The sequence below is a fragment of the Salmo salar genome, chromosome ssa14 (genome assembly GCF_905237065.1).
Source record: "Salmo salar chromosome ssa14, Ssal_v3.1, whole genome shotgun sequence".
NCBI lineage: Eukaryota > Metazoa > Chordata > Actinopteri > Salmoniformes > Salmonidae > Salmo > Salmo salar.
The window spans coordinates 555,130-699,308 of NC_059455.1; the positions used below are offsets into that span (position 1 = coordinate 555,130).

General features: G+C 41.2%; 1 protein-coding gene across 1 annotated transcript; it reads right to left on the reverse strand.

Annotated features, from left to right (window-relative positions):
• Positions 1–4,803: 4,803 nt before the first annotated feature.
• puf60a (poly-U binding splicing factor a) lies at positions 4,804–120,685 on the reverse strand. The gene is made up of 11 exons (XM_045693787.1): positions 120,553–120,685; positions 104,427–104,522; positions 96,554–96,643; positions 51,111–51,161; positions 50,624–50,785; positions 44,659–44,751; positions 44,355–44,568; positions 31,090–31,280; positions 29,734–29,848; positions 21,115–21,368; positions 4,804–5,526 (listed from the first exon to the last, which is right to left on the reverse strand). Exons 1-11 carry the CDS (start codon positions 120,571–120,573, stop codon positions 5,227–5,229), a joined length of 1,587 nt encoding a protein of 528 aa, XP_045549743.1. The 5' UTR covers positions 120,574–120,685; the 3' UTR covers positions 4,804–5,226.
• Between the last annotated feature and the right edge of the window lie 23,494 nt (positions 120,686–144,179).

A 144,179-nucleotide genomic window follows, 5' to 3' on the forward strand; every position in this document is an offset into this window, starting at 1 on the left:
CTTGCAGCATGCCTAAGGCACGTTCACGCAGATGAGCAGGGACCCTGGGCATCTTTCTTTTGGTGTTTCTCAGAGTCAGAAAAAGGCCTCTTTAGTGTCCTAAGTTTTCATAAATGTAACCTTAATTGCCTACCATCTGTAAGCTGTTAGTGTCTTAACGACCATTCCACAGGTGCATGTTCATTAATTGTTTGTTTCTTTGAACAAGCGTGGGAAACAGTGTTTAACCTCTTATGAACGCCTCGCCAATACCCAATGGTAGCGCCTGGCGCGAAATACGAAAAACCTTAAAAATGCTATAATTTCAATTTCTCAAACATATGACTATTTTACACCATTTGAAAGATAAGACTCTCCTTTATCTAACCACATTATCCGATTTCAAAAAGGCTTTACAGCGAAAGCAAAACATTAGATTATGTCAGGAGAGTGCCCAGCCAGAAATAATCACACACCCATTTTTCAAGCTAGCATATATGTCACAAAAACCAAAACCACAGCTAAATGCAGCACTAACCTTTGATGATCTTCATCAGATGACACTCCTAGGACATTATGTTATACAATACATGCATGTTTTGTTCAATCAAGCTTTTTACATTAGCATGTTTTGTTCAGAACTAGCATACCCACCGAAAACTTCCGGTGAATTTAGTAAATTACTCACGATAAACGTTGACAAAAAACATAACAATTATTTTAAGAATTATAGATACAGAACTCCTTTATGCAATCGCGGTGTCCGATTTTAAAATAGCTTTTCGGTGAAAGCACATTTTGCAATATTCTGAGTAGATAGCCCGGCCATCACGGCTCGCTAATTTGACACCCACCAAGTTTGGCCCTCACCAAACTCAGATTTACTATAAGAAAAATTGGATTACCTTTGCTGTTCTTCGTCAGAATGCACTCCCAGGACTTCTACTTCAACAACAAATGTTGTTTTGGTTCGAAATAATCCATAGTTTAATCCAAATAGCTCCGTTTTGTTCGTGCGTTCAGGTAACTATCCGAAGGGTGAAGCGCCGGCGCGTTTCGTGACAAATTTCAAAATATTCCATTACCGAACTTCGAACATGTCAAACGCTGTTTAAAATCAATTTGTATGCGATTTTTCTCGTAAAATTGCGATAATATTCCAACCGGGCGACGACGTATTCGTTCAAAGAGAGAAAGAAAAACATGGAGTCGTCACATGCACGCGCGCACCAGTGTCATTGTTCTCAGAAGGACCACTCTCCAAAACCCCTGCTGTTTTTCGCCCAGAGACTGCAGAGCTATCATTCCACGTTCTGGCGCCTTCCTAGAGCCAATGGAAGCCTTAGAAAATGTCACGTTACAGCAGAGATCCTGTATTTTCGATAGAGAGGCTAAAGAAGGACAAGAAATGGTCAGACAGGGCACTTCCCGAATAGAATCTTCTCAGGTTTTGGCCTGCCATATGAGTTCTGTTATACTCACAGACACCATTCAAACATTTTTAGAAACTTTAGAATGTTTTCGATCCAAATCTACTAATTATATGCATATTCTAGTTACTGGGCAGGAGTAGTATCCAGATTAAATCGGGTACGTTTTTTATCCGGCCGTGAAAATACTGCCCCCTATCCCAAACAGGTTAAACCCTTTACAATGAAGATCTGTGAAGTTATTTGTATTTTTACTAATTATCTTTGAAAGACAGGGTCCTGAAAAAGGGACGTTTCTTTTTTTGCTGAGTTTACATACATACAAAATTGTCCTGAAGTTTAGCATCTGCTTCATCTGACCACTTTTTGATAGACCGAGTCACTGGTGCTTCCTGCTTTAATTTGTGCTTGTAAGCAGGAATTAGGAGGATAGAATTATTGTCAGATTTGCCAAATGGAGGGCGAGGGAAACCTTTGTACGCGTCTCTGTGTGTTGAGTAAAGGTGGGCTTGATTTTTTCCCCCCCTCTGGTTGCACATTTAACATGCTGGTAGAAATGTGGTAAAATGGATTTAAGTTTCCCTGCATTAAAGCCCCCGGCCACTAGGAGCGCCGCCTCTGGATGAGCGTTTTCCTGTTTGCTTATGGCGGTATACAGCTCATTGAGTGCGGTTTTATTGCCAGCATCGGTCTGTGGTGGTATGTAGACAGCGATGTAAAAATACAGCCTATTGGATAATGGCACAATCATTTGGGCTTTTTTGGGCTCATAAAATGTTTAATGTATGGCTCATCAGGTTCAGGTAGCATCAGGGTTGAATTTTCAATCAAAACTAACCAAATTCAGACATAGGCTTTTGAATGACACTTCCAGTTTTGGCGGGACATACCGGGTTACCCAGGAGAAAATAGATTTATTCTTGGGATGGAACATTGGTAAAATACCGGGAAAATATTCAACCCAGTACCACCTCAAGGCTTATTATAAAATCAGGTGACAGCGCGCCTTAATTGGCAATGGTCTTGGTAAGTGGAGTGTGCCAATATATTTTGCATAATGCTTTCTTGACTAGACTACTGACGTTACACAAAATTCAAAAGGCATTAAGGCACATTTCCTCATAATACCAAATTCAAGGTTTTGCTTACCGTTTCAAACAAATCTATGTGCTTTTACAAAGAAAAAAAAGCAAGTAGGCTATGAGGATAAGTTTATATTCGTAGCTGCATCCAATGTAACAAGGCTGTGGATTCTAATCCCACATGGGGTGTATATATTTTTTCTTCAAATGCTTTATTTACAATATTCATCCCGTGCCCACACCCAATTCTGAAAAGTGAAAGCATACCTGTGAGAGCGGTCGCCCTGGTAGTAGATGTAGGTTTTCATACAGTACCCAAGACCTACCGATTGGCTCATTCTAACCCCCCCCACCTGTAACTATTCACCAGGTCGTTGTTGTAAATGAGAATGTGTTCTCAGTCAATTTACCTGATTAAAAAAGGGTTAAATAAAAATACAAATAAAATACCAATCTTGTGAGTTAATTTGACCATTGGAAAAAGAGCTACTGCGTAAATACTGCAATGTGGGCAGGATGCACAAATTAGAGGATCCTGTTGGGCTGTATCACCGCTTGGTATGGCAACTGCACCGCCCTCAACCACAAGGCTCTCCAGAGGGTAGTGCGGTCTGCACAACGCATCACCGGGGGCAAACTACCTGCCCTTCAGGACACCTACAGCACCCGATGTCACAGGAAGGCCAAAAAGATCATCAAGGGCAACAACCACCCGAGCCACTGCCTGTTCACCCCACTACCATCCAGAAGGCGAGGTCAGTACAGGTGCATCAAAGCTGGGACCGAGAGGTTGAAAAACAGCTTCTATCTCAAGGCCATCAGACTGCTAAACAGCAATCACTAACTCAGAGGCTGCTGCCTACATTAAGAACGAATCACTGGCCACTTTAATAAATGGATCACTAGGCACTTTATACAATGCACTCTACATATCTTACATTACTCATATCACATGTATATACTGTATTTTATACCATCTATTGCACCTTGCCTATGTCGCTCAGCCATCGCTCATCCATATACTTACATGTACATATTCTCCTTCACCCATTTAGATGTCTGTATTAGGTAAAAAAAAAAAAAACATACGCTTACAAGGAACCAAATGTTCTAGCTGGGCTTGGTGTGTTCTGCTGGTGTTACTGTAGAATGAAACACAGCAACCCCTGGGCATTTTGGTTTATTTGTCCTTTCTGCTTCACTAGCAAAAAGGCTCTGTGTTCTGGCAGTGATAACGTTAGCTAGATCTATCTATCTATGTGTCTGTCTATGTGTCTGTCTATATCGATCGATCTCTCTCTCGATCTATATATCTATCTATTAATTTGCAATTTTGCAGTGCTGAAATTATTATCTAGTTGACCACACACGGCTATTGCTTTAGCTACATTTATTATAAGGAATGGATTACTGTACGTTTCAGTAAGCAACCATTTGATACATGCCTTCAATTGCATTAGCCTATTAATTTAATATTTTTTTCTCATTCAGTGATATTTATTCTCACAGTAATTCTTTAGGATCCATCAAATGTTCGTTAAGAAAACATGCATGCATAGTGGTGGGCGTTGTGAAGAGATGTGCAAAGTGACATCAAAGTTTAGAACTGCCACAAGGATGGCGACAGCTGCCTAGCAACCATCATTACATTTACATTACATTTAAGTCATTTAGCAGACGCTCTTATCCAGAGCGACTTACAAAATGGTGCATTCACCTTATGATATCCAGTGGAACAACCACTTTACAATAGTGCATCTAAATCTTTTAAGGGGGGGTTAGAAGGATTACTTTATCCTATCCTAGGTATTCCTTAAAGAGGTGGGGTTTCAGGTGTCTCCGGAAGGTGGTGATTGACTCCGCTGTCCTGGCGTCGTGAGGGAGCTTGTTCCACCATTGGGGTGCCAGAGCAGCGAACAGTTTTGACTGGGCTGAGCGGGAACTGTGCTTCCTCAGAGGTAGGGGGGCCAGCAGGCCAGTGGTGGATGAACGCAGTGCCCTTGTTTGGGTGTAGGGCCTGATCAGAGCCTGAAGGTATGGAGGTGCCGTTCCCTTCACAGCTCCGTAGGCACATTACGAAGCATCAAATCTCATGAACGCGAATTGCTTACGCCGGACTTAGCTACGAGTAGTCTTATTTTGTATGGTGCAACAGGTGTACATTTTGATCACAAAGTCGGACGTAACTATGTCTGACCTCGCATTTAAAACCAACTTTTTTTTCTTTTTTTTTGATCAAACTAGACTAAATCGGCCCCTGCTCCCTGTAGTTTCTTTCTGGATTAATATCAATAATCAAAATATCAAACCACTTTATTCATGAGGAATTTATTGTTTTGGGCAATTAATACCAAGAGCTATATAACAAGAGGACCTTTGTAGAATTGACTGAATCAAAAAAGGTGTAACCGAAATAAAACTAAAATCAGGGAAATGAAACTGAAAACAATACAAAAACAAATATCCAGCCCTTCACAGTAGGCCACAATAATAATTAAAAAAAATCCATGAGCGTCTCCTTGCTTTGTCGGTGTCCCCAAACAGGAGCATTAATAATATTAATATCAACACTGATAAAAAAAAAAAAAAGAAATGGTTAAAAAGAGGCCAGCATCACCTACAGTGGTGCGTGGCAGCCTTGTCTGTGTAAGTGTGTGTGTATGTGTGTGAGGGAGAGAGAAACACCAGAGGTTGTGGTCGTAGTAGTAGAGATCTTTCAGAAAGGTCAGAATGTCTTATGCAGATAAGTCGCTGTTGTCAAAGCGCTCCTGGTCGTACACCTCGGCAATGACCTTGCGACCTCCAAACCAGCGATTATTGAGTGCCTGGATGGCCTTGTTCATCTCTGCCGCCATGGAGAACTCCACAAAGATCTTGACAATTACCTCCGCATCATCCTCCTCGCCCTGCTTTTCCTGGTAGATGATGACACGGTTGACCGCGCCAAACTTGCCGCACTCCTCAGTCACCTCACCCTCCAGGTCATCGTCGATGTCTTCTGGTCCTACCATGTTCCGCAGCACCATCACCGTCGACTGGGCACAGTGGAAGAAAAGCATTATTATTGTACAATGTATTATTAAACACAAATATGTGTGCTACCAGTTACTTTCTTAATCAGAGAAAACACTGACGGTACAGTTAGTTACCCACACGTTGCGACTATTAATGTTGTGGAAACTTTTCAGAGAATGCAACTGTAGCCCTTGTGGCTCAACAACCCCAACCAGAGCTCCAGACTGTGACCACTTAGTAACATTTTGCAACCCTTTTACTTGGCTGTGCAAGTTTTAATTGGAAGCATCGGCTGCACATTTTACTTGATCACCTCAGTCAAAACTTTGGGAGGCTAAAACCATGATTTGGTGAAATAGTAAAGTGCATTATCCTCATGTACGTCTGACCCCATTTAGTAGACTGGTCAATTATTTTGCCGATAGGCTTTTGGTCGACCAAGATTGTTTTTGGATGAGCAGTTGCAAATATATACAGTACCAGTCAAAATTTGGACGCGCCTACTCATTCCAGAGTTTTCTAAATGTTTTACTATTTTCTACATTGTAGAATAATAGTGAAGACATCAACACTATGAAATAACACATATGGAATCATGTAATAAACAAAAATATATAAAATATATTTCAGATTCTTTAAAGTAGCCACCCTTTGCCCGGATGACAGCTTCGCACACTCTTGGCAACCAGCCAAGGTAGTCACCTGGAATACATTTCAATGAACAGGTGTGCCTTGTTAAAAGTTCATTTGTCGAATCTCTTTCCTTCTTAATGCATTTGAGCCAATCAGTTGTGTTGTGACAAGGTAGGGGTGGTATACAGAAGATAACCCTACTTAGTAAAAGACCAAATCCAAATTATGGCAAGAGCAGCTCAAATCAGCAAAGAGAAACGACAGTCCATCATTACTTTAAGACATGAAGGTCAGTCAATGCGGAAAATTTCAAGAACTTTGAAAGTTTCTTCAAGTGCAGTCGCAAAACCCATCAAGCGCTATGATGAAACTGGCTCTCATGAGAACCGCCACAGGAAAGGAAGACCCAGAGTTACCTTTGCTGCAGAGGATAAGTTCATTAGGGTTAACTGCACCTCAGATTGCAGCCCAAATAAATGCTTCACAGAGTTCAAGTAACAGACACATCTCAACATCAACTATTCAGAGGAGACTGCGTGAATCAGGCCTTCATGGTTGATTGCTGCAAAGAAACCACTACTAAAGGACACCAATAAGAAGAAGAGACTTGCTTGGGCCAAGAAACACAAGCAATGGACATTAGACCGGTGGAAATCTGTCCTTTGGTCTGGAGACGAAATTTGAGATTTTTGGTTCCAACTGCTGTGTCTTTGTGAGACGCAGAGTAGGTGAACGGATGATCTCCGCATGTGTGGTTCCCACTGTGAAGCATGGAGCATGGCTACCACAGAATTCTGCAGCGATACGCCATCCCATCTGGTTTTCTCTTAGTGGGACTATAATTTATTTTTCAACAGGACAATGAACCAACACACCTCCAGGCTGTGTAAGGGCTATTTGACCAAAGAAGGAGAGTGATGGAGTGCTGCATCAGATGACCTGGCCTCCACAATCACCCAACCTCAACCCAATTGAGATGGTTTGGGATGAGTTGGACTGCAGAGTGAAGGAAAAGCAGACAACAAGTGCTCAGCAAATGTGGGAACTCCTTCAAGACCATTGGAAAAGCATTCCAGATTAAGCTGGCTGAGAGAATGCCAAGAGTGTGCAAAGCTGTCATCAAGGCAAACGGTGGCAACTTTGAAGAACCTAAAATATATTTTGATTTGTTTTACACTTTTTGGGTTACATATGTGTTATTTCATAGCGTTGATGTCTTCACTATTATTCGACAATGTAGAAAATAGTAAAAATAAGTGTGTCCAAACTTTTGACTGGTACTGTATATTTTTCATGGCACACAAGACACCTGTCTAAATCATGTCTGTCTCAGTGGACTAATCCATTGTGCAGGCCGCCGGGATGGCACACCAGTATCACCAGTAGTACATTTGCCTTTAATTCCGATAATGTCTAATCTACAATGTTCGTTTGGTTACGGTAATTTCTGTTAATGCATTCAATATATTATTATTATTATTATTATTACAGTCTTTTACCGTTCTCATTGTCGGAGCGGACACGTTGTTTGCGGACCGCACAACCTAGACTACACTTGCGAGGAACAAGTTTTGTCAATTTATTCTGTCTTTTGTTTGTAGCTCTCCTGTCAATGTTGAGTTAGGATGCGCATCTGACCATGCATAGAAGTAGGCCTAGGCTACCTGGCCTGCTCGCAAATGTAGGCCTATAAATGTGCCCATTTGGAGATCTGATAGTATTTCTGAACTCACCACCACTGTGGAGTTTCAGTCTTAGCTCACCACCACTGTGGAGCTTCTCAAAGTCATTTTTTCTTCACCTCAAACAAAGTCTGTTTTAACGTCCATTGAGAATGACAATAGTTCCTTAACGTAGCTATTTAAAAAATATTTCCAGCTCTCTTTCGATAACCACTCGGCGTGAAAGGAGAAAAAAATGTAATGCTCTGATCCAGTGGAAACGTCATAAAATAGGCCTACTTCTTATCCCTTTGTGCAAATAGCCTACAGCTGTGTGTCTGTCCGGAGCTCACTGGCAGAGGAAACTGAGGGCCCAGAATATTTTAGAAAATGTTGCAAGTTTGATAGTGCTAGCTTCAGGCTGGACCCAAGTTAACAGTTGATATGTTTCATGTTCCTTGCAGACAGGCCATACGTAGCCAATGTGAATTATAGGATATTTATTTTTAACAGGATATTTTCTACCTGCAGGCTGCAATGTTTTTATTTATTGGCTTTATGTAGGTTATTTTTACATTTTACATTCGGAAAGTATTCAGAACTTTACTTTTTCCATATTTTGTTACGTTACAGCCTTATTCTAAAATGGATTAAATAAATGTTTTTCATCAATCTACACACAATACCCCATAATGACAGAGATGTTCGATCGGGTTAAAGTGCGGGCTCTGGCTGGACCACTCAAGGACATTCAGAGACTTGTCCCGAAGCCACTCCTGCGTTGTGTTGGCTGTGTGCTTAGGGTAGTTGTCCTGTTGGAAGGTGAAACTTTCCCCCAGTCTGAGGTCCTGAGCGCTCTGGAGCATGTTTTCATCAAGGATCTCTCAGTACTTTGCTCCATCAATCTTTCCCTCAATCCTGACTAGTCTCCCAGTACCTGCCTCTGAAAATCATACCCAGAGCATGATGCTGCCACCATGCTTCACCGTAGGGATTGTGCCAGGTTTCCTCCAGTCGTGACGCTGGGCTTTCAGGCCAAAGAGTTCAATCTTGGTTTCATCAGGCCAGAGAATCTTGTTTCTCATGGTCTGCGAGTCTTTAGGTGCCTTTTGGCAAACTCCAAGCGGGCTGTCATGTGAGATGTTTGTCCTTCTGGAAGGTTTTCCCATCTCCACAGAGGAACTCTGGGAGGCTCTGTCAGTGTGACCATCGCGTTCTTGGTCACATCCCTGACCAATGCCCTTCTCCCCGGATTGCTGAGTTTGGCCGGACGGCCAGCTCTAGGAATCGTCTTGGTGGTTCGAAACTTCTTCCATTTAAGAATGATGGAGGCCACTGTATTTTCGGGGACCTTCAATTGTGCATTTCTTGGTACCCTTCCCCAGAGCTGTGCCTCGACACAATTCTTCTCTGAGCTCTACGGACAATTCCTTCACACTCATGGGTTTGTTTTTGCTCTGACACACACTGTCAACTGTGGGACCTTATATAGAGGCATGACTCTCCTGGGGGAGGATCCAAGGCTCAATGTTAAGAATGGTCAGTGGGGATCTAAAGAACAATCATGTCACATTATTTTGTGATGTCATTAGAATGGCATCAAGAAAATACTGTAACTTGGAAAGTGTACACATTCTGTCAAGGTTACATCCAAATGATGTCTAAAATATATGATTAAGGATGAGAGTATTTCTGTTAACTTCATTAGGGTAGGGGGCACTATTTTCACCTCCAGATGAAAAGCGTGCCCAAAGTAAACTGCCTGCTACTCAGGCCCAGAAGCTAGGATATGCATATAATTGGTAGATTTGGATAGAAAACACTCTAAAGTTTCCAAAAATGTTAAAATAATGTCTGTGAGTATAACACAACTGATGTGGCAGGCGAAGACGAACGAGGTCAGTGGCAGTAATGCACCTAATTTATGAAAGTTGCCAATCGCAATATAAAGTCAAGAGAAGAAAAGGCCTGGAAGGAAGAGAGATGACTAGAAATGATTCGGTTGACCGTTTTATGTGTGGATTAATTGTCGGAGTAGAGGACCTTGGGCATTTCAGGTAAAATAATACTCAATGTTTATATCCCATGACAAATTAGCAAGCAACAGCAACCTAGCTAAATAGGACAAATTAGCTAGCAAGTGCAAGCTAGCTAGCTAAATTGGCATAAATGTTTAACCTGTTATGGCTAGGGGGCAGTATTTTCACGGCCGGATAAAAAACGTACCCGATTTAATTACTCCTGCCCAGAAACTAGAATATGCATATAATTATTAGCTTTGGATAGAAAACACTCCAAAGTTTCTAAAACTGTTTGAATGGTGTCTGTGAGTATAACATAACTCATTTGGCAGGCCAAAACCTGAGAAGATTCCATGCAGGAAGTGGCCTGTCTGACAATTTCTTGCCCTTCTTGATTATCTCTATCCATTACAGGGGATCTCTGCTGTTACGTGACACTTCCTACGGCTCCCATGGGCTCTCAGAAGGCGGCAAAAAGCTGAATCGTGGCTTTGCAGGCTCTGGCTGAAAAAAAGTAGCGCGTTTGGGTAGTGGCTGGTCACAGTACTGTGAGACTCAGGCTCGTGCCCGAGTCGACCCCATGCTTTGTTTTCTTTCGTCTGTTTACCTAAACGCAGATTCCCGGTCGGAATATTATCGCTTTTTTACGAGAAAAATGGCATAAAAATTTATTTTAAACAGCGGTTGACATGCTTCGAAGGACAGTAATGGAATATTTAGAAATCTTTTGTCACAAAATGCGCCATGCTCGTGACCCTTATTTACACTTCGGATAGTGTACGCACGAACAAAACGCCGCTGTTTGGATATAACAATGGATTATTTTGAACCAAACCAACATTTGTTATTGAAGTAGCAGTCCTGGGAGTGCATTCTGACGAAGAACACCAAAGGTAATCAAACTTTTGTAATAGTAAATCGGAGTTTGGTCAGGGCTAAACTTGGTGGGTGTCTAAATAGCTAGCCGTGATGGCTGGGCTATCTACTCAGAATATTGCAAAATGTGCTTTCACCGAAAAGCTATTTTAAAATCGGACACCTCGATTGCACAAAGGAGTTCTGTATCTATAATTCTGAAAATAATTGTATGTTTTTTGTGAACGTTTATCGTGAGTAATTTAATAAATTCACCGGAGGTTTGCGGGGGGTATGCTAGTTCTGAACGTCACATGCTAATGTAAAAAGCTGGTTTTTGATATAAATATGAACTTGATTGAACAAAACATGCATGTATTGTATAACATAATGTCCTAGGTGTGTCATCTGATGAAGATCATCAAAGGTTAGTGCTGCATTTAGCTGTGGTTTTGTTTTTTGTGACATGCTAGCTTGAAAAATGGGTGTCTGATTATTTCTGGCTGGGTACTCTGCTGACATAATCTAATGTTTTGCTTTCGCTGTAAAGCCTTTTTGAAATCGGACAGTGTGGTTAGATAAAGGAGAGTCTTGTCTTTAAAATGCTGTGAAATAGTCATATGTTTGAAAAATGGACGTTTTTGTATTTTTGAGGAATTTGTAATTCGCGCCACGCCTATCATTGGATATTGGAGCAGGTGTTCCGCTAGCAGAAGAGGTTAATGCTTTCGACCTGTCCCCAAATTAATGTAATTGGTTCAGAGTTTGTTTTGATATTTTAACCTGCGTGTCGTGATCGCATTTGGTGTGGGGGGACAAAATAAATAAACGCACGATGGCGCACGGGCACAGCCAGTTTGGGTTCCGTGAAAGGCCAAAAATAGGCCATAGCGGCGAAGTAATTACAATTTAGCAATTAACACTGGAGTGATAGATGTGCAGAATAGGATGTGCAAGTAGAAATACCGGTGTGCAAAAGAATCACCCGCAGCAAGAGCGGTATCATTGATATATACAGAGAAGAGTGTCGTCCTGAGAATTGAACCCTGTGGCACCCCCATAGAGACTGCCAGAGGTCCGGACAACAGGCCCTCCGATTTGACACACTGAACTCTATCTGAGAAGTAGTTAGTGAACCAGGCGAGGCAGTCATTAGAGAAACCAAGGCTGTTGAGTCTGCCGATAAGAGTACGGTGATTGACAAAGTCGAAAGCCTTGGCCAGGCCAATGAAGACGGCTGCACAGTACTGTCTTTTTTCGATGGCGGTTATGATATCGTTTATGACATTGAGCGTGGTGAGGTGCACCCGTGACTAGCTCGGAAACCGGATTGAATAGCGGAGAAGGTACGGTGGGATTCGAAATGGTCGGTAATTTGTTTGTTAACTTGGCTTTCGAAGACTTTAGAAAGGCAGGGCAGGATGGATATATGTCTGTAACAGTTTGGGTCTTGAGTGTCTTTTGAAGAGGGGGATGACCGCGGCCGCTTTCCAATCTTTAGGAATCTCAGGTGATACGAAAGAGAGGTTCAACAGACTAGTAATAGGGGTGGCAACAATGGCGGCGGCTCATTTTAGGAAGAGAGGGTCCAGATTGTCTAGCCCAGGGATCCAGATTTTGCAGCTCTTTCAGAACATCAGCTGTCTGGATTTGGGTTAAGGAGAAGCACGGGGGGGAGATAGATGACGAATAAAGACATCCACATGTAAATACACTAATTACTACTTATTCCAAAACGGGCAGTGGTTTGAGTGCAAGGTACAGTGGTTCCTCCTTTAAAAGTTGTGAGCTTACGCCACAGGACTTAGAGGTAATTTGTGGTTTAGTACGGTACCCTGCGTCACCACTTCATTGCTCCAGAACAGCGCAAGGGGGAGTTAGAGCACTGATTATGCTTTTGGGTCCTACTGTGTCTCTAATTGACAATGAATGGGCAACATAAACTTAAGTAGAAACTGATAATTGTGCATAACTTCAGTATTACTTACTAAAACTGTTGTTACACTAAGATTTTTATTATTTTATTTTGTTAGGATTATTTTGCTATTACTGTAGAACAGTAGGCCCCTCCCGACCGGTAACGTTGTACAGCGCCCGAGTGGCGCAACGCTCTATGACACTGCTACAGATGCATAGCAGATTAAGCTGTGTTGCTGCAGATGCTGGTTCAATACCTGTGCCGGCCTTGACTGGGAGACCCATGAGATGACTGTAGGTTTTAGTTTTTCCCCTCTAAAAACAGAAATAAATAATTCTAAATAACAAACTGGCTTTATTTAGAAATTAGTAACAATGTATCACTCCATGTTCAAGAATGGCCTTTTTGTTGCTCATTCTACGTTATTTGAAAAACAAAATCTCAAATATTTAAGGGGCATTGCACTAATAATGGTGCTGACTAGGAAAACGTTCCCTCTGTTCTTAGTGCCAGTCCGCACGTTCAAACTAAAACAATGTAACTAATAATGGCATCTTTATGCTTTCGTTAATAAAATAATGATAAAAATAATCTTTCAAAATGCCGATGTTTATTTAGTTATGGATCCATAACAAATTACTATGGGAATAAATATCACTGAATTACAGAAATAATGGATCAAAGTTGTCTAATGAAGGCAAACAAATTGTTGCTTACTGGATAATACTCTTTCAAATACTCTTTCAAACACACGGTCACGTTGTACAGTGTCATTATGGCTATTAGCAGGGCTATATTTTGGCCTTTATTCAGATTACAATTGCTTACTGTCGTTTTTTTATAATGAAATAATCTCCAAAATATCGTTATATATAGCCTTCCCACTTCGCGCATCTTCATTTATATTCCATGATATTCTTAAGATATGTGTTGACTGAATATAAGCAAGTGATGTCTGCTAAATAATGTAGTTAGACTTATTTATTTCTGGAGAAACCTAAAGAACAAACTGGCTTTATTTACAGATTAGTGAGAATGTCTCACCCCTTGTTCAAGAAATTCCTTTGTCCTCGCTCACTCTAGGTTAAATGAAATCTCCAAAATATCGTTACTTTTTATAACAAAGTGATTATTATTATTAATTAATTTAGAATTTTATAAAATCACCTTAGATATTCTCTTTGATCCTAGTGGAAAATGCCCCTTAGATATTCATTTAGAATCCTCCAATCATTGAAAGAAATATTTTTAGATATAATGTAGGCCTACCGTAGGCGAAATGAGTATTGGTTACACTACATTTAGGGTGTGGAAATGTTATGCCCCTTAGATATTAATTTAGAATCCTCCAATCCTCTTATGCTGTAGCCTACTCCCGACTGTCACGTTGTACAGCTCAATATTTTCCATTCCATCCATTCCAGAAAACCTGAGGGTTTCGTTTTTTGTTTTTCTAAGAATAGAACCACCATAATATTAATCAAATTAATTAAGCCAAATATCTTAAAATCAATCCCACGTACTATGTTATTACAAAATAATATTTAAATTCTCTAGTAAAGCCAATACGGGAGACTATCAAATGCTTCTCAAAGATGCCCTCAGGTGGTCAAACTAGCACTAACAATTAAATAACGTAACATAGAATGCTGCAGCAGCCCGCAAGGTGTGCTGCAGTATGACGAAACTTTTAAAGGAGCAACCAATGTATATGATTAATGTGAGAACAATCCTAGAATGTGTCCACGATAAGTGTCCTTTTTCTCTCTCTCTTTCCCCCTCTCCATCTAGCGTTATGTTGCATCAAGCCGTCATATCTTGTCAGTCCACTAGGGACTTTTGTCTCATGTAAGTGTGTATATGTATTCTGTGTTATTATTTAGTTAGTAAATAAATAATTAAATCAATTTGTGTAGTACTGAATAATGAGCAAAGGTTGGGGTTTTTGCAGATCTAAGAGGGTTACGACTGATCAGAATGTGACTGATATGAGGTAATGATTAATAAGTGACTGTTATCGATAGATAACATATATAAACATATATAATCTTCTAGAGTTTAATTCGGGAGATGGTAACTCTAAACTACTTCTTCCGTGGTGCCCCAAATTCCTAATGAGTTAATTGTTACATGATTAAATAAATAACAGTCATCACATTAATGCAAGTAATGTCACGACAATAGACAGCTGTGTGCCTTTCCAAATAATCTCCAATCAATTGAATTTACGACAGGTGGACTCCAATCAAGTTGTAGAAACATCTCAAGGATGATCAATGGAAACAGGATGCATCTGAGCTGCATTTCGAGTCTCATAGCAAAGTGTCTGAATACTTATGTAAACAAGTTATTTCTGTTTTAATTTTTTTAAATAAATTTGCTAAAATGTCTAAAAAACGGTTTTTGCTGTGTCATTATGGGGTATTGTGTGTAGATTGATGAGGATTTGTATGTATTTAATCCATTGTGGAATAAGGTTGTAACGTAACAAAACGTGGAAAAAGTCAAGGGGTCTGAATACTTTCCGAATGCACTGTAGCTGTGCAGCAACGCTCCCCATCCATCCTGACAGATCTTGAGAAGATCTGCAGAGAAGAATGGGAGAAACTCCCCAAATACAGGTGTGCCAAGCATGTAGCGTCATACCCAAGAAGACTCAAGGCTGTAATTGATGCCAAAGGTGCTTCAACAAAGTACTGAGTAAAGGGTCTGAATACTTATGTAACTGTGTTATCTTTTATTTATTTGCAAATATTTCCCCAAAAATGTTTTCACTTTGTCATTATGGGGTATTGTGCGTAGATTGATGACGAAAAAAAAGTTAATACATTTTTGAATAAGGCTGGATCCTAACAAAATGTGGAAAAGTCAAGGGGATTGAATACTTTCCAAAGACACTGTAGATTTAACGGTCTAGCTAATGTGTTTTGAGTTCCTCAGCTGGTGAATTAGCCTTAAAGCTGCAATATGTAACTTTGTGGGCAAAGAAACCAAATTCACATAGAAATGTGAGTTATAGATATGTCATTCTCATTGAAATCAAGTCTTAAGAAGCGGTAGATCTGTTCTATGTGCGGTAATTCTATGCTTCCTGTTCTTACGTTTTGTTTTTGCGTCTTTTATTTTAGATTTTGTACACCAGCTTCAAACAGCTGAAAATACAATATTTTGGGTTATTGAAAATATATTTCACAGCGGTTTAGATGGTACAATGATTCTCTACCCTTGTTTTGTCACAAACGGAAATTAGGAAAACTACTAGAATTTTAGCAATCAGGAAATGGAGCCATTTCTGCATATTGCAACTTTAAATTATACTGAACCAAAAATATAAACGCAACATGTAAAGTGTTGATCCCAAAATGTTCCATATGCATAAAAAGCTTATTTCTCAAAGAAATGTTGCACAAATTTGTTTTCACCCCTATTAGTGAGCATTTCTCCTCTGCAAAGATAATCCATCCACCTGACAGGTGTGGCATATTAAGAAAATGATTAAACAGCATGACCATTACACAGGTGCACCTTGTGCTGGGGACAACAAAAGGCCACTCGAAAATGCACAACGCAACGCTACAGATGTCTCAAGTTGAGGGAGCGTGCATTTGGCCTGTTGACTGCAGGAATGTTTATCAGAGCTGTTGCGAGAATTAAATGTTCATTTCTCTACCAATGTCGTTTTAGAGAATTTGGTAGTACGTCCAACCGGCCTCACAACAGCACATCACGTGTATGGCATCTTGTGGGAGAGCGGTTTGCTGATGTCAACGTTGTGAACAAAGTGACCCATGGTGACGGTGGGGTTATGGTATGGGCAGGCATACGGTACGAACAACGAACACAACTGCATTTTATCGATGCCATTTCATTTCAATTAACTGATTTCCTCAAATGCACTGTAACTTAGTAAAATCAATGACATTGTTGCATGTTGTGTTTATATTTTTGGTCAATATAATTATCCTATGTGATGTTGGCGCACATAAAGATGTAAGCAACTCCATCTCTATTGAAAAAAATAAATACCATAACATTCAGGAGCCTTATTTTGACATTAAATATAACAATACCCCAAATTCATGACAATCACTGGATTAGGTTGCACATTAAAATATCTTGAATCATGCATTCCTGCTTGGACATGTTAGATGAAACAACTTATTTACTGAATACTAGAGGTCGACCGATTAGAGGCATGGCCGATTAATTAGGAACGATTTCAAGTTTTCATAACAATCGGTAATCGGCATTTTTGGATGCCGATTATGGCCGATTACATTGCACTCCATGATGAGACTGCATGGCAGTCTGACCACCTATTACGCGAGTGCAGCAAAGACCCAAGGTAAGTTGCTAGCTAGCATTAAACTTATCTTAAAAAAAACAATTAATCTTAACATAATCACTAGTTAACTACACATGGTTGACGATATTACCAGTTTAACTAGCTTGACCTGAGTTGCAAATAATCAATGCGATAATCAATGTTAATTTATCATCGAATCACAGCCTACTTTAACAAGCGCATTTGCGAAAAAAGCACTGTCGTTGCACCAACGTACAGTGATGGAAAAAAGTATTTGATCCCCTGCTGATGTTGTACGTTTGTCCACTGACAAAGAAATGATCAGTCTATAATTTTAATGGTAGGTTTATTTGAACAGTGAGAGACAGAATAACAACCAAAAACTCCAGAAAAACGCATGTCAAAAATGTTATAAATTGATTTGCATTTTAATGAGGGAAATAAGTATTTGACCCCCTCTCACTCAGAAAGATTTCTGGCTCCCAGGTGTCTTTTATACAGGTAACGAGCTGAGATTAGGAGCACACTCTTAAAGGGAGTGCTCCTAATCGCAGCTTGTTACCTGTATAAAAGACACCTGTCCACAGAAGCAATCAATCAGATTCCAAACTCTCCACCATGGCCAAAACCAAAGAGCTCTCCAAGGATGTCAGGGACAAGATTGTAGACCTACACAAGGCTGGAATGGGCTACAAGACCATCGCCAAGCAGCTTGGTGAGAAGGTGACAACAGTTGGTGCAATTATTCATAAATGGAAGAAACACAAAACTGTCAATCTCCCTCGGCCTGGGGCTCCATGCAAGATCTCACCTGGTCCCCCTGCTCAAGAAAGCACATATACATGCCCGTCTGAAGTTTTCCAATGACCATCTGAATGATTCAGAGGACAACTGGGTGAAAGTGTTGTGGTCAGATGAGACCAAAATGGGGCTCTATGGCATCAACTCAACTCGCCATGTTTGGAGGAGGAATGCTGCCTATGACCCCAACATTATGCTTTGGGAGTGTTTTTCTGCTAAGGGAACAGGACAACTTCACCGCATCAAAGGGACGATGGACGGAGCCATGTACCGTCAAATCTTGGGTGAGAATCTCCTTCCCTCAGCCAGGGCATTGAAAATGGATCGTGGATGGGTATTCCAGCATGACAATGACCCAAAACACACGGCCAAGGCAACAAAGGAGTGGCTCAAGAAGAAGCACCTTAAGGTCCTGGAGTGGCCTAGCCAGTCTCCAGACCTTAATCCCATAGAAAATCTGTGGAGGGAGCTGAAGGTTCGAGTTGCCAAAACGTCAGCCTCGAAACCTTAATGATTTGGAGAAGATCTGCAAAGAGGAGTGGGACAAAATCCCTCCTGAGATGTGTGCAAACCTGGTGGCCAACTACAAGAAACGTCTGACCTCTGTGATTGCCAACAAGGGTTTTGCCACCAAGTACTAAGTAATGTTTTGCAGAGGGGTCAAATACTTATTTCCCTCATTAAAATGCAAATCAATTTATAACATTTTTGACATGCGTTTTTCTGGATTTTTTTGTTGATAAAATACGGAACGGTTCCGTATTTCACTGAAAGAATAAACGTTTTGTTTTTGAAATTATAGTTTCCGGATTTGACCACATTAATAACCTAAGGCTCGTATTTCTGTGTGTTTATTATACTATAATTAAGTCTATGATTTTATATTTGATAGAGCAGTCTGAGCGGTGGTAGGCAGCAGCAGGCTCGTAAGCATGCATTCAAACTGCAATTTCCTGCATTTGCCAGCATCTATTCGCAATGCTTGAAGCACAGCTCTGTTTATGACTTCAAGCCTATCAACTCCCGAGATTAGGCTGGCAATACTACAGTGCCTATAAGAACATCCAATAGTCTAATGTATGAGAAATACAAATGGTATAGAGAGAAATATACAATAATTCCTATAATAACTACAAGCTAAAACTTCGTAACTGGTAATATTGAAGACTCATGTTAAAACGAACCACCAGCTTTCATATGCTCTCATGTTCTGAGCAAGGAACTTAAACGTTAGCTTTTTTACATGGCACATATTGCACTTTTACTTTCTTCTCCAACACTCTGTTTTTACATTATTTAAACCAAATTGAACATGTTTCATTATTTGAGACTAAATAGATTTTTTTGTATTGTATTAAGTTAAAATAAAAGTGTTCATTCAGTATTGTTGTAATTGTCATTATTACAAATATATATAAAAACCGTCCGATTAATCGGTATCGGCTTTTTCTGGTCCTCCAATAATCGGCATCGGCGTTGAAAAATCATAATCGGTCGGCCTTTACTGAATACCATCTCAGTAGTCTATTTACACTTCTTAATAAATGAATAAATGAACGTGAATGACTTTATAATATCTTCATAAGATGATTTACAGAAATCTAATGCAAAAAAAAACATTGTGACCAAATGTGACTCGTTTCAGGAAACTCGGCATATGTCGAGCGTCACTACATCACAGGAGAGCCATTTAAACCTTTTTTTTTTTTTATCAAAATGCATTTTTTGGCAGCAATGCCTTCTGGAACATTGTGAACATTCATGTGACTTGATAACAAACGTGTACGGCATCTGTAAATACAAATAAAATTGTTATTACGAGCGTAGTTGGTTTAGCCACAGAAAAGGCCAGGAACCTTCCCTCTAGCTATGATTGGCTGAGATAATGGCTGGGCTGGACATGCTGAGATATGAATTCGGATTGGTCTGCCATGTAGCATGCTTCTGTCTATAACATGAGCTGCTCAGTATGTGTAGGTAATCCTTTCTCATGTGGATTTTTTGAAAGATATCCCCGCAGTAGAACTGCCTAAAGTGTTGATCTCCACTTTCTAGAGGACCACGTTTTGAAATCAGTGCCTTGTGGAATTAGAGTATGATAGCTAAGGAGATGCTGGCGTTGGATTGCAAATATGCAGAGGGAGTTGAAAAGAGAACACACAGAAGGCTGTTGTATAAAACACCTGACTCCGGATTACATCTTCAAACTAAGGGCAACCATGACATTCGTGACAGTGGGAGAAGCGTCCATCCATGTATATGGGTAAGAGAGTCTAGCTAGCTACATTTTCAGATATTACACGTTTCTAATTTTGTCAGAATGTCATTTGCATTTCAAGTTAAAGCGTAGTGTTAGCTGACTGCTAGCTAACGTTATGTGTACCATCTGTGTAGAAATATTATTCGTATCTCAGAGCCATTTGCATTGCTAGTTACAGCCTAATGTTAGCTAGTTAGCTAACGGTGAACCTAGCTGGTTAGCTACCTGCAGATTCATGCAGGGTAGTAACATGAGTTGGGATTATGGTTCATTGTTTAGTTAGCTGTACATTACATGTCTAAACAAAAGACTCCACTATGCAAGTAACTATTTCAATACAATGTTTATGATGTCACTGCGACAACTGTCGATAGACGTAGCTAGTAAATTCGCTCTTGCTTTCTACTCCTATTTCAGAGCACTCTCATCTGTGCCAAAGCGCAGAATAAACAACGAATTTACAAACGCTCAACACCCGTTGAATATGGCCGGTGTCAGTAAACGTTGGAAAAAAGCACAATTAAATTGTTGCCAGCAGCACAGTTACAGTCACCAACGCTCTAGGCGGCAGGCAGCCTAGTGGTTAAAGCGTTGGGCCAGTAACCAAAAGGTTGCTGGATCGAATCCCCGAGCTGACAAGGTAAAAATATGTCCTTCTGCCCCTGAGCAAGGCAGTTAACCCACTGTTACCCGGGAGCCGAAGATGTGTATGTCGATTAAGGCACCTCTCTGATTCAGGGGGGTTGGTTTAAATGCGGAAGAGACATTTCAGTTGTACAACTGACTAGGTATCCCCCTTTCCCTCTCAATTCAATTCAAGGGCTTTATTGGGTGTAGACAAAGATTAGCTCTCCAGTTGGTACCAAAACACGCAAGGGCCATTTTCACTAAAGTGAGGTTACAAGTTAATCAACTTTAAAAGCAGAATTACTTTCCCATTGTTCTTCAACTATGATATACCATTTTCTAGCTCTGAGTCTCTACTTTTATCCAAAATAAAAAAAACACAATTTCAAATTTTGCTACATAAAATCGAATTGAGCCAGTCGGTCACAAATATGGGCTAGTGTCACAAGGGGAAAAGGTTAGACTGGAGCACTGCTAACTCATCCACTGCGTTCAAGAAGAAAAAAACTGCAAAGTTTCAACACACCTCTTGTTTGCGGAGCAACTTCTGCATGACCATATGTCTGGCACTGCTCCCGGAGATGCTCATGTGCTCCTGCTCACTCAGCGGCTCCTGGCCCGTCCCGTCCTGCAAGGCCTCCTCCTCCTCCTCCACTTCCTTCTTCTTGGCCTCCTGGGCCGCCACCAGAGAGGTGACCAGCACCGGTGGTAAGGCCAGCACTGGGTTGACCAGGCCCACCTGAGGTAGCACAGGCAAAGCGGGCCGCACTGGGGTTACCCCTGTAAAAGAGAACGGAAGGAGGCAGCACAAGAAGGTCAAACCCCCCCAAGGTTGGACAGCCAACAGAGGAGCCTCCCCAAGCCCTAAGCCAGTGGCAATGGTGGGAAAATCCCCTCAGGGGCTTTTCCCAAGATAACTGGCTGGGTTGGCTCCTGTCTAGCAATGTTTAATTGTGACACGACAGCTCCCTGTCAAGTAAAAGGGTGCTATCGAACTGGAGCTAGCAATCATGGTGTTGGAATGTTGTGTCCACTAGCAGGCTGTGACTGGACTGACAACATTTGTTCTGTTGCATAAGGAACATTTCCACGTGATGTTTGGGGTTGGCAAAAGTTAGATGGCAAAGAATCTCTATAGCAAAGCCTTCCAACCCCCTTCTAAAGCTCTACCATCTATTCCAGGTAAATATGGATCTCCTAGTCCATTAATCTTTGTCAAGTAAGTGTTAAAGTGGCAATCAGCAGTTGAATCAATAAACAAGCGTCCTCCTCTCCCTGATTCGGTAAAATGCTGGGGGAGGGGGCTGGAGAAATATAACCACTCTCAGATGAATAGACAGAGCTATGGATGCAAAGACTGACCATCCATGATATTAAAAGTATCGTTTTAACCATAGTGTTTGTTTACATTTACTTTGATTACAAACATTGGAGTAAAACAAGCTTATATATTTTGGGTTCTGATGGAGTACATCAGTTGAACTAAGCTCAGGAGGCATTTATAAGTTACAGTGCCTTCAGAAAGTATTCATACCCCTCGACTTAGTCCACATTTTGTTGTGTTACAACCTGAATTCAAACTGGATTAAATATATATTTTTTAAATTTCACCCATCTACAAACACCCCATAATGACAAAGTTCAAATGTTTTTAGAATTTATTGAAAATGAAATACATACATTTCTAATTTCCATAAGTATTCACAGCCCTGAGTCAATAGTTTGTAGAAGCACCTTTGGCAGTGATTACAGCTGTGAGTCTTTCTGGGTAAGTTTCTAAGAGCTTTGCACACATAGATTGTGTAGCATTTGCCCATTACTATTTTCAAAACCTTCAATCAAATTGGTTGTTGATCATTGCTAGACAACCATTTTCAGGTCTTGCCACTGATTTTTTCATATAGATTTAAGTCAAAACTGTAACTCGGCCAATAAGGAACATTCACTGTCTTCTTGGTTAGGTTATTTTCATGCTGAAAGGTGAATTCATATCTTGGTGTCTGGTGGAAAGCAGACAACCAGGTATTCCTCTAGGATTTTGCCTGTGCTTAGCTCCATTCTGTATCTTTTTTATTCTGAAAGACTCCCCAGTCCTTAACGATTACAAGCATACCCATAACATGATGCAGCCACCACTATGCTTGAAAATATGGAGAGAGGTACTCAGCAATGTGTTGATCGGATTTGCCCCAAACATAACACTTTGTACTCAGGAAAAAACATGAATTGCTTTACCACATTTCGTTGCAGTATTATTTTAGTGCCTTGTTGCAAACAGAATGCATTTTTAAAAATATTTTTATATTCTGTAAAGGCTTCTTTCTTTTCCCCTCTGTCAATTAGGTTAGTATTGTGGAGTAACTACAATGTTGATCCATCCTCAGTTTTCTCCTATCACAGCCATTAAACTCGAAGTGTCAACCTTGGCCACATGGTGAAATCCCTGAGTGATTTCCTTCCATTCCAGCAACTGAGTTAGAAAGGACACCTGTATCTTTGTAGTGACTGGTTGTATTGACACACTATGTGTGGGGTACAGACATGAGGTAGTCATTCAAAAATCATGTTAATCCATGCAACTTATGTGACTTAAGCAAATGTTTACTCCTGAACTTATTTAGGCTTGCCATAGCAAAGGGGTTGAATACTTATTGACTCTTGACATTTCAACTTTTCCTTTTTAATCATTTGTAAAAAAATAAAAAAAAATAACATAATTCCACTTTGACATTATGGGGTATTGTGTGTGTAGGGCAGTGACCAAAAAACCCCCTCAATTTAATCAATTTTAAATTCAGTCTGTAACACAGCAAAATCTGGCAAAAGTCAAGGGGTTTGAATACTTTCTTGATGCAATGTATATTCTTCAAGAATCAATGGGTACATCATTAATTCACAATCCAAAAATGGATGTAGCAACTGCAGACTGCCCCTTTAAGGGGAAAGGGAGGAGGGGCATGGGATGCAAACTAAACACTCCTTACAATAGAAAAATGAATGTATTCAAATGAATCCCCCCACCCTCTAACCACCCTGGTTGTAGCTTCTTAATGGTCATGTTGATGCATACCAAAAGTAAACTCCACAAAACACACAGGATCTGAGACTCACTGGCCAATAGGAATGAGGGGCTATGTTTATGAGGGGAGGGGCTAGAAACAGTCCTCTTCACACTTGGTTGGTCAGTGTGCAGCAAAGGGGAGGGATTAAGTGGCCACTGTCGGTGCGATTGTGGAGTCAAGAGAGGGAGGGGAAGAAAGGAGAGAGAAAAAAGAGAGAGACAAGGAGAGAAGAGACAATAAAAGAGAATCTATTAGTGGAGTGGTCCTCCGACAGGCTATGTACAACTAACACACTGTAGGAGACAACAGCAGCCTGAAAAAAGTACAGAGGCAATTCCACTTCAGACAAAAAAATATCTATATGCACCGGTTTAATTCCTCTTCTCATTTTGGTTCCACCATATAACATTATAGGGTGTTAACAGATGGCATCACTAAGTGTTATTTTCAGGACTCCCTGTAACGCTACACCAGCGGCGTCGAACTCATTTTGCCCGGGGGGCCGCATTCGTTCTTCAACGAGGTCCGGAGGGCTGCACTGAAAATTGGTTATACTTCCTTGCCAACAAAGTTAACAAGAAATTGTCCTCTATCCATCATCTTTTACATTTTTCTCCCTGACACTTCTAGCGAGCTGGACAGTCAAGAAACTGTATGAATATGGGTCCACTATTTCTACACAGTTTTGATTTGGTTTTAGTCATTTTAAAGTATATTGAGTTCGTTTCCCCCCCTTAAAATCTATTTTTTTTCTATCATTTTTTACTCAAACCACCCGCGGGCTGGATTGGACCCCCTCGCTGGGCAGATCTGGCATGAGGGCCATATGCTCCATACAGAACTGTCTCTCTCTTCTTACTGAACTCAAAACAAAGTGAAAGGCATTGAGATGCCAATTGATAGTCATTTTGGGAGAATGTATTTATTAGGGTTTTAACCAATCTTTAATAAGAGTTTGTCAACAACCTGTAGTTGTTAATATAGGCAAAACACATTACTGCATGTTACTTCTCATTGTAATTTGGTCCCAAATATGTAAACTGAGCAGCCCCTCTATTTGACTTAAAAAGACTGCTACAAAATTGTGCGTTTACTGCGTTGTTTTGGGAAATGGCCGCTAAATGACCACATAACACAGCTAACACAAATCTTATAATATATGTTGCATCAGCTTGTCTGTTGCTAGTACTTGCATTTATCCAATTCATTCCCAATGACCCTACAACTGTCCAATTCTGCACTTACCTGGGCATCTGGCCTCTTTCCATACACACCAACTCACTCTGGATAGCCCATGCAGTGAAAGGCATGCTAATAAATGCACACAGTTCCCTCGCCAGCCAATGAGAGGCACATTATGCACCACCATTGAACAGAGGTTGTTTAAAAGTAACACTTATTTTCTTTCTGATTCAAGGCCAAACAAAAGGCTGAGTGTGAAAGCTGCTATGACCAGCACCTGCTCCTCAACTCAATTTCTTACAGTCCAATCTTCCATCTTCCCATTTCCACAAAAGCTAGCCTGGTGGAACAAGCCTGATCGCTGCGTTCATCATTCTATTTCACTTCACATATCAGCCTGGCATTCGTCCGCATTGAAACTGTTTGAGCCTATGTCTGTTATGAGGGAATTATACATAACTAAATTGGCAGCGATTGAATCACCTTTAACCAATCAGAGGACAGACGGGCTTATTCAAAGCACTATATTTGGCCACAGGGTTTTTGACCTAAAACCAGCCACTGTTTCTATTTGGAGCAGCCATTTTCTGGCATATTCCAAACACACATCTGTTGAAGAAAGGCCAGAGTGATAACAGCAGTAAAACAGAATCAGGCTGTTTACAGCAGCGATCAGATTCCTCTACCACCCCCCATGATGTCCTTTCAAATCGGTGAGGTTACCAGGAAGTCAGAGTTCCTCTTTCTACGTCCCCTTAATATTTTGCTAAATCCCAAATGAACCCCCACAGAACTTCTTCATGGCCAGTAAAATGATTATCTACACAATGACTGCTTGTTTTGCCACAAACTGACATGAGGAAAACTATTTCAATTTTGCAAACAGGAAAAGGTGGAGCTATTTCTGCATATTGCACCTTTCATGTGGCTCTATACTCCAGCATTTTGGATTTGAGATCAAATGTATCATATGAAACGACAGTACAGAATGTCAACTTTTATTTGAGGTTATTTTCAGACATACATTACCATTTAGAAATTAATGCACTTAATTTATCTGTAGCCGGGTGTACAAATTTTCATTTGTGTATTAAAGTAGTCAAAAGTTTAAAATGTGGTCTCATATTCGTAGCACGTGACTCTACAAACTTCTTGGATGCATTTGCAGTTCGTTTTGGTTGTGTTTTGGGAAATTCTTTGCCCATTAGGAACTGAATGGTGAATGGAGCAATTTTCTTTCTAAGTGAGATGTTTCTGAACACTTCGAAATGAATCCTGATGATGCCATGATTAACAAGAATCATGAATAAATCATTATTAATCACCAATACCCAGAGGGGCATCTAACTCTCTCACTCATTATCCATAATCTTGGTAGCATCTGCAGCACTTTGTAGAAGTGTTCAGAAACATACATTTTTACTTTCAATAAAAGTGACGGCAAAATGACAATACATTATTCACCATTCAGTTCCTACTGTGTAAACTATAATCCGAAACATGAACAAAAACAAACTGCAAATACATCCAACAAATTTGTAGAGTCACATGCTTGATGTAGTCATTGGGTGCAAGGAAAATGGGACCAAATACATTTTTGACTACTTTAATACACTATAAAACTATATGAATTTGTCAAAATAATTAAGACTTTTTCAAATGGCGACACTAGATAGTCCTGAGCAATTACTGTTTTTTAAGGTCGGTTCGGTTTTGATATTAAACAAATAAAAAATGCATTATGTGGGTTGAATGCTACAACACAGAATAAAACAATTGATGGTATGACTGTCCATTACTATCACTTATTAGGCTCTAACCTTCATTTATTCACATTATTTAAATAACATATTTTGGTGTTGTATATTTGTTTTTGGTACGATGACTATTATTTAATTAATAAAACCCTTATGATGGTAGAGACTGCCTATTACTGCTCATCACTTAATAATAAACTATCCTTTAGTCAAATTACTTTAACCCCTTATATCTCAATATCTACTAAGCTAACATATGCAATTGTTTTAAGATGGTCATAAAATTGATCATTTACCCACTTGATTTTGAATGAGGCATACAGTACCGGTCAAAAGTTTTAGAACACCTACTCATTCAAGGGTTTTTCTTTATTTTTAATATTTTCTACATTGTAGAATAATAGTGAAGACATCAAAACTATGAAAAAACACATATGCAATCATAGAAAGAAGAAACCAAAAAAGTGTTAAACAAATGAAAATATATTTTATATGTGACTCTCTTCAAATAGCCACCCTTTGGCTTGTAGACAGCTTTGCACACTCTTGGCATTCTCTCAACCAGCTTCATAAAGTTGTCACTTGGAACACATTTCAGTTAACAGGTGTGACTTCTTAAAAGTTAAATTTGTGGAATTTCTTTCCTTCCTTCCATATTATGGCAAGAACAGCTCAAATAAGCAAAGACAAACGACAGTCCATCATCACTTTAAGACATGAATGCCAGTCAATCTGGAAAATATCAAGAACTTTTAATATTTCTTCAAGCGCAGTCGCAAAAACCATCAAGCGCTATGATGAAACTGGCTCTCATGAGGACCGCCACAGGAATGGAAGACCCAGAGTTACCTCTGCTGCAGAGGATAAGTTCATTAGAGTTACCAGCCTCAGAAATTGCAGCCCAAATAAATGCTTCAGAGTTCAAGTAACAGACATCTCAACATCAACTGTTCAGAGGAGACTGCGTGAATCAGGCCTTCGTGGTTGAATTGCTGCAAAGAAACCACTGCTAAAGGACACCAATAAGAAGAAGAGACATGCTTGGGCCAAGAAACACAAGTAATGGACATCATACCGGTGGAAATCTGTCCTTTGGTCTGATGAGACCAAATTTGAGATTTTTGGTTCCAACCGCCATGTCTTTGTGAGACGTGGTGTGGGTGAATGGATGATCTCCGCATGCGTGTTTCCCACCGTAAAGCATGGAGGGGGAGGTGTAATGGTGTGGGGGTACTTTGCTGATGATTTTTTTTTATTCAAGGGATGAGTCGGACCGCAGAGTGAAGGAAAAGCAGCCAACAAGAGTTCAGTATATGTGGGAACTCCTTCAAGACTGTTGGGAAAGCATTCCAGGTGAAGCTGGTTGAGAGAATACCAAGAGTGTGCAAAGCTGTCATCAAGCCAAAGGGTGGCTATTTTAAGAATATAAAATATATTTTGATTTGTTTAACACTAAATGATTTTATTTCTTAGTTTTCTATTTCTTAGTTTTGACGTCTTCACTATTGTTCTACAATGTAGAAAATAGTTAAAAATAAAGAAAAACCCTTGAATGAGTAGGGTGTTCTAAAACCTTTGACCAGTAGTGTATATACATTTACATTTTAGTCATTTAGCAGACGCTCTTATCCAGAGTGACTTACAGTAGTGAATGCATACATTTAATTTCATGCATTTTTTTTTTTTGTACTGGCCCCCGTGGGAATCGCACCCACAACCCTGGCGTTGCACACACCATGCTGGCGTTGCAAACACCATGCTCTACCAACTGAGCCACAGGGAAGACTATATCAAAATAAAATAAAAAAAATGTGAGCAAACATTGAATTTGGCCGTTACCGCTATAGCCCATAGAAACGCATTGAATAACACATTTGTACATGGCAAAACAGACAACTATCAATCGATCAGATGTATTTCGGTTAGAGATACCTAAGCAACTGCTCTCTATCGCTCTTCCTCTCCATGTCTGTCTGCTGGCCCCCCAAGCAAGCCCGGGCAAGAACAGGCAGCTGTAGGTGCAATGGATTCTGGTCATTGTAGTCAATTACCACATTTTCCGCACTTAACTATGATGAATATTGATTAGCCTGTTGAAAACGACATCTTTCTACAACCTACCACAGTTCATGCTTGATTAAATCGAAGATGCCTAGAAACTGCTTCTCCAATAGAAATCCCCGATAACGCTTGTAGGGGATGTCATGGCACCGTTGGCTAGCTAAGCTCATGCACAGAAACACACGCTCATGTGCAGTCATTGGGTTTAATGGTCATCTCCCGCAGAACTGCGCATGCGCAGGCTGTCAAATCAAAGGCACTCCTTCGATATAAACTTGTTCTTGATGAAAATTAAAACGTGTCAGTTTGTCACTTTCACGAGGTTGGCATAATAACATGTTCAGTTACTTAAGACATTGGCTCGAATCAAGGTTGTGCGTTTAAATTGAGAAAATTAACAACAAAGAGTTTCTTTTCTCCCATTGACTTCCCAAACCCCTGTCTGGTCTGTCAAGTCTGCTTCGCGAAGCATTCCCAGAAGTATCGTGATGTTGGGTCTCTGGGTTTAGAAACTCTGTGATTAGATTTCTCTCTGGAGTAACGGTGTGTTGAGCTCACAGAAAAAAACGAACAAAATGGAATTCAATTAAGTTAATAAGTTATTTCAAATAAACCGAAATTCCGGGCTAATCACGCAGCACTAGTAGATACATAAAGTGCTTTCATTTCTAAATGGTAAAACAGATACAGTATGGAAATACCCTCAAATAAATAATACATTCTGTACTGTTGTCTCAAACATTTTCTCAAATCCAAAATGCTCTAGACAAATATTTTCTTTTGCATTACTGTCCAAATACATGGCGTTGACTGTATATACTTTACTAACGACTCTACTCCAAACCCTTCCCAACTGCACAGGCATGGCCAAGGGCCTTAGTAGTAGAAACATTGCCATTAAACTTTTAGGAGCTTTTAAACAGTATACTTTTTTCCCAATTGGAATTGTTGGCAGCCTGCAGCCATGGAGGCTTGTTGGATGTGCATACACTTTTCTTTAAACAAACGGTGTGTGTGTGTGTGTGTGTGTGTGTGTGTGTGTGTGTGTGTGTGTGGGAGGGGGGTTTGAGGTGCTTGGCTTACCTGTGATGACCCCCGGGGCCTGGGCTGCCATGACAGCTTGGGGCAGGCCACCCAACTGTTGAGAGAGGAGGGCGGGCCCAGCCAGCGCTCCCAGCACCGATGACCCAACCGTCTCCTGGAAGAACAAAGCCAGACATGAGGGTACACCACCTGGATTGTGCCAGTGACTACAAAAACAGAAAATGACAAATGCTAAAAAAATTGAGTTGGGATAGTCTGTCCTGAAGACCAAGGTGTGCATTGTTTTGTTTTCTCCTCCAGCACAATAGTGCATTTTATATGGAGCACGTCAGTCATGCGCGCATTCACGTGCGTACTTGCATTTTAAATATAATATATTGAAGTGGATGAGAGTGACACATGTAAAAAAGTGAGGTGTCGGGATCTGGGGCTCACTGGGGACACCCTCTCCCAAAGGAAGGGGGTAATGCAGTGACCTTAAAGTATCTGTCCAGTGTTCCAGATTTCAATGAAATATGACCTAAAATGTATTACAATATGAAATAAATAGATGTCCTTTCCAATTTTGTTTTTAAATTAAGGATGTTAAAAAGCCGTTTTTCTCTGTGCCCTGGTTTGGGTGTATAACAGAAAGAAAAAAAGAAAAGAAAAACTGCTGATTTGCCTGCTCAGCCAATAAGATGAACATACATATTCAAATGAGCTCCAACGTGGGGCCAGAGTCACTGCCGAACTACCCGGCAGGCTTGCCCTTTGCTCATGCTGCAGCAAACCAAGTCAAATAGTATGGATGGATTCAGCATTTGGAAACGTATGATGGCATTACTAGGGCACATTACTACAGCAATAAACACAGACTGTGTCATTTCTGTCCATTGCTTTGTCACTATTCCGTTAGAGATGATCAGCTTGAGCAAAGTGAGGTGCAGAGTCACTGAACTACAAACAGTATTCCTGCCAAATAACAGGATTTGTGCAATTCATAGAGCTACGACTCCCCTGATTTATGCAATTCCCCCCTCTGAACACACACATGCACAACCAGACATTGACTGATTGGAGACTGCTTGTGTCAATTAAAGACAATTTCCTAGGATTTTCTACCTGTAGCAACAAGTTGATAACGCTGGATATACCAGTAAAATCAAAGTGCCTCAAAAAGTACCTAAAATGCATGGCACTAGTTATGCTTTGCCTGTGTTTGTTTCCAAAAAGGTAAAACTGTCACCCTGTCAGTTTAATATTTAATATAAACAAATGACATAGATAATATTAATTGGGACTTACTGAGCCTGGCTTTAAGAAACAATACATCATTCAAAGAATATATCACAGAGCAACTGACACCAAGTGGAAAATAGTGTCTATTAAAATGAGGGCACAGACAGTACTGACCTGGGCAGTGATTTTGGCTGTGGCAGCTGCAGCCGCCACAGCTGCAGCAGGGGGGAGTCCGCCAGGTGTGGTTGGAGTGAGCAGGGGCATGGGGGGGGTGACCGCTTTGCCCACACGCAGGTATTGACCCCCTAGGTCAAAGAGATTCATGGAGGAAACTGCATCCTGGGAGGACTGAGCCTTGTCGTACTCTAACGGGTGGCAGATGGGAAACAAAGAGATTCGATTAGGGCTGGAACAATTACCATATAACTGTGTAACCGACAGTTATGGATGAATACCGGCATGAAAATAAAATAACCGTCATAACTGTAAAAAAAAAAAATAATGTAATGGCTGAAGACGGGACGGTTGGGAATTTGTGCGTTTGAGTCCGTTTCTGCTGTAACATGGACTCTACAAGGTGATGAAACTTTGTTGCTCCTTGCTAAATCAAGAAAGGTGTTGTAGCAAACAAGTCTTGCCGAGGCAACGCCCCCCCCCCCTTTACTGCAGCAGCAGCACATGCAGTCAGGAGTGGAAAAGAGGAGAAAATGTGCGGCAAATTCCATGACTGTCACAGCCCTAGATTCAATACCTGATTGTCTTATTTGGGAGGCATGTTTAACAGATGCATAATATCGTACTGGCATAAACATTATTATAGCATAATTGCTATTACCTGATTATCACCCAAAGTCATGATACCTGCACCATTAAGGGGTTCGTTAAAGAACAAACCCCAATGTGGTAATGCATACGAGTGCCGTAGCCTACTCTGCAAAATGCACAACACATTGTATTACTGTTGGTCACACCATAGCCATCCCATCCCAAGCAGAACATTAACTAAACTCAGCAAAAAAAGAAACGTCCTCTCACTGTCAACTGCAATTATTTTCAGAAAACTTAACATGTGTAAATATTTGTATGAACATAAGATTCAACAGAGACAAACTGAACAAGTTCCACAGACATGTGACTAACAGAAATGGAATAATGTGTCCCTGAACAAAGGGGGGGGGGGTGAAAATCAAAAGTAAGTCAGTATCTGGTGTGGCCACCAGCTGCATTAAGGACTGCAGTGCATCTCCTCCTCATGGATTGCACCAGATTTGCCAGTTCTTGCTGTGAGATGTTACTCCACTCTTCCACCAAGACACCTGCAAGTTCCCTGACATTTTCTGGGGGGCCCTAGCCCTCACCCTCCGATCCAACAGGTCCCCAGACGTGTTCAACGGCCATGGCAGAACACTGACATTCCTGTCTTGCAGAAAATCACGCACAGAACGAGTATTATGGCTGGTGGCATTGTCATGCTGGAGGGTCATGTCAGGATGAGCCTGCAGAAAGGGTACCACATGAGGGAGGAGGATGCCTTCCCTGTAACGCACAGCATTGAGATTGCCTGCAATAACAACAAGCTCAGTCCGATGATGCTGTGACAACACCCCAGACCTCCACCTCCAAATCGATCCCGCTCCAGAGTTCAGGCTTCGGTGTAACAGTCATTCCTTCGACGATAAACGCAAATCCGACCATCACCCCTGGTGAGACAAAACCGCGACTCGTCAGTGAAGAGCACTTTTTGCCAGTCCTGTCCAGCGACGGTGGGTTTGTGCCCATAGGTGACGTTTTTGCCGGTGATGCCCTCAGTCCAGCCTCTCTCAGCAAATTGCGGACAGTCTGAGCACTGATGGAGGGATTGTGCATTCCCTGGTGTAACTCGGGCAGTTGTTGTTGCCATCCTGTACCTGTCCCGCAGGTGTGATGTTCGGATGCACCGATCCTGTGCAGGTGTTGTTACATGTGGTCTGCCACTGCGAGGACGATCAGCTGTCCGTCCTGTCTCCCTGTAGCGCTGTCTTAGGCGTCTCACAGTACGGACATTGCAATTTATTTCCCTGGCCACATCTGCAGTCTTCATGCCTCCTTGCAGCATGCCTAAAGCACGTTCACGCAGATGAGCAGGGACCCTGGGCATCTTTCTTTTGGTATTTTTCAGAGTCAGTAGAAATGCCTCTATAGTGTCCTAAGTTTTCATAACTGTGACCCTAATTGCCTACCATCTGTAAGCTGTTAGTGTCTTAACGACTGTTCCACAGGTGCATATTCATTATTTGTTTATGGTTCATTGAACAAGCATGGGAAACAGTGTTTAAACCCTTTACAATGAAGATCTGTGAAGTTATTTGGATTTTTATGAATTATCTTTGAAAAACAGGGTCCTGAAAAAGGGACGTTTCTTTTTTTGCTGAGTTTATGTAAATTAATCCACTATTGTAAGTCTTGCACCTGTTAAAAGTTAAAATACTTCCAGAACCCACATTTTACCACTTCACACTACCACATCTATTAATATTGTGAAGAATACAGAGCTAATGATAACTGTAGACAGTTGGTTAAGCTTAGCTAGCTAGTTGAATGGAACTGTTTTGATTTGAATACCACAACACCGGAGAAGCCTGAAGTGAGAGGACTGGCCAAATGGAAATTACTTGAAATAGTTTAGATTTTCTACTCTGGGTCTACGCAAATATTAGTGGAAGAGTAGCTAGCTATCTACAAAGCCCAATGCACGGAGAAGCTGAGAATGTTGGTGACAGCTATGTGTACTGCTGACCTACCCGTCTCTGACCAGCTATTCCCCTTGGCTGTGATCGAGATGCTCCCTCCTCCAGACCATCGATACATCCTCCACTAAAACCATCCAAAATACTTCAACAACTGCCTGATGACTATTGATTTATATTGGTTTTCTAGAATTTTCTGTTGTATACACAACTCAACTTTTAGCTGCCATGTACAGTGCATTCGGAAAGTATTCAGACAGTGACTTTGCCCACATTTTGTTACATTACAGACTTATTCTAATATGGATTAAATTGTATGTTTTCCCTTATCAATCTATGCACACTACCCCATAATGACAAAGTGAAAACAAGTATTTAGAAAGTCTTGCAAATGTATTACATATAAAAAACAGAAATACAGTAACAGTCAAAAGTTTGGACACCTACACATTCAAGGGTATTTCTTTATTTTTACTGACGTCTACATTGTAGATTCATCAAAGTAGCCACCCTTTGCCTTGATGACAGCTTTGCACACTCTTGGCATTCTCTCAACCAGCTTCACCTGGAATGCTTTTCAACAGTATTGAAGGAGTTCCCACATATGCTGAGCACTTGTTGGCTGCTTTTCTTTCACTCTGTGGTCCAACTCATCCCAAACCATCTCAATTAGATTGAGGTCGGGTGATTGTGGAGGCCAGGTCATCTGATGCAGCACTCCATCACTCTCCTTCTTGGTCAAATAGCCTTTACACAGCCTAGATATGTGTTTTGAGTCATTGTCCTGTTGAAAAGCAAATGATAGCCCCACTAAGCGCAAACCAGATGGGATGGCGTATCGCTGCAGAATGCTGTGGTAGCCATGTTGGTTAAGAGTCCTTGAATTCTAAATAAATCACAGAATGTCACCAGCAAAGCACCCCCACACCATCACACCTCTTCCACCATGCTTCACGGTGGGAACCACACATGCGGCGATCATCATTCACCTACTCCGCTTCTCACAAAGACACGGCGGTTGGAACCAAAAATCTCAAATTTGGACTCACCAGACCAAAGGACAGATTTCCACCGGTCTAATGTCCATTGCTCATGTTTCTTGGCCCAAGCAAGTCTCTTCTTCTTATTGGTGTCCTTTAGTAGTGGTTTCTTTGCAGAAATTCAACCATGAAGGCCTTATTCATACGGTCTCCTCTGAACAGTTGATGTTGAAATGTGTCTGTTACTTGAACTCTGTGAAGTAATTTCTGAGGTGAACTTATCCTCTGCAGTTGAGGTAACTCTGGGTCTTCCTTTCCAGTGGCAGTCCTCATGAGAGCCAGTTTCATCATAGCGCTTGATGGTTTTTGCGACTGCGCTTGAAGAAATATTAAAAGTTCTTGATATTTTCCGGATTGACTGGCATTCATGTCTTAAAGTGATGATGGACTGTCGTTTGTCTTTGCTTATTTTGAGCTGTTCTTGCCATAATATGGACTTGGTCTTTTACCAAATAGGACTATCTTCTGTATACCACCCTACCTTGTCACAACACAACTGATTGGCTCAAACGCATTAAGGAAATCAATTCCACAGATTGACTTTTAACAAGGCACACCTGTTAATTGAAATGGATTCCAGGTGACTACCCCACGAAGCTGGTTGAAAGAATGCCAAGCGTGTGCAAAGCTGTCATGAAGGCAAAGGGTGGCTACTTTGAAGAATCTAAAATATATTTTGATTTGTTTAACACTTTGTTGGTGACTACATGAATCCATATGTGTTAATTCATAGTTTTGATGTCTTCACTATTATTCTACAATATGGACAATAGTAAGAATAAAGAAAAACCCTTGAATGAGTAGGTGTGTCCAAACTTTTGACTGATACTGTAAGTATTCAGACCCTTTGCTATGAGACTCAAAATTGAGCTCAGGTGCATTCTGTTTCCATTAATCATTGTTGAGATGTTTCTACAACTTGATTGGAGTCCACCTGTGGTAAATTCAATTGATTGGACATGATTTGGAAAGGCACACACCTGCCTATATAAGGTCCCACAGTTGACAGTGCATGTCAAAGCAAAAACCAACCCATAAAGTCGAAGGAATTGTCCGTAGAGCTCCGAGACAGAATTGTGTTGAGGCACAGATCTGGGGAAGGGTACCAAAAAATGTATGCAGTTCCCCAAGAACACAGTAGCCTCCATCCTTAAATGGAAGAAGTGTGGAACCACCAAGACTTTTCCTAGAGCTGGCCGCCCGGCCAAACTGAGCAAATGGGGGAGAAGGGCCTTGGACAGGGAGGTAACCAAGAACCCGATGGTCGCTCTGACAGAGCTCCAGAGAGCCACTCCTCAGTAAAGGCACATGACAGCCCGCTTGGACTTTGCCAGATTCTCTGATCTGATTAAACAAGATTGAACTCTTTGCCCTGAATGCCAAGAGTCACTTCTCTGAGGGAACCTGGCACTATGGCGAAGCATGGTGGTGGCAGCATCATGCTGTGGGGATGTTTTTCAGCAGCAGAGACTGGGAGACTAGTCGGGATCAAAGGAAAGATTAACGGAGCAAAGTACAGAGAGATCGGCATGACGCAAGATGGCGCCGACAGAGTGTCCTTTGGAAACTATGCAGTATTTAGTTTTTTTATGTATTACTTCTTACATTGTTTTAAGTGTTATTACATACAGACGGAAAGAAATATTGGATATAAGAGCAACGTCAACTTATCAACTTTACGACCAGGAACACGACTTTTCCGAAGCGGACCCTTTGTTCGGGTCACCACCCAGGACATTGGTTCTAATCCCAGAGGCCGACCCAAAACAACGTCGCCGCAGGAGAGGTAAATGGAGCGGCCTCCTGGTCAGACTTCGAAGGCGTTCACACCACCCACCGCTTCCGAACATATTACTTGCCAATGTCTAGTCTCTAGACAACAAGGTGGATGAAATTAGGGCAAGGGTTGCCTTCCAGAGAGACAGAGATTGTAACATTCTCTGTTTCATGGAAACATGGCTCTCTCGTGATATGTTGTAGGAGTCAGTATAGCCACCCGGGTTTCTTCATGCGTAGCGCCGACAGAAACAAACATCTCTCTGGTAAGAAGAAGGGGGGGTGTATGCTTCATGATTAACGACGCATGGTGTAATCATAACATACAGGAACTCAAGTCCTTTTGTTCACCTGACCAAGAATTCCTTAAAATCAAATGCCGACCACATTATCTCCCAAGAGAATTCTCTTTGATTATAGTCACAGCTGTGTATATCCCCCCCAGCAGATACCTCGACGGCCCTCAAGGAACTTCACTGGACTCTATGCAAACTGGAAACCATATATCCTGAGGCTGCATTTATTGTAGCTGGGGATTTTAACAATGCTAATTTGAAAACAAGGCTACCTAAATTCTACCAGCACATTGACTATAGCACATTGACTGTAGCACCGCAGGCAATACACTGGAAAACTGCTACTCTAACTTCCGCGATACATACAAGGCCCTCCCCCGGCAAATCCGACCACGACTCCATCTTGCTCCTACCGTCCTACAGGCAGAAGCTCAAACAGGATGTACCTGTGACTAGAACCATTCAACGCTGGTCTGACCAATTGGAATCCACTCTTCAAGATTGTTTCGATCACGCGGACTGGGAAATGTTCTGGGAAGCCTCAGAGAATAACATTGATTTTTACGCTGACTCGGTGAGTGAGTTTATAAGGAAGTGCATTGGAGATGTTGTACCCACTGTGACTACTAAAACCTACACTAACCAGACACCGTGGATAGATGGCGGTATTCGCGCAAAACTGAAAGTGCGAACCACCGCATTCAACCATGGAAAGATGTCGGGGAATATGGCCAAATATAAACAGTGTACAGTGGTTTCCTCCTTTAAAAGTTGTGTCGTACTGCGGCACACCTTGCGTGCTGCCGCAGCATTCTGTGGCAGGTCATTTAATTCTCAGCCATTTTTTCTGTTAATGCAAGTTATTGCTAGTTTGACCACCAGAGGGCATCTTTGAGAAGCATTTGATAGTATTCCGTATTGGCATTACAATAAAATTTAAAACCTTTTTTGTAATAACATAGTTATGGGATTGATTTTAAGAAATGTGGCTTAATTAATTTGATTAATATTATGGTGTTTATATTCATACAAAAATACAAAAAATAAACCCTATGGCGCTGTACAACGTGATGGTCGGGAGTAGGCTACAGGATTGGAGGATTCTAAATTGTTTGTCTTCATTAAACAACTTTGTTCCAATATTTCTGTAAATCAGTGATATTTATTCCCATAGTATGTTATGGATCCATAACTAAATCAACATCTGCATTTTGAAAGAGTATTTTTTATCATTATTTTATTATATAAAAATCCTGTAATGAGTAAGTGTGTCCAAACTTTTGACTGGTACTTGCTGGAACGGAAAATGACAGTCAGCAGTATACGAGGAAGGAGTAGGCTGTCCTTGTAAATTAGAATTTGTTCTTAACTGATTTGCCTAGTTAAATAAAGGTTACACTAAGAGCATAACATTTCTGCACCCTAATTTTCAAATTTTTGTCTAACCAATACTCAAATGGAGATTAAGTGAAAATAGAAATCTCATTGATTTATCAAGACCAGTCCCCATGCTTGCCTCAGAGCAGCATGAAACGGTGCTAAAATAGTTGTTGGCTTTTGCTTCTAACTTTTATATGCTCTTTAAATAAATAAGACCTACACCATTTTTACTCAACATTAGTGAGACTCATTTCACCTATGGTAGGCCTACAGTATTTCGAAAAATATTTTTTTCAATAATGTGACTCTCCACCAATAATGACATTTAGAGGATTGGAGGACTCTAAATATCTAAGGAGCATTTTCCGCTAGGATCTGTGAGAATATCTAAGGGGCTTTTATATAATTCTAAATTAATTAATAATAATCGCTTTATTTAAAAAGTAATAATATTTTGGAGATTGTTTTCATTTAACCTAGAGTGAGCGAGAAAAAGGCTATTCTTGCACATGGTGTGAGACATTCACTAATTTGTAAATAAAGAAATCTATTTAAAATGATTTATTTCTGGAGAAACCTAACTTGATTATTTAGCAGACATCACTTGCTTATATTCAGTCAACACATATCTTAAGAATATCATGGAATATTTGAACATTTTCGTTTCTCTATGCTTGTCTCAGAGCAGCGCGAAACGGTGCTGCAATAGACGGCCACAGCTGGAAGGCTATGCATTCTGTGGCCACTCTCTTTGGTTACACATCCTTCTAATAGCAGAACAGCATAACGGTCCGGGCGGCCCATGCTGTGCCTGGTGAGCAGTTGGTCTAGTTCTGTTGTCAGAAGAGGAATGGAAATGTCAGGGTGAACCGAAAACCTGACGATCCCGCCACGTATGTTGACTCTACCTGTCGGAGGTGGAGTTCCAGAGCTCACAGGTGTGCCTGGCATGGATTGTGACTCCATCTCGTTCCTCGCCCTTTTCAACACGTGAGTGAGTCAATGACTATTCAAGCCATTGACTCACTGATGAATGAAGATGATGAGCGATCGGCAAAGGTAATCTGCGGGCATTACGGCTCGGTAAGAAATGTTATATATATATATATATATTTTTTTTTTTAATCTCAGAACATTAACCATGTGTGTTCGCTTGTTTTGTACTGTTCTGTAGTTTCGACCCATTGATTCGTCTGACAAACAAACAACTTTACGTCCTGCAGACCCAGGCATGGATCAAAGCTGGCGAGACATTCAATAACGTCATCTTCACAGACGAATCAACCGTGGCCCTTGGAGCAATTTGCTCAAAATTGCTACAGAAAAAAAGGAAGATCAAGAAGATTAACGAAAGCATAAAGATGTTGATGAAGAAATGCTGTTTTGAGTTAGAAATGTAACACTTTAGAGTACTTAAGCATCGAATACATTGCAAGTTCAGGGATTTTCACAACAGTAGCCGGGCTATAAAAAGTCTATTGTCCTGCTAATAGGAAACATTTGCATGATGGGCTACATTCTTTATTGTAACCACAATGTCACACATCATTTGTATCTACCTTTTCAATTACTTTTAGAGTTTGGGAAATACAAATGTGCGCTTTTTTTTTTTAGTTATATTGTTTTAGTTAGAACGTGCCAACTTTTTTTCTTTAAATTATTGTTTTATGTAGGACGGTACATTTGACCAGTTGCAATTGTAAGTAGGCCTAATAAAAAAAATCCTACTTCTATTAGGCTGTTAAGCCTCATAACTGGCTGAGGTAGGCTAAGTTATTTTATATAGGTCTAGGGTCTGAAGAAATAGACTCCAATTAAGCCCTCTTGTTGTTTGTGAAGTCAAATTCAAAAAGGCACACACACGTCTGAGCTATATTTTTTGCAGGTGCATGGCAACAGCCGATAAGATGAGGAAAAAGAGGAAGGAACCCGCACACTGCTCTTGATAGTATCACTGATCTTTAATAAGCTTTACGTATCGGCCTCACGGCTTTCGTCAGTGCTTTTGTGAGATTTTTTTATTAGCACCCTTATGTAGACCTAGCCACACCCACATCCGTTCCACGCATCGAAAGGGGTTGGAGGCAAAGAAAAAACAAATAAGTGCTACCAAATATAACAATATGCATTTCATAAATATTCAAATAAAGTGTGTACATAAAACGTATTAAACACGTCTGTAAAACCACAATGAGGACATCGACCTACCAAGCAAGTTTTCATATAAATCATTGGGTACAGTGTAAGAAAAACATGTAATCTGAAATAAGGGCATAATTCATGTTCAAATTTACAACATAACATACATAGGCATTCATCATTAAGACCTTTAGGAAATAATGTCTGGAGGGTGAAAATACAAAAGCCCTCTTTTACACAGAGTATTATTTATATCACCTCCCCTGTCTGATATCTTAACTTTATGCCAAAAAAATCTAAAAAGGTAGAAATGTCACGTTTTAGGTCATTAAAATATACTGCGACTGGATAATCCCTGTCGTTTCTCCTAATTTAACTTATGTTCACTAATTCTCTGTTTGAGAGAACGAGAGGTTTTACCTACATAGCACAGCCCACATGGACATTTAATAATGATGGTAACATGGGTGGTGGAGCACGTAATAATGTCATTTATTTGGAACCGTTTTCCTGCATGTGGGTGGCAGAAATATTCACACTTCATCATATTGTTGCACTGTGAGCAACCTCTGCATTTATAGCTACCACTTGGAAGAGGGCGTAAAAGAGCCTGGCTGATTTTCATTTGTGGCTGGCAGTTGGCATGAACCAATTTATCGTGTAAATTATGACATCTCCTACATACAATAAGTGGTGGATTTTTTTTATTCAGCAGGCAAAGCTGGGTCCGATGATAAAACATGCCAGTGTTTCTTGACTGCATCTCCGACTTTTCGCGAGTTCAAAGTATATGTAGTTGTGAACATTACAGAGTGTTCTTTAGCTTTAGCGGGTGGTTTTTGTAGCAGTTCATCTCGTGTTTTCCCCAATGCCAAATTAAGAGCTTCATCCACACATTGTGGAGAATAGCCTCTTCTTAGAAACCTATTGCGCATCTCCGCTGCTTTTTCTAGATAGTCCTGAAAATGATTTGTTGCAAGTTGAGGGGTTCACACCTAGCTCAGCTATTAGACAATTCTTTAGTAAAGGTTGAATAGTCTATTGTTCAGCTAATAGCCCATCCTAGAAACGTTGTTAGCAGAATTCACAGCCTTGTGAAAAACTAATAATAGTACTTTTCCCCTTTCCACATGTTAAAGATTCCAATTGATAGTGTTTTTAGCCACAATCGGCCCCAACACCAATTATTACATTTGGACACAGTCGATAGCGTGCGGGACTTCGGGCTAGAATGTTGAGGGTTCGAAACCTGCTCCCTGCTTGTTTCATTACATTATTATGCCGATCTCAGAGAAAATAGCCTGGATTGTTACTCCCATCTCATTCCTCGCCCTCTTCCACATGTCATTCAGCACGCTTGTGGGCGTGCTGGCAGGATGTACTGTTTTTTATTCTGTATATATGAATTACAAATCAGTCTTTACTTAAATAGTTACAATGTGTAATCATTGATGTCCCAGGAACAGGAGTGGAAACACTGTTGAAGTGTATAATGAATGAGTTTGATACACCTGGTATTGGATATGGCTGAAAAAAAACTTGCTAAATAGCGATTTTCGTAATTTAACTTTATGACAAATAAATATGCACAATCGATTGTCTCTATACTAACTAACATATTCCTCTCAAATGTACATTTTTTGCTTGACTCATTATGACGTTATAATTACTTACATTTGCTTCCACCTTAATGTTCTGTCAGCCATCTTCGCTGAAGAAAGTCACCAGGGACGGGTGGCTCGTGTCATATTCGTCATTGGAACCACTCGATATGATTGGCCATTTAAAAACCTTGGGACCCAAATGCATAATGAGTGCTCTAACTCCCCCTTGTGGTGGTCTGGAGCAATGAAGCAGTGACACTGGGTACCTCTAAGTCCCGCGGTGTAAGATTGCAATTTTTAAAAGGAGGAACCACTGTAGTTATTCCCTCCGCAAGGCAATCAAACAAGTGAAATGCCTGTATAGGGACAAAGTAGAGTCGCAATTCAACGGCTCAGACACGAGACGTATGTGGCAGGGTCTACAGGCAATTACAGACTACAAAAAGAAAACCAGCCAAGTCACGTACACCAACATCTTGCTTCCAGACAAACTAAACACCTTCTTTGCCCACTATCAGGACAATACAGTGCCACAGACGTGGCCCGCTACCAAGGACTGCGGGCCCCCCCTCTCCTTCTCCGTGGCCGACGTGAATAAGACATTTTAAACGCGTTCACCCTCGCAAGGCTGCTGGCCCAGACAGTCCTCAGAGCATAAGCAGACCAGCTGGCTGGTGTGTTTACGGACATATTTAATCGCTCCCTATCCCAGTCTGCTGTACCCACATGCTTCAAGATGGCCACCATTGTTCCTATACCAAAGAAGGCAAAGATAACTGAACTAAATGACTATCGCCCCGTAGAACTCACTTCTGTCATCATGAAGTGCTTTGAGAGACCAGTCAAGGATCATATCACCTGGGGCCCTACAAGGGTGTGTGCTCAGCCTCCTCCTGTACTCTCTGTTCACCCATGACTGCGTGGCCATGCATGCCTCCAACTCAATCATCAAGTTTGCAGACGACACAACAGTAGTGGGCTTGATTACCAACAACGATGAGACAGGGAGGAGGTGAAGGCCCTCGGAATGTGGTGTCAGGAAAACAAACTCTCACTCAACGTCAACAAAACAAAGGAGATGATCGTGGACTTCAGGAAACAGCAAAGGTAGCACCCCCCTATCCACATTGACGGGACAGTAGTGGAGAAGGTGGAAAGTTTCAAGTTCCTCGGTGTACACATCACAGACAAACTGAAATGGTCCACCCACACAGACAGCGTGGTGAAGTATGCGCAACAGCGCCTCTTCAACCTCAGGAGGCTGAAGAAATTTGGCTTGTCACCTAAAACAATCAAACTTTTACAGACGCATCCTGACGGGCTCAATCACCGCCTGGTACGTCAACTGCACCGCCCATCAACCGCAAAACTCTCCAGAGGGTGGTGCGGTCTGTACAACGCATCACCGGGTCAAACTACCTGCCCTCCAGGACACCTACAGCACCCGATGTCACAGGAAGGCCAAAAACATCATCACGGACAACAACCACCCGAGCCACTGCATGTTCGCCCAACTACCATACAGAACGCGAGGTACAGGTGTATCAAAGCTGGGACCGAGAGACTGAAAAACAGCTTCTATCTCAAGGCCATCAGACTGTTAAACAGCCATCACTAACATAGAGAGGCTGCTGCCAACAGACTCAAATCACTAGCCACTTTAATAAATGGATCACTAGTCACTTTAAATAATGCCACTTTAATAATGTCTACATATCTTACATTATTCATCTCATATCTATATACTGTACTCTATACCATCTACTGCATCTTGCCTATGCCGCTCGGCCATCGCTCATCCATATATTTTTATGTCCATATTCTTATTCCATCCCTTTACATTTGTGGGTATAATGTAGTTGTTGTGGAATTGTTCGATTACTTGTAAGATATTATTGCACTGTCGGAACTAGAAGCACAAGCATTTCACTATTAACATCTGGACTTGAATCCGATCGAACATCTCTGCAGACCTGAAAATAGCTGTGCAGCAATGCTCCCCATCCAACCTGACAGAACTTGAGAGGATCTGCAGAGAAGAATTGGAGAAACTCCCCAAATACAGGTGCCAAGCTTGTAGCGTCATACCCAAAGAAGACTTGAGGCTGTAATCGCTGCCACTGGTGCCTCAACAAAGTACTGAGTCAAGGGTCTGAATACTTATGTAAATGTTTTATCCCCAAAAATGTTTTAATACATTTACAAAAATGTTCTAAAAACCTGTTTTTGCTTTGACATTATGGGGAATTGTGTGTAGATTGATGAGGGGAAAAAACTAATTAATCCACTTCAAAATAAGGCTGTAACGTAACAAAATGTGAAAAAGGTCAGGGGGTCTGAATACTTTCCAAACACACTGAAATAATACTAAATCAAAAAAAGATATATCTTAATTGATTTAACTGCATTATTTTATTTGTTTCAAGGGGGTTAGTTTGCAACCAATTTAAAGTCGCAGTCTGAAGAAGTTTTCCTCACCAATAAAGCCGTAGCTCTTGTGTTTCCCCGTGGTGGGGTCTCTCGCTAGAGTGCATGACTTGATCCGGCCGAACGCCTCAAACACACTCTTGATGTCCTCGTCCGAGAGGTCGGGGTGCACAGATGCCACGTAGATTCGGTTGAAGGCGCGCGCCTCTTCTGCCAGCTGGTCAATGATCGGCTGGGCCTGTCCGATGTTGCTCGGTCGTCCCACCTTAAAGTGTGATTTGTGTTAAAATAGTGTAGTCATGGCATTGAGCAAAAAAATCAAGTTACCCTTCGAAAAATTGACAGCAGAGCTCACCTTAATGTTTCTCCCTCCCAGCATAACAGAGTTCATCTGCTCAAGGGATAGCTGGGCTGCCTCAGGCACCTCATACTCCACAAACGCAAAACCCTGAGGGACAGGGGAACAACAAAAATGTCAGGCTTCAACCTGAAGCAGGGAGACGGGTCTTTGCAAAGGTGATTTACCTGCTTGGGAAACAATGGCTATACGCTCTGAAGAAACTTCAGCTAGGACTAAAATTAAAATACATTTGTTAGGGTTTATTTATTTTAAGATGGTATGGTACCTGCAACTACCATCAATACTCATGGTTAATAACTTATTCCTAATTACTAGAGATTGCTTACAATTATATTGCAGGGCAGGATATTTGCAAAAATATTGATGACTATAACACACTGCACCAACAACTTAAAGGGCAATTCCACCGCTTTTCAACATAATTGTCATTATCTCCAGCACAATACCAGTGTCAACATACACCGAGTGTACAAAACATTATGAGCACCTGTTATTGAGAGAATGATCAGATGAAAGCTATGATGTCACTATGCTTATTGATCAGTGTAGATGAAGGGGAGGAGACAGGTTAAAGAAGGATTTTTAAGCCTTGATGCTTGGACTGTGTATGTGTGACATTCAGAGGGTGAATGGGCAAGACAAAAGATTTAAGTGCCTTTGAACGGCATATGGTAGTAGGTGCCAGCCGCACCAGTTTGTGTGTCAAGAACTGCAACGCTGCTGGGTTTTTCAAGCTCAACAGTTCCCTGTGTGTATCAGGAATCGTCCACCACTCAAAGGACATCCAGACAACTTGACACAACTGTGGGAAGCATCGGCATCAACGTGGGCCAGCATCCCTGTGGAGTCCATACCCCGACGAATTGAGGCTCTGCTGAGGACAAAAGGGTATGCAACTCAATATTAGGAAGGTGTTCCTAATGTTTTGTGCACTCAGTGTATGTGAAGACAGCGCATTTCAAGTTTTGTCTAACAAATTTCTAAAGTTAAAAGGTTCTACCCAATGACATCATCAAAAGTTAAACCATTTTAAAAACATTGATTTTCAAACACTATGAGATTCGCAGTGATGTGGGGAGCAAGAAAATATCCTCCCTCAAGGGTTTCCGTTAGACGGTAAGTTCAGATAAAAAAAATAAAAAGCCAATAAATATAAATTTGCAAACCACCAATACTTGACACCCATCGTCATAACACATTACGACACGGTAATAACCATGTCATAAAATGTGATAACAGCTGACAACTTGTCATAACACTATCATGATATATTTAGACCTGTTGTGACATATATTGCATTATTTTATGGCTGTTATGACACCTAAATAAGTGTCAAAACCCACCACACAAGGCAAAACATTACATTACACCATAGCCTACATGTCAACTGTATGTTTTAGTTATATAATTATTCTTTAAATTGACCATATTAAATTATAGTTGTAATTGCACACACATGGATGTCAGACATGCACCTACCCCAACGCTCTGTTTCTGATGACTGGGATGAATGTAGGAGCAGATTTCAGGAGCAGGACGAGACACCCTCTTTTTGACTGATATAAGGGCATGTACATGATGATTATGATGGTCCTAATGCTTTTTGATACTGTCATAAAGTGTATTTTCTTAGTCCAAGTAAAGTGACACAGTATAGTCATAATGCGTCTTAGTCCAAGTGACACAGAATGGTCATAATGCTTGATGACAGTGTCATAAAATGTTTTTTCTACATGTTATTTAAAATATGAAGGAAAAAAAAATAAAGAATATATTTATGAGAAACTTTCAAACAAAAGTCCCTACTTCTTGGTAGGGAAAAAACTAATTTGAATAAATGTTTATTTTGAAACTCTTATGTAGGTGTCATAACCAGCCATAAAATAACGCAATATATATCACAACAGGTGTAAATATATGGGTCGTGACAGTGTTATGGCAATGTCAGGTTATGACAAGTTATGTCAACTTATGACCGTGTCATAGCATGTTATGTCACGGTGTCAGGTAAAGTGTTACCCAAAATAATGCTTTTTATTCACTGATGGAAATACCAGTCGATGTGCTCCAACTTCAAAGGCAAATATACTTCATAGGCTAATAAACCCCCAAGCTGCTTGGAAATTAGTGTGGTGTGTGTGTGTTTTTCACGCAAGAGACGCAAGGTCCTCACATAAGGGACTTCGGCTACAGTAAGTGACTCAAAATCGGCGAAGATTGTGTTCATTATCCTTGTTTCCAGTGTGCCTGCCGAGAGGTGATTCTTTCTCCAAAACAGTAAATATGGCCAGAAGATCACATCCTTCTTGAGGACAAAGTAACGAGGCTGATGTGCATCAAGCTGCTCCAAGGAGTTCAACAGTTTTGACTTCCCAACAACAGCGGCTCACTTTGAGCAGGCCAAGGTTGGCCACAAACGCAAGTAAATTAGAGGCAAATTATTCTGTTGGTCAGGCCCGGTCCTAGCAGTTCTGCTGCTACCCTAGGCAAGATCAACATATGCATCATGTAGAGTATAAAGATTTGGAATGGACTGATAGACTAGAGTAATGATGTGTATCATGAGCAATTGGTGCATATCAGTTGAGGTTATTCAGTAGCACTTGGTCACGAAACATTGTTACCAGCTATTCACATTGGAGAGTTACAATGTTGTCATCACTAGTCAGCCAACTACCTATAGTAGGAAACAGTTGTATCAATAAGCCACGTATATCACACGACTCGAGTCACGTGACACGAGTCTAACCCTCACCCTAACCCCACGATAGTTCAAATTAAAATAAACATTTACAACATTTACAGCCTAATTTCTATTCTGTTAAGATGAACTGTGATGTCACAGAGAATATATTTTTTTAGGACCTTATCTTTTTAATCACTGATTAATCACAGCGCTGTTTTCACATAAATAGACTCTAGTTTGGTGCTGAAAATGATGAATATGAGGTTGAAAAGTGGTGGAATTGCCCATTAATATGGGCAAATTAGAGCCCAACCAATATATGGATATTGGCCTGTTACCTATATATCAGCTGATAATATCAGTGAACATTCACTCCCTTATTCTACTGTATTTTCTACTCTGAGCTTCTGTTGAATCAGTTTTACAACCAAACAAAAAAACGGACATATTCATGTGTAGTTGTAGCATGAGGTGTAGATCTGTGGTTATGCATCATGTAAAAAATAGACTGTCGTTTAGTAATTTTAAAGAATATAGATAGCTATACTCTTGTACTTCCAATACAAAGAGTTTTCATGAAGCACTTGCTGTTCTGCCACAAGTGTCATCAGCTGCTGCTGCTCTTGCATTCAACCCAACATTACAAAGTAGCGATTGGCTACACTGCTCAGTCTGATCCAACGTTACGAGCTAATTTCTGAAAACAATTCCTTTTTGGTAGCCTGGTCCTCCTGGCTTCAGAGTCTGGGAGGCCGTTTTGATGCTGTCAGTAGTCGGCACGATGAGTCGATAATGAAGTGATTTTACTGGTTAGTTCTCCTCTGTCTTTTTCTCAAAAACCCACATGTAGGGCCCTATTAAATCCGCCATGCGGAGAACGCGGACAGAATCACGGTCCAGATGTTAAAATGGAATTAAACAATATTTATAAAATGTGTTGACGTTAGTAGAAGATCAATAAATTGTATTCAACTTAGTCGAAAAAGTATTGATTTGCATGATTTTCTCACAAGACATGAACAAAAATGTATCAAGGATTAGCATTTCCTACAATGTTCTGAAGAAGCAATGGCATGTTAATTCCCCTGTCTGTGTAGTGCTCACTTCTGTCTCTCACTTTGTGTAGCCAGTTAGCGATGCTAATGACAAACGTCTTGTGGTTAGAGAAGAAGGCCTTCAACAAAACCTTCTGAATTAAATGTTAACTGCAAAGTAGGCCTACCGGGCAGAATCATATCATGATTATTTGTATCAATCGGGTGGGCATTTGTTTTGCAAACTATGCCATCACATGTGCAGTACAGAAACATCGTTAGCCAAACATTCCTCTTGCTAAATGAACAATTAAAGGGGAATTACATTTTTTTTGTGTGTGTGTGTGATTTATGCATTGTTATGGACTCATCCAGTTGTAATTTTGAGTCACAAAATAAAAAAGATGTAAGAAATCCCAAACCAGGAAAACTAAAACCGGGAAAACCGAATTTGGGAAAACACAAAGATTTTATAGGGCCCTACACATGCACAGTCACACACAGCCCCCAAACGGCAACCCCTTCAATTACAACGATTGGATTTTGTAATCAAAACAGTGAGAGGTCTCAACCCCCCAATAAATGCATGCACTTTTTGAGAGTGGAATATGGATTAATAAGGAAAGGGTGTCCAGACCATCGGGGCACAGCTCCTCTCGCTGTGTCACGTGGTCTGTGCGTCAGCCAGGCTACCGGTTTGGTGCAGCAGTCTACAAATACAGTGCAGTGAAAAAGTATTTGCCCCTTTCTTGATTTTCTCTATTTTTGATACTGAATGTTATCAGATACTCAACCAAAATCTAATATTAGATAAAGGGAACCTGAGTTACAAATATATATATTTTTAAAGTATACTAATTTGATTTATTTAATTAACAAAGTTATGCAACACCCAATTCCCCTGTGTGAAAAAGTTATTGCCCCCTTACACTCAATAATTGGTGGTGCCACCTTTAGCTGCAATGACTACAACCTCAGACAGATGGCCTGACATTCTCATGTAGAATTCTCTGATAAAGAGAATTCATGGTTCCTTCTATTAAGGCAAGGTCCTGAGGCAGCAAAGCATCACACTACCACCACCATGCTTGACAGTTGGTAGGAGGTTCTTAATGTGGAATGTAGCGTTTGGTTTTCACAAGACATAATGGGAGCCATCTAACAAAAGTCTACATGAAAACGGATAAAGCAACAAATTTGAAGTTTTGGAATGGCCTAGTCAAAGTCCAGACCTAATCCCAATTGAGATGCTGTGGCAGGACTTGAAATGAGCAGTTCATGCTTGAAAACACACAAATGTCGCTGAGTTAAAGCAGTTCTGCAAGGATGAGTGGGCCAAAATTCCTCCACAGATGCATGACAGACTGATATAAACAACTACATGAAGCGTTTGGTTGGAGTCATTGCAGCTAAAGATGGCACAACCAGTTATTAAGTGTAATGGGGGCAATTACTTTTTCCACACAGGGGCATTGGGTGTTGCATACCTTTGTTTATGAAATAAATTAAATAGGTATGTAATTGTGTAATTTGTTCGCTCAGGTTCCCTTTAATATTACGTTTTGGTTGAAGATCTTATAACATTCAGTAAAAACAATATGCAAAAGTAGAGAAAATTAGAAGGTGGGCAAATAGTTTTTCATAGCACTCTACATCAGCAAGCTGCAAAAGTAGCATTTCATTTCAACAGGTTTAAACATTTAGAGACAAGCTTGCTTACCTAGTATTTCAGCAAGCTAGCTACCAACAAGTTCAATCAGCTGATCAAGTCAGTGGCGAACGATATGCTTTCAGATCATTTTTGCAGGAGGAAGCCCCTCTTTGAATACATTTTCACAATTGCACATTTTTTAATCACTGTCAAAATGTCTGTATAATAATTAAGCTAATTCTGCCTGTGTCAGAGATTCATGCGAGAGCTCAGTAATTCCAGAAATTAGGAACTATGTTTTCATTTTCTGTGGCGGATGCTTAAAATATAAAATGTTTTATTCCACGACCTACAAGACAGGTCGGTTGAGGGACGAGCGTTGCACAGGAGTGGCGCCACCTGACGGAAGACAATGATATTGGTCGGGCTATAGTTTAAATTATACACAAATGCAATAATAATAAATATCCTTACAACATTGTGGGTAGATACAAAGAACATACAGTAAAGGAATCACTCATTCAACAGCTGAGTTCAGCTGAGGAAAACAAGTCTGGGATGTTCTAATGTTCAGTTGTGAAATCTCACCTTGTGTTTCATTGTAACAGAGTCCCAGGACATGTCGATGCTCTTGATGGGGCCGAACGGGGCAAAGGCCTGCCGGACCGTGTCCTCTCCCAGCTCGTAGTAAATGGAGCCCACGTACACTCGGCACATGATGGCTAATGCTCGCTGTCTCTGAGCCGCTACCTAAAATAGGAGGAAACTGTGCTTGAACATAGCACTGACTTGCTGTTCCACTGTATATTACAAACACAAACACTGACCAAAGACACACTAGAAATGGAGATCGGTGGAATTGCTTCCTTCAGTTATTGACATTCCATTGCATGGATTCCACTCCATTGATTGTGTAATTGAATAAAAACAAATAAAAAAATACAGAGAAAATCATGCAAAGATTCTCTATCTTGACACTATTTTGACACTTGACACTTGTTTAACAACAAGACATACATGTTATGATAGAAAATAGCATGGGGTTTTTAACAAAATAAATGATATAACAGCTTACCGATTGTAAAGGTGAGAGGGGATCTCCAAAGCCCATTGTCAGCGATGCCATCTAAGAGAAAAAGTATACATTTAACTCAGAAAAGAGGCTTTGCTGCTTAGGACAAAGGCCCATCAATCAAAAAGTATTCTAAAAAGCAGCATTGAAAGTAATTGAGTCATGTTTTATACTATACCGAACAAAAATAAACGCAACATGTGAAGTGTTGGTCCCATGTTTCATGAGCTGAAATAAAATATCCCAGAAAAGATCAAAATGCACAAAAAGCTCATTTCAAAATATTTAAAAAATGGCACAAATTTGTTTACATTTCTCCTTTGCCAAGATAATCCATCCACCTGACAGCTGTGGCATATCAATAAGGTGATTAAATAGCATGATCATTACACAGGAAAACCTTGTGGTGGGGACAATAAAAGGCCACCCTAAAATGTGCAGTTTTGTCACACAACACAATGCCACAGATATCTCAGGTTTTGAGGGTGCGTGCAATTGGCATGCTGACTACAGGAATGTCCACCAGAGCTGTTGTCAGATAATTTTATTTTAACTTCTCTTGCTCCCCAGTGGGTGGGCATCACTACTCATTTCAGGAAACTAGGTGTATGTCGCACGTCACTACTTCACAGGAGCAGCCATCGAATGTAAACATTTATTTCTTATCAAAATGTGTTTTTGGCAGAAATTCCTTCTGGAACATGGTGAACTTTCATATACCTTAATAAAGTTGTATTCCCATCCATATATATGAATACAATTCTTAAATTATTAGCCTAGTTGGCTTAGCCACAGAATAAGACACGAACCTTCCCACTAGACATGATTGGCTGAGATAACATGCCGGGAGATGAGTTTGGATTGGTCTGCCATGTAGCATGTTTCTGTCTATAATGTGAGCTGTTCAGTACGTGTTGATAGTCCTTTCTACCGTGACTTTTTGAAAGATATAATGTTAGCCATCGATAACTACAAAAGTTTTGCTACTTTTCTCAACAACATTGATGCCCTGAATTTAGCAGCCGCTATCGACAAATCAGTTGGAAAAGTGATGTGCTACTCTCTGCACACGCCACGGTCAGTGTGAACCAGAGAGAATTCCTTGACACAACGCTGGCCAAACAAGATGTAGCTACAAACAAAACAGAGTTAAATAGTTCCAGTCTGCTGTGAAGTGTTAGTCCATGTATACGGGTAAGAGTCTAGCTATCTTTTCAAATATACGTTTCTAAATTAGTCAGAAAGACGTTATTATTGCAAGTTAAAGTGTACTGTTAGTGAGCTAGCAAACGTTACCTTGCTGGCTTGCTAGCTAACGTTACGTGTATGATCTATGTAGTAATATTATTTCAATCAGAAATCCATTTAAAAGTAAATAACAGTAGAGAGGCTAAATATACAGGGGGAACCGGTACAGACAAAGTGCATGGCCACAGATTAGTGGAGGTAATTGAGGCAATAAGTACATGTAGGTAGAGTTAAAGTGACTATGCATAGATAATAAACAGAGTAGCAGCAGCATAAGAGCAGGGGGAGGGGGGGAGACAAGGCAAATTGTCTGGGTAGCCATTTGATTAGCTGTTAACAGCTTCTATCCCCGAGCAATAACTCGTTAAGAAGCCTTTTGGACCTAGACTTGGCAGTCCGGTAGCGCTTGCCATGCGGTAGCAGAGAGAACAGTTTATTTCTAGGGTGACTGCAGTCTAACAATTTTTAGGGCCTTCCTCTGACACCGCCTGGTATAGAGGTCCTGGATGGTAGGAAGCTTGGCCCTAGTGATGTACTTGGCTGTAAGCACTACCCTCTGTAGTGCCTTGCGGTTAGAGGCCGAGCAGTTCTCATCCCAGGCAGTGATGCAACCAGTCAGGATGCTCTCTATGGTGTAGCTGTAGAACTTTTTGAGGATCTCAGGACCAATGCCAAATCTTTTCAGTCTCCTGAGAGGGAATATGCTTTGTCGTGCCCTCTTCACGAGTGTCTTGGTGTGTTTGGACCATGATAGTTTGTTGGTGATGTGGACACCAAGAAACTTGAAGCTCTCAACCTGCTCCACTACAGCCCCGTCGATGAGAATGGGGGCATGCTCGGTCCTCCTTTTCCTGTAGTCCACAATAATCTCCTTTGTCTTGATCATGTTGAGGGAGAGGTTGTTATCCTGGCACCACATGGCCAGGTCTCTGACCTCCTCCCTATAGGCTGTCTCATTGTTGTCGGTGATCAGGCCTACCACTGTTGTGTCGTCGGCAAACGTGATGATGGTGTTGGAGTCATGCCACCTGGCCATGCAGTCATGAGTGAACAGGGAGTACAGGAGGGGACTGAGCATTGTCATGTCTTGGGGCACCATTAACTTGAAGACATGTTTATCAAATAACTCCCTATAATTATTATTACGCGATTAAACTGATTCATCGTTTAACTGTAATTAACTAGGAGATCGGGGCAGCAAGGAAAATATTCAGATTACAAAGTTATAATTTTCCTAATATAACTTTCCTATATTATAACATTATATATTATATTATATTATAGTATAGGCCGATTATCTTCTGGCTTAACCTGTTAGGGCTAGGGGGCAGCATTTGCACGTCTGGATAAAAAAATGTACCCGATTTAATCTGGTTACTAATCCTACCCAGTAACTAGAATATGCATATACTTATTATATATGGATAGAAAACACCTAAAGTTTCTAAAACTGTTTGAATGGTGTCTGTGAGTATAACAGAACTCATTTGGCAGGCAAAACCCTGAGACATTTTCTGACAGGAAGTGGATACCTGATGTGTTGTATTGACTTTAAACCTATCCCATTGAAAAACACAGGGGCTGAGGAATATTTTGGCACTTCCTATTGCTTCCACTAGATGACACCAGCCTTTACAAAGTGTTTTGAGTCTTCTGGAGGGAGATCTGACCGAACAAGAGCCATGGAACGATGATGTCCCATTAGACACCTGGCGCGCGAGTTCATGTTGGGTACCCTCGTTCCAATACGTTATAAAAGAGTATGCATTCGTCCACCTTGAATATTATTCATGTTCTGGTTAAAAAAGGCCCTAATGATTTATGCTATACAACGTTTGACATGTTTGAACGAACGTAAATATATTTTTTCCCCTCGTTCATGACGAGAAGTCCGGCTGGCTTAGATCATGTGCTAACAAGACGGAGATTTTTGGACATAAATGATGAGCTTTTTTGAACAAAACTACATTCGTTATGGACCTGTGATACCTGGAAGTGACATCTGATGAAGAGAATCAAAGGTAATGGATTATTTACATAGTATTATCGATTTTAGATCTCCCCAACATGACGTCTAGTCTGTATCGCAACGCGTATTTTTCTGGGCGCAGTGCTCAGATTATTGCAAAGTGTGATTTCCCAGTAAGGTTATTTTTAAATCTGGCAAGTTGATTGCGTTCAAGAGATGTAAATCTATAATTCTTTAAATGACAATATAATATTTTACCAATGTTTTCTCATTTTAATTATTTAATTTGTGACGCTGACTTGACTGCCGGTTATTGGAGGGAAACGATTTCCTCAACATCAATGCCATAGTAAAACGCTGTTTTTGGATATAAATATGAACTTGATATAACTAAAAATGCATGCATTGTCTAACATAATGTCCTAGGAGTGTCATCTGATGGAGATTGTAAAAGGTTAGTGCATCATTTTAGCTGGTTTTATGGTTTTGGTGACCCTGTCTTTGACTTGACAAAACATTACACACAACTCTTGTAAATGTACTGTCCTAACATACTCTAAATTTATGCTTTCGCCGTAAAACCTTTTTGAAATCGTAAAACGTGGTTAGATTAAGGAGATGTTTATCTTTCAAAGGGTGTAAAATAGTTGTATGTTTGAAAAATTTGAATTTTGACATTTATTTGGATTCAAATTTGCCGCTCTTGAAATGCACCTGCTGTTGATGGAGTGCACCACGGGTGGCACGCTAGCGTCCCACCTAGCCCATAGAGGTTAAATGGTGTATTTTACCTCGCATCCAGTCTCATTCCAAACGCCGTAACTAGTTGTATCTGCACGAACCCAGCCTTTACTAAGAGTCATCCATACATCAATTGTCTTAAAATCATTTATTTACGAAACTAAGTAATTCACAGAAAGCATACAAACAGTTGGTCATCGTTACAAAGCATTGGTGGAGTAATGTGCCCTAGTGGGCTAAACAGGCATGGCGGCCTGTTAAACAAACAAGGGGGGTGGGGGCAGCGGAGAAGACACTACAGAGTTGATACATATTAACAATTGATATGCTAATCCTTTGCACATGAACGCTCACTCATTCGGGAACAACTGCAATCAATATATATTTACGCTCAGTGTGTCGTCGGGATCCTTGTTGGAGAGTTTTTGTCCTGTTGGAGAGTTTTTGTCCGCGTTCTCTCTCTCGCTCGGTTAGAATGGATCTTTCAAAGCGACATTCATTAATGTCGTTATAGAATGGATGTTTCGTCGGTCTTCGCGTTCAATGATATTAATTAATAGTCTGCAGCTAGAAATTATATCAAAGACTTGTTATTATTCTGTCGGTATCGATAGTCCAAAAGTTTAACCACGTGGTATGGTTAAAGTTAAGTAGAGGGATGCAGGGTCAAACCTATTGGCCAACTCGTAATGAAGTGGAGGCCTGGTCTGAAGAAAGTAACCCTGGGTGGGGGTTTTATTCGGAATGACAGAAAAACCTTAGTATGGTAATATAGCAATATTGTTTCTAATGAGCCTCACAGAATTGTACCAAGCAGACCAGTTCGTAGCTGGATTCTTCACTGATCTTTTATACCTTCTCCAGAACATAAATGTCATTCGGTTCCCCAATTCTGTGAGTTGGAATAATTTCCTTTGTCTCTCTATGAAACCCCTCTCTGTCTCAACTGGGCCATGCGGCAGGACATTCTCCTTTAGAATTTTACGACCGCCTTCACAGGGCCTGGGTAGGGAGAGGTAGGTAGGGGGGTGGTGCAAGGGGGAGGGGGTCAACTGTGCTCCCTGTTCCCAGAGCGAGGGCAACGTCATGACAGCATGCATCCCTGAGGGGCCCCCGTGTTGAGGATCAGCATGGTGGATGTGTTGTTCCCTACCGTTACCAGGTGTTTAGTCCCAGGGTCCTTAGCTTAGTGAGGAGCTTTGAGGGCACTATGGTGTTGAACACTGAGCTGTAGTCAATGAATAGCATTCTCACATAGGTGTTCCTTTTGTCCAGGTGAGAAAAGGCATTTCTGGGATATGGGTGTTGATGTGAGCCATGACCAGAATTTCATGGCTACAGACGTGAGTGCTATGGGTCAGTAGTTATTTAGGCAGGTTACATTAGTGTTCTTAGGCACAGGGACTATGATGTCTGATTGAAACATGTTGATATTACCGCTCAGTCAGGGACAGGTTGAAAATGTCAGTGAAAACAGTTGTCATTTGGTCAGCGCATGCTCGGAGTACACGTCCTGGTGGCACTTCGGCCTTTTGAATGTAACCTGTTTAAAGGTCTTACTCATATCGGCTGAGGAAAGCGTGATCACGCAGTTGTCCGGAACAGCTGATACTCTCATGCATGTTTCAGTGTTACTGACATCCGACGAGCGTCGGAGCCGGTGTAGTACAATTCAATCTTAGTCCTGTATTGACGCTTTGCCTGTTTGATGGTTCGTCGGAGGGCATAGCGGGATTTCTTTTAAGCATCTGGGTTAGAGTCCCGCTCCTTGAAAGCGGCAGCTCTACCCTTTAGCTCAGTTCAGATGTTGCCTGTAATCAATGGCTTCTGGTTGGGGTATGTACATACAGTCACTGTGGGGACGACGTCATCGATGCACTTATAGATGAAGACAGCGACTGAGGGGGTATACTCCTCAATGCCATCGGATGAATCCCGGAACATATTCCAGTCTGTGCTAGCAAAACAGTCCTGTAGCTTAGCATTTGCGTCATCTGACCACTTATTTATTGACCGAGTCACTGGTGCTTCCCGCTTTAGTTTTTGCTTGTAAGCTGGAATCAGGAGGATAGAATTATGGAGGGTGAGGGAGAGCTTTGTACGTGTCTCTGTGTGTAAAGTAAAGTTGGTCTAGAGTTTTTTTCCCCCCTCTGGTTGTACATTTAACATGCTGGTAGAAATGTGGTAAAATGGATTTAAGTTTCCCTGCATAAACCTCTTACATCTAGATGTTCCGCTAGCGGAACGCCTCGCCAATATCCAATGATAGGCGTGGCGCGAATTACAAACTCCTCAAAAATCCCCAAACTTTCATTTTTCAAACATATGACTATTTTACACCATTTTAAAGACAAGACTCTCCTTTATCTAACCACACTGTCCGATTTCAAAAAGGCTTTACAGCGAAAGCAAAACATTAGATTATGTCAGGAGAGTACCCAGCCAGAAATAATCACACACCCATTTTTCAAGCTAGCATATAATGTCACAAAAACCAAAACCACAGCTAAATGCAGCACTAACCTTTGATGATCTTCATTAGATGACACTCCTAGGACATTATGTTATACAATGAATTGAACAAAACATGTATGTATTGTATAACATAATGTCCTAGAATTGTCATCTGATGAAGATCATCAAAGGTTAGTGCTGCATTTAGCTGTGGTTTGGGTTTATGTGACATTTTATGCTAGCTTGAAAAATGGGTGTCTGATTATTTCTGGCTGGGTACTCTGCTGACATAATCTAATGTTTTGCTTTCGTTGTAAAGCCTTTTTGAAATCGGACAGTGTGGTTAGATTAACGAGAGTCTTGTCTTTAAAATGGTGTAAAATAGTAATATGTTTGAGAAATTGAAGTAATAGCATTTCTAAGGTATTTGAATATCGCGCCATGGGATTACACTGGCTGTTGCGTAGGTGGGACGATTTCGTCCCACATACCCTAGAAAGGTTAAGCAGACCGTGTTTGTCTATTTGTCTTACCGTGGACTGATCAAGGTTTTTAGAGATACTTTTGTAACCTTTTCCAGCTTTACGCAAGTAAACAATTCTTCATCTTAGGTCTTCTGAGAAGCTAGGATATGCATATTATTAGTAGATTTGGATAGAAAACACTGAAGTTTCTAAAACCGTTTGAATGGTGTCTGTGAGTATAACAGAACTCATATGGAAAGCAAAAATCTGAGAGAAATCCTACCAGGAAGTGGAAATCTGGATGCATGGGCTCTCTTCAAGTCGTTTCCTATTGAATAAACAGTGACGTAGTAATAATTGTGCACTTCCTACGGCTTCCACTAGATGTCGACAGTCTTTACAAAGTTGTTTGAAGCTTCTACGATGAACAGAGCCCGAATGACAAGGAGGGGAAGTTGTTGAGGCAGGGGGTGACATCACTTCTTGGGGCGCATTCACGAGGGTGGATCCTCCCGTTCCAAAACCTTTTTCATGACACAGGAACCGTCCAGTTGAAATATTATTGAATCTTCACGTTCTGAAGGCCCTAAAGATCGATGTTTTACAACGTTTGACATGTTTGAATGAACGTAAATACAACTTTTTTTTACTTTTCGTCGCGACATCATCCGCGCACTTTCTACACTTGGAGTAGCTTACTGGACGCACGAACAACAAGGAGTTATTTGGACATAAATTATGGACTTTATCGAACAAAACAACATTTGTTGTGAACCTGGGATTCCTGGAAGTGCCTTCTGATGAAGATGATCAAAGATAAGGGAATTTTTCTAATGCAATGTTGGATTTTAGATGACTCCAAGATGGTGGCTATCTGTATAGCCTAGTGCCTTTCTGAGCTCAGTACTCAGATTATTGCAAAGAGTGCTTGCCTCGTGAAGCTTTTTTGAAATCTTTCATAGCGTTTGCATAAAGGAGATCTTCATCTATAATTCTTTGAATGACAGTTTAATTTTGTATCAATGTTTATGACAAGTATTTTTGTAAATTGTGGTGCTGATTCCCTGCAGTATTTGAGGGAAAATATTTTCTGAACGTCACGCGCCGTTGTAAAATGCTGTTTTTATATATAAATATGAACTTTATCGAACAAAAAAATGCATGTATTGTGTAACATGATGTCCTAGGAGTGTCATCTGATGAAGATCGTCAAAGGTTAGTGCTGCATTTAGCTGTGTTTTGGGTATTTGTGATGCATGCTTGTTGCTTTGAAAATGGCTGTGATTATTTTTGGCAGGGTACTCTCCTAACATAATCTAATGCTTTGCTTTCGCTGTAAAGCCTTTTTGAAATCGGACAACGTGGTTCGATTCAGGAAAAGTGTATCTATAAAACGGTGTAAAATAGTCATATGTTTGAGAAATTGAAGTTATAGCATTTATGAGGCATTTGTATTTCGCGCGACGCAATTCCACTGGCTGTTGACTAGGTGGGACGTTTGCCCAGGGAGGTTAAAAGGCGTCTATTTTGCTATCCAATGATTGTACGTTGGCTAATAGGACTGATGGTAGAGGCAGATTACCCACTCACCGTTGGGTGCTTACTAGGCACCCAGACCTACGTCCCCGATATCGCCGTCTCTTTCTCATGCGAATCACAGGGATGAGGGCCTTGTCGGGTGTCTGAAGTAAATCCTTTGCGTCCAACTCATTAAAGAAAAAAGCTTCTACCAGTTTGTGGTGAGTAATCGCTGTCCTGATATCTAGAAGCTCTTTTCGGTCATAAGAGACAGTGGCAGAAACATTATGTACAAAATAAGTTACAAATAACCCAAAACAACACACAACAGCACAATTGGTTAGGAGACCGTAAAACGGCAGCTATCACCTCCGCCATTATTAGTATCCTTAAAGAGATGGGTGGGGCTAAGGCTTTAGAGGCCGTGAAGTGTGCTGAATGGGTTTAGACAAAGCAGAGCTCTCCAGTTGGTGTACCAATACATTCAAGGGCCATTTTCTCAAAAGTGGGGCTAGAAGTTTATGTACTTTCCCATTGTACCTCAACTGCATATACCATTTTCTAGCTCTGAGTCAATACTTTTATCCAATGTAAAAAAAACTATTTCAAATTTTGCTACATAAGACCAAATCGAGGCGGTCGGTCACATATGCCCTCCAAAGCGCTCCCCTGCCCAGTCATGTGAAATCCATAGATTAGGGCCTAATTCATTTCAATTGACGGATTTTCTGATATGAACTGTAACTCAGTAAAATCGTTGAAATTGTTGCGTTTATATTTTGGATAAAACCTACTAATAAACTCCTCACATTTCCTACTCTACACAATCTTCTCGATAAGGAAGGAATGTTGGGAAGTCGGGGGTTTCAAATATTATCCCAATGTATGAGTACAGCGTTTGTTCTATTCACAATAAATCATTTTTAAATAATCTATATTTTCAAAAGCATTTGCATCTCATCTTGTGTTCATTTTCACAACCTCCGTGGATTTTGGAGTTGCCTATGTGCAAGTCAAGAACAAAATAATACAATACTTAGGCCTTGGGCACTCAAGTACTACTTGAGAAGGTCCGGTCACACAAATTTCCTGGGTAGCAAAGGTCTGGGTGGATAAAGAAATGTATCTGTGTATTAACCCTTGTGTGGTGTCCATGTTTTTGTAATTCACCCAATGTTCGCAGGTCTGATGTACCCACAACATTATTGGGTTTTTAAAAACACAGCCATAACAATTTACGTAAAAATACGTAATACTTAGATGTTGACTTATATCAATTACAAGCAATATAGACAGCATACATGGTTAATATTTCCCATTTACCTCTGCCATATCACATTTATCAATAAAAGCGCTATTTGTTTAAAAAAAAAAAAAAAACGTGATTTTTGTTTACAAAAATAAATCATGGAATAAATCATGTTTATCTTGGACATGATGATCTGGTTGCTGACGGGCTGGTCCTGGGGCTGGCTGATGTTCAATCTCATCCTCTTCTTCCAACTCACTGTCAGACCTCAAATTGACAGAGACATGATCCTCATATTAGGAAAATTCTTCATCTTCCAAAGTGGAAGGTCCTCTATCCACACAATCTCTGCCATCTGAGCAGAGATTATTTTTGCCATACGGATTGATTGTGGTAAGGAGCCACACATGCAAAGCTATTTATTTGATGTGCCCCTTCCCCAATTTGCACCTGGCTGGGGTAAAGTGTGGGAAAATTCAGAATTTTTTACAATGTATCGAAATAACATTGTGCAGGTTCCGTAACACATTGTGTAGTTTCACACACTACAAAGGGTAAAGAGTGCGAGAAAAGTGGGAGACAGGCAGGGAGATGGACAGACAGGTTCTTGGTGCTATGTTGAGACAGCAGGCCCATGGAAGAGGAAAACAGAGTGAAGGCATACACCAAACCTTCTTGTTTAATTAGTACTTTTTTTTTGTTTACACACACACACACACACACACACACACACACACACACACACACACACACACACACACACACACACACACACACACACACACACACACACACACACACACACACACACACACACACACACTAGCCGAGTCCAGTGAACCCTTACACCACTTGTGTAATATAAATGTGTAGGGGGGGTGCAGTGTGCACTCAATGAAAATGTGTTATTTTACATGTTCTTCACAGAAAATGAGCCAAGGCCAATGAGTCTCAGGTTGAAAAAATAATTAATTGCATCACTTATTTTAATAAACATTGAAAATGGGTCCACAGACCTGAACACCACAAGGGTTAAAGCCCCCATGCAGTCTTTGTAATTGTATTTTTTTTAAATCATCACTGTATGTATAATAAATCACTGTGTGCTTATTTAATGAAAATAACCCCCTCCCCCCCCAAAATATATGATTTATTTCCCTGAACCACCATCTTACCCAGATGAACAGTCATTGGTCTATTATAAATCAGATCATATTGTGACATGATGTTCGCAAAAAGGTCCATCCTACCTGAAGATGCAGAAATTCCAGGCATTTTTCTCAACTTACACAAGAAGGACATTACCATCACTCACAATTTCAGAGTGTTATTTCGACCTCACAGTGTGGAAATAGCATGAAAAAAAACAACGAAATCACATTAACTGCACTGCCCCTTCAACAACCAACCACCTTTTACAATTTCTTTGTTGTAAATGTTTGTGTGCCAAACATGGCAAAATATGAGCTTGTTTTACTCCAATGTTTGTAAACAATGTAAATGTGAACAAACACTATATAGCCTCAAAACATAGTTAATAGTTGGTTAATAATTTTAATCATGTTTTGAGGCTATACAGGGTTTCTTCACATTTACAAACATACAAACATTGGAGTATGACAATGAGAGATTTAACCTGTTATGGCTAGGGGGCAGTATTTTCACGGCCGGATAAAAAACGTACCCGATTTAATCTGATTATTACTCCTGCCCAGAAACTAGAATATGCATATAATTATTAGCCTTGGATAGAAAACACTCCAAAGTTTCTAAAACTGTTTGAATGGTGTCTGTGAGTATAACAGAACTCATTTGGCAGGCCAAAACCTGAGAAGATTCCATGCAGGAAGTGCCCTGTCTGACAATTTCTTGCCCTTCTTGATTATCTCTATCCAATACAGGGGATCTCTGCTGTTACGCGACACTTCCTACGGCTCCCATGGGCTCTCAGAAGGCGGCAAAAAGCTGAATCGTGGCTTTGCAGGCTCTGGCTGAAAAAAAGTAGCGCGTTTGGATAGTGGCTGGTCACAGTACTGTGAGACTCAGGCTCGTGCCCGAGTCGACCCAATTCTTTATTTTCTTTCGTCTTTTTACCTAAACGCAGATTCCCGGTCGTAATATTATCGCTTTTTTACAAGAAAAATGGCATAAAAATTGATTTTAAACAGCGGTTGACATGCTTCGAAGTACGGTAATGGAATATTTAGAAATCTTTTGTCTCGAAATGCGCCATGCTCGTGACCCTTATTTACACTTCGGATAGTGTCTTGAACGCACGAACAAAACGCCGCTATTTGGATATAACAATGGATTATTTTGAACCAAACCAACATTTGTTATTGAAGTAGCAGTCCTGGGAGTGCATTCTGACAAAGAACACCAAAGGTAATCAAACTTTTCTAATAGTAAATCAGAGTTTGGTCAGGGCTAAACTTGGTGGGTGTCTAAATAGCTAGCCGTGATGGCTGGGCTATCTACTCAGAATATTGCAAAATGTTCTTTCACCGAAAAGCTATTTTAAAATCGGACACCTCGATTGCACAAAGGAGTTCTGAATCTATAATTCTTAAAATAATTGTTATGTTTTTTGTGAACGTTTATCGTGAGTAATTTAGTAAATTCACCGGATGTTTGCGGGGGGTATGCTAGTTCTGAACGTCACATGCTAATGTAAAAAGCTGTTTTTTGATATAAATATGAACTTGATTGAACAAAACATGCATGTATTGTATAACAATGTCCTAGGTGTGTCATCTGATGAAGATCAAAGGTTAGTGCTGCATTTAGCTGTGGTTTTGTTTTTTGTGACATTATATGCTAGCTTGAAAAATGGGTGTCTGATTATTTCTGGCTGGGTACTCTGCTGACATAATCTAATGTTTTGCTTTCGCTGTAAAGCCTTTTTGAAATCGGACAGTGTGGTTAGATAAAGGAGAGTCTTGTCTTTAAAATGCTGTAAAATAGTCATATGTTTGAAAAATGGAAGTTTTTGTATTTTTGAGGAATTTGTAATTCGCGCCACGCCTATCATTGGATATTGGAGCAGGTGTTCCGCTAGCGGAACATCTTTAACTTAAAACTTTGATATCATGGAAGGTCAGTCAGCTTTATTAGTCTAACGCTATTGTGGGTGCAAAATGGTTGTTACAGTCACGGGTAATTTTCCACAGTCACGGGTAATTTTCCACAGTCACGGGTAATTTTCCACAGTCACAGGTAATTTTCCACAGTCACAGGTAATTTTCCACAGTCACAGGTAATTTTCCACAGCTGTCCAGTAATCTCTTCATACACCCCACAAAGTAGTGATTCGTTATTCGTCCTTATCTTTGGGGCACTAAAAGCCATCCAGGCATAATTCTTCTTTAGGGGAGTGATACGATCTTTCCTGCCTATCTTAGACACAGACTGTGAGAACTTTAAGGGAGTAGAACTAATTACCCTTTATCTATTTTGTAAGCTTTATAGCTCTTTGAGTAGAGGAAGTATATAACGATCCTCTCCGGGTTTATCCTGAGAGAGTGAGCTTCCTTGCAATTGCCTGAATAAACCTACTATTGCTGATAAATTAGTTCTGCCTGACTCCATGAATTAATATTCCTCAACACCACGAACATAGAGTTGTTCGTGCCACGCACGAACAACGGAAGATGTGCAGTTTCGCGGCCTCGTTTGAAATGAGCTAAACGAAATGCAAGCAACAAGTGACTATGTAGATAGCTAACGTTACATGATTGTCAGTAATAGTGAATCAAAGGAGCTAGCTTTGGCCACTCAGCTAGAGCTAGCTATACAGCATCTTTTAGTTGCCAACTACCACAAATGTCATGTAGCCAAGTTTGGCTACAGTCCTTTCGAAAAACCTTAAATAACGCTATGTGACGCAGACTACTATACAGCTTCAGCCCAATCGGCATTGTAAACTAGCAGTAACACTTGATATAATTCACAGCTTACTTAGCTTCTACAACAATGCAACTATCCATGATGTCGATGCTATCCATCTGGTCAGCCTAGTAATGACTGCTGCCTAGCAACCATCATTATGAAGCATCTAATCTCATGAACGTGCATTGCTTAAAACGGATTTAGTGGGGCTCTAAAAAATGTGTGATGCGTACGGATGGAATCATGACATTAAACCAACCTTTGAGGTCTGGGAAAGTGTGCACCAGCAAGAGACTGTTTGACTAACAGTGTTTCTGTGATGGCAGAGTTTGCAAAACAAATGCCAATAATCATGATATTGTTCTGCCAGCTAGGCCTAGAATACTTTGTAGTTAACATTAAATTGAAGCTTCTGGGAAAGCCTTTCCATCTACCAGAATATGTTATCATTAGCTAGCAGAACCACTAAACGCTACACAAAGTGTCCGGGATAGGCTAGGTGCGCACCGCACACACATTCCCATGGCCTGCCGGTGCTTCTTCAATTGCCAAAAATACAAATCACTAATGCATTCTATTCATGGTCCAAACACAACAAGACAGTCGTGAAGAGGGCACGATGAGGGCTGTTGCGGTGACCGTATTACTGCCACACCAGCGGTCACGAGTCATGAAGGCAGTCAAATTCCAAATGACCTTTTAGTCACGGTAATTAGGGTTCTCCAAGCTCTGATGCTGCTGCTCGTCATTAGTAGCCTACCAAACTTGCTAACTGCCTGGTACTCAGCACTTTGTCACTCTAATCACTCTGACATCAATGCAAATGTAATAAAAAATTCCATGAGCTCCTGTTGGGCAACATTTCTATGGGCTATGCAATTGCGTGAGAAAACAGAGTGGACACTAATAAAAATATGAGGATCCCTTCAGCTAGGCGAACTATATTCATTTCTCAACTTTCCTAATATTAAGCACATTGCTTCTCTTTACAACAAGAGTACAGCCTACCTGGCTGGCATGAAAATGAACCACGGGAAAAGCCTCCTCCATTTGCTATTTAAGGGCATAGATGACATGTATTTTTGTCCCCTTGCCTGTTGAGACAGGTGCATTCTAAATTTCACAAATTTCACACATTTATTATTTCAGTTCAAACCTCGGGCTGACTCTTTTCTCTGTATACATCAATGATGTCGCTCTTGCTGCTGGTGATTCTCTGATCCACCTCTACGCAGACGACACCATTCTGTATACTTCTTGCCCTTCCTTGGACACTGTGTTAACTAATCTCCAGATGAGCTTCAATGCCATACAACTCTCCTTCCGTGGCCTCCAACTGCTCATAAATGCAAGTAAAACTAAACGCATGCTCTTCAACTGATCGCTGCCCTCACCTGCCCGCCCGCCCAGCATCACTACTCTGGACAGTTCTGACTTAGAATAACCACAAATACCTAGGTGTATGGTTAGACTGTAAACTCTCCTTCCAGACTCACATTAAGCATCTCCAATCCAAAATGAAATCTAGAATTGGCTTCCTATTTCGCAACAAAGCATCCTTCACTCATGCTGCCAAACATACCCTCGTAAAACTGACTATCCAACCAATCCTTGACTTCGGCGATGTCATTTACAAAATAGCCTCCAACACTCTACTCAGCAAATTGGATGCTGTCTATCAGAGTGCCATCCGTTTTGTCACCAAAGCCCCATATACTACCCACCACTGCAACCTGTATGCTCTCGTTGGCTGGTCATCGCTTCATATTCGTCGTCAAACCCACTGGCTCCAGGTCATCTATAAGTCTTTGCTAGGTAAAGCCCTGCCTTATCTCAGCTCACTGGTCACCATAGCAGCACATACCCGTAGCATGCGCTCCAGCAGGTATCTTTCACTGGTCAACCCCAAAGCCAATTCCTCCTTTGGCCGCCTTTCCTTCCAGTTCTCTGCTGCCAATGACTGGAACGAACTGCAAAAAAAAAATTCACTGAAGCTGGAGACTCCTATCTCCCTCACTAACTTTAAGCACCAGCTGTCAGAGCAGCTCACATATCACTGCACATAGCCCATCTGTACATAGCCCATCTGCAAATAGCCCATCCAACTACCTCATCCCCATACTGTTATTTATTTTGCCCCTTTGCACCCCAGTATCTCTACTTACACACTCATCTTCTGCACATCTATCACTCCAGTGTTTAATTGCTATATTATAATTATTTCGCCACTATGGCCTATTTATTGCCTGACCTCCCTTATCCTACCTCATTTGCACACACTGTATATAGCTTTTTTCTACTGTAGGTTTGTTTATCCCATCTGTAACTCTGTGTTGTTGTTTGTGTCGCACTGCTTTGCTTTATCTTGGCCAGGCCGCAGCTGTAAATGAGAACTTGTACCTGGTTAAATAAAGGTTAAATAAAAAAATACATTTAGTATATGTAAACGCAAGATTAAATCAAGAATAATCTGATGGGTGACAATATTAGCCTATCATTTGTGAATGACGCCCAGCATAAGAAACAATGCTTTTTTTGCCGACTTTTTCTAAATCATAGTCACACACCTCATGTAGCCTAGCCTATATGTTTTGTTAAGGTTTGTATCACAACTAAAGTGCCCAAATAACTTGTTAAAATTAAGGAGATGAATCTGCTTTACAAGGGGGTGTAGAGCCTAACTGGGAAACATAAGCAGCGCGTGAGTTTCAAGGTTGAGTTAAGATCATTTACACCATAAAAATGCACCTTCATAATAAAACCATTACATGCATAATTGCATTTGCGGTCACTTTTGACAATGGTGTTTTCTGCCTCCTACCATGTGCGCATTGCTACGCTTATAATGTGAAGAAATAGCCTAAAAGATACTGGGGGACTGTACCATACACGATTTTATCGGCCAGCTTCAGCTAATTGACCTGTAGGATTCCATGACACCGTCAATGTAGAGTCTGGCGCGGGTCAGTTTTATGGAGCCGCACCCGCCCTATGCCAGCCATATCAATTCCGAGACCAACCTGACACCAGGATAGATCTCTCCGCAACCTGACCCAAGCCACATAGAATTGTTCCGAGAGCAGACCTGTTACCTACCAATAACATCAATGTATTTAGCTAATTGTTTCCAGACAGTAGGCTATTCCCCTTCCCTGTTGCAATACATTTTTTTCTGCATGTTAACTTTATTTTCAAGGAGTAAATATACTTTACCCAATATGGGGCGGCAGGTAGCCTAGTGGTTAGAGCGTTGGGCCAGTAACCGAAAGGTTACTAGATCGAATCCCCGAGTTGACAAGGTAAAAATCTGTCTTCTGCCCCTGAACAAGGCAGTTAACCCACTGTTCCTAGGCCAACATTGTAAGTAATAATTTGTTCTTAACTGACTTGCCTAGTTAAATAAAGGTTATATAAAATAAATGAAATAAAAAATATCAGTAGTGTAAATGAATGATTATGAACAATTGTTTTCTTACCGTAATCTGTCTATTTATCAAACCGTCCCCATCTCCCAACGCATGCTCTCCCCTTCAAAATGCTGTCCCCATCTCCTCCCAACGCATGCTGTCCCCATCTCCTCCCAACGCATGCTGTCCCCATCTCCTCCCAACGCATGCTCTCCCCATCTCCTCCCAACGCATGCTCTCCCCATCTCCTCCCAACGCATGCTCTCCCCATCTCCTCCCAACGCATGCTCTCCCCATCTCCTCCCAACGCATGCTCTCCCCATCTCCTCCCAACGCATGCTCTCCCCATCTCCTCCCAACACATGCTCTCCCCTTCAAAATACTGTCTCCATCTCCTCCCAACGCATGCTCTCCCCTTCAAAATGCTGTCTCCATCTCCCCCCAACACATGCTCTCCCCTTCAAAATGCTGTCTCCATCTCCTCCCAACGCATGCTCTCCCCATCTCCTCCCAACACATGCTCTCCCCTTCAAAATGCTGTCTCCATCTCCTCCCAACGCATGCTCTCCCCGTCTCCTCCCAACACATGCTCTCCCCTTCAAAATGCTGTCTCCTCCCAACACATGCTCTCCCCTTCAAAATGCTGTCTCCTACCAACACAAGCTCTCCCCTTCAAAATGCTGTCTCCTCCCAACACATGCTCTCCCCTTCAAAATGCTGTCTCCTCCCAACACATGCTCTCCCCTTCAAAATGCTGTCTCCTCCCAACACATGCTCTCCCCTTCAAAATGCTATCTCCATCTCCTCCCAACACATGCTCTCCCCTTCAAAATGCTGTCTCAATCTCCTCCCAACACATGCTCTCCCTTTCAAAATGTGCTCCCTTTTGCTGCAGCATTATCTGTACAGTGTGCATTAGTCTGCATGTTCTCCGGTTGTAAAGATGTAAAAATAGCCTAGTCAGACCTGAATTGTCACTACCAAAAGTAATTATTGAGTGTGGATATTTATATGCCAAATAAAGTGAATCAATGTTATAGTAGGGTGTCCAATCAAAAATATGTTAATTGTGCAGATACTCTAACAAAACCAATGGTCCTAACCTCATGTCTCTATCATAATCCTTTCAAACCTTACGAGTTTTTACCCTTGTAGGATGTCCAAAATTACAGGGACTAAATCAAGGCCAGAGAAAAACCGTGCTTTGCATCAGCTAGGCTTGCCGCTGTCCGAGAATTAAGGCTAACTGACGGGCTCACCCTTGAAGTAATCTTTCTTCTCAAATCCATAGGACATAAAACAATATAAAAGGTAAGATATATATCAATGAGACATGACATTTTGTATATTTTAGTATATGCTTCTCATAAATGCAAAATTCCATTTTTTTGTTACACAAAAACAAGCTTATCTCTGTGAAATGTCAATGGAGCACTGAGCATTCCACAACCTTATTTATTTTCAAAGCCTTTTACATTTAATTCAGGTCGTGTCATGTTCATTTAGCTTTTTGCGACCAGCGGAAACAACTTTACAGACGACCACCAAAACAACAAAAAATCCTCAGGAGTCGCTCCAAGAAAAAGGCACCGCTCTGTCAACAAATCTCGGTGCTTATAATCTTCCTGTTATAGTTCAATGATATGAAATCAGCTTGTTCCTGTCAACTGTTTTAATATGCAGACGATTCAGCTCATTTGGTCTCTCTCAAAGACAAGAGTATGGTTGAGAGCCAGCTTAGTGCATAACTGATGAGTCAGTAACTGGCTGTCAGACAACAAGCTGTCTTCATTTGGTGAAAACAGTCAATATTATTTGGTTCTAAGATTAGGCTAGGTAGATCACCAGACGTTAGAGTCACGGTTGGTGACACAGCGGTTACAGCCAAGAACTGTGTTAAATACTTAGGCTGTTAATTAGACAGGTTCCTGACAGGGGAGAGCATGGGTCAACCAGAAAGTTACATTTCTGGCCAGAAAAGGGACCTTAGTAAAAAAAACTTGCACAGAGTCAGTGCAGTCTCACTTTGACTATGTGTGCACTACCTGGTACAGTAGCTCCCCTAAATTCATCAAGAACAAGCTACAGACAGCTCAGAATAAAATGGCAAGAGTCAATCTGAATCTTAGCCCTCAGGCTCATGTTGGCCCTTCTAAGCTCAGTCAACTACAGTGATAAACAGAATCGTGCATGGTACAATCCCCCAGTATCTAATAGGCTTGGGCAGAATACCGCATATACGGTATACCGGGGTATTTGGAAAAAGCGTTATATATTGAAAGCCAGTGTTTTTTTGCTTCAATAGAGTGATCAGGGAAGTGCAACTCTAGCTTTCCTTCACAGAAAATACATTAGTGCAACACATTCGGCAGAAAATAGCTAACTTTCACCAGATGACAACAGAAGTGCAATGCTATTTGGCTGGCAGCCACACAAGTAAATTAGCTTCGTTTAAAAAAACGATGCATGGCCATCATATTTCTAATGTTTAGGCCCATCTTCCACTACAAATCTACCATTCCAGTGTTTTACTTGCTATATTGTATTTACTTTGCCACCATGGCCTTTTTTGCATTTACCTCCCTTATCTCACCTCATTTGCTCACATTGTATATAGACTTATTTTTCTACTGTATTATTGACTGTATGTTTGTTTTACTCCATGTGTAACTAACTCTGTGTTGTTGTATGTGACGAACTGCTTTGCTTTATCTTGGCCAGGTCGCAATTGTAAATGAGAACTTGTTCTCAACTTGCCTACCTAATTAAATAAAGGTGAAATAAATAAAAACATAAAAAAATGTAGCCAGCTCCATTTCCTAATGTTTTCCTTAAAGTTAATCTTGCTTTTTACAGAGAAAAATAGGCTGCAACGAGAAAAGTACAGGAGAAAAGTAGCTAATACCAGTCAGAAAGCTGTCTGCTGAAAGAATGCCAGTTTGTCGAGTTTAAAAGTGCAACTGCAGCACAAAATGAGTCTGATGCCGAGCAGAAATTACAATAAGAAGCATTTTAGATCTGCATTTACAAAACGCAGCAAGAGATTTCTGATAATTTGTATCTTTTTTTCCTGCGTGAAAAATGCAGAATTCTGCTTTAATATGAACCGTAACTTTAACTTGCTATCTAAGTTTGTGGCTGAATTAACCTCTTGACGCACGCCAAGGATAGGGGGCGCTACAGCGATTTTTGAAAAAAATACGTGCCCATTTTAAACGGCCTCCTACTCAAACTCAGAAGCTAGGATATGCATATAATTAGTAGATGTGGATAGAAAACACCCTAAAGTTTCTAAAACTGTTTGAATGGTGTCTGAGTAAAACAGAACTCATATGGCAGTCAAAACCCCGAGACAGATCCTAACAGGAAGTGGAAATCTGATTTGTGGACTCAACTTCAGCACTTTGCCTATAAAACACACCGTGAGTTAGGATTCATTGAGCACTTCCTATGGCTTCCACTAGATGTCACCAGTCTTTACAAAGTGGTTTGAGTCTTCTACGGTACAAACTGACCGAATGAGAGGCTGTGGAACTTGGTCATAGGGGGAGGGCCATTACCATTATGACGCGGGCGCCCTGGCTACCCTCCCCTTTCGAAACGTTTAGAAAGACAATGCAATCGTCCCCCTTGAATATTATTGAAGCTCTGGTTGAAAAAGGCCCTAAAGATTTATGTTATACAACGTTTGACATGTTTGAACGAACTTAAATATTTTTTTTTCCCACATTAGTGACGAGAAGTCCCGCGCACTACGGTACATTTTGAGTAGCCTTCGGAACACGCTAACAAGAAGAAGCTATTGGGACATAAATTATTAACTTTTTCGAACAAAACTACATTTGTTGTGGACTTGGGATTCCTGGAAGTGCCTTCTGATGAAGATAATCAAAGGTAAGGGAATATTTACAATAGTATACAAGAGTAGATTTGATATTCGATTGTTCCAAGATGGCGCTGACCTGTATCGCTAGCCTATTTTTCTGAGTATAGCATCCCCTTTTATTGCAAAGTGTGATTTCCCAGTAAAGTTATTTTTAAATCTGGCAATGCAGGTGCTTTCACGATGTTAATCTATAATTCTTTGAATGACAATATTATATTTTAACAATGTTTTCGAATAGTAATTTAGTAAATTGTAGTGCTGATTCACCGGATGCATTTGAGGGAAAATAGTTAGTCAACATCACTCGCCGATGTAAAATGCTGTTTTTATATATAAATATGAACTTTATCGAACAAAGGAATGCATGTATTGTGTAACATGATGTCCTAGGAGTGTCATCTGATTGTCAAAGGTTAGTGCTGCATTTAGCTGTTTTTTGGTTATTTGTGATGCATGTGGTTGGTCGGAAAATGGCGATGTGGCTACTTTGACGATATACTCTAACAATCTAATGTTTTGCTTTTGCTGTAAAGCCTTTTTGAAATCAGACAACGTGGTACGATTCAGGAGAGGTGTATCTATAAAACGATATAAAATAGTCCTATATTTGAGAAGATTTTTTTTTGTTAAATTTTGTTATGGTTCGGTTATGAATATGGCGATATGATTTTTCGCTGGATGTTGATCCCGCATGCGGGACGAGCGCTTCAAGAGGTTTTAATAAGGTAACACGGCATCATATTGTGTTAGCTTTCTGCCGTGTTTGAGAAGTCAAAGCCTTTTGGATGAGTTAAACTATATATACACAAGGGTATGCGGACACCCCTTCAAAAAGGGTATGCAGACACCCCTTCAAAAAGGCTATGCGGACACCCCTTCAAAAAGGGTATGCGGACACCCCTTCAAAAAGGGTATGCGGACACCCCTTCAAAATCAGCCACACCTGTTGCTGACAGGTGTATAAAATCGAGCACAAAGCCAAAGCAATCTCCATAGAGAAACATTGTCAGAAGGGCCTTACTGCAGAGCTCAGTAACTTTAAACGTGGCACCGTTATATGATGCCACCTTTCCAACAAGTCAGTTCGTCAAATTTCTGCCCTGCTACAGCTGCCCTGGTCAACTGCAAGTGCTGTTATTGTGAAGTAGTAACGTCTAGGAGCAACAACAGCCGCGAAGTGGTAGGCCACACAAGCTCAAAGAATGGGACCGCCGAGTGCTGAAGCGCGTATCGTGTAAAAATCGTCTGTCCTCGGTTGCATCACTCACTACAGAGTTGCAAACTGCCTCTGGAAGCAGCGTCAGCACAATAATGTTCGTAGGGAACTTCATGAAATGCGTTTCCATGGCCGAGCAGCCGGAACACAAAAACCTAAGATCACCTTGCGCAATGTCAAGCGTTTGCTGGAGTGGTGTAAATCTCGCCGCCATTGGACTATGGAGCAGTGGAAATGCGTTCTCTGGAGTGATGAATCACGCTTCACCATATGGCAGTCCGATGGACGAATCTGGGTTTGGCGGAAGACAGGAGAACGCTACCTCCCCATTGTGCCAACTGTAAAGTTTGGTGTTGGAGGAGGAATAACGGTCTGGGGCTTTTTCTCATCGATCGGGCTAGGCCCCTTAGTTCCAGTGAAGGGAAATCCTTTTTTTTGTGCCATGACGAATCAAGAGCGGTACTGGCCAGAACACACTTTTACATACACTTCATTAACCTGTTAGGGCTAGGGGGCAGTATTGACACAGCTGGATAAAAAAACATACCTGATTTAATCTGGTTACCACTCCTACCCAGTAACTAGAATATGCATATACTTATTACATATGGATAGAAAACACCCTAAATTTTCTAAAACTGTTTGAATGGTGTCTGTGAGTATAACAGAACTCATTTGGCAGGCAAAACCCTGAGACATTTTCTGACAGGAAGTGGATACCTGATGTGTTGTATTACCTTTAAACCTATCCCATTGAAAAACACAGGGGCTGAGGAATATTTTGGCACTTCCTATTGCTTCCACTAGATGTCACCAGCCTTTACAAAGTGTTTTGAGTCTTCTGGAGGGAGATCTGACCGAACAAGAGCCATGGAACGATGATGTCCCATTAGACACCTGCCGCGAGTTCATGTTGGGTACCCTCGTTCCAATACGTTATAAAAGAGTATGCATTCGTCCACCTTGAATATTATTCATGTTCTGGTTAAAAAAGGCCCTAATGATTTATGCTATACAACGTTTGACATGTTTGAACGAACGGAAATATATTTTTTCCCCTCGTTCATGACGAGAAGTCCGGCTGGCTTAGATCATGTGCTAACAAGACGGAGATTTTTGGACATAAATGATGAGCTTTTTTGAACAAAACTACATTCGTTATGGACCTGTGATACCTGGAAGTGACATCTGATGAAGAGAATCAAAGGTAATGGATTATTTACATAGTATTTTCGATTTTAGATCTCCCCAACATGACGTCTAGTCTGTATCGCAACGCGTATTTTTCTGGGCGCAGTGCTCAGATTATTGCAAAGTGTGATTTCCCAGTAAGGTTATTTTTAAATCTGGCAAGTTGATTGCGTTCAAGAGATGTAAATCTATAATTCTTTAAATGACAATATAATATTTTACCAATGTTTTCTAATTTTAATTATTTAATTAGTGGTGCTGACTTGACTGCCGGTTATTGGAGGGAAACGATTTCCTCAACATCAATGCCATAGTAAAACGCTGTTTTTGGATATAAATATGAACTTGATAGAACTAAAAATGCATGCATTGTCTAACATAATGTCCTAGGAGTGTCATCTGATGGAGATTGTAAAAGGTTAGTGCATCATTTTAGCTGGTTTTATGGTTTTGGTGACCCTGTCTTTGAATTGACAAAACATTACACACAACTCTTGTAAATGTACTGTCCTAACATACTCTAAATTTATGCTTTCGCCGTAAAACCTTTTTGAAATCGTAAAACGTGGTTAGATTAACCTCTTGGGGCTAGGTGGGACGCTAGCGTGCCACCCGTGGTGCACTCCATCAACAGCAGGTGCATTTCAAGAGCGGCAAATTTGAATCCAAATAAATGTCAAAATTCAAATTTTTCAAAAATACAACTATGTTACACCATTTGAAAGATAAACATCTCCTTAATCTAACCACGTTTTACGATTTCAAAAAGGTTTTACGGCGAAAGCATAAATTTAGAGTATGTTAGGACAGTACATTTACAAGAGTTGTGTGTAATGTTTTGTCAAGTCAAAGACAGGGTCACCAAAACCATAAAACCAGCTAAAATGATGCACTAACCTTTTACAATCTCCATCAGATGACACTCCTAGGACATTATGTTAGACAATGCATGCATTTTTAGTTATATCAAGTTCATATTTATATCCAAAAACAGCGTTTTACTATGGCATTGATGTTGAGGAAATCGTTTCCTCCAATAACCGGCAGTCAAGTCAGCGTCAGAAATTAAATAATTAAAATTAGAAAACATTGGTAAAATATTATATTGTCATTTAAAGAATTATAGATTTACATCTCTTGAACGCAATCAACTTGCCAGATTTAAAAATAACCTTACTGGGAAATCACACTTTGCAATAATCTGAGCACTGCGCCCAGAAAAATACGCGTTGCGATACAGACTAGACGTCATGTTGGGGAGATCTAAAATCGAAAATACTATGTAAATAATCCATTACCTTTGATTCTCTTCATCAGATGTCACTTCCAGGTATCACAGGTCCATAACGAATGTAGTTTTGTTCAAAAAAGCTCATCATTTATGTCCAAAAATCTCCGTCTCGTTAGCACATGATGTAAGCCAGCCGGACTTCTCGTCATGAACGAGGGGAAAAAATATATTTCCGTTCGTTCAAACATGTCAAACGTTGTATAGCATAAATCATTAGGGCCTTTTTAACCAGAACATGAATAATATTCAAGGTGGACGAATGCATACTCTTTTATAACGTATTGGAACGAGGGTACCCAACATGAACTAGCGCGCCAGGTGTCTAATGGGACATCACCGTTCCATGGCTCTTGTTCGGTCAGATCTCCCTCCAGAAGACTCAAAACACTTTGTAAAGGCTGGTGACATCTAGTGGAAGCAATAGGAAGTGCCAAAATATTCCTAAACCCCTGTGTTTTTCAATGGGATAGGTTTAAAGTCAATACAACACATCAGGTATCCACTTCCTGTCAGAAAATGTCTCAGGGTTTTGCCTGCCAAATGAGTTCTGTTATACTCACAGACACCATTCAAACAGTTTTGGAAACTTTAGAGTGTTTTCTATCCATATATAATAAGTATATGCATATTCTAGTTACTGGGTAGGATTAGTAACCAGATTAAATCGGGTGCATTTTTTTTATCCAGACGTGCAAATGCTGCCCCCTAGACCCAACAGGTTAAGGAGATGTTTATCTTTCAAAGGGTGTAAAATAGTTGTATGTTTGAAAAATTTGAATTTTGACATTTATTTGGATTCAAATTTGCCGCTCTTGAAATGCACCTGCTGTTGATGGAGTGCACCACGGGTGGCACGCTAGCGTCCCACCTAGCCCATAGAGGTTAAGTCAGGATTCCTATTTTTGACTCAGCCTTGCCTCCTTGCCCGTCCAACATTTCCTCATCTCCCACCCCACCCCTGCAAAGCTACAAAGTTTATCCCTGCAGGCAGTCACTAAGTCCGAGGTGCTAAAGGAGCTCCTTAAACTGACCCAGATGGTTTAGACCCTTTCTTCTTTAAGGTTGTTGCCCCTATCATCGCCAAGCCTCTCTCTCCTTTCTGGAGAGGTTCCCATTGCTTGGATGGCAGCCACGGTTCGTCCTTTATTTAAAGAAGGGGGGGGGAGAAATAAAGCTGATTCTAACTGTCATAGGCCTATTTCTATCTTGACTTGTTTATCAAAAGTGTTGGAAAAACTTGGCAATAATCAACTGACTTACTTTCTTGATGTCTATATTATTCTCTCGGGGACGCAATCTGGTTTCCACTCAGGTTATGGATGTGTCACAGCAAACTTAAAGGTCCTCAATGATGTCACCATTGCCCTTGATTCTAAGCAATATTGTGCAGCTATTTTTATTGTCTTGGCAAAAGCTTTTGATACGGTAGACCATTCCATTCTTGTGGGCCGGCTAAGGAGTATTGGTGTCTCTGAGGGGTCTTTGGTCTGGTTTGCTAACTACCTCTCTCAAAGAGTGCAGGGTATAAAGTCAGAAAAAAATCTGCTGTCTCAGCCACTGCCTGTCACCAGGGGGGTACCCCAAGGCTCGATCCTAGGCCCCACGCTTTTCTCAATTAACATCAACATAGCTCAGGCAGTAGGAAGCTCTCTCATCCATTTATATGCAGATGAGTCTTATACTCAGCTGGCCCCTCCCCAGATTTTGTGTTAAATGCTTTCTTAGCATCCAACAAGCTTTCTCTACCCTTAGCCTTGTTCTGAACACCTCCAAAATAAAGGTCATGTGGTTTGGTAAGAAGAATGCCCCTCTTACCACAGGTGTTATTACTCTGAGGGTTTAGAGCTTGAGATAGTCACCTCATACAGTAGTACTTAGGAGTATGGCTAGACGGTGCACTGTCCTCTCAGCACATATCAAAGCTGCAGGCGAAAGTTGAATCTAGACTTGGTTTCCTCTATCGTAACCGCTCCTCTTTCACCCCAGCTGCCAAAATAAACCTGATTCAGATGACCATCCTACCCATGCTAGATTACAGAGACTTAATTTACAAATCGGCAGGTGAGGGTGCTCTCGAGCGGCTCGATGTTCTTTACCATTCGGCCATCAGATTTGCAACCACTTTTCCTTCTAGGACACATCACTGCACTCTATACTCCTCTGTAAACTGGTCATCTCTGTATACCCGTTGCAAGACGCACTGGTTGATGCTTATTTATAAAACCCTCGTAGGCCTCACTTTGCCCTATTTGAAATATCTACTGCAGCCCTCATCCTCAACATACAACACCCGTTCTGCCAGTCACATTCTGTTAAAGGTCCCCAAAGCGCACACATCCCTGGATCGCGCATCCTTTCAGTCTGCTGCAGCTAGCGACTGGAACGAGCTGCCACAAACACTCAAACTGGACAGTTATCTCCATCTCTTCATTCAAAAACTCAATCATGGACACTTACTGACAGTTGTGGCTGCTTTGTGTGATGTGTTGTTGTCTCTGCCTTCTTGACATTTGTGCTGTTGTCTGTGCCCAATCATGTTTGTACCATGTTTTGTGCTGCTACCATGTGTCGTCATGTGTTGCTGCCTTATGTTGTCGTCTTAGGTCTCTATGTCGTGTTGTCTCTTGTTGTTATGTCCAATATTTAAATTGTATTCATTTTTTATTTTTAATCCCAGGCCCCCATCCCCGCAGGAGGCCTTTTGGTAGGCCGTCATTGTAAAAAAATAATTTGTTCTTAACTGACTTGCCTAGTTAAAAAGGTTAAATAAAAATACAGGGCAGTGGTAGAAACTCCCGACTGAGACAAAAACGGTTTCTGCTAGTTCAAACACTCCTGCAAGGCTTGGTTAATGTTGAGCTAGGCTCCTAGCCAAGTGTAAAGACAATCTATAAGCATTTCTTGTAGTGGGCAACTGTTTGAGGTTGTTACAAAGTCATTAACAATCATTTGGCGTTTGTTTTCATGTCAATACATTAACCTGTTAGGGCTAGGGGGCAGTATTGACACGGCTGGATAAAAAACATACCCGATTTAATCTGGTTACCACTCCTACCCAGTAACTAGAATATGCATATACTTATTACATATGGATAGAAAACACCCTACATTTTCTAAAACTGTTTGAATGGTGTCTGTGAGTATAACAGAACTCAAATGGCAGGTCAAAACCTGAGAGATTCCTTTACAGGAAGTGGCCTGTCTGACCATTTCTTGAACTTCTTTTCCATCTCTATCTGACCCGACCGCCCCCGCCTTTGTGATTTTTTTCCTCTGTTTGCCGAAAAGGAGATTCCCTGTCGGAATATTATCGCTTTTCTACGAGAAAAATGGCATAAAAATTGATTTTAAACAGCGGTTGACATGCTTCGAAGTACGGTAATGGAATATTTAGAATTTTATTGTCACGAATTGCGCCATGCGCGCGACACTTCTTTACTATTTCGGATAGTGTCTGGAACGCACGAACAAAACGCCGCTATTCGGATATAACGATGGATTATTTTGGACCAAACCAACATTTGTTATTGAAGTAGCAGTCCTGGGTGTGTATTCTGACGAAGACAACAAAAGGTAATCAAACTTTTATAATAGTAAATATGATTATGGTGAGTGCTAAACTTGCCGGGTGTCTAAATAAGCGAGCCCGTGATGCCTGGGCTATGTACTTAGAATATTGCAAAATGTGCTTTCACCAAAAAGCTATTTTAAAATCGGACATATCGAGTGCATAGAGGAGGTCTGTATCTATAATTCTTAAAATAATTGTTATGCTTTTTGTGAACGTTTATCGTGAGTAATTTAGTAAAATGTTAGCGAATTCCCGGAAGTTTGAGGGGGTATGCTAGTTCTGAACGTCACATGCTAATGTAAAAAGCTGGTTTTTGATATAAATATGAACTTGATTGAACAAAACATGCATGTATTGTATAACATAATGTCCTAGGGTTGTCATCTGATGAAGATCATCAAAGGTGAGTGCTGCATTTAGCTGTCTTCTGGGTTTTGGTGACATTATATGCTGGCTTGAAAAATGGGTGTCTGATTATTTCTGGCTTGGTACTCTGCTGACATAATCTAATGTTTTGCTTTCGTTGTAAAGCCTTTTTGAAATCGGACAGTGTGGTTAGATTAACGAGAGTCTTGTCTTTAAATGGCTGTAAAATAGTCATATGTTTGAGAAATTGAAGTAATAGGATTTTTAAGGTTTTGAAAATCGCGCCACAGGATAGCAGTGGCTGTTACGTAGGTGGGACGAATTCGTCCCGCCTAGCCTAGAGAGGTTAACATATAAAGGGAGAACATAGATAAACATGTATTTGTCACATGCGCCAAATACAACATGTGTAGACCTTACAGTGAAATGCTTAATAACAAGCCCTTAACCCAACAACGCAGTTCAAGAAATAGAGTTAACTTCTCTAGGGTAGGGGGCAGTATTTTGATGTCCGGATGAAAAGTGTGCCCGAAGTAAACTGCCTGCTACCCAGACCCAGAATGTAGGATATGCATATTATTAGTAGATTTGGATAGAAAACACTCTGAAGTTTCTAAACTGTTTGAATGATGTCTGTGAGTATAACAGAACTCATATGGCAGGCAAAAACCTGAGAAAAATCCAACCAGAAAGTGGGAAATCTGAGGCTGTAGTTTTTTCAAGTGATTGCCTATCTAACACACAGTGACTTAGGGTTCATTTTGCACTTCCTAAGGCTTCCACTAGATGTCAACAGTCTTTAGAAAGTTTGAGGCTTCTGTTTGAGGCTTCTATGGTGAACAGAGAGCAAACAAAGGAAGTTGGAAGTTGTTGACTCAGGAAAGGACATGACTTCATTGGCGCGCATTCACGTGAGCGGTAGCTGTGTTCCATTACATTTTTCAAGACATTGGAATTGTCCGGTTGGAATATTATTGAAGTTTTATGTTAAAAAAAGCCCTAAAGATTGATGCTATACATCGTTTGACATGTTTCTACGAACGTAAATATAACTTTTTGGGGCTTTTCGTCATGAAATTTTCGGCTCGCTTCCTACATTTGGAGTAGCTTACTGAACAAACAACAAGGAGGTATGTGGACATAAATTATGGACTTTATCAAACAAAACATTTATTGTGGACCTGGGATTCATGGGAGTGCATTCTGATGAAGATCAAAGGTAAGTGAATATTTATAATGCTATTTATGATTTTAGATGACTCCAAAATGGCGGGTATCTGTATTGCCTGCCTGCTGTTGTTTTCTGAACGCCGTACTCAGATTATTGCAAAGTGTGCTTTCCCCGTGAAGCTCTTTTGAAATCTGTCACAGCGGTTGCATTAAGGAGATGTTTATCTATAATTCTTTGAATAACAGTTTAATATTTTATCAACGTTTATGATGAGTATTTCTATAAATTAATGTGCTCATTCACCGGAAGTTTTTGAAGGAAAATGTAAAATGCTGTTTTTTTATATAAATATGAACTTTATCGAGCAAAACATACATGTATTGTGTAACATGAAGTCCTATGAGTGCCATCTGATGAAGATCAAAGCTTAGTGCTTAATTTTAGCTGTATTTCTGGTTTTTGTGACGCCTCTCCTTGGTTGGAAAATGGCAGTGTGGCTTTTATTTTTTAGGCGCTGTCCTAACAATCTAATGTTTTGCTTTCGCCGTAAAGCCTTTTTGAAATCGGACAATGTGGTTGGATTAACGAGAGTCTTATCTTTATAGATTTATATCTTTTATTTTATAATGGTGTATAATACTTGTGTGTGAGAAATTTGAATTATGAGATTTGTCGTTTTGAATTTGGCACCCTGCTATTTCACTGGCTGTTGAATAGTGTGTCCCACAGGTGGGACAGTAACGTCCCACATACCCAAGAGAGGTTAAGAAAATATTTACTAAATAAAATAATTTCAAATAAAAAGCATCAATGAAATAACAATAACGAGGCTATATATAGGGGGTACCGGTACCGAGTCAATGTACGAGGGTACAGGTTAGTTGAGGTAATTTGTACATGTAGGTAGGGGTAAAGTGACAATGCATAGATAAATAGTCTGGGTGGCCATTTTGGGGGGGGGGGGGTCAATTTAAATAAACCAGGTGGCCATTTGTTTAATTGAATGCAGCTGTGCACAGTGCAGCTGTGTCACTAGAGATCATGGGTTCTAGTCCAGGGTCCGTCGCAGCCGGCTGCGACTGGAAGACCCATGGGGTGGCGCACAATTCGCCCAACGTTGTCCGGGTTCGGTTTGGCCGGCAGGGATGTCCTTGCCCCAACACGCACTAGCGACTCCTGTGGCAGGCCGGGCGCAGTGCACGCTGACCCGAGTGCAGTGCACGCTGACATGGTCGCCAGGTGTACGGTGTTTCATCCGAGACATTGGTGCGGCTGGCTTCCAGGTTAAGTGGGTATTGTGTCAAGAAGTAGTGCGGCTTGGTTGGGTTTCAGAGGACGCACGGCTCTCAACCTTCTCTTCTCTGGAGTCCGTACAGGAGTTGCAGCGATGAGACGAGACTAACTACCAATTGGATACCACGAAATTGGGGAGAAAAAGGGGTAAGAGAAAAAATAAAACATTTTACAATTTTTAAAGAGTGCGACACAAAACACTACCTTTATTTCCTTTTTTATGATACAGTTTGTCGTTATATCATATAGTAAGCGTTTAACAAATGAATTACACATTGAACTTGATCCTGTAAAAATTCCTTGATATTGCTGTCTTACACTTTTGTGTATGGAGATCTCGGAAGTGCACTGTAAACTCGTAGCATCTCATATCTCCCTAGTTACGGTGTGAAAACAGTTTTCATGGGCACACATATCCAAAATAATGTCTGTGATTGCAAAATCTGATGCTTCTAACAGAAATAGTAACTTTAACATGATTAATAAAACAATATATACACTGTCATTAATTGGGTTTTTCAATAATAATTCATTGTAGTTTGATGAGTGTTTGATGTCTAGCTGTTTAGTTATGACACTATCGTGCTACGCCACCTGAATCAGGAAAGGATTTTCTTAATGACAGTAAAGTGATGAAGAGCTCCTGTGATACTGCACGCCATTTAACAACAGTCAAAGTGCAGGAATTAATGTTGATCAAGGATTGACAGAACATTTTTGTGTCTATGATGTTACGTGGGTCAAGATAAATAGCCTAGGTCTATTCCTGAGGTAAGATCACTGACAGCTGTAGCCTAGTTGTCTGTGACTTATGGCAGATTATTTACATTGAGCAGAGAAAATGTCAAGTTCATGAGTGAAGTTTGAGTGAAAGTGATGGAACGCTAGCTGACTTGTGATTGGACAGTGAGTCATGCGCTACATGAGTGCCATGCGGATACAAAACTTAAATTTTTAAAGGCTCTTCCAAAAAATGATTCCAATTAAATGTTGACTCCAAAGAAAGTCTGCCAAATACCTGGCAGAATAACATCATGATGGTTTGTACAAATCGGGTGGGGGGTTTGTTTGTTTTGTCAAACTCTCCCATCGAATGTCTAGTAGCCGTTAAAAACACCCTAGCCAAACAAGTCAATTGTGAGGTGCGCATTTGAATAAAGGGAAACTACACCAAACTGTTTTATTCAAAGGTGGTCTACTGAGGTGGTTTAAGCATTGTTGTGGATATAGGACATCCAATTTTGTAATTTGTCTATATAAAGTCTGATTTTGAGAGTGAAAAGCTGAAAGGGAACATTTTCTAAATCTGCACTTTCCCATAGGCCTACTTGTCGTCCTTGATTTATGACTAATCTATATGATAATATTATTATTTTACATGGTCGGCCAAAATACATTGTTAAACAGTTTTAAAATACACTTAATGCATTTGATGGGATTTTGTGTCGTATTTACAATAAAATGTACTTGGAATTGTAAAGGTTCAAAGTTGCATAAATGCCCCCCAAAAACTGCAATACATGCTACGCATAAGATGCAATAAGGTAGGTGAACGAATCCCATTCTCTTCAAAAAGAAAAAGTGGAACCACTAAGCCAAGTTGGAGAACCAGCATGAAGAATAAATACCCTAAAAAAACGTAAATATTAAACATAAGGATGAAACTACAGCAAAAAGACAGAAATAATATTACCAGAACAAAGAAAACTAAGTAGGTGAGAACACAACAAGAGAAATTGGAGGCAGAGACAATTTATCTCAAGGAACCATAGGATAAATTAAAAGAACAGAGAAAGCAAACTAAACATTCTAAAAGAGCCTTACAGATAGCAGGGTGAGATGTACAGGATCCTTCTACCAGAAGGAAGAGCCTTCAAAGGGCTAAAGCCTGTATGCCAAAACAGGCAGCACAGTATGTCACTACTACCATGGACCTCACTGACAAGGCCACACTGAGGAAGGCAGCCAATTCCGTCAGAAGAACATCAGATGCACAACAGAGGGGAAGTTGGAAATGGCAGTTGTTGAAGCAGTAGCCAAAGGCCTATCAAAGTCTGCAACAAGGAAGGCTTTGGCTTGTTTTCTGAATATGATTAAGAAATACGAACTACAGAGACAGAAAAAATATTTGGGGTCAGTAGAAAACTCTTAGCTAAAAAAAAAGCCCAGGAAGTCGACATATCTACAGTCTCAGCAGTGTAAAAATTCTATGAAGCAGTTTCGCACAGAGATAAGAAAAAGGTGAGCAAAAGGACAGGGAAGGCAGCCAGCTTTCTTGACCGCTCCATTCCTCAGCTGCACCAATCATTATTCAAAGCCGACCCTGGTATCTCAATAGGAGCTGCAATGTTTTACAGATTAAGACCAAGAACCATTAAGCCACAGAAAAGCAAAACGTGTTGGTTGCCTCTGCGAATACCGTGAAAATATCAATTACAGACAGTGAATGGCCACCTGGTGAGAATTTTTTTTAACAACCATACAAGGTGTGTATGCATTCAGCAGTACCACTATGTGCGAGAAAACTACAGGGAATGATTTCCACCATCCTAAGTGTATCAAATAGCAGTGCAAGGATTGTGATGTCCATAGAGTACACCCATTTATTGCCCTCCTAAAAAAAAAAAAAGGACACTGACGTAGAGTGGAAAACATGGGAGATTGTCAGCCAAAAAGTAACAAAAAGGGAAACAAGAGTACACTACGGGGGGAAAAAAAGTCAAAATCAAATAAAACCAAATGTTATTTGTCACATACACATATTTAGCAGATGTTGTTGAAGGTGTAGCGAAATGCTTGTGTGCCTAGCTCCAACAGTGCAGTAGTATCTAACAATTCACAACATCCACAGGTACACTTCCAATTGACTCAAATGATGTCAATTAGCCCATCAGAAGCTTCTAAAGCCAAGATATCATTTTCGGGAATATTCCAAGGCACAGTCAATTTAGTGTACGTAAACTTCTGACCCACTGGAATTGTGATACAGTGAATTCATTATAAGTAAAATAATCTGCCTGTAAAGAATTGTTGGAAAAATTACTTGTGTCATGCACAAAGTAGATGTCCTAACCGACTTGCCAAAACTATACTTTGTTAACAAGAAATTTGTGGAGTGGTTGAAAAACGAGAATTAATGACTCTAACCTAAGTGTATGTAAACTTCCGACTTCAACTGTAAGTACTTTACAGCACTGGTGACAAGGTAGGGGTGGTATACAGAAGATAGCACTATTTGATAAAAAAACAAATCCATATTATGGCAAGAACAGCTCAAATAAGCAAAGAGAAACGACAGTCCATCATTACTTTAAAACATGGTCAGTCAATGCGGAAAATATCAATAACTTTGTTTCTTCAAGTACAGTCGCAAAAACCATCAAGCGCTATGATGAAACGAGCTCTCCTGAGGACCGCCACAGGAAAGGAAGCCCCAGAGTTACTTCTGCTGCAGAGGATAAGTTCATTAGAGTTAACTGCACCTCAGATTGCAGCCCAAATAAATGCTTCAGAGTTCAAGTAACAGACACATCTTAAGAGACTGTGTGAACCAGGCCTTCATGGCCGAATTTCTGCAAAGAAACCACTACTAAAGGACACCAATAAGAAGACACTTGCTTGGGCCAAGAAACACGAGCAATGGACATTAGACCGGTGGAAATCTGTCTGTTGGTCTGATGAGTCCAAATGTGAGATTTTTGGTTCCAACCACAGTGTCTTTGTGAGACACAGAATAGGTGTACGGATGATCTCCACATGTGTGGTTCGCACCGTGAAGCATGGAGGTGGTGGTGTGATGGTGCTTTGCACAGTCATGAGTGAACAGGGAGTACAGGAGGGGGCTGAGCACCCACCCCTGAGGGGCACCTGTGTTGAGGATAAGCATGGCGGATGTGTTGTTACCTACCCTTAACACCTGGCGGCGGCCTGTCAGGAAGTCCAAGATCCAGTTGCAGAGGGTGTTTAGAGACTGCATCATCTGTGGATCTGTTGGGATGGTATGCAAATTGGAGTGGGTCTAGGGTTTCTGGGATGACGGTGTTGATGTGAGCCATGACCAGCCTTTCAAAGCACTTCATGGCTACAGACGTAAGTGCTATTGGTCGGTAGTCATTTAGGCAGGTTACCTTAGTGTTCTTGGGCACAGGCACTATGGTGGTCTGCTTAAAACATGTTGGTATTACAGACTCGGACAGGGAGAGGTTGAAAATGTCAGTGAAGATAATTGCTATTTGGTCAGCGCATGGCACACTTAACCAGCATGGCTACCACAGCATTCTGCAGCGATACGCCCTCCCATCTGGATTGCACTTCGTGCGACTATAATTTGTTTTTCCATCAGGAAAATGACCCAAAACACACCTCCAGGCTGTGTAAGGGCTATTTTTCCAAGGAGTGTGATGGAGTGCTGCATCAGATGACCTGGCCTCCGCAATCACCCAACCTCAACCCAAGTGAGATGGTTTGGGATAAGTTGGACCGCAGAGTGAAGGAAAAGCAGCCAACAAGTGCTTAGCATATATGGGAACTCCTTCAAGACTGTTGGAAAATCAATCCCCATGAAGCTGGTTGAGAGAATGCCAAGAGTGTGCAAAGCTGTCATCAAGGCAAAAGGTGGCTACTTTGAAGAATCTAAAATATATTTGGATTTGTTTAACAATTTTTTGGTTACTACATGATTCCATAATCGTTTTGATGTCTTCACTATTATTCTACAATGTATCAAATGGTAAAAATAAAATAAAAACCTTGCATGAGTAGGTGTGTACAAACTTTTGACTGGTACTGTATATTAAATCCAATTTTTATTGGTCAGCAGATGGTTAGCAAATGGTTAGCAGATGTTATTGCAAGTGTAGCGAAATACTTTTATTTGATATTAGCTATGCTGAGTCTGATTTTGCTTTCCCCGTACAACACAACTCTTCTGGCTTCAGACATGGTAAAAAGCCATGCGGCCACAGTAGTGAAGGTTGGCCGAGCCCAGATCAGAAATGCAAATGAGAACTACAACTACAGCAGAGACAATCTGACAAAAGCATCCACAGATACCTGTACCCATTACCTCCGTACCAAGTTCTTTATTCCCAGTGAGGACATTGAAAGAAACAGAAGTCACTGTAGTCTGAAGCAAGTTCCTGGCACCATGAAGTTGCATCGCGTCAAAACGGTAAAGGTAGTGGCAATCAGAAACCTCTGTTGCTTCTTGGATTCGTCTCCATGGGATTGGAGTCTGTGAGAATGGATGATATGTTGCGCAATGGAGAGAGGTGAAACTTCACAGTCTTCATGGTACGTAACACATTGCTTACATTATGTAAATCATGTGTTTTTTTGTTTCCATACCAGACCTTTGTAAGAGATGCCAGAGACCAGGTGTACCAGAGACTAGGTGTACCAGATGTACCAGAGACTAGGTGTACCAGATGTACCAGCGGCCAGATGTAACAGAGACCCGATGTAACAGAGACCCGATGTAACAGAGACCCGATGTAACAGAGACCCGATGTAACAGAGACCCGATGTATCACTGTCCAGATGTACCAGCGGCCACACGTACCAAAGACCAGATGACAGTGACCAGAGTATTGAGTGTGGTGGTGATGAAGAGATCTAATAATGTCATCAATCCAAAGAAAATGTTGTAAGTGAAAATAGGGTATACAATCTAACACACACACACACATTTTGACTGACATGTAGATGTTGTTGTTGCTAGGTGGATTTATGGTCTTGGAGTGCTCATCTAGAGTTTTATTCCTGTAACTACACATGTGAAGCTGCAAGAAAATCAGATTTAAATAAATATCAAACCATTTACAAATGTTGACCCTAATGTCACATATTGACCGCATAATTTATAGAAAGATCCATATATATATACTTTATATATATACACTTACACACATTTGTGGACATTGTGTATGATTGAATGTATGGCAGATGTCATTTATTTTGCCCTGCAGCCACTTGCCTACCAATAAAGAACAACAATGGAAACAAGTCTTGCTTTCTGCATAGATAATCCTCAATTTTGATACATGTATTGGTTTCCTGGTGTGGCTTGTTAAGGCATTTTAAATTGTCCCCCCAAAAAATCTAATCAAATGTATTAAGTTACGAAATCCGACTTTTAGGATATAATGTTAGATAATGCTAGGTAAAGACCCCAATGAACGATTCAAACCATGAAGAAAAAGATTAAAAATAAAACTGAAATACCTTATTTACATAAGTATTCAGACCCTTTGCTATGGTACTCGAAATTGAGCTCAGGTGCATCCTGTTTCCATTGATCATACTTGAGATGTTTTTACAACTTGAATGGAGTTCACCTGTGGTAAAGTCAATTGATTGGACATGATTTGAAAAGGCACACACCTGTCTATATAAGGTCTCAAGATTGACATTGCATGTCAGAGCAAAAACCAAGCCATGACGTTGAAGGAATTGTCCATAGAGCTCAGAGACAGGATTGTGTTGAGGCACAGATCTGGGGAAGGGTATTAAAAAATGTCTGCTGCATTGAAGGTCCGCAACAATACAGTGGCCTCCATCATTCTTAAATGGAAGAAGTTTGGAACCACCAATAATCTTCCTAGAGCTGGCCTTGGTCAGGGAGGTGACGAATAACCTGATGGTGACTCTGACAGAGCTCCTGAGGTCCTCTGTGAAGATGGGAGAACCTTCCAGAAGGACAACCATCTCTGCAGCACACTACAATCAGGCCATTATGCAAGAGTGGCCAGACGGAAGGCACTCCTCAGTAAAAAGGGACGACAGCCCACTTGGATTTTGCCAAAAGACACCTAAAGGACTCAGACCATGAGAAACAAAACTCTCTGGTGTGATGAAATAACGATTGAACTCTTTGGCCTGAATGCCAAGCGTCACGTCTGGAGGAAACCTGGCACCATCCATACGGTGAAGCATGGGTGGCACCATCATGCTGTGGGGATGTTTTTCAGCGGCAGGGACTGGGAGACTAGTCAGGATCGAGGGAAAGATGAATGGAGCAAAGTACAGAGAGATCCTTGATTAAAACATGCTCCAGAGCACTCAGGACCTCAGACTGGGTCGAAGGTTCACCTTCCAACAGGACAACCACCCTAAGTACACAGGCAACACAACACAGGAGTGGATTAGGGACAAGTCTCCGAATGTGCTTGAATGGGCCAGCCAGAGCCCGGACTTGAACCCGATCAAACATATTTGGAGAGACATGAAAATAAACTCAGCAAAAAAAAAGAAATGTCCTCTCACTGTCAACTGCATTTATTTTCAGCAAACTTAACATGTGCAAATATTTGTATGAACATAAGATTCAACAACTGAGACAAACTGAACAAGTTCCACAGACATGTGACTAACATAAATGAAATAATGTGTCCCTGAACAAAGGGGGGGGGGGGGGTCAAAATCAAAAGTAAGAATCACTATCTGGTGTGGCCACCAGCTGCATTAAGAACTGCAGTGCATCTCCTCCTCATGGATGCACCAGATTTCCAGGTCTTGCTGTGAGATGTTACCCCACTCTTCTACCAAGGCACCTGCAAGTTCCCAGACATTTCTGGGGGGAATGGCCCAAAGCCCTCACCCTCCGATCCAACAGGTCCCACTCGTGCTCAATGGGATTGAGATCAGGGCTCTTCGCTGGCCATGGCAGAACACTGACATTACTGTCTTGCAGGAAATCACACACAGAACGAGCAGTATGGCTGGAGGCATTGTCATGCTGGAGGGTCATGTCAGGATGAGCCTACAGGAAGGGTACCACGAGGGAGGAGGAATGTCTTCCCTGTAACGCACAGTGTTGAGATTGCCTGCAATGACAACAAGCTCAGTCCGATGATGCTGTGACACACCACCCCCAGACCATGACGGACCCTCCACCTCCAAATCGATCCCGCTCCAGAGTACAGGCCTCGGTGGAACGCTCATTCCTTCGTCGATAAACGCGAATCCGACCATCACCCCTGGTGAGACAAAAAACGTGACTCGTCAGCAAAGAGCACTTTTTGCCAGTCCTGTCCAGCGACGGTGGGTTTGTGCCCATAGGCAACGTTTTTGCCGGTGATGTCTGGTGAGGACCTGCCTTACAACAGGCCTACAAGCCCTCAGTCCAGTCTCTCTCAGACTATTGCGGACAGTCTGAGCACTGATGGAGGGATTGTGCATTCCTGGTGTAACTAGGGTAGTTGTTGTTGCCATCCTGTACCTGTCCCACAGGTGTGATGTTTGGATGTACCAATCCTGTGCAGGTGTTGTTACACGTGGTCTGCCACTGCAAGGACGATCAGCTGTCCATCCTGTCTCCCTGTAGCGCTGTCTTTGGCGTGTTACAGTACAAACATTGCAATTTATTAACCTGGCCACATCTGCAGTCCTCATGCCTCCTTGAGGCATGCCTAAGGCACTTTCACACAGATGAGCAGGGACCCTGGGCATCTTTCTTTTGGTGTTTTCTGAGGCAGTAGAAAGGCCTTTTTAGTGTCCTAAGTTTTCATAACTGTGACCTTAATTGCCTACCGTCTGTAAGCTGTTAGTGTCTCAACGACCGTTCCACAAGTGCATGTTCATTAATTGTTTATGGGAAACAGTGTTTCAACCCTTTACAATGAAGATCTGTGAAGTTATTTTGTATTTTTACGAATTATCTATGAAAGACAGGGTCCTGAAAAAGGGACGTTTCTTTTTTTGCTGAGTTTAGCTGTCCAGCGACTCTCCCCATCCAACCTGACAGAGCTTAAGAAGCTCTGCAGAGAAGAATGGGAGAAACTCCCCAAATACGGATGTTCCAAGCTTGTAGCCAAAGGTGCTTCAACAAAGAACTGAGTAAAGGGTCTGAATACTTACGTAAATGTGATTAAAAAAAAATTCAAGTCTATACATTTGCAAACATTTGTAAAAACCTTTTTTTTCTTTTTCATTATGGGGTAGATTGAGGGAAAAAAACATTTTAATCTATTTAGAATAAGGCTGTGACATAAAATGTGTAAAAAGTCAAGGGGTCTGAATACTTTCCGAATGCACCGTATATACTGTATAGACTAGATGTCTGACAGGGGGCATTGTTTTGAATCCACCGCGCCTCCATCTTGGCAATCCCCCACCATTGTAAAAAATACTTTCAAAGCTATAGAAATGCATGTATTAATGTCTAAATCTGTTTTTGCCATATGTACTCTATTACAGACACCTTAATGCATACTTTAAATTACATTATTGTAGCAAATAAAATACGTGAAAATATACTGAACAAAAATATAAACTCAACATGCAACAGAGTTTCAACAATTTTACTGAGTTATAGTTCATATATGGAAATCAAATTCATTAGGTCCTAATCTATGGATTTCACATGACTGGGCCTGTGAGGGAATGGATCCAGGCCCACCCAATGGGGAGCTAGGCCCAGCAAATCAGAATTAGTTTTTCCCACAAAAGGGCTTTATTACAGACAGAAATACTCCTCAGTTTCATCAACTGTCCATGTGGCTGGTCTCAGACGATCCCGCAGGTGAAGAAGCCGGATGTGGAGGTCCTGGGCTGGCGTGGATTACACATTGTCTGCGGTTGTGAGGCCGGTTGAATGTACTGCCAAATTCTCTAAAATAACATTGGAGGCAGCTCATGGTAGAGCAATTAACATTCAATTCCCTGTCAACAGCTCTGTTGGACATTCCTGCAGTTAGCATGCCAATTGCACGCACCCTCAAAACTGTGTGGCATTCTGTTGTGTGACAGAACTGCACATTTTAGAGTGGAGCACCTGTGTAATGATCATGCTTTTTAAGCAGCTTCTTGATATGCCACACCTGTCAGGTGGATGGATTATCTTGGCAATGGAGAAATGCTCACTAATAGACGTAAACAACTTTGTGCACAATTTGAGAGAATCTTTTTGTGCGTATGGAATATTTCTGGGATCTTTTATTTCAGCTCATGAAAAATGGGACCAACACTTTACATGTTGCGTTTATATTTTTGTTCAGTATAGTTCATATAGTTTTGAAACAGAAACGTACTTTGAGGGTAGTATTCAATATTATGTGTAGTTTAGAAAATGCCACCAGAGGGAATCAGAGTTTAACAGGTTAATACATCGCCCACTTTAATAAAATACTTCTAGAGAGCTGAAGCAAGAACACACACTTTCTTTGGGAAATGTACCGTTACTAGTTTAGTGATATTTATCTTACCGTAAGCCAGTAATACAGCATCTATCATGAGCCCATGTTTACTATGCAGGCTGACTAGCATCTTACAGAGTTGCAATGTTCCATAAATTTAATGACCAAATCATGAGAACATAATTTTTGCTATAACCTTGCAATTTGTCTGTATATCTTTTTTCGTTTGCTGTCTACAATTCAATTTTTATCTCCTAGTATGCTAGTAGATACCCATAGAGTCCCAGTCATTGCGCTAACGCTCGTTAGTATTGGCTCACAAAACTACCTCGAACTTCTTTCACACTGGACACAGAGACATACAATTGGTATCCACAAGTTCATCTGACTTCATGGAAGTAGATAAAGGGCCTCATTGCCAACATATGGAATTGTTTTAAGAAGTATAATTTATTTTTTGATTTTTAGGACCCCTTGGGGTCACTAAACTACTTCCATTCATTTTTTAAACTGGTACCGGGCTACCTTCAGACGAGACATGTGAGGCTTGTGGGCTTCCACCATGTACGTGTTCTTGAGAGTCTCACCTTTCCATAGACTGGTCATATTTTAGTTTGTAGGCTAAACAGTTTGGACGCTACAGACGTTTTCGTGAGAACACCGATTTTCGGGATGTCTCATGGTCCAGCAGCATACCACCCTGCATCCCACTGCTGGATTTCTTCTGAAGTTAAGCAGGGTTGGTCTCTGGATGGGAGACCAGATGCTGCTGGAAGTGGTGTTGGAGGGCCAGTACGAGGCACTCTTTCCTCTGGTCTAAAAAAACATCCCAATGCCCCAGGGCAGTGATTGGGAATGTTAAACGGGTGTCATGACTCTCTGATGTCACTAAAGATCATATGGCACTTATTGTAAAAGTGTTAACCTCTTACATCTAGACGTTCCGCAAGCGGAACACCTGCTCCAATATCCAATGATGGGCGTGGCGCGAAATACAAACTCCTCTAAAATCCGAAAACGTCCATTTTTCAAACATATGACTATTTCACAGCATTTTAAAGACAAGACTCTCCTTTATCTAACCACACTGTCCGATTTCAAAAAGGCTTTACAGCGAAAGCAAAACATTAGATTATGTCAGCAGAGTACCCAGCCAGAAATAATCAGACACCCATTTTTCAAGCTAGCATATAATGTCACAAAAAACAAAACCACAGCTAAATGCAGCACTAACCTTTGATGATCTTCATCAGATGACAACCCTAGGACATTATGTTATACAATTCATGCATGTTTTGTTCAATCAAGTTCATATTTATATCAAAAACCAGCTTTTTTACATTAGCATGTGACGTTCAGAACTAGCATACCCCCCCGCAAACATCCGGTGAATTTACTAAATCACTCACGATAAACGTTCACAAAAAACATAACAATTATTTTAAGAATTATAGATACAGAACTCCTCTATGCACTCGATATGTCCGATTTTAAAATAGCTTTTCGGTGAAAGCACATTTTGCAATATTCTCAGTAGATAGCCCAGCCATCACGGCTAGCCATTTAGACACCGACCAAGTTTAGCCCTGACCAAACTCCGATTTACTATTAGAAAAGTTTGATTACCTTTGTTGTCTTCGTCAGAATGCACTCCCAGGACTGCTACTTCAATAACAAATGTTGGTTTGGTCCAAAATAATCCATCGTTATATCCAAATAGCGGCGTTTTGTTCGTGCGTTCAAGACACTATCCGAAGTGTAAATAAGGGTCACGAGCATGGCGCAATTCGTGACAAAAGATTTCTAAATATTCCATTACCGTACTTCGAAGCATGTCAACCGCTGTTTAAAATCAATTTTTATGCAATTTTTCTCGTAAAAAAGCGATAATATTCCGACCGGGAATCTGCGTTTAGGTAAACAGACGAAAGAAAACAAAGCATTCTGTCGACGCGGGCACGAGCCTGAGTCTCACAGTACTGTAACCAGCCACTACCCAAACGCGCTACTTTTTTTCAACCAGAGCCTGCAAAGCCACGATTCAGCTTTTTGCCGCCTTCTGAGAGCCGTAGGAAGTGTCACGTAACAGCAGAGATCCTCTGTAATGGATAGAGATAATCAAGAAGGGCAAGAAATTGTCAGACAGGCCACTTCCTGCATGGAATCTTCTCAGGTTTTGGCTTGTCAAATGAGTTCTGTTATACTCACAGACACCATTCAAACAGTTTTAGAAACTTTGGAGTGTTTTCTATCCAAAGCTAATAATTATATGCATATTCTAGTTTCTGGGCAGGAGTAATAATCAGATTAAATCGGGTACGTTTTTTTATCCGGCTGTGAAAATACTGCCCCCTAGCCATTACAGGTTAAAGTCGGTGTCCTGGCTAAATTCCCAATCTGGCCCTCATACCATCACGGTCACCTAATCATCCCCAGCTTGCAATTGGCTCATTCTCGCCTCTGTAACTATTCCCCAAGTTGTTGCTATAAATGAGAACACATTCTCAGTCAACTTACCTGGTAAAATAAGGGTTACATAAATAAAGTCTGATAAAACACAACTGTAGATCGGCCACCTTCCACCGCAAATGCAGAAGGTCGCCATTGGCGAATGCGGTGAATTGAGACTCAGCCCAAAAATGAATCTCTGTTTAAACAGACAGATTTTGATGGGGATTTTTGTATTATGCTAATTCAATTTACACAGGGGTGTGGACATCAATTCTAGTTTGTTTTTTTCAACAGTAAATAAACTTTGTATGGCTGTATTTGTTTTCCATGAAGTGTGTAGTACGTTGTGTAGAACATTTAAATATGTTAATAACCTTTTGGGGATAGGGGGCAGTATTTGCACGGCCAGATAAAAAACGTTCCCGATTAAATCTGGTTACTACTCCTGCCCTGTAACTAGAATATGCATATAATTAGTAGATTTGAATAGAAAACACCCTAAAGTTTCTAAAACTGTTTGAATGGTGTCTGTGAGTATAACAGAACTCATATGGCAGTCAAAACCCTGAGACAAATCCTAACAGGAAGTGGAAATCTGATGTGTGGAATCACTTTCAAGCTTTGCCATTGAAACACACAGGGACTTATTAATCATTTAGCACTTCCTAAGGCTTCCACTAGATGTCAAAAGTCTTTACAAAGTGGTTTGAGTCTTCTATGGTAGAAACTGACCCAAAGAGAGGCTTGGGAAGTTGGTCACAGGGGGAGGGCCATTACTATTATGACGCGTGCGCCCATGGGAACCCTTTTGTTCCGAAATGTTTAGTAAGACAATGCAATCGTCCGCCTTGAATATTATTGAAGCTCTGGTTGAAAAAGGCCCTAAAGATTTATGTTATACAACGTTTGACATGTTTGAACGAACGTAAATATATATTTTTTGCACATTCGTGACGACAAGTCCCGCGCGCTTCAGTACATTATGAGTAGCCTTCGGAACGCGCTAACAAGGAACTATTGGGACATAAATTTAACTTTTTCGAACAAAACTACATTTGTTGTGGACCTGGGATTCCTGGAAGTGCCTTCAATGAAGATAATCAAAGGTAAGGGAATATTTACAATAGTATATTTGATTTTAGATGGTTCCAAGATGGCGCTAACATGTATCGCCTAGCCTATTTTTTCTGAGCATACCACGTCATTTATTGCAAAGTGTGATTTCCCAGGAAAGTTATTTTTTAATCTGGCAATGCGGTTGCATTCACGAGATGTTAATCTATAATTCTTTGAATGACAATATTACATTTTAACAATGTTTTCGAATAGTAATTTAGTAAATTGTAGCGCTGATCCACCAGAAGCATTTGAGGGAAAATATTTTCTGAACGTCACGCGCCGATGTAAAATGCTGTTTTTATATATAAATATGAACTTTATTGAACAAAAAATGCATGTATTGTGTAACACGATGTCCTAGGAGTGTCATCTGATGAAGATTGTCAAAGGTTAGTGCTGCATTTAGCTGTTTTTGGGGTATTTGTGATGCATGCTAGTTGCTTTGAAAATGGCAGTGTGATTTTTTTTGGCAGGGTACTCTCCTAACATAATCTAATGTTTTGCTTTTGCTGTAAAGCCTTTTTGAAATCGGACAACGTGGTTCGATTCAGGAGAGGTGTATCTATAAAATGGTGTACAATAGTCATATGTTTGAGAAATTGAAGTTATAGCATATAGAGGTCTTTGTATTTCGCGCAACGCGATTCCACTGGCTGTTGACTAGGGTGCAAGCGTCCCACGTTCCCAGACAGGTTAAACGTTCCAACAAAATGTGAAGACTGTGCAGGGGTTCTCAGCACCGTATGAGGACGGAAGCTTGGTGGACAGGGCTGTCAACCCACAAATGAGGCCGGTGCAATGGTGCCAAGGTTCTCCTTACCTGTAAGTTGGTGAGCTGCTGTTGTTGATGGGCCAGGGTCTGTTTGACCAGCACACTCTTAATGCTCTGCTCCATGGCATACTTCTTCGCCTGCAGGCAAATTAAGGGAAAGAGAAGAGGTTGACATTTTCAACATCACACTAGTGACATGATACCAGAAATGTGACCTTTGATACCAATACTAGCCTGCACACTTAGTATCAGAATACTTTATAGTCTATACCGCAACGAGAAAATGCCTCAGAGAAACTGTACTGTTACTGTATAAAACAAATGTAGCCAACTCTCCATCTGGAGAGCTACTGCGGTGCAAGGCTATTTTCCCAGCCATGCTCAACACACTCAGCTCATCAGGGTCCTGTTGAGTATCTTATCAGTAGAATCTGGCGTGTTAGTGCAGGGCAAATATTGTCAAAATTACATTTAGCAATCGAATCACATTCAAATAAATTTGTTTGCCACATTGGTCTAAGAAAAATAAACTCCAGGTTTGTCTCTCATTGGGTGTTGTCATAACTCTCCTGTGACGATCTGAAGGATCAGGTTAAAGTGGGTCCGCTCTATAGCATGCTCTCTCTCATGCTCTCTCGGCTGTTTTATGTATGGCGGTCGTAAAACACGCTGCCTCTATGCTCTGTGGTGTTTGAGACTGGAATGTAAACTATGGAACACAGAGACACACTTGGACAATTAAACGTTTTAATAATTAAACAATATTTCTATTTTTGAGAATGTGGGAATGGTCCGTGGGTATTTAAAGAACAATCCTGTCAAAGTTGATTTATTTGGTGACCTCCTGAAAGACAGAAAACCCACGTTACTGTATATCTGTGTACACTTTTCAAATATCAGATATACATCTAGATGTTGGATAAAATGAATGAGTAAATATGAAACTATTTGTGAAAATATGTCATGTGATGTTCGCCTTCTAAATGAGAATTGTTATTTTTATAAAAGGTTTTAACCAAGTCAGTGGCCACGTGGGCATAGACTTGGTCGGCATCATGGAATGCCCCCTTCTTCCACAGAGTGTAAAACCCACTTCCCTCAAAATGTACATTAAGTCAGAGAACGCCGGGACGGAGTCCCCACGTTGGAATGGCTCCAATTCTATAGGCCATTAGACCAGACAGCGTGCAGGTGAGGCTACACGGCTGACAAATGGTTTAAAACTACATGACCAGAAAAGCATGGAGAGGTAGCTACATGTGTCCCGTGTGGCTCAGTTGGTAGAGCATGGTGTTTGCAACGCCAGGGTTGTGGGTTCGATACCCACAGCCAGTATGGGGGAAAAAAAAAAAAAAAGAAATGTATGCATTCACTACTGTAAGTCGCTCTGGATAAGAGCGTCTGCTAAATGACTAAAATGTAAATGTAAAAATGATGTGAATGGTTAAGAACTACAACTCTATAGGCCGAGGAGACCATACAGCTAGCGATACAGCTAGAAATGGTTCAACTCTAAAACATTGCCACAGAAGGAGAAAATCTTAGACGAGGCCTTTTCAGTATGCAGCTGGAAATGTACGTAACCTAGGACGAAGAATACCGACAACCACCGAAACATCTATTCTATGCGACAACATGGGTACGCCTGACGGATCCATTTGGAACCAAACTTTTCTTGTCGACTCTCTCCAGCAGATGGACCGGCGACCACAGAGAGACAGCAAGACATACGCTCGTAAATATGTAAATTGCAATTTGTTTTCGAATAAGCGGTTGTTCATATTCAAAGTATTAGCAATTTCTATGAGTGTAGTTATCAGCTATGAGTTTCCCGCTCTTGAGCGGTCCCCACCCCCTTTCCTTTATCTACCTAGATGTCATATCGGTTTCGTCCACTAGGGACTTTTTATTTGTATCATGTAGTAACCCATGTATGAACTAATTGTGTGTGTGTGTGATTCAGTGATTTATTTATTTACTAATTAACTTAATCATTGAACCAATTTGTATATCGCTGATTCATGATTTAAGCTAGGGTTCGTGCAGATATTCAAGGGTTTGCGACATTCAGTAATGAGACTGACGAGGTAATAATAATACATTAATACAAGACTGAACTCGATATTTTCATATCCTATCGGAAGAGTTATATTCGGGAATTGAAACTATAAACATTCCCGTGGTGCCCCGACTTCCAAGTTAATTCAAGTTACATGATTTGTTTAAAATCGTGGAATTAAATTACTCAGAGAACTGATTTGATAAGATAGTCAATGACATGACATAATGATGCTCCCGTGCGAGGAATCTAAGATAGAAGGAAGAATTTATTTTGATACAGCCTATATAAAATTGGAAAGCAGATTGCATTACGCACAAATTGTAGACAGGATTTGTTGACGTGTGTTGCCATTTGAACAATACAAGGAGGTTCCCTCCGTCTTGTTTCTCTGACATATTCAGTGTAGGGTTAAGATTACATTTCTAGTGCTAATTATAGAAATCTGACAAACAGACTCGTTGGGCCAAAGTGCTATTTCTGTCTCTCGTGTTCAGAAGCGGGTAGACTCGTCATTATTAATTTCAAGAGCGAGGACATAAGGCCAGCCGATTGAAATTTGAGGTCATATTACCGTGACGAAGCGATAATTCTCTGTCCCTCACGTTTTCAGTAGTGTGAGGAGACCACGGTGTATTTTGTTGTTTTCCGCGTATTCCGGTTAAACCATTGCAAAAATAGCGCCGTAAATGGTTTGAACGGAAGACATTATTAGTAAAACTATTCCCTTGTTTAAGAGGATCCTACGTTATGCTTGAAAGTGTACAAAGTAGGATTAGCTTGCACGAGATGCTACAGCTAACAAAGGGAGAGGAACCATTTTGTTTTTGCTGTGTCACGTTGAAATTCCTCTGTCTTGGGCGACGGAAGTCCCGCCCTTTGTACTTCTGTTTTATTTCAGCTTTCTGCAATCAGTGACCCCTGGGGGTGAAGAAACGCCAGAATTTGTAAAAAATTATTATTTGTGACATCCAACATGTATCACGTTTATATCAAGTGGTTACTTATGATATCCAGCCAATCTCAACGGATTGGATATCGTCTCATTTCAGTTAACTAAGAGGTAAAATTGCCAGACTTACCTTTTTCAAATTGACATTTTAAATGATATCCAAAATGATTGGTTTCTACAAATGAGACAATTTTAACTTTTCCACATTAACCTTGATACAGCTACACTTTCAGGTTAATTAAAGTTTAATTCCCCAATAGCCTATACAAGTTTGATTTATCATTAACATTGATTAATCAGTAAAATTTGTTTTTGCTAAGCTTGGAAGTCCCACCTTCGCGGGAATCCCATGTGGCTTCGGCCTTAGGGATATATGAACCGGGTGGTGAATGTACCCTAACATTTAAACTACTGGTTACACTTATGATAACCCAGCCAATCTCAAATGATTGGATATCATGGTCTCATTCAATTTAATAAATTAAATTGTCAAACATACCTTTTCAGGTTCTTCCAATTAAATGAGAAATTTTAAACTTTCCCATATTAACCCAGACCAGGTATCCCAAACTGGGGTACACGCAATGCCGTCAGCCAAATAAAAATATGATTCACATTTAACAAAAAAAAATCTCTACACATTTTCAAAGTCCATTTATATCTTCCAATGGGGTCATACATTTGAGTGAGTTTGTCGCCTGAGTAGCCTCATTTCACTGCCAAAAAGAAAAATAAACCATCTAGTGTTCAGCGAAATAACTAACATCCAATCACATAAACCGTTACTATCTCAGGAGAATTCTACTAATGCTCATGTTGGTATCTGGACTGATGGCGCAAAAGCCATGAGAGGGAGAGATAGTGGAGTGGTAATGCGCGTGCAAGCAGTTGCTCCCGACGCCACTTGGGTACACTGCAGCATCCACCGAGAGGCTCTCGCTGCCAAGGGACAGCTTGAAAGACGTTTTGAACACTAACAAAGTTAACTATTTTCACTGTAAAGCAAGGCCCCTGAACTCTCGTGTATTTTCTGCATTATGCAATGATATGGGCAGCGACCATGTAACGCTTTTACAACATACAGAAGTGCGCTGGCTATCAAGGGGCAAAGTATTGACACGTTTTTTTATTTTTATTGAGAGACGACCTTAAAGTTTTCTTTACAGAACATCATTTTCAGAACGAGTTTCTCACACGACTGGCCTATCTGGGTGATGTTTTTTCTCGCCTGAATGATCTGAATCTAGGATTACAGGGACTCTCCGCAACTAAATTCAATGTGCGGGAGAAAATTGAGGCTATGATTAAGAAGATGGAGCTCTTCACTGTCTGCATTAAAAAGGACAACACAGAGGTCTTTCCATCATTGTATGATTTTTTGTGTGCAAATGAACTCAAGCTTACAGGCAATGTCAAATGTGATATAGTGAAGCACCTGAGTGAGCTGGGTGCGCAATTACGCAGGTACTTTCCCGAAACAGACGACACAAACAACTGGATTCATTATCTCTTTCATGCCCTGCCTAATGTCCACTTACCAATATTTGAACAAGAGAGCCTCATCGAAATTGCGACAAGAGGTTCTGTGAAAATTGTATTTAATCAAAAGCCACTGCCAGATTTCTGGATATGGCTGCGCTCAGAGTATCCTGCCTTGGCAAATCGCGTTGTTAAGACACTGATGCCCTTTGCAACCACGTACCTATGTGAGAGTGGATTCTCGGCCCTCACTAGCGTGACAACTAAATACAGGCACAGACTGTGTGGAAAATGATTTAAGACAGACTCTCTCCAATATAACCCAACAGTGCAGAGGTATGTGCATCCTTTCAAGCACACCCTTCTCATTAACCTGTGGTGAGTTCACAATTTTTGATTAACAAATTAGGTTTTATATGTAAGATGGCTAAATAAAGAACAAAATTATTGATTATTATTTGTGAGCCGGTCCTATAAGAGCTCTTTATCACTTCCCACGAGCCGGGTTGTGACAAAAACTCCCACTCATTCTTATGTTTAATAAATGTATCATATACTGTGTGTGGCAGGCTTACAATGATGGCAAAAACAATATTTGAGTGCGCTCTGACCCTGGTGCTAGATGGGGTACGCAGCTGGAGGTTGAATGTTTGAAGGGGTACGGGACTATAATAGTTTGGGAACCACTGGACTAGAGTAATGATGTGTATCATGAGCAATTGGTGCATATCAGTTGAGGTTATTCAGTAGCACTTGGAAGCGAAACATCGTTGCCAGCTATTCACATTGGAGAGTTACAATGTTGTCATCACTAGTCAGCCAACTACCTATAATAGGAAACAGCTGTATCAATAAGCCACGTATAATCACACGACTCGAGTCACGACCCCACAATAGTTCAAATTACAATAAACATAACATTTATTAACATTCAGTAGAACTGTAAAAAGACATATCATTTCAGCTTTGGGAAACAAGTGCTTTCATAAATGCATGAAGCGGGCCTCGTTTCACAGGAGCATTGTAAAATAAGCTTTCGCTCAATGAACCAGCCGTAACTTATTTTGTTTATTTACATATCGAATTTGATTGTCCAACATCAGTTATTATAGTTTGTTCATGTTGTGGCCACCTAGAGTGTCCTCTTTCCACTGCTGTAGTGCTGAATCACAACGGGAATGGGGAGTGGGACCGGCCGGCCCGGTCATGGCTAGAAGGGATCCAGCCAGAGAGGAAAAGGAAGAGGCAGGCCCAATTCGGCAAACAATCTGTCTCCCTCCAGCAGGTGGAGTTTTTGCTTGGAGGTCTATGAATGTCGAATTTGGTCAACAATAAAATAAAATAAAAAGGCTGGCTAATTTGCTACTTGAGGTTTATTGGATCTAATAAAAGTTTCATAATGCTTAAGTTGTTACGAGTGTACTGATATAAGTAGGACACGTGAAATCCCAGCAACTTTGAAAATAAAACTTTATATCGGAGTTGTCTCGAGATGGCTATTGATAGGAATGGATTTCTGAACTTTAAATGTTATTAATCATTAGTTGTAATAGAGACCTGAGGGGTGCCGTAGCCGAGGGGGTTAATGGTTATCTGTAGGAGGAAGGTATATGGTGGGTGCAACTAAGCTTGAAATGTACTGAGTGTAGGGAAAGCGATCACATGTGGCAGGCATTGATGAGGGGAAAGAGCCATGGATTCATGATGAAGCGGGTTGAGGACAGGTCAGGTCACGTTAAGGGAGAAGAAAAGTGTATTACCGTATCACTTAGTTTCCTGCCTAGCAATAAAGATACAATGTTTAGCGAGAAGGAGGAGACTCCACCCAAAGTGGGTTACATATACAACAACTATTCTAACCATGTCTTTGTCTAATGCAGTTGTATTGACCCTCTGGGAAAAATAAACCTGGTTTGAGCTTAGAATTAGAACCTAACACTACGCATATTCATTGCATGACGCTAGCGGAATAGCTTCTCTCTACATTGAATACAGGCAGTTGAAGTCAACCCTTATCAAATATTCAAAAAATAATTACAATAGTGAGATGTATCCACCAATCCAAAGAAAGGAAAGGTGGGAGCTAGACAGCCCTCTGTGCCGCTTTGTGGACAATGACTCCCATTGTTAGGGCGCAGAGACAAGTATATTGTCAGTGTGTGCATAATCTTTTATCCATCTTTTGTCAAACTAACATCAAAAGTTGCATTTTGCATTTTTTTGCTAACCCTAACCTAATTATCCTAACCTACTAGGAAAAGTCAAATTTGACAAAAGCTGGATCCCTTCTAACCATGACTGGCTAGACAGCTATGTAGACAGCCATGTTTTGTTATTTATTGGCCTAATTAAAATGTTCATGCCTAGGCTAAATTACATTAGAGGGACCAAGGTTGTATTTGAAAACAGCTGTGTTTTGTTATTTATTAACACATTTCATACATATAGTCTATAGGACAGGTCGTCCGCAAATTACATTATACAAATATTATATTTTGAAGTTGTTTTATTACCATGCAGGCGACTTATTCTAGGCTAAAAGTTTATTTCTTTTTTTAAATTATATTAATTTAAGATTTATAGCAGGGATGAAGACACAACAGGCAATGTTTTGCTTTTCAATAAAACCTGTCATGCTGGTATAAGAACATCGTTTTACTTTATTTTATTAGAACTTTACAGGCTAATTTCTATTCTGATAAGATAAATGACAATCTAAAATGTGATTTTGAGCAGTGGGTGGACGCCCTAATGCGGTACACACCCAACGCATTTGGTTGTCCGGTAAATTAAAATCTTGCCGGTCACGTTGTCCGGCGCCAGATTTTGCTAACGGAAACCCTGATGTGGATATCTTTGGTTTGTCACTTTGATATTGATAGGCTGGGCTAAGACGTTAAGTCAATGAGTCAAATATGTATATATTTTTTTTTTTACTGTGCTCTGAACAGAAATTATAAGTAATGTCATACAATGTGTGACACTGATCACCATCAATTGAGCTATTCACTTAACCAATACACTTGAAAACGGCACAAAAGCATTAAGCAATACTTTTTGTAATGATAGCCCCAGGTCTCCTAAATACGATGTATAATTGATAGTTCATATGACATATTTGTAAGGGAAATAATGTCAAGGTTAGACTTCATTTTTCCATTATTGTTATCATGAAATAGTCTACCATCCAAAAGATGGTCATGTTAAACTACAGACTATTTCCTGCTTTTATATAGGGCACTGTCATTAAAGCTCACTCTCTCTTTCTTCCCCATTTCAGTTCAATCCAAATAACCCCAAAATATGGGGAGTGACTGCCCCACTCCTTCAGCAGAAAAAAAGAATACTGCAGCCTGTGACGATACCACTGCACTGTTGGCCTATCGCTTTTGTGATAATCTCAGGAATAAAACCGTTCTAGGGGGCCTTACCTTCTGCAGTGCCTCCTGCTGCTCAGGGGTGAGAGGCGGCAGGCCGAGCTTTGAGGCGGTGCTCTGTCCATTCTCCATCATCAGAGCCTCGCCTCCCTGCAGGCACACAAGTGTAAGGTTATGATGACAGGGAGGAAACACCCAAATCAAATCCCTGCAAATCTCTACTCAGAAAAGACAAGACCAAGATGGTTGAACTAACATGTACAAACAAGCTAACTATGTATAGCCAACCCCTACCCCCAAACTCAAATATGATCCGAGACTCCAAGTAGAAGGCTCAATAATGAATGCAGTTAACTTACAAGTTCTAATTATATCCACTATCTCCTACTGTGCTGGGTTTGTAACAATAGAATGCAAATTAAGCCTTTTGCACCATTTAGCCTACATGACCTAGGTTTGAGAGACAAGTAGCCGTTTCTCAAATATGCAGGTACGATTGAGAAGATGCGCCTATTTTGAGCTTGCTCTGAAACAAACCGTGCTCATCATTACACTGTTGTGGTAAAATGACACACGGGAACAGTAACATATTTGATATACAAAAATATAGACAATTTAAATAAACCTGCACTGTGGTTTTCTAACGGTATAAATTCAGACTAAAATATTACACATTTTTGGGTCAGACATTTAGTGTAGTCTAAGAATAACAGGATTAAAGAAAACATGATGTTAACAAAATATAACAATGTCTTCCAAAAGAAGCGTGGCCACTTCTTTCAATATCCTATGTGGGGGACTGAGTGCCATCATAATTCTACAGTGAGAGCCATGAATTTGGGTCCCCCTATTGACGACTACACAGAAGAAAAACTACCTTGGCATTTATGAACTCCAGTGATGAACCAAAATGAGCAGTGAGACGATGCACACTCGACGTCCCAACTGACACTCAATATTCCAAAATTCAAAAGCCATTTGGGAGCATCGTCTCTCGCAACCTGCCTTGTGCATGACTCACTCGCTACGAAACACGGGCACTGGAGGAGACAGACGCATAATCTGACAGACAGTGAGCAAGTTGTAAAAACAAAAAGACATCTCTAATTCAGCGCAAAATATGTGCAAGTACAGCGCATTGGGAAAGTATTCAGACCCCTTGACTTTATCCACATTTTGTTAAGTTACAGCCTTATTCTAAAATTGATTAAATATTATTCCTTTTTTAATCAAATATAAAACACAATACCCCATAATGAATTGTCTACGGACAATTCCTTCGACCTCATGGCTTGGTTTTTGCTCTGACATGCACTGTCAACTGAAGGACCTTATATAGACAGGTGTGTGCCTTTCCAAATCATGTTCAAATAATTGAATTTAGCACAGGTGGACTCCAATCAAGTTGTTGAAACATCAAGGATGATCAAGAAATGTATTACAAATAAAAAACAGAAATATCTTATTTACATAACTATTCAGACCCTTTGCTATGAGACCCGAAATTGAGCTCAGGTGCATCCTGTTTCCATTCATTATCCTTGAGATGTTTCTACAACTTGATTGGAGTCCACCTGTGGTAAATTCAATTGATTGGACATGATTTGGAAAGGCACACACCTGTCGATATAAGGTCCCACAGTTGACAGTGCACGTCAGAGCAAAAACCAAGCCAAGTGGTCGAAGGAATTGTCCGTAGAGCTCATAGACAGGATTGTGTTGAGGCACAGATCTGAGGAAGGGTACCAAAACATTCCTGCAGCATTTAAAGTCCCCAAGAACACAGTGGCCTCCATCATTCTTAGAAGGAAGAAGTTTGGAACCACCAAGACTCTTCCTTGAGCTGGCTACCCGGCCAAACTGAGCAAATGGGGGAGAAGGGTCTTGGTCAGGGAGGTGACCAAGAACCCGATAGTCACTCTGACAGAGCTCCAGAAGTCGTCTATGGGGATGGGAGACCCTTCCAGAAGGAAAACCATCTCTGCAGCACTCCACCAATCAGAGTGGCCAGATGGAAGCCACTCCTTAGTAAAAGGCACATGAAAGCCCGCTTGAAGTTTGCCAAAAGGCACCTAAAGACTCTCAGACCATGAGAAACAAGGTTCTCTGGTCTGATGAAACCAAGAATATACTCTTGACGCCAAGCGTCACATTTGTAGGGAAGCTGGCACCATCCATACGGTGAAGCATGGTGGTGGCATCATCATGCTGTGGGGCTGTTTTTCAGTGGCAGGAACTGGGAGACTAGTCAGGATCGAGGGAAAGATGAACGGAGCAAAGTACAGAGAGATCCTTGATGAAAACCTGCTCCAGAGCGCTCAGGACCTCAGACTGGGGCGAAGGTTCACCTTCCAACAGGACAACGACCCTAAGCACACAGGCAACACAACGCAGGAGTGGCTTCGGGACAAGTCTCTGAATGTCCTTGAGTGGCCCAGCCAGAGCCCGGACTTGAACCCGATCGAACATCTCTGGAGAGATCTGAAAATAGCTGTGCAGCAATGCTCCCCATCCAACCTGACAGTGCTTGAGAGGATCTGCAGAGAAGAATTGGAAAAACCCTATTGTGTGTAGATTGATGAGGGGGAAAAAGTGATTTAATACATTTTAGAATAAGGCTGTAACATAAAATGTGGAAAAAGTCAAGGGGTCTGAACTTCCCGAATACACTATTTCGGTCGCCAGTGATTTCATCAGCTGATTTAATTTGCTGTAGCCTGCTTGCCGCTAGCTTGCTTCACTGACAAACACAGGGATGTAATGTTAGCTAGCTAGCTAAGGTTTGGGCACTGCACTGACAAAAAGCGCGTAGCTTATCACTTATTTACGACAGCAAGGCTCCACAGTCTGCCAACATTTTACTCATATGCGCCTAAATATTTAGCTGTGCGATCTGGAAGTTTTATTAAGAAGAACCATTGCGCCTAGAATTTTGGGTAATTCTATCTTTAATACTTCAAAAATGTTTCATTGTGCTACTATATTTCTTTGTGTGTGCCTACAACTTAGGCGCACACGTGCTCCTTGTGAAAAAGGTAATAGAGCCCTGGATAGTTTGACAGCTTGATGAAGTTGTAGTAGACATGTTCCCAGCAGTCAGTCCATACTTCAGCATGTTTCCAAAGCACCAATCACTACTTTGTAATATTGGGTCAGCTAAAACAATGGTTCCCAACCAGGCGTATTATGACCCCTTGGGGGTACCTGGCCTATCAACAGGGTGTACTTGAGAAGACTCATGAGACCATAGGTCTACTTGTAAAATGCACATGGAGTACATCCTGGGGGACTCAGGGCAGAGCAATTAATTTGGTGGTGCAGTAAACGAAAAAGGTTGAGAACCACTGAGTTAAAAGCACAGCATCAGACTCGATAAGGGCAGAGCAGGTTGTTCGCTTCTGTCGCTTGCCTTTCTCTGCCATTTTTCCAACTTAATGATTTACGGAGCGCTCTATAGCCGTGGCAAATAATTTATCATTTCTACCCTGCTCGAGTTACCCCAGTCAACTGCAAGTGCTGTTATTGTGAAGCAACAGAGGCTCAGCCGCGAAGTGGTAGGCCACACAAGCACACAGAACGGGAGCACCGGGTGCTAATGTGTGTAAAAATCGTCTGTCCTCGGTTGCAACGCTCACTACCAAGTTCCAAACTGCCTATGGAAGCAACGTCAGCACAAGAACTGTTTGTCGGGAGCTTCATGAAATGGGTTTCGACGGCCGAGCAGCCACACACAAGTCTAAGATCACCATGAACAATGCCAAGCGTCGGATGGACTCTGAAGCAGTGGAAACACGTTCTCTGTAGTGATGAATCACGCTTCACCATATGACAGTCCAACGGACAAATCTGGGTTTGGCAGATACCAGGATAACGCTACTTTCCCCAATCCATCGTGCCAACTGTAAAGTTTGGTGGAGAAGATATAATGGTCTGGGGCTGTTTTTCATGGTTCAGGCTAGGCCCCTTAGTTCCAGTGAAGAAAATCTTACACTACAGCATAAAGTGACATTCTAGACGATTCTGTGCTTCCAACATTGTGGCAACCGTTTGGGGAAGGCCCTTTCTTGTTTCAGCATGACAATGCCCCAGTGCACAAAGCAAGGTCCATACAGAAATGATATGTCCATATCGGTGTAGAAGAACTTGACTGGCCTGCACAGAGCTCTGACCTCAACTCCATCGAACACCTTTGGGATGAATTGGAAAACTGACTCTGAGCCAGGCCTAATTGCCCAACATCACTGCCTGACCTCACTAATACTCTTGTAGCTGAGTGGAAGAAAATCCCTGCAGCAATGTGCCAACATCTAGCCAAAAACCTTCCCAGAAGAGTGGAGGCTGTTACAGCAGCAAAGGGGGACCTGCTCCATACAGGCTTCCGACAGACAGTGGCAAGTCAAATTCAGGGACTTAAGTACTTTTTCAATATTAATTTAATAACCATCCATTTGTAATAGTTCCTATTATGTAATTGTTTCTAGTCGCCAACAGACAGCAGTATATCGCCATAACTTCAAGAAAAAAAAGAAAAAAAACGGACTTACTATTCATCACTACCTTACAAGTTCTCCTCAATAATACGTGTTTCACTCTTTATTTACTGCATACGTGAGCGGTAAGTCAGGACTGATGATGTTGACTGGTTTCCTTAAACGAACTGCAACTCAGTAAAATCTTTGAAATTGTTGCAGGTTGCGTTCATATTTTTGTTCCATGTACATAATATCAAATTGTCTTTATATTTAAATTGACTTCATACCGTATTTCACAAAATGTTTCATGCCTCTGGCTGTCCCAACACAATGACATAAAAAACAATTCTGACAGTTTAAACTTAGGTGACTAAAATGTGGTATTCTAACCCAGTTGAAGAGAAAAAAAACTGTGTTTGATAATGAATCATTCACTATTCCACTCGTTCGCAGAGGTTGGCGCAATTAGAACTCAGATCAAGAAGACTTCTGAGCATTGATCAAACGCTTGGAATGCAATAATAAGTGGGTAAACAATAATTAACTAAATAAAACGGTGCGTAAACAGCGTTTAAGTGTGTTTACCCTCCAATACCTCCCTGGTAGGGTCTGGCAAAACCCATTCATAAACATCAATATCCTGCTAGGACGGACACACACACACACACACACACACACACACACACACACACACACACACACACACACATATATATATATTTTTCTTTAAATAATTTTTTTGAGGCCTAAAGGGGCCCTAAAATTCCAAATAGAATAGCTAAAGTATCCATAGTATGACCACCATAAAACAATTCCATGTTTGCTTAGCAAAACACCTCCCTCCCCCAACATCTTAACCTTAGCGTTCAGAAAGTTGCAGTTTTTAACACCCGTAAGTTCCATTTCCTGTAATCAACAACTAAAAAAATACCCTTTAAGGTTGTGTTGCCTGGCTTTAAATAATAACAAATGAAAAAAAATAATAATAATTATACAGAACCAGTCAAAACTTTGTACACACCTTCTCATTCAAGGGTTTTTCTTTATTTTTTAATATTTTCTGCATTTTAGAATAATAGTGAAGATATCAAAATGATGAAATAACATATGGAATCATGTAGTAACCCAAAAAATTGTTAAACAAATCAAAAAATATTTTAGATTCTTCAAAGTAGCCACCCTTTGCCTTGATGACAGCTTTGCACACTTGGCATGCTCTCAACCAGCTTCACCTGCAATATTTTTCCAACAGTCTTGAAGGAGTTCCCATATATGCTGAGGTCATTTTCCTATTGTAAAACAAATGATAGTCCCACTAAGCGCAAACCAGATGGGACGGCGTATCGCTGCAGAATGCTGTGGTAGCCATGCTGGTTAAGTGTGCCTTGAATTCTAAATAAATCCGACAGCGTCACCAGCAAAGCACCCCCACACTATCACGGTGGGAACCACATATGCAGAGATCATCCAATCACCTACTCTGCGTCTCACAAAGAAGGCAGTTGGAACCAAAAATCGCAAATTTGGACTCATCAGATCAAAGGACAGATTTCGACCGGTTTAATGTCCATTGCTCGTGTTTCCTGGCCCATGCAAGTCCCTTCTTATTATTGGTGTCCTTTAGTATTGGTTTCTTTGTAGCAATTCGACCATGAAGGCCTGATTCACGCAGTCTCCTCTGAATAGTTGATGTGAGATGTGTCTGTTACTTGAACTCTGTGAAGCATTTATTTGGGCTGCAATTTCTGAGGCTGGTAAATCTAATGAACATATACTCTGCAGCAGACGTAACTCTGGGCCTTCCTTTCTTGTGGTGGTCCTCATGAGAGCCAGTTTCATCATAGCTCTTGTTGGTTTTTGCAACTGCAGTTGTATAAACTTTCAAAGTTCTTGAAATGTTCCGCATTGACTGACCTTCATGCCTTAAAGTAATGATGGACTATAATTTCTCTTTGCTTATTTGAGCTGTTATTGCCATAATATGGACTTGGGCCTTTTACCAAATAGGGCTGTCTTCAGTATACCACCCCTACCATGTGACAACACAACTGATTGGTTCAAACACATTAAGAAATAAATTCCACAAATTAACTTTCAACAAGGCACACCTGTTAATTTAAATGCATTCCAGGTGACTACCTCATGAAGCTGGTTGAGAGAATGCCAAGTGTGTGCCAAGCTGTCATCGAGGCAAAGGGTGGCTACTTTGAAGAATCTCAAATATAAAATATATTTTTTATTTGTTTAACCTGTTAGGGCTAGGGGGCAGTATTGACACGGCTGGATAAAAAACGTACCCGATTTAATCTGGTTACTACTCCTGCCCAGTAACTAGAATATGCATATAATTATTGGCTTTGGATAGAAATCACCCTAAAGTTTCTAAAACTGTTTGAATGGTGTCTGTGATTATAACAACTCAAATGGCAGGTCAAAACCTGAGAAGATTCTGTACAGGAAGTACCCTGTCTGACCATTTATTGGCCTTCTTTCCCATCTCTATCCAAAACAAAGGATCTCTGCTGTTACGTGACACTTCCTACGGCTCACATGGTCTCTCAGAAGGCGGCAAAAAGCTGAATCGTGGCTTTGCAGGCTCTGGCTGAAAAAAAGTAGCGCGTTTGGGTAGTGGCTGGTTACAGTACTGTGAGACTCAGGCGCGTGCCCGCGTCGACCGAATGCTTTGTTTTCTTTCCTCTGTTTACCTAAACGCAGATTCCCGGTCGGAATATTATCGCTTTTTTACGAGAAAAATTGCATAAAAAATGATTTTAAACAGCGGTTGACATGCTTCGAAGTACGGTAATGGAATATTTAGACATTTTTTGTCACGAATTGCGCCATGCTCGTAACCCTGATTTACCATTTCGGATAGCGTCTGGAACGCACGAACAAAACGCCGCTATTTGGATATAACGATGGATTATTTTGGACCAAACCAACATTTGTTATTGAAGTAGCAGTCCTGGGAGTGCATTCTGACGAAGACAACAAAGGTAATCAAACTTTTGTAATAGTAAATCGGAGTTTGGTCAGGGCTAAACTTGGTCGGTGTCTAAATGGCTAGCCGTGATGGCTGGGCTATCTACTGAGAATATTGCAAAATGTGCATTCACCAAAAAGCTATTTTAAAATCGGACACCTCGATTGCACAAAGGAGTTCTGTATCTATAATTCTTAAAATAATTGTTATGTTTTTTGTGAACGTTTATCGTGAGTAATTTAGTAAATTGTTAGTAAATTCCCCGGAAGTTTGCGGGGGGTATGCTAGTTCTGAACGTCACATGCTAATGTAAAAAGCTGGTTTTTGATATAAATATGAACTTGATTGAACAAAACATGTATGTATTGTATAACATAATGTCCTAGGTGTGTCATCTGATGAAGATCATCAAAAGTTAGTGCTGCATTTAGCTGTCTTCTGGGTTTTTGTGACATTATATGCTAGCTTGAAAAATGGGTGTCTGATTATTTCTGGCTGGGTACTCTGCTGACATAATCTAATGTTTTGCTTTCGTTGTAAAGCCTTTTTGAAATCGGACAGTGTGGTTAGATTAACGAGAGTCTTGTCTTTAAAATGCTGTAAAATAGTCATATGTTTGAGAAATTGAAGTAATAGCATTTCTAAGGTATTTGAAAATCGCGCCACGGGATTCAACTGGCTGTTGCGTAGGTGGGACGAATTCGTCCCGCCTAGCCCAGAGAGGTTAACACATTTTTTGGGTTACTACATGATTCCACATGTGTTATTTCATAGTGTTGATGTCTTCACTATTATTCTACAATGTAGATAACAGTACAAATAAAGAATGGGTAGGTGTGTCCAAACTTTTGACTGGTAATGTATATATATATATATATAGTGGCGCAGCCCGTCCACAAGGTGGAGCAGAGTTAAGGGTTAGTCGAATTGACAAGAAAGGTTACTGAAGTGTGACTTTGTCCTCCTGTTTCTTGGCCAGTTATATGGTTTTGTTCACATGCTAGGTTGTTTTTCAATGTTAGTTTGAGATTGATGCAATTGTCTGCTGCTAGGAAGACAACGCAATACGAGATTATTTTAATCACAGACAAGTGAGTGCCCAAGTTACCACCGTAATGACCCTACCCTTAAAGGGCCAGCTGAACATTTTTGTCACACCTATTGATTTGCTTGATTGCGCATGAATCACTCCCAAAAACCTTTATTCATGAACTCTGTCATTGTTCTCCTAGTTGTATTTGTGTGCTCATTTCTACTTAGGAGCACATCATGTCCTCCTTGTAAAAAATGGAAGCGCAGACAGAGCTCTGAACTATAAAAATAAATACGCCGTATCACTCAGCATTTTGTGGCAGGCCAGGCACTTTGTTGATTCCTGATGTTCAGTTGTAGAACTTATTCCGTTTTTATTATTGGATCTAAACGAGTTATTTTAACATACATTGGTTAAAAGACGCAGGTCACAAATTAAACAATATACCCCACTACTTCTTATTAGTAATACATTTATTGTTTTTGAAGAATTTGAAAGGATGCTCATGTTTTTTTGTGATTTTTGGTTTAATTATGGAGCAAATAATATTTGGCTGGTAAAAAGTGACTGGTAGATTTTTTTAATCTACCTGCCACAGTGGCTGGTGGACCAAAAAGTTATTTTCCCGGCCCTGGGTGTCACCATGGAAGGCAAAAACTCGATCCAAATGGTGACTTTATACAGCTCGTTTAAAGGCTGTAGTAGAAAACTAATTATTAATCAACAACATCATAGTTTCTCCACAATACTAACCTAATTGACTGTGAAAAGGAGTTGCCAGTACATAATTAAAATATTCCAAAACATGCATCCTGTTTGCAACAAGGCACAGGAGTAATACTGCAAAAAACTTGGCAACGCAATTAACTTTTTGTCCTGAATACAAAGTGTTTTGTTTGGGGCAAATCCAATACAACACATTACGGAGTACCACTACCCATATTTTAATGCACATTGATGGCTGCATTCTGTTATGGGTATGCTTGTAATCGTTAAATACTAGGGAGTTTTTGAAGGTAAAAAGAAACGGAATGGAGCTAAGCACAGGCAAAGTCCTAGAGGAAAACCTGGGAGACAAATGTACCTTTCAGCAAGACAAAAAACGAAAACACAATGCCAAATCAACACTGGAGTTGCTTAACAAGAAGACAGTGAATGTTCCTGAGTGGCAGAGTTAAAGTTTTTACTTAAATCTACTTGAAAGTCAAGGGCAAGACCTGAAAATGGTTGTCTATCAATGATCAAGAACCAATTTGACAGAGCTTAAAGATTTTGAAATAGAATAATGGGCAAATGTTGCAAAATCTAGGTGTGGAAAGCGCTTAAGAGACTTACCCAGAAAGACTCACAGCTATAATTGCTGCCAAAGGTGCTTCTAGACAGTATTGACTCAGGGATGTGAATACTTATGTAAATGATACATTTCTGTATTTAATACTAAAAACATGTTTTCACTTTGTCATTATGGGGTATTGCATGCAGATGGGTGAGAAAAAAAAAGTTATCATTTTCAATTCAGGCTGTAACAAAATGTGGAATAAATCAAGGGGTATGAATACTTTCTGAATGCACTTTATCTTACGCTACTTTCCATGAGGTGGACAGTATGTGTTACTACATTACGCATGCTGACATCTTGAACATATCGAATTGGGGGGAATTACACATCCTTTTAACCTCAGATCGGTGATGTTAGTATAAAAGTTTATGGTCAACACAATGACAAGATCAGCTGCTAAAAACAGAAAATGTCTTTGGTTTTGTACTGTTGATTTTGTCACACACACTGGGGAACGCAGCAATCATTTTCTTTCTCAAAATGGCACAGATAATTCTGGGCGGTCTCTCTATAAAAGTCACTGACCACACACCAATACATGGATTTTAGAGTCAAACTAACACTCAAGTAACAGCCAACCCTTGTCAGTGTTAATATCCTATGCCAGGTCATGATTCGTTGAAGTCCAAAAATTGAAAAAGTGGTTTGTTTCCATTTCCTTATTGGCAGCTTCCCGAAATCAACATCCAACATTCCAAAATATAGATCGCAGCCTTCTACAAATCCTCATCTAACCAACCATATATAGATTATTCCAAGTTTCCGTGCTGTCTCTGTATAATGTTTGTTTAAACAGCGCTTACAACTAAGGTAACCACATTTAAAATACCAAAATACAGGACAACGGGATGATTTTGCAGGACAGTGTAGCTTTCATGAATAAAACATTTTGGCAGCACCAACATGATAACCTTTCCGTATCGGTAACCCCCTTGAAACAAAATGCAACAATCCAAAATGTAGCTGGCGGTCTACAAGTCCTAAACCAACGATCGATATATATATATATATATATATATATATATATATATAATATATAGATATTATTCCCAGATCGCCTGTGGTTTTTCAGTAATGTAACTTTGAACAGGACGTGCAACCTGACTTCCCCCCCCCTCTTGTTCTATTGATTTCAACATATCGATATGTGTGATTTAGGGCTGGGCGGTATACTGTATTTTATGATATACCAGTATTGATGCAGGGACCAGTTTGGGTTTTTACTTTACCTTCTATACCGGGATTTGAATGTTTGGTTTGTTAAATGTGATACGCCATGTGTAATGTACATTTTTATAGTTTACTTCCCTACTTGAGTCATCTCTCTCCGCGCCACTTTCCACACAGACCTAGCCACGCCCCGTAAATCAAGGAGCACATTTGATGTTCCTCAACCACGACACACTTGCGTTCAGTCTGTATGGTCAATGCAGCACATGCAACAATGTTGATGACAACAACGCTGTTTTCACTTTGCTTCTTAATATAAATCCACTAGCGTCCTATAATTACACTATTGGTTTGTTTCTTACATTAGCAAAACAGCTAGTTTGTCTTTTCTTAGCAAGTTGCCCTAAATCTTGTGAGACGATAATTGTTAGCCGCTAATGCTAAAAGCTAGCTAATAAATGTACTGAGTAATAGAAAATGTAGCTAGCTAATACAGCCTGATAATACTAATGATGGTGTAGACCTAAATCAGCATGTTGTTTGTGCAACAGTATCTTCTAAATCCAAGAGAAATATGCAAAGCAAGAATATGTTAGCTACATGAAGTAGCTAAGAGAAAACATGCAATGTAGCCAAAAGCTTACAAGGTCCCCTAGGAAACACTTATCAACACTTTAGTTCCTACCCTGTCACAATAACTCCTCCCTGGCATTTTAATTCGTTGTCATCTCAAACACTGTATTCTAACTATATAATTAGAATAGTCATTCTATTTCCATGATTCCAACAGTTTTGCTGTAATTCGCAAGTCAAATCGCAATTGCAACATTTGGTTAAAAACAAGTCCTACATTATTTGCCCATATCGTGCAGCCCTAAGTGGCAGTGTGGAAATGATCTCAATTGAGCAGTGATGTAAAGTAATTAAGTAAATATACTTTTTAAAAAATTGTATCTGTACTTGACTATTTTTGACAACTTTTACTTATACTTTTACTGATACCTGAAAGTACTCGTTACATTTTGAATGCTTAGCAGGACAAGAAAATTATCAAATTCACACACACTTGTCAAGAGAACATCCCGGGTCGTCTACTGCCTCTGATCTGGAGGACTCACTACACACAAATGCCTTGTTTGTAAATTGTCTTGAGTGTTGGAGTGTGCCCCTGGCTATCCGTAAAAAAAAAAATACTAAATAAGAAAATGGTGCCATCTGGTTTGCTTAATATAAGGATTTTGAAATTATTTATACTTACATTTAAATTTACTTTTGATACTTAAGTATATTTAAAACCAAATACTTTTAGACTTTTACCCAAGTAGTATTTTACTGGGTGACTTTCACTTTTACTTGGGTAATTTTCTATTAACATCTTTACTTTTACTCAAGTTTAACATGAAATGCATAAATGATAAAAGTGCTGAAATTTGTTTTGGTTGAATTGAACAGTATAAACCAATCAGAATGGAGAAAGACCCATTGAAATCACTTAGAATGTGTGTGTTGCCACCCTAGGATCACTCACTACTCATAAAGCAAATGTAGAACTTTTATTATTCAAAAACTAAAAATACCATCAAATACCGTCACACAGTCCAATTGTTTTTAATAACGTGATATAATATTTTGGCCATATATTGCCCAGCCCTAGTGTCTAGTGTGATTGAAAATAAGTGTTGAATTTCTCTTTCCGTTTTGGCAACCCCAAAATTAAAATGCATCACTCCAAAATGTAGCTGACTGTCTTCTGCAGGTTGTCCTCTAACCAGTGATGTAAAAAATATCCAGTTAATGTTTTTTTTTTAAACTCATACAACCTGATTTCTCCCCTAATCGATATCAGTGATTTATTGCCACTTGTCAAATCCACAGGGTTTTTGGTATGTGTGAAGTTAATAAGGTGCTCGTTTAAAAAAAATACAAGTAATATGATTACTATTGCTACACATGTGTAGATGGCACATTTTAAGTTTTCAATATATGGGAAACTGTTTCTGCATATTGGTTATTGATTGACACATTAAAACTGCAATTTGACATTGGGCTATTAATCATAATGTCTTGTCAACAGGAATATAAATTTCACTTCCAACATTAATTTCAAATGGTATTGTACCTAATTATGTAAAAACAGCTAAATGAGTCCAAAAACTTGGTTTGATTGATTTTTGATGATATACCAGATATCACCAAAAAGAGTTTGCCCTACGAGTAGCTAGGACAACATATTTTCACAATTTCACTCATATCATTGAAATCAATCAATCCTAGCACATTTTGCAGCTCATTCGGTAGTTTTTACCTAATAATGTAAAATCCTGTATAAAATGTAAGTACCATTTATATTTATATTCCTAAAACATACACTGATGATGATACTGTTGCTGCTTCCTGACTTTTTGATTTATGGCCGAGTGTCAAAACACCAGTTTTAGATGTCCAAATTCATAATCAATATGATGAAATAAGTTGTGATATTTTGAAGACCAATACATAAACGTTACTCCCAACGAATGTTTCACACTAAATTAGTACCTTCTAAACTGCACACACACCATTATTTACCAAGCGTTATTGATTAGCTTGTTCTACTGAAGGGCCTAAACTTAACACCCGCAACCAGCCAAATGTAGGTAGATTTTGGCAGTGGCGGGTAAGATGTCCCTTTCACCGGCCACGTTGGCAGATGTTCAGGGCACCATTTCACTCACATTTGTGAATGAAAATCGTCAAGTATGACCCCACATTTATAGTCAAATAAATGCTGCAGTTTTCAAAGTATTTCTGCCGTTCTGTTTCATAGCTGGTAAATTAATTGCACAAAGTCAGAACGATGAATCCTATATAGCCTATTCCACCTCACGCTGCAACACTGCCTGGCTGGGGGCTGTGTGCATGTAAAGAGCTGAGCGAAAGTTTCATTTTTAGAAGCGCAGCGCACAGGTATAAAAGTTGGTCTAATTTACTTGAAAAGAAAGTGTACTGAAGTGAGACTTTGTCCTTTGTTTCTTGGCTATTTACATTATTTGGTTCACAAGCAAGATCGTTTTTCTATGTTTGAGTTTCAACTGCTCGCAAAGAGAAGACAACGCAGACTCAATCTCACAGGCACAAACATGACGAGTCGCGTTACCACAAAAACATTGCACCCTTAAAGGGGAAGGCAAATTTGTCTCATATCTGTGGTGGAACAAGCTCCCTCACGACGCCAGGACAGCTGAGTCAATCACCACCTTCCGGAGACACCTGAAACCCCACCTCTTTAAGGAATACCTAGGATAGGATAAAGTAATCCTTCTAACCCCCCCTAAAGATTTAGATGCACTATTGTAAAGTGGTTGTTCCACTGGATATCATAAGGTGAATCCACCAATTTGTAAGTCGCTCTGGATAACAGCGTCTGCTAAATAACTTAAATGTAAATGTAAATATTTTGGTTAAAAGACTCAGGTCACAAAAAATGCAATTAAACAATATGCCACATTACTTCTTACTAGTTAATACATGTATTGTTTTAGAAACATTACAAAGCATGCTCATCTTTTATTGTTGGTGTAATTTGAGCAGTGAAAATATATATTTTGGCTGGTAAAAAATCTGAGTGATTGGTAGATTTTAAAATCTACCTGCCAGTGACTGGTGGACCAAAAAGTTAATTTGCCCTGTTCTACTGTAATCAATAGCGCGTGCAAATGAATCACTCTCATTGATATTGAAATCAATGGAACTGGGACAATAACCGCAGCGACGTGTACTGTTTGCACTCTTCTAACACAGCGTTTCCCAAACGCGACCCTGGGCCCACCCTGGGAGCACTACACAGCTGGTTTAAAGGACCTACTCATCATCAAGCTGATCATTTCAAATCAGCTGTGTAGTGCTAGAGGGGAAAAAAACATCTGGCGGGGAGAGGTGCCCAGGACCAAGTTTGGGAAGCTATGTTCTAACAGACAAACCTCAATGAACTTGGACACACTACATGCGTGTTGATAAACGACAACCTGTTGTAGCCATTTATCAACGTATATCTCCGTGAGAAAATTATGACCAATACGGAAAAGGAAACCGTTTTCACAGGATAATTTCAACCAATCACCACCTTACACCAGTTTCTAAATAGCGACCGCGGTTGGATTTCCTTTGAATGATAGTTTAACCCTCAAATCCATGAATTCATGAGGCCAGAGAGTTACGGGAGGAGCTACCGATTTTTTTTCCTAGCCACGGTGGTCTGAAAATGACAGCTACGTTAAGTCCCACTACAGACTGGCGCGTATGACAAAAACACTGGTACTAAACCAAAGTTATTGATCCGTTTTAAGCAATGGAATGTTGAGCTCGCTATGACTATAAACTTGATACTAACATCACCAATCGGAAGTAAAAATGTGTATTTCCTGTTCTTGTGTGTTGATAGTCTAATGTAGTAACACTTCCTGTCCACCATAGGGACATTAGCGTAATATGATGAAATATGTCAAAGTAATTCAATACATCTTTCTTCCTACTTTAACCAGGAGAAAGGCTCCTAAACACTATTTAAGCAGGCACTCTCTATTAGAGCGTCAACAGCCAGGGTATGTGTGTAGCAGGCTGAACGTTCGACCTCCCTAGCTATGACAGACCGTCGTCAGGCTTGGCTACCTGACTAACGTTAATTGACTAGTTAGGTAGCTAGTTAACTACATCCAGCCGACTTGGATAGCTAGCTAGTTGGCGCCTACCCAGTTTCGCGAGGGACTCTACTACTAGTAACTATCTGACGTTAGTTAACTACTATTATCGAAAGGTGCAAGTTCGTTGGTTAGTACCTAGCGAACGTTAGCTTCATAGTTAGCTAGGTCTTTAAATCCCGCTCTTTGCTATCTAGCTAACTAACGGTACTCAGTTCACATTTACTCAATAATAACGTTAGCAAGCTAACCAGCGGCTAGGTTTGTAGTGCCAGTAATGGCTATGCTGACTAACGAGCCAGTGTCAGGCTGGGTTAGCAAGCTAACTAGCTAGCCATCTAACGTTAGCCAACTGAATAAGGGAACAGGATGAGTGCAGGACAAGCTTGTACTGTACGCATTCAACGATGAGCTGTGCAAAATATGGTCAATAATCCCTTTTAACCATCAGAGTTTGACCATTGGTGTAAAATATAATCGAAAAACAATGCTATTCGATTTATTTACCGCAGAAACAGCCACCGCCATGAAGCACACCTTTCAGCACAGGGCGACGCCAATGAGGACTTCTTCTTCTATTATGTTTATTGGCTCCTGGCAACCAACTTCAAAGGTGCATTACCGCCGCCTACTGGACTCTAGGGATCAGGGGCCGGTTGCATCAGCTACGTGTACCCTAACCCTAACCCTCATGCTCCCATCCGGAACATGTATTTATTGTATTTCTTTTTTTTATCTTTATTTAACAAGGCAAGTCAGTTAAAAAACAAATTCTTGTTTACAATGACAGCCTACCAAAAGGCCTCCTTTTGGGATGGGGTTGGGAATAAAATATATATATATATTGGACAAAACACACATTATTTTATTTATTTTTAATGAGGGCTCCTGTGGGGACGGGGGCTGTGATTACATTTTTTTATTATTAAATAAAATATAGGACAAACAAACATCATGAAAAGAGAGACAACACAACACTACATAAAGAGAGACCGAAGACAACAACACATCATGGCAGCAACACATGACAACAACACAACATGGTAGCAGCACATAACATGGTAAAAAAATTATTGGGCACAGACAACAGCACAAAGGGCAAGAAGATAGAGAAAACAATACATCATGTGAAGCAGCCACAAGTGTCATTAAGAATGTCCATGATTGAGTCTTTGAATGAAGAGATGGAGATAAAACTGTCCAATTTGAGTGTTTGTTGCAGCTCGTTCCAGTGTCTACCTGAAGCGAACTGAAAAGAAGAGCGACCCAGGGATGTGTGTGCTTTTGGGACCTTTAACAGAATGTGACTGGCAGAACTGGTGTTGTATGTGGAAGATGAGGGTTGCAGTAGGTATCTCAGATAGTGGGGAGTGAGGCCTAAGAGGGTTTTATAAATAAGCATCAACCAGTTGGTCTTGCGACGGGTATACAGAGATGACCAGTTTACAGAGGAGTATAGAGTGCAGTGATGTGTCTTGTATGGAGCAAGGGTGGCAGATCTGATGGCCGAATGGTCAAGAACACCTCGACGCTCGAGAGCACCCTTACCTGTCGATATATAAATTAAGTCTCCGTAATCTAGCATGAGTAGGATGGTCATCTCATTTGACAGCTGGGGTGAAAGAAGAGCAATTACGATAGAGGAAACCCAGTCTAGATTTAACCTTGGCCTGCAGCTTTGATATATGCAAAGAGAAGGACAGTGTACCGTCAAGCCATATTCCCAAGTACTTGCATGAGGTGACTACCTCAAGTTCTAAACCCTCAGAGGAAGTAATCACACCGGTGAGAAGAGGGGCATTTTTTATTTACGAACCACATGACCTTAGTTTTGGAGGTGTTCAGAACAAGGTTAAGGGCAGAGAAAGCTTGTTGGACACTAAGAAAGCTTTGTTGTAGAGAGTTTAACACAAAATCAGAGGAGGGGTAAGTTGAGTATAAGACTGTATCATCTGCATATAAATGGGTGAGAGAGCTTTCTACTGCCTGAGCAATGTTGTTGATGTAAATTGAGAAGAGCATGGGGCCTACTCTCTTGGTGACAGGCAGTGGCTGAGACAGCAGATGTTCTGACATTATACACTGCACTCTTTGAGAGAGGTAGTTAGCAAACCAGGCCAAAGACCCCTCAGAGACACCAATACTCCTTAGCCGGCCTACAAGAATGGAATGGTCTACCGTATCAAAAGCATTAGCCAAGTCAACAAAAATAGCAGCACAATATTGCTTAGAATCAAGGGCAATGGTGACATCATTTAGGACCTTCAAGGCTGCAGTGACACATCCATAACCTGAGCGGAAACCAGATTGCATACCAGAGAGAATACTATAGACATTAAGAAAGCCAGTCAGTTGATTATTGCCAAGTTTTTCCAACACTTTTGAAAAACAGGGCAAATTATAAATTGCGTATAACAGTTAGGATCAGCTTGATCTACCCCTTTAAATAAAGGACGCATTGTGGCTGCCTTCCAAGCAATGGGAACCTCCCCAGAAAGGAGAGACAGGTTAAAAAGGTCAAAGACAGGCTTGGTGATACATTTTTTTATTTATTTTATTTCACCTTTATTTAACCAGGTAGGCAAGTTGAGAACAAACTCTCATTTACAATTGCGACCTGGCCAAGATAAAGCAAACCAGTTCGACACATACAACAACACAGAGTTACACATGGAGTAAAACAAACATACAGTCAATAATACAGTAGAAAAATAAGTTTATATACAATGTGAGCAAATGAGGTGAGATAAGGGAGGTAAAGGCAATAAGGCTATGGTGGCAAAGTAAATACAATATAGCAAGTAAAACACTGGAATGGTAGATTTGTAGTAGAAGAAAGTGCAAAGTAGAAATAATGGGTTGCAAAGGAGCAAAATAAATAAATAAATACAGTAGGGGGAGAGGTAGTTGTTTGGGCTAAATTATAGATGGGCTATGTACAGGTGCAGTGATCTGTGAGCTGCTCTGACAGCTGGTGCTTAAAGCTGGTGAGGGAGATAAGTCTTTCCAGTTTCAGCGATTTTTGTAGTTCGTTCCAGTCATTGGCAGCAGAGAACTGGAAGGAGAGACGGCCAAAGGAGGAATTGGCTTTGGGGGTGACCAGAGAGATATACCTGCTGGAGCACGTGCTACAGGTGGGTGCTGCTATGGTGACCAGTGAGCGGAGATAAGGGGGGATTTACCTAGCAGGGTCTTGTAGATGACCTGGAGCCAGTGGGTTTGGCGATGAGTATGAAGCGAGGGCCAGCCAACGAGAGCGTACAGGTCGCAGTGGTGGGTAGTATATGGGGATTTGGTGACAAAACGGATGGCACTGTGATAGACTGCATCCAGTTTGTTGAGTAGGGTATTGGAGGCTATTTTGTAAATGACATCGCCAAAGTCGATAATAGGGGCAGCAACCTTCAAGAAGAAAGGATCTAAACCATCTGACCAATATGTTTTTTGGGGGTCAAGTTTTAGGAGCTCCTTTAGCATCTCGGACTCAGTGACTGCCTGCAGGGAGAAACTTTGTAGTGGGACAGGGGGAAAAGAGGGAGGAGCATCCGGGCTAGTCGCATTAGAAGGGCTGGGAGATGAGGAAATGTTGGATGGGCAATGAGGCATGGCTGAGTCAAATTGGAATCCTGATGATTAAAGAGCTCAGCAATGTGCTCCTTGTCAGTAACAACCACATCATCAACATTAAGGGACATGGGCAGCTGTGAGGAGTGGGTTTATTCTCCAGGTCTTTAACCGTTTTCCAGAACTTCTTGGGGTTAGACCCACAGAGAGAGAACTGCTCCTTAAAGTAACTAACTTTGGCCCTCCGGATAGCCTGAGTGCACTTATTTCTCATTTGCCTGAAGGAGAGCCAGTCAGCCTGAGTATGCGTGTGCCGAGCCTGGATGGAATTCTTGAGGTGGAGTAACTCTGCCAGATCAAGGTCGAACCAGGGGCTGAACCTGTTTTTCATTTTCATGTTCTTTATGGGGGTGTGTTTGTTAACAATACCACTGAAAATATAAAAGAATAAGGTCCAAGCGTCGACAGAGGGGATCAAGCTGATTCTATACCAATTTACGCAGGCCAGGTCATGAAGGAAGGCTTGCTCATTAAAGTTTTTTAGCAAGCGTCTATGACAAATCAGGACAGGTCGTTTAATTAACTGAGCAGCCATTACGAACACAGGCTGTAAAACAGTGATCACTGTCACAAATTCAGATTTAGTTTAAGGGTTCAGGAGAGAGCTTAGGGCACGTAGGGTACATGCCGGTGCTGATGGTGGATGATAACACCCAGCAACAGTCTACAAAGCGAAATTTGAAAGCTTAATGCTTAAAACCAGCAAATCAAATTGTTTGGGGACAGACTTGGTGGAGACAACCGAGCACTGAAGGTGATCCTTGGTAAAGATTGCCACTCCCCCACCTTTGGAAGATCTGTCTTGCTGAAAAAGGTTATAACCGGAAAGGTTAAAATCAGTGTTCAAAACACTCTTCCTTAACCACGTCTCAGTAATGACCAACACATCTGGATTGGAGCTGTGAACCCACACCTTCAATTGATCCATTTTAGCTAATAAGCTTCTAGTGTTAATGTAAAGAAATCCCAGGCTTTTACGAGAGCAGAAATCAGTGAAGCAGAAATCAGAGCACAAGTCAGAATTGGGGCTAGTAACAGAAATGGGCCAGGGTGTATGTACACATTTCCAGATATCATCAGCAGTAATATTTCAGGGCACGGCAGAGGACAGGGAGAGCTCTGCAGTGTTGATTTTTTATGACATTTGAATGTGGTAACCAGATCACATTGTACAGCAATTTCATCAGGTAATATGAATACAAAGCCAGCGAAAGGTGGTTAGAATAGGATGGGAGGCCAAGAGTCCGTGTAACCAATAGAGGGTCAGAGTCCCGAATGTGGGGACAAACATACTCATTTACCCAACCGTGGGACAGACTAAGTTCATAGTCAACAAAGCATGCAAGAGTCACGGGGCAAATAGCATAAAGCACAAGAAAAAAATAAAACGACTTGGGGCTAGCCATTGCAAGTTCAAAGAGTCACTCGCCCCAACAAGATAACTTGAGAGAGTAGCTCTCTATGAGTCCTGTAGGCTATAAACGTTTGAGATAATATAAATAAATAGTAGGTCTATACTAGTTAATTAAAGAGTTTCTGAGGAAGCTCACATAATAAGCTTCACAAGTTAATTAGCCTACATAACATTCAGATCAGTCCATGCGTTGTGTGTGTGTGTGTGTGTATGTGCGTGTAGTGAGTGTGGTGGGGGTACCTGTGCCAGACAGGGGGAGACAGGCCAGGGTAGACAGGGAACAGATCACCAGCTGGGATCAGCAGTGCAGCAGGCAATGGCAGTAGGTGTCACACCCACTTAGGAGAAGCTTTTTTCGGGAGGCTGAGTCAGAGATTAGGCATTCAAGTTTGCACGACTAAAATGTCCTCGGCAAAAATGTCAATATTAATATTTCTTGAATTATGTTAGATTCATTCTGACTGTTTTGAGGAAGTGCCTATTTGTTCATCTTGAGATGCCGTAGCCAGTATACTGCCAGACAATAGTCAGAATTAATCTAAAATAACTCAAGAAATCTGTCATTAATTAGGATGGTTTTGCCGAGGAGATCTTAGTCGCACAATTTTACATCTAACTAACATGTTAGGTGCAGTATTTCTCAAGTGAAAAAATGTGCATTACACGGAAGTTCAAAGCCGACCTCTTCAAATTCACCAGATTATTTTAAAATCTCACACAGAAATTATAAAAATAATTTTGTTGTTAATGGAAGCCTGCAGTACCCCGGTCGGCCTTCAATTTGAGTTGCTCCATGAGAGGAGGCAGCACTGAGTTAGCCTGCAACATCACTTCCTGGAGTAGCTCAAAAGTTATTGCCTAATTGAATACAACTGGGAACTCGGAAATCTCTGACTTCTGACTTTAGTGCGTTCAAGACAACTGGGAACTCGGAAAAACATGAGCTCCTACTGGGAAAAACCTTTTGAACGGTCATCCAACTCAGGAACACTGGCATCTTTCTAGAGAATTGTCTCCCAGCCCTGCATTTATTGTAGCTGGGGATTTTAACAAGGCTAATCTGAAAACAAGGCTCCCTAAATTTAATCAGCATATCGAATGCGCAACCCGGGCTGGCAAAACCCTGGATCATTGTTATTCTATCTTCCGCGATGCATATAAAGCCCTCCCCCGCCCTCCGTTTGGAAAATCTGACCACAACTCCATTTTGTTAATCCCAGCCTATAGACAGAAACTATAACAGGAAACGCCCATGCTCAGGTCTGTTCAACACTGGTCCGACCAATCGGATTCCACGCTTCAAGATTGCTTCGATCACTTGGACTGGGATATGTTCCGCATAGCGTCGGACAATAACATTGATGAATACGCTGATTCAGTGAGCGAGTTTATTAGCAAGTGCATCGGGATGTTGTACCCACAGCGTCTATTAAAACATTCCCCAACCAGAAACCGTGGATTGATGGCAGCATTCGCACAAAACTGAAAGCGCGAACCACTGCTTTTAATCAGGGCAAGGTGACCGGAAACATGACCGAATACAAACAGTGTTGCAATTCCCTCCGCAAGGCAATCAAACAAGCTAAGCGTCAGTATAGAGACAAAGTAGAGTTGCAATTCAATGGCTCAGACAAGAGAGGTATGTGGCAGGGTCTACAGTCAATCACGGAATACAAAAGGAAAACCAGCCCCGTCGCGGACCACGATGTCTTGCTCCAGACAAACTAAACACCTTCTTTGCTCGCTTTGAGGACAATACAGTGCCACTGACACAACCCGCTACCAAAACCTGCGGGCTGTCCTTCACTGCAGCCAACGTGAGTAAAACATTTAAACGTGTTAACCCTCGTAAGGCTGCCGGCCCAGACGGCATCCCCAGCCGCGTCCTCAGAGCTTGCGCAGACCAGCTGGCTGGTGTGTTTACGGACATATTCAATCAATCCTTATCCCAGTCTGCTGTTCCCACATGCTTCAAGAGGGCCACCATTGTTCCTGTTCCCAAAAAAGCGAAGGTAACTGAGCTAAATAACTATCGCCCCTTAGCACTCACTTCCGTCATCATGAAGTGCTTTGAGAGACTAGTCAAGGACCATATCACCTCCACCCTACCTGACATCCTAGACCCACTCCAATTTGCTTACCACCCCAATAGGCTCAATGACGACGCAATCGCAATCACACTGCCCTAACCCATCTGCACACTGCCCTAACCCAGAGGAATACCTATGTAAGAATGCTGTTCATGGACTACAGCTCAGCATTTAACAATAGTACCCTCCAAACTCGTCATTAAGCTCGAGACCCTTGGTCTCGACCCCGCCCTGTGCAACTGGGTCCTGGACTTCCTGACGGGCCGCCCCCAGGTGGTGAGAGTAGGTAACAACATCTCACCCCGCTGATCCTCAACACTGGGGCCCCACAAGGGTGCGTTCTCAGCCCTCTCCTGTACTCTCTGTTCACCCATGACTGCGTGGCCATGCACGCCTCCAACTCAATCATCAAGTTTGCAGACGACACTACAGTGGTAGGCTTGATTACCAACAACGACGAGACGGCCTACAGGGAGGAGATGAGGGCCCACGGAATGTGGTGTCAGGAAAATAACCTCACACTCAATGTCAACAAAACAAAGGAGATGATCGTGGACTTCAGGAAACAGCAGAGTGTGCACCCCCCTATCCACATCGACGGGACAGTTTTGGAAAGTTTTAAGTTCCTCGGTGTACACATCACGGACAAACTGAAATGGTCCACCCACACAGACAGCATGGTGAAGAAGGCGCAGCAGCGCCTCTCCAACCTCAGGAGGCTGAAGAAATTCGGCTTGTCACCAAAAACACGCACAAACTTTTACAGATGCACAATCGAGAGCATCCTGTCGGGCTGTATCACCGCCTGGTATGGCAACTGCTCCGCCCACAACTGTAAGGCTCTCCAGAGGTTAGTGAGGTCTGCACAACGCATCATCGGGGTCAAACTACCTGCCCTCCAGGACACCTACACCACCCGATGTCACAAGAAGGCCAAAAAGATCATCAAGGACAACAACCACCCGAGCCACTGCCTGTTCACCCCGCTATCATCCAGAAGCCGAGGTCAGTACAGGTGCATCAACGCGGGGACCGAGAGACTGAAAAACAGCTTCTATCTCAAGGCCATCAGACTGTTAAACAGCCATCACTAACAGTGAGTGGCTGCTGCCAACATACTGACTCATCTCTAGCCACTTTAATAATGAAAAAATTGATGTAACAAATGTATCACTAGCCACTTTAAACAATGCCACTTTATATAATGTTTACATACCCTACATTACTTTCCTCATATGTATATACTGTACTCTATAACATCTACTGCATCTTGCCTATGCCGTTCGGCCATCACTCATTCATATATTTTTATGTACATATTCTTATTCATTCCTTTACACTTGTGTGTATAAGGTAGTTGTTGGAAAATTGTTAGGTTAGATTAGTTGTTAGATATTACTGCATGGTTGGAACTAGAAGCACAAGCATTTCGCTACACTTGCATTAACATCTGCTAACCATGTGTATGTTACAAATAAATTTGATTTGAGTAGTGGTGTGTGGGTAACCAGGAAAAAATATCCATATTACAACCCATGTGTTGTGATAATTGCGTTGTTTGCTCTATAAATTGTTAGTTCATATTCCTTGCCACCAGTGGCAATTTCAGCATGTAAATCTTGATGGGCAAACAAAAAAATGTGGGATACATGCCAGCAAAGCCACTACACAACACAACACGTTTACATACACCTTAGCAAAATACATTTAAACTCAGTTTTTCACAATTCCTGACATTTAATCCTAGTAAAAATTCGAGGCTTAGGGCAGTTAGGATCACCACTTTATTTTAAGAATGTGAAATGTCAGAAAAATAGTAGAGAGAATGATTTATTTCAGCTTTTATTTCTTTCATCACATTCCCAGTGTGTCAGAAGTTTACATACACTCAATTAGTATTTGGTAGCATTGCCTTTAAATTGTTTAACTTGGGTCAAACATTTCAGGTAGCCTTCCACAATAAGTTGGGTGAATTTTGGCCCATTCCTCCTGATAGAGCTGGTGTGGTGTAACTGAGTCAGGTTTGTAGGCCTCCTTGCTCGCACATGGTCATTGCTCGCACATGGCCTTTCTAGGGAGTTTTTCCTAGCCACCGTGCTTCTACACCTGCATTGCTTGCTGTTTGGGGTTTTAGGCTGGGTTTCTGTACAGCACTTTGAGATATCAGCTGATGTAAGAAGGGCTATATAAATAAATTTGATTTGATTTTCAGTTCTGCCCACAAATTTTCTATGGGATTGAGGTCAGGGCTTTGTGGTGGCCACTCCAATACCTTGACTTTGTTGTCCTTAAGCCATTTTGCCACAACTTTGGAAGTATGCTTGGGGTCATATCCATTTCGAAGACCCATTTGTGACCAAGCTTTAACTTCCTGTGTCACGTCCTGACCAGTAAAAGGGGTCATTTGTCATTGTAGTATGGTCAGGGCGTGGCAGGGGGTGTTGTTTTTGTGTGTTTTGGGGTTGGTTTGTTTCATAGGGATTTGTTCTAGTGTTCATTTTCTATGTTCATTTTCTATGTGTGGCCGAGTATGGTTTCCAATCAGAGGCAGGTGTCTTTTGTTGTCTCTGATTGGAAGCCATACTTGGGCAGCCTGTTTTTTCCTGTGGGTTGTGGGTGGTTGTTTTCCGTATTAGTCTTTGTACCTTACGGAACTGTTGTTTGTCCACTTTTGTTTAAGTGTTCTCTCTAAATAAAAAGAAGATGAGCACTCAACACGCTGCGCCTTGGTCTCTTCAATACGACGCCTGTGACATCCTGACTGATGTCTTCAGATGTTGCTTTAATATATCCACATAATTTTTCTACCTCATGATGCCATCTATTTTGTGAAGTGCACCAGTCTCTTCTGCAGCAAAGCACGCCCACAACATGATGCTGCCACCCTCGTGCTTCACGGTTGGGATGGTGTTCTTCAGCTTGCAAGCATCCCCCTTTTTCCTCCTAACATAATGATGGTCATTATGGACAAACAGTTCTATTTTTCTTTCATCAGACCAGAGGACATTTCAAGAAGTACAATCTTTGTCCCCATGTGCAGTTGCAAACTGTAGTCTGGCTTTTTATGGCTGTTTTGGAGCAGTGGCTACTTCCTTGCTGAGCGACCTTTCAGGTTTTGTCAATATAGGACTCGTTTTACTGTGGATATAGATACTTTCGCACCTGTTTCCTCCAGCATCTTCACAAGGTCCTTTGCTGTTGTTCTGGGATTGATTTGCACTTTTTGCACCAAAGTACATTCATCTCTAGGAGACAGACCGCGTCTCCTCCCTGAGTGGTATGACGGCTGCGTGGTCCCATGGTGTTTATACTTACGTACTATTGTTTGGGCAGATGAACATGGTACCTTCAGGCATTTGGAAATTGCTCCCAAGGATAAACCAGACTTGTGGAGGTCTACACATTTTTTTCTGAGGTCTTGGTTGATTTCTTTTGATTTTCCCATGATGTCAAGCAAAGAGGCACTGAGTTTGAAGGTAAGCCTTGAAATACATCCACAGGTACATCTCCAATTGACTCAAATTATGTCAATTAGCCTATCAGAAGCTTCTAAAGCCATGACATTATTGTATTGAATTTTCCAAGCTGTTGAAAGGCACATTCAACTTAGTGTATGTAAACTTCTGACCCACTGGAATTGTGATACACTGAAATGTCTGTATCTAGCTGGTGATAAAAGGCAGTCCACTGTTTCTGTTGTGGAGAGTGAGTTGGTATCTGATATGATTCTGTAACCAATTAACTTCTGTTTTCAGGTTTGGTGCTCTTGTTCTAATAAAATCTCTCCAGACCTTTCTCTTCTGCTTGATGAGACTAAGGATATGTGGTGGGAGTTGTCGTTGTGGTGGTCTGATGGTGGTAAGTGAAATAGTCTCTTCCCGGGCCTGGATGAGGACACTCCCGATTCTCTCAGCCACCTGGTCCAAATCCTTGGGGTTCTGTATTGTTACTGCAATATTTGTTATCTTATCTGTAATGCATTTTCTGTATTTTTCCCAGTTTGCTTTCTTGTAGTTGTACCTTTTGTTTTGCCGGTTGAAGTTGGAGAGAAAAGGAGGCAAGGACAGGAAGGTGGTCACTTCCCACGTCATGACTGACGAGAAGCTAAGGGGGTTAGCAGACAAGTCCGGGAACAGAGGACAAGATCAAGAATGTCTGCCGTGGAGGTGGAAGAATGGATGTGTGTTGGCTCATCGGTGTTGAGGATGGCCAGGTTTGTTGTCAAGAATATCCCTTAATACCCTTCCCGAGTGATTTGTAGTATTGCAGTTAAAATCAATGTGTTTGGCATTAAAATCTCCCATTATGATGGTATCGCCTTTGTGGTCTGCAAGGGCAGTAATCCATTTTTCAGAGGGTGTTGTTGTGGGTGGACAGTATAAAGTGGCTATCAGAAGAGCTGTATGTGCATTTAAGGGTATTTTTACTGCAGTGTACTCGTTGTTGTTAAGTTCTTCTTTGGTGAGGTTAAAAACAGCTTCAGAGTACTCAATTCCTTCCTTTAAAAGAAGTGCCACACTACCTCTGCATCCCTCTGGTCGATCCTTTCTGAGAATGTTATAGCCAGAAATGCGGAATCTTGTATTAGTACTTAGAAAGGTTTTGTTGATAGAGGCAATGCTAATTTGCTTTTCTAAAAGAAGTTGCATCAGCTCCTATTTGTTTCACCTTATACATCTGACGTTGACATGTAAAAAATGTATTACAGTAGCCATTTGATTTGGATTGTAGTTAAGGCTAAAAAAGGCGTTTCAGAGTTAAGAGGTACGGCTCTCTCTGTGTTTCTTTATGCTGTCCATAACACTCTCCAGGCTGACACTTGTTTCAGGTTCTCTTTCCACTGGATAAGGTAAGTCCATTACGGTTTCTGTGTGTCTCTCTGGGTGTGTTGTTTCATGTGTTTTTGGTTCCTTCTGTAGATTCTCTCGTTTGGTGTTCGTACTATGTATGAACTTGTTTTCCAAGTACAATTGTTTTCCAAGTACAAATATTTTCCAAGTACACTTGCTGGTTGCCATTTGTTGTCTTGTCTGATCCTTACTCGTTCTCCTTCCTTCATGATCGAAAGTTTAGTCAAAGTAGTGTTTGTCTCTGTTGTCTGCTTGTGAGACGGCTCCTGAAATGTTGATCTCTTTGATGTTGGAATCTTTCTCTTCAGCCTTCTTCCCATTAATAGTTGTGCTGGTGAGATACCTACTCCATCCAGGGGTGTGTTTCTGTACTCAAGGAGAAGCTATGTAAGGATGTAAGCTGTCTTGTACTTTTCTCAACAGGTTCTTCACAGTCTGAACTTCTCTCAGCTTGGCCGTTTGACTGTGGACATTTAGGGCTTGACGTGACATGTTTGAAATCCCAGCTGGTAGCGTACTCTGACATTTATTGACTCACCAACTCTTCCATTATTGGAGCACAAAACGTCAGGCACTCCATGCCTTGCGAAGATTGACTTTAGTGCTATAATGATATGTTTACTTGTTGTTCCACTGAGCTTGGAGATTTCTGGGTATTTTGAGTAGATATTCTGTGTCATTGTAATGGAAGAGGTCCACTTGAACTTTGGCCCAAGCTCTCTCTGGGACTGGATGAGACATGGATGAGGCTCTTTGGTATTGTTTTTGTGTGTGTTGCAGACTGCACATTTTGTTACAACATCTTCAAATCTGTTTAGCCATGCCTGGCCAGAACAGAACATCCCTTGCTTGTTTCTTACATTTTACAATTCCCCTGTATGCTTCATGGACTTTTTCCAGAATTTATTCTCTCATTTTCTGATGAACGACAAGTTTTGAACTTTTAAACAGCAGTTCATCAAGTCCTCTCTGAAGGTCCAATAGTGCTGTATTTTCTTTGCAATTTTTCCTCTTATGTCTCGTCATCCTTTTTTTAACTGTTTCTGTGACCGTTCTTAACTCTTCGTCTTCTGCTGTTTTGAATTGCTGCAGTATTTTTTCTGAAACAGGAAATTGATGAGCGATGTAGTTTACATCTAGCAATTTCTCTCTGTTCCTTCAGGTACGCTCGTCTCAGCGCATCAGTGATGTGCATCTCCTTTCCTGGTTTATGTCACATGTAGACTGTCTCTCTATAGTCTCATCAGCATTCTCTGTAGTCTGGCTGGTGATCCACCTGGATCTGTTCGCCATACAGGTATTGATGAAACTTCTCTCAGCCATACACTATCGCCAGTAGCTCTTTTTCAGTTTGAGCGTATCTCTTGACAGTCTGAGGGATCTTGGCCCATATGCGATTGGCTGACCACCATGCAGGATCACAGCTCCCAAGATTTCTGAGCTTGCATCCTGAGATAGTGTCACAGATTTTTTTCACACTGGCGCATTGCTGATGAGGGATTTCAAGCTTTTGAAGCTCTGTTACTGTGAAGACTCCCAGTGCCACTGAACGTCTCCTTCCAGCAGTTGTATCAGTGTGCTGACATCTGAGAGATTTAAGATTAACTTTGTGAGATACCGCAACATTCCCATGAACCTCTGAACCGCTACTTTGTCCTCTGGCTCTTGCATTTCTTGTATTGCTCTGACCTTTTGGGAGTCTGGTTTCAGGCCTTGTTTGCTTAACACATGTCCAATGTAGTGAATTTATGTAATTCTGATTTTGCACTTGTCCTTATTCAGTTTCAAGTTGATGCTTCTCAGTCTGTCTAGTAGCTGTCTCAGTCTCCGGTCGTGCTTCTCTGTGTCATCACCCCAGACAAGAATGTCATCCATGATGTTTATGACACCTTTCAGACATTCCAAATGCTGGGCGAGGCACCTCTGGAACACCTCTGGAGCAGACGCAATTCCAAACCGCAGTCTCTTGAATGAGTACCTCCCTAACAGTGTTGGGAGCTCTCTTCATCCAGTTGGATTTGCCAGAATCCTTGGTTTACATCATCTACTGAAAATACCTTGGCGTTAGGCATTTCAGCAACTACCTCTTCAATGGTACATAAATTACAATGTTCTCTCTTGATGGCTTTGCGTTTAGATCCTGTAGGTCCATGCATACCCATATTTTGATTGTCACCAAGCTGTTTACCCATTCAGTAGGCTCAGTTTGCCTGACGACAACATCCATGTTTTCCATGCGGTTCAGTTTTTCACTTTTCTGGGTGAGTGAACCACTGGTGTGACTTCTAGGTCTATTTGTATGTAATGAACTCCTGGAACACATCCAAGTCGTGAATAAATCTTCATATTCACTCAAAATGTCAGTCTCTGTCTTTTGTTCAAGCTTGAATATTCTCTGTATTAAGCCCATTTGCAGATAAGCTGATCTTCCAAGTGTTGCTGGTGCGTCTTGTTCTATCACTTGAAACTCTAGTTCAAACACTTTACCTTTGTATTGACATTTGAATGTTTTCTTGCCTTTTGGCTCCAGCTGGTGGTCAGAATACGTCACTAGCTTGCAGTTGGATTTTTGCATGGAATTGCCACTTTCTTTTACTTTCAGGGTTGTCAAGTCTCTCATGGACAACACATTACACTCAGCTCATGTATCTGTGGTTTTATTTGCATATTACATCCTGATTATATGCTAATCATGGCCTGTGGGAATGTAGAGGTTCATGAGGAAAGCATAATCTCTCTCGTGACTTGTAATGTGAAGCAACATCACGTTAGCAATAAATATGCCTTCATAAAGATTCACCGTTAGTAGTTATTTTACTCACGTACAGACACGTTTGATTGCACAGCATGGTGTCAGAAGTGGGAACTGTAGAAGTGTATTTACTAACAGAGTTTAAATTACAGTACTGGGTTGAAATGTTTTGGGTAAAATATTGAGGAGGCTAATCAGCATGGATGACGAGCACACAGCCATGCATTCTCCATAGACAAACATTGTCAGTAGAATGAAAGTCACTGAGCTCTTCAGTAAGGCCAAAGTGGCACTGTCATAGGATGCCACCTTCCCCGGTAAACTGTTATTGTGAAGTGGAACTGCCTAGGAGCAACAACGGCTCAGCTACGAAGTGGTAGGCCACACAAGCTCACAGATTGGGATCGCCGAGTGCTGAAGCGTGGAGCTTGAAAAATAGTCTGTCCTCAGGTTGTAACACTCACAACCGAGTTCCAAACTGCCTCTGGAAGCAACGTCAGCACAAGAACTGTTCTTTAGGAGCTTCATGAAAAATGGGTGAGCAGCCGCACTCAAGCCTAAGATTACCATGCGAAATGCCAAGCATTGGCTGAAGTGGTGTAAAGCTCGCCGCCATTGGACTCTGGAGGAGTGGAAACGCATTCTCTGGAGTGATGAATCATGCTTCACCATCTGGCAGTCCAACAGACAAATCTGGGTTTGGAGGATGCCAGGAGAACGCTACCTGCCCCAATGCATAGTGCCAACTGTAAAGTTAGGTGGAGGAGGAATAATGGTCTGGGGCTGTTTTTCATGGTTAAGACCAGGTTCCTTAGTTCCAGTGAAGGGAAATCTTAACGCTACAGCATACAATGATATTCTAGACGATTGTGTGCTTCCATCTTTGTGGTAACAATTTGGGGAAGGCCCTTTCCTGTTTCAGCATGACAATGCCCCTGTGCTCAAAGCGAGGTCCATACAGAAATAGTTTGTCAAGATCGGTGTGGAAGAACTTGACAAGCCTGCACAGAGCCCTGACCTCAACCCCATTGATCAGCTTTGGGATAAATTGGAACGCCGACTGCAAGCCAGCCCTAATCGCCCAACATCAGTGCCCAACCTCACTAAAGCTTGTGGCTGAATGGAAGCAAGTCCCTGCAGCAATGTTCCAACATCTAGTGGAAAGCCTTCCCAGAAGAGTGGAGGCTGTTATAGCAACTCCATATTAGTGCTCACGATTTTGCTTGATATGTATTTCTGGAGGATTATATGGCCTAGTGGCTTACAGCCTCGTGTCTTATTCTAGTACACCATAGTGCCCTCAAAGCTCATCAATAAGCTAAGGACCCTGGGAGTAAACACCTTCCTCTGCAACTTGATCCTGGACTTCCTGACGGGCCGCCCCCAGGTGGTAAGGGTAAGCAACAACACATCTGCCACGCAGATCCTCCACATGGGGGTCCGCCAGGGGTGCTTGCTTTGTCCCCTCCTGTACTACCTGTTCACCCATGACTGAGTGGCCAAGCACAACTCCTACACCATCATTAAGTTTGCCCACGACCGAACAGTGGTAGGCCTGATCTCCGACAACGATGAGACAGCCTATAGGGAGGACGTCAGAGACCTGGCAGTGTAGTGCAAGGACAGCAACCTCTCTCTCAACATGATCAAGTCAAAAGGAGATGATCGTGGACTACAGGAAAAGGAGGACCGAGCACCTCCTGGTATGGCAAATGCTCAGCCACCGACCGCAAATCGTTACAGAGGGTAGTGCGTACAGCCCACTACATCACGGTGGCTTCCTGCCATCCAGGACCTCTATACCAGGCGGTGTCCGAGAAAGGCCCTAAAAATTGCCAAAGACTCCAGCCACCCAAGTCATAGACTGTTCCTTCTGCTACCGCACAAGAAGAGGTACCGGAGCGCCAAGTCTAAGTCCAAAAGGCTTCTTAACAGCTTCTACCCCCAAGCCATAAGACTGCTGAACAGTTAATCAAATGGCTACCCAGACTATTTGCATTGGCCCCCCACCCCTATTTTTACACTGCTGCTACTCACTGTTTATTATCTATGCATAGTAATTGTACCTCTACCTACATATTAACTAAATTACCAACTAACCTGTACCCCCGCACATTGACTTGGTACCCGTACCCTGTATATAGCCACGTTATTGCTATTTTATTGTTGTCCTTTTATTTTTTACTTTAGTTTATTTAGTAATTATTTTTATTAAAACTTTTTAGGTTAAGGGCTTGTAAGCATTTCACAGTAAGGTCTACACCTGTTGTATTCGGCGCATGTGACAAATACAATTTTATTTGATTTAGTAGCACCCTCTAGTGGCTTAAAGCCTCATGTCTTATCCTAGTTCTGTGAAACCATAACGCTATGTGGTGCCCAGCAGTTGTCTTACTATTGTTTGCTAATAAATACAAATGATTTGGTAATTCCAAGTTTGTGAATATTTACCCATGCCACAGAACATAGCTGCCAATGCAATTCACTGTATATGGAATACATGGAATACATATTGGACTGTAGAGGAAAACATTGACTACCTGTCTCTGCTAAAGTAGGGTTTCTAGTGACCAAATATGTTTAGTTTTGGAGGGGGACTGTGTCGTTCGGACTGTTGCTGGCTTTTTACTCCACCCTTCCATAGCCCCCAAAGTGGACATTTATTTATTCATTCATTCATTCATCACAGTTGTTATGATGTATATTAAAGTGCTATTTCTATTGTTTTTTTAGTACCATTTTCGTTATTTTATTACACTTAGTCCTGCAAGATTTTGACTTTACCCTGCAATCACACCTGCAACCCTGTACATATGACTATTAACATTGAATCTGAAGGACTCAGTAGGGTGAGTTTGAACAAAAAGCTAAGTCATAGGAAGTGTTGGACAGCTTAAAATGGGGTGCTGGGACAGTTCCAATATAGCGCTGGGTCATAGGACACATATTTTCATACTAAAATACCTTATAAAATGTTAAGACTATCTTATCTTCCTTCTGGCGGACACTTTGGAAAACAATCCAACATACAATATGTTTAATCAAAAAGAGAGATGCAAGTAAATTTGGTCCAAAAAGCATACTTGATTTCTTAATAAAAATAAAAAATGAAAATCACAAATTTATTAATTTACATTTACATTTACATTTTAGTCATTTCGCAGACGCTCTTATCCAGAGCGACTTACATTTACATTACATTTAAGTCATTTAGCAGACGCTCTTATCCAGAGCGACTTACAAATTGGTGCATTCACCTTATGATATCCAGTGGAACAACCACTTTACAATAGTGCATCTAAATCTTTTAAGGGTGGGGTTAGAAGGATTACTTTATCCTATCCTAGGTATTCCTTAAAGAGGTGGGGTTTCAGGTGTCTCCGGAAGGTGGTGATTGACTCCGCTGTCCTGGCGTCTTGAGGGAGCTTGTTCCACCATTGGGGTGCCAGAGCAGCGAACAGTTTTGACTGGGCTGAGCGGGAACTGTGCTTCCTCAGAGGTAGGGGGGCCAGCAGGCCAGAGGTGGATGAACGCAGTGCCCTTGTTTGGGTGTAGGGCCTGATCAGAGCCTGAAGGTATGGAGGTGCCGTTCCCCTCACAGCTCCGTAGGCAAGCACCATGGTCTTATAGCGGATGCGAGCTTCAACTGGAAGCCAGTGGAGAGAGCGGAGGAGCGGGGTGATGTGAGAGAACTTGCGAAGGTTGAACACCAGACGGGCTGCGGCGTTCTGGATGAGTTGTAGGGGTTTCATGGCACAGGCAGGGAGCCCAGCCAACAGCGAGTTGCAGTAATCCAGACGGGAGATGACAAGTGCCTGGATTAGGACCTGCGCCGCTTCCTGTGTGAGGCAGGGTCGTACTCTGCGAATGTTGTAGAGCATGAACCTACAGGATCGGGTCACCGCCTTGATGTTAGTGGAGAACGACAGGGTGTTGTCCAGGATCACGCCAAGGTTCTTAGCACTCTGGGAGGAGGACACAAGGGAGTTGTCAACCGTGATGGCGAGATCATGGAACGGGCAGTCCTTCCCCGGGAGGAAGAGCAGCTCCGTCTTGCCGAGGTTCAGCTTGAGCTGGTGATCCGTCATCCACACTGATATGTCTGACAGACATGCAGAGATGCGATTCGCCGCCTGGTTATCAGAAGGGGGAAAGGAGAAGATTAATTGTGTGTCGTCTGCATAGCAATGATAGGAGAGACCATGTGAGGATATGACAGAGCCAAGTGACTTGGTGTATAACGAGAATAGGAGAGGGCCTAGAACAGATCCCTGGGGGACACCAGTGGTGAGAGCGCGTGGTGCGGAGACAGATTCTCGCCACGCCACCTGGTAGGAGCGACCTGTCAGGTAGGACGCAATCCAAGCGTGGGCCGCGCCGGAGATGCCCAACTCGGAGAGGGTGGAGAGGAGGATCTGATGGTTCACAGTATCAAAGGCAGCAGATAGGTCTAGAAGGATGAGAGCAGAGGAGAGAGAGTTAGCTTTAGCAGTGCGGAGAGCCTCCGTGACACAGAGAAGAGCAGTCTCAGTTGAATGCCCAGTCTTGAAACCTGACTGATTACGATCAAGAAGGTCATTCTGAGAGAGATAGCAGGAGAGCTGGCCAAGGACGGCACGTTCAAGGGTTTTGGAGAGAAAAGAAAGAAGGGAATACTGGTCTGTAGTTGTTGACATCGGAGGGATCGAGTGTAGGTTTTTTCAGAAGGGGTGCAACTCTCACTCTCTTGAAGACGGAAGGGACGTAGCCAGCGGTCAAGGATGAGTTGATGAGCGAGGTGAGGTACGGGAGAAGGTCTCCGGAAATGGTCTGGAGAAGAGAGGAGGGGATAGGGTCAAGTGGGCAGGTTGTTGGGCGGCCGGCCGTCACAAGTCGCGAGATTTCATCTGGAGAGAGAGGGGAGAAAGAGGTCAAAGCACAGGGTAGGGCAGTGTGAGCAGGATCAGCGGTGTCGTTTGACTTAGCAAACGAGGATCGGATATCGTCAACCTTCTTTTCAAAATGGTTGACGAAGTCATCCGCAGAGAGGGAGGAGGGGGGGAAGGGGAGGAGGATTCAGGAGGGAGGAAGGTAGCAAAGAGCTTCCTAGGGTTAGAGGCAGATGCTTGGAATTTAGTGGTAGAAAGTGGCTTTAGCAGCAGAGACAGAAGAGGAGAATGTAGAGAGGAGGGAGTGAAAGGATGCCAGGTCCGCAGGGAGGCGAGTTTTCCTCCATTTCCGCTCGGCTGCCCGGAGCCCTGTTCTGTGAGCTCGCAGTGAGTCGTCGAGCCACGGAGCAGGAGGGGAGGACCGAGCCGGCCTGGAGGATAGGGGACAGAGAAAATCAAAGGATGCAGAAAGGGAGGAGAGGAGGGTTGAGAAGGCAGAATCAGGAGATAGGTTGGAGAAGGTTTGAGCAGAGGGAAGAGATGATAGGATGGAAGAGGAGAGAGTAGCAGGAGAGAGAGAGCGAAGGTTGGGACGGCGCAATACCATCCGAGTAGGGGCCGAGTGAGAAGTGTTGGATGAGAGCAAGAGGGAAAAGGATACAAGGTAGTGGTCGGAGATTTGGAGGGGAGTTGCAATGAGATTAGTGGAAGAACAGCATCTAGTAAAGATGAGGTCAAGCGTATTGCCTGCCTTGTGAGTAGGGGGGGAAGGTGAGAGGGTGAGGTCAAAAGAGGAGAGGAGTGGAAAGAAGGAGGCAGAGAGGAATGAGTCAAAGGTAGACGTGGGGAGGTTAAAGTCACCCAGAACTGTGAGAGGTGAGCCATCCTCAGGAAAGGAACTTATCAAGGCGTCAAGCTCATTGATGAACTCTCCAAGGGAACCTGGAGGGCGATAAATGATAAGGATGTTAAGCTTGAAAGGGCTGGTAACTGTGACAGCATGGAATTCAAATGAGGAGATAGACAGATGGGTCAGGGGAGAAAGAGAGAATGTCCACTTGGGAGAGATGAGGATTCCAGTGCCACCACCCCGCTGGCTCGATGCTCTAGGGGTATGCGAGAACACGTGGGCAGACGAGGAGAGAGCAGTAGGAGTAGCAGTGTTATCTGTGGTAATCCATGTTTCCGTCAGCGCCAGGAAGTCTAGGGACTGGAGGGTAGCATAGGCTGAGATGAACTCAGCCTTGTTGGCCGCAGACCGGCAGTTCCAGAGGCTGCCGGAGACCTGGAACTCCACGTGGGTCGTGCGCGCTGGGACCACCAGGTTAGAGTGGCAGCAGCCACGCGGTGTGAAGCGTTTGTATGGCCTGTGCAGAGGGGAGAGAACAGGGATAGACAGACACATAGTTGACAAGCTACAGAAGTGTTGTTTCTTGTATTATTGTCTCTTGTTTCTTTAGAGAACTGTTTCACTTTGATATCCTTTTTCTTCTGTCCTGATTTTCTCTTTCTTTTCTTCTGTTAACTAGATATTCTTTGTTGTTCTTCGTTAGCTAGCTAGCTTCTTCCAAAAGAGTCCCTAGCAACTGCTTAGCAACTGGTAAACAATTCAGCTAGCTAAGATAACTACAATTTTATGAAAAATAGTTATTTTTCAAAAGCCTATCTTCGTTGTTTGTTGCTTGTTTTTTCTCCTATTCAGTCTTGCAGTTTTCTTTTGCTTTTTTCCGATGTACTTCACTCTAAAAACCATGTAAATTTCAATTTCATTAATCAAATTGATCAACAGTTACACAGAAGTTTCCAATTAGTTTCAAGTTTTATTGTCATGCACAAGTACCGTGACATGCTTACTTGCTAGCTCTTTCCCAACAATGCAGTACCCAATATCAATGCAGTACCCAATATTTTGTTTTCTTTTTAAAACACAAGTAAGCTATACAGAAAGCATTCAGACCCCTTGAAATTTTTGCAAATGTATACATTTTGTTTACCTGAAAAATCACATTTCCATAAGTATTCAGACCCTTTACTCAGTACTTTGTTGAAGCACCTTTGGCAGCGATTACAGCCTTGAGTCTTCTTGGGTATGACTCTACAAGCTTGGCACACCTGTATTTGAGGAGTTTCTCCCATTCTTCTCTGCAGATCCTCTCTAGCTCTGTCAGGTTGGATGGGGAATATCGCAACACAGCTATTTTCAGGTCTCTCCAGAGATAATCGATTGGGTTCAAGTCCGGGCTCTGGCTGGGCAACTCAAGGATATTCAGATACTTGTCCCTCTATCCTGACTAGTCTCCCAGTCCCTGCCACTGAAAAACATCCCTACAGCATGTTTCTGCCACCATCATGCTTCACTGCAAGGATGGTGCCAGGTTTCCTCCAGACGTGACGCTTGACATTCAGGCCAAAGAGTTCAATCTTGATTTCATCAGACCAGAAAATCTTGTTTCTCATGGACGGAGTCCTTTAGGTGACTTTTGGCAAACTCCTAGCGGGCTGTCATGTGCCCTTACTGAGGAGTGGCTTCCGTCTGGCCACTCTACCATAAAGGTCTGATTGGTGGAGTGCTGCAGAGATGGTTGTCCTTCTGGAAGGTTTTCCCATCTTCACAGAGGACCTCTGGAGCTCTGTCATAGTAATCATCAGGTTCTTGGTCACCTCCCTGACCAAGGCCCTTCTCCCCCGATTGTTCAGTTTGGCCGGGCGGCCAGCTCTAGGAAGAGTCTTGGTGGTTCAAAACACCAGTCTCAACGTCAACAGTGAAGAGGCGACTCCGGGATGCTGGCCTTCTAGGCAGAGTTCCTCTGTCCAGTGTCTGTGTTCTTTTGCCCATCTTAATCTTTTATTTATATTGGCCGGTATAAGATGTGGCTTTTTCTTTGCAACTCTGCCTAGAAGGCCAGCATCCCGGAGTCGCCTCTTCACTGTTGACGTTGAGACTGGTGTTTTGCGGGTACTATTTAATGAAGCTGCCAGTTGAGGACTTGTGAGGCGTCTGTTTCTCAAACTAGACACTCTAATGTACTTGTCCTCTTGCTCAGTGGTGCACCGGGGCCTCCCACTCCTCTTTCTATTCTAGTTAGTCAGTTTGCGCTGTTTTGTGAAGGGAGTAGTACACAGCGTTGTACGAGATCTTCAGTTTCTTGGCAATTTCTCGCATGGAATAGCTTTAATTTCTCAGAACAAGAATAGACTGACAAGTTTCAGAAGAAACTGCTTTGTTTCTGGCCATTTTGAGCCTGTAATGGAACCCACAAATGCTGATGCTCCAGATACTCAACTAGTCGAAAGGCGGACAGTTTTATTGCTTCTTTAATCGGCATAACAGTTTTCAGCTATGCTAACATAATTTCAAAAGGGTTTTCTAATGATCAATTAGCCTTTTAAAATTATAAACTTGGATTAGCTAACACAATATGCCATTGGAACACAGGAGTGATGGTTGCTGATAATGAGCCTCTGTACGCCTATGTAGATATTCCATAAAAGAAGTCTGTTTCCAGCTACAATAATCATTTACAACATTAACACAGTATTTCTGATCAATTTGATGTTATTTTAATGGACAAAAAATGCACTTTTCTTTCAAAAACATGGACATTTCTAAGTAACCCCAAACTTTTGAACGGCACTGTATATATTAAATAAAAAATGTAATAAAATAAAGACTGTGTGCATCCTTTGCTCATGTGTCCAGGAGTCAGACAACTGAAGCAGACTCCCTTGGTCTTTAAAAAGTCCAACTTCTCTTGGTGTGGCTTCTTGTTCAGTTCTGTGCATGTGCCTAGACTGTGTTTTCTTTGACAGAACAGACACTGCCGGACTACCACACCAGAGGGATTGCCAACCCAGCTATTCACTGTTTTCACAGCTGGTGTGATGCTGCTGGCAAAACCCTAACCACTTTTCCTCTCTTTCAGAACACTTAGCCAACTCACAAGTGCTAAATCTCGCCTCACTGCTGAGGTGGAGGTTTCCCCTCAGTTTTCCAAACACAGGATGTGATGCTATCCTGGTTTGGTGATCAACAAAGGTAACCAGATCAGCAAACCTGGCTCTTATTCCATTTCTCTCCTGTAGGTCATAAGCCGATCCTCTCCATCTTTCTTTCAACTTATACAATTTTGATACTATAGCGCTCATATTTGTTGGGCTGTCCATTTCCTTCATATATTTCATCCTCAACCCATCCAAATCATCTTGACTCCTGGACTCTTAAGGCTGCATTCCGCTACCCAAGAATATTAAAGCCCCCTTTCCTCGCTGAAATAGCCGACCAATCAGCCTATTAACAACTCTTAGTAAACTTCTGGGGAAAAATGCGTTTGACCAGATACAATGTTATTTCACAGTAAACAAATTGACAACAGACTTTCAGCACGCATATAGGGAAGGACACTCAACAAGCACAGCACTTACACAAATGACTGCTGATTGGCTGAGAGAAATTTATAATAAAATGATTGTGAGGGCGGTGTTAGACTTCAGTGCAGCTTTTGACATTATCGATCATTGTCTGCTGCTGGAAAAACT

Coding starts and splice junctions, on each gene's coding strand:
- puf60a (XM_045693787.1), bottom strand. CDS start 120,573: ATGGCGGTGGCTGTTTCTGCG. Junction 104,523..120,552: donor TGGCGGTGGCTGTTTCTGCG/GTAAATAAATCG, acceptor GTGTGCCTGCAG/GGAGGCGAGGCTCTGATGAT. Junction 44,752..50,623: donor CTGTTACAATGAAACACAAG/GTGAGATTTCAC, acceptor CCTGTCCCTCAG/GGTTTTGCGTTTGTGGAGTA.